The 144,179-nt window shown below is 42.2% G+C and overlaps 2 protein-coding genes across 2 annotated transcripts; one reads left to right on the top strand and one right to left on the bottom strand.

Moving 5' to 3' along the window:
* Positions 1-27,055: 27,055 nt before the first annotated feature.
* Positions 27,056-122,292, top strand: BMP6 (bone morphogenetic protein 6). Its single transcript, XM_054645275.2, has 7 exons — positions 27,056-28,102; positions 90,244-90,436; positions 102,532-102,680; positions 103,871-104,068; positions 111,771-111,847; positions 113,742-113,852; positions 113,944-122,292. The coding sequence occupies exons 1-7, from the start codon at positions 27,673-27,675 to the stop codon at positions 114,091-114,093; spliced, it is 1,308 nt and encodes a 435-aa protein (XP_054501250.1). The 5' UTR covers positions 27,056-27,672; the 3' UTR covers positions 114,094-122,292.
* Positions 115,216-139,879, bottom strand: TXNDC5 (thioredoxin domain containing 5). Its single transcript, XM_054645284.2, has 10 exons — positions 139,601-139,879; positions 134,970-135,119; positions 132,089-132,194; positions 130,719-130,815; positions 128,274-128,389; positions 126,124-126,210; positions 123,257-123,397; positions 120,396-120,484; positions 117,489-117,618; positions 115,216-116,920 (listed from the first exon to the last, which is right to left on the bottom strand). Exons 1-10 carry the CDS (start codon positions 139,813-139,815, stop codon positions 116,798-116,800), a joined length of 1,254 nt encoding a protein of 417 aa, XP_054501259.2. The 5' UTR covers positions 139,816-139,879; the 3' UTR covers positions 115,216-116,797.
* Between the last annotated feature and the right edge of the window lie 4,300 nt (positions 139,880-144,179).

Below are 144,179 nucleotides of genomic sequence, written 5' to 3'. Positions count from 1 at the left end.
TTTTCTCTTAAGCCATGTAAAAGAGTTAAAGAGTGAGTTTCAGGAGAATATAGTCTTGCAGCCTTCACCTTACAACTCCTAAAGCTTCTGAGGGCTTTCATCACTGTGAGGAAAATCATCACTGAGAAAAATATGCCAGGTTATTCTTGTTCCTGCATCCCCAGATTGTTGATTTCTGTCCAGCCCCCGTCTAGTTCTTATCCTTAGGTTGCACCTCACTTAAAGGTGTTTATTTGTGAATGCCACTGCTTTTTCTTACTTTCTGTTGTGGAGTTTTTACTGAATCAGTTATTCCTCAGGGGTAGCTGGGCAGAGAGTTGGGTTCTAACAGTGCTGAATCCTTGCCTTCCACCTCGGCAGAGCCATTCATCTGGCAATCGCCAGCAGTGGTTTGGTTTTACTTTAATACTGTTAGCTGTCAAGGGGAGGCTTTAACACACAGTGAATGGTATTTCTCCAGGAACAACAACAAAAAAATTAAAGAAACACTGTGAGACTAATTTTTTCCTCTTTTTTTTTTTTTTTTTTTTTTTTTTGTGGTGTTGTTTTTTTTTTTTTTTTTGTTCCTAAGGCAATTGAAATTTGGATTTTCCAGTATTAAAAACCAAAACTACAAAACAACCCTCTGATCCCCTCATCACTGAAGATGCTAAAATGGCTGTGCACTAGGAAATAAAAGTGCCCAAATGAGGGGTTTTCTTACACTTGTTTGGTCTCCTTGCCCTTCCTAAAATGTGACTGCATAAATGAGTAATCAAATGTAGTTTGAATCTACTTGAGGCAAAGAAACCTCTCAATCCTGTATGTTTTCAACAACTGGATGAAAATGGTCATGTGAAAATCTTAGGTTGTGAAATACTCAACATTTTTTTTTAGAAGTCCAATTAAATATTGAAAATTACATGTTAAAGTTGAGGTTATGTGAAACACTTTTAAATGCCATACTGGTTTTCTTTGGTGTTTGCAGCAAAATGCACCTTTTATTTCTTTTGAACTAGTAAGTCTTATTTTTGTTCTCTTTAAACACGTAGAGTAGCACATTAATCAGAAAATTCAGTATCTGAGCCTCAACCATTGTAAAACAGTGTGGTTTCCTGCATTGTCTCCCACAAGGAATCTAATCTGGAAATTCTTTTATTTACAGTGATTAGGGAACTGTTTGACTTCTGAGAGTGTTCTTTGTCCTTGCATGGAGCATGCCTCATGTGACATGGCAGAAAACTCTTGTGATGACTTCTTTTTCACACTTTGCTCACATTTATGAGTATGAAACACAGGTTGCACCTCAAATAGCAAATTACTTTTGCAGCAGGGGTGTGTTTCTGAAGCCCGGGTCCTGAATGTCCTCTCTCACTGGGTTTACTTTCATGTCTACAACTTACAAGGTTGCTTCCACACCACACAGAACTGGAAGATGCTCTCCGGTGGCTGTGCTCCACCTGCTAACCAGTGCTCCATCCATGGGAGCACATGAGAACTAAAGGCAAGAAACTGGCCTTGAAAGGTGCTTAGCACAGACATCTCATGCTCAGCCCCAAAAATTTTGGGCTGCTCCACTTGTTAGTGCAGCCATGACCTGGGGCTCATGAAATACAAAAGCCAAAATAGGGGAAGAATGAGCGTGTTATTTAATGTGTACCTCTTTTTCATAATATATTCGTTATCTCAAAAATCTAGCAGGAGAATAGTGGACAGGGGATACATAAACCCTAGGTCTGGAAACTGCAGCCTTGCACCCCATTTCAGAGACTATATCAAAGAGCTTTTTGTGTTTTGTCAAGTAAAGACGGCAATTCAGGGAGGGATATTATTAATTGCTAATTAGAACAAAGTGCCCTGACATCATTTGGGTAGGAGATATTTCTATCTATTGTTCATCATTAAAGTATTAAGAATGATTAACAAAGTCCCTGCAATGTTAGTTCAAAAATAATTATTTACATTTGCAGGTTAAAATCTTAGTAATGACACTTTGCATGAACCAGCACTTACAACTAATTGCCCTTATTATTATATTAACTTCTTTTTTTTTTTTACATGTATGCTCTTGTCCTCTGGTTTACCTTAGTAAGTAGCCTCAGAGCTGATTATATCACTGCTGTAAATGCACAGAGAATAAATTGAAGGCATACTGTGCCCCAAAATTAACTAAGTTAGTGTTTGAATTTAATTTTTGTAATTTAAAATACTATGAAAGAAATGGATAAGTATATACTCATAAGATCTGCACTTTAGAGTATTAAACAGTGATTATTAGCCTTTGAAATATCATGAATAAAAATGGATTAATTCATGAATTTTATATGGTAAATTTTCAACAGACTGTAAACATACAAATTGAATGAGTGGAACTCAGTGTTTCTGAACAGTAAAAGTCTAAATCCTGTCTTCATGTCATTTTTGAAAGAAAACAGATCTGCTTCAGGAAAGTAGCAGATCAAACACCCAACCTAGCATTACAGTTCTAAGTTTGGAGATGGCCAGGTTTTTGCAAATCAGCACTCTGCAGTGAAGTTCATTTTGCTAAATTTAGTGAGTCAAATGAAAAAGCAAATGAAAACTTGAATCTGTCTTTACTTTGGTTTATACTGAAGAGTAATGTAGCCAACTGTGTAATAGCTTATTACCTGGTAACTGCAGATTGATATATCTTGCTGGTTTCAGCCTGCTGGCATCTTAGCTTTTCTAGGATTTTTATTTGAATTGAAGTCATATATGTGGCAGTATAGCAATTAACAAGGGACACATTTGTGATGTAAGTATTGAATCATTGAATAATATAATATATTTAGTGGGAAGGTACCCATCAGGATCATTGAGTCCAACTCCTGGCTCTGCACAGGACACCCCAAGGGGCATACCATGTACCTGAGAGGATTCTCCAAACACTTCTTGAACTCTGTCAGGCCTGGTGCTGTGATTACTCACCTGGGGAGCCTGTTCTAGTGCCCAACCACCCTCTGGGTGAAGAACCTTTCCCTGATAACCAACCTATATCTATCCTGACTCAGCTTCATGCTGTTTTCTGGAATCCTGTCACTGGTCATAAGAGTTAAGAGATTGGTATCTGCCCCTCCTCTTCCCCTTGGGAAGTTGTAGACTGCAACAAGGCATCCCCTCAGCCTCCTCTTCTCCAGGCTGAACAAACCTCATACAGCTTCCCTTCAAGGTCCTTCCTCTCCTCCTTTGGATGGTCTCTAATAGCTCCATGTCTTTTTTGTATTGTGGCACACAAAACTGCCCCCAGCACTGGAAGTGAGGCTGCCCCAGCTCAGAGCAGAGCAGGACAATCCCCTCCCTTGCCTGCCTGGCCATGCTGTGCCTGATGCCCCCCAGGACAGGGTTGGCCCTCCTGGCTGCCAGGGCACTGCTGGCTCATGTTCAGCTTGCCACTGACCAGGAGCCCCAGGTCCCTTTCCATGGGGCTGCTTTCCAGCCTCTCATTCCCCAGTCTTTATATATAACCAGGGCTGTCCCGTCCCAGGTGTGGAATCTATTACCTTCCCTTGTTGAATTTCATGCAGTTGGGGATTGCCCATGTCTCTGATTTGTCACGGTCTCTCTGCTGGGCCTCTCTGTCTTTGAGGGAGTCAACAACTCCTCTCAGTTTTGTATCATCTGTGAACTTGCCCAGTTTCCCTTCCAGTCCTGCATCCAAGTAATTTATGGAGATTTTGAAGAGCACAGGGCTGAGGATGGGGCCCTGTGGAACCCCACTAGTGACAGGTCACCAGTCTGATGTCACCCCCTTCACTGTAACCCTTTGTGCCTGACCTGTGATCCATTTGTTCGCCCATCATATGATGTGTTGTTTATCCAGCTGTGTGCTGGATATTTTGTCCAGAAGGATCCTGTGGAAGACAGTGTCAAAATCTTTGCTGAAGTCCAAAAAGATTACACCAACTGGCTTTCCCATATTGGCTAGGTGGGTTATTCACTATGTTACCCTTCTTCTCAAAGACACACAAAAATGTAAGTGCACCAGCCTTTGGGTTTGTCATCACATGAGTGTCAGAGGAGACAGTGTGGAGCTTCAGGAAGAACAGCTCCCTTATAGCTCCCCTTACTTCAAGAAAATTATGATGGGCCAAATATCTGTAGACAGTATCTTCATTTACCTCCATAGAGTAAGACACTGTGAATTTAGCTGTTGTCCTTTTCCCTCATGTCTCATGGTTCCTGTGGCATTCACAATATCTTTTTTTTTGTTTCCTGAAAAGCTAGCTGACCCCAAAACCTCAAAAAACACAGATATTCCTGTAATTTAGAATGACTTCATATTAATTGCAAAAATATATGTATTCCTGATGTTGCCACCTTAAAAAGATAAGTTACAAGATTGTTTGCATTTTGTTTTGTGGGAAACTTTTTCTTAGGTTTTGGATGCTGATGGCATTCTAAAACAGTCTGATGTCAACAAATGCCAAATTGCTCTGCTTCTGCTTTGGACTAGTCTGTCATTGTGACCTTTTGGCTCAGGCAGAGCTTCTGTCTGAGTGCAGTTGCTGTCATCCTTGGAGTGAGGTAGAGAAAGCCTTTAACTCTTTGCAGTGTCTGGATGAGTGTGGCCTGAGATACCTTGCAGATACACATGTAATGCAAAGGAGTATTGACCACCTAACTAGAAAAAAACAAAAATCTTTCTAACACACCTCAAAATCAAAAACCTTTCTAAAACCACCTCAACTTGAGCATTCTGAAACAAAAACACTGGGAATGTCACATAGTTTTTGAGAATTTCCTCCTGAGCTAAACTATTCACTTTTTTCCTCATTTTCCAGGCTGTTGCTTATTCTACCTTATAATACTTCTGACACAATCACAATACTAATGTGCCTATTCAAAACCATGCCACTTTTTATCCAGAAGGAAAAAGGATAAAAGAAAGGAATTGGAAAATACTGGTATGGCAAGTCCTAAAATCAATGTAATTTAGTGTAAAAACTTTAGAAAAAAAGGTGGAAAAAGAGGAACTTGTGTGTGATTTGCAGCTTATTTTCTTGGGGCATATATATGAATTATATATAGCACAGAAATTATCTAAAATGAGAACATTATAACATTGAATTTTGCAGACCTCTACAATGATTCTGTCTGTTACACTGTGCAAGTAAATTCCTGCTTTCCATGTATGTTTTGGAGAATTTGTGATGTCATACAATCTGGTACTAAAGTATATTGTGTGTTCTGATTTCCATCACTGTGGTTTAATCAGCAGCTGAGTTTCCTAGCAGAACCTAAAAATAACGATGCCTTAGTCACCCAAAAATGAATTTAGTCTTCTGTCTGGCCTGGTTGCATAGACACAGGATATACATCCCCAGTGATGAGGAAATATGGCTGCAGATTAGGAGGGGGTATAATTCTGGTTTACCCTGTCAAAAGACTCTTGGAAATGTATTCAGTTTTCATTCTGTGTATCCATCCTTAAAATGCAGGGAACATGGCTGCTCCCTGTCTGCAGTCTTTCTTTATATTTTGTGGTATATGGACAGCCTTGAGGAGTGCATACCATCCTCCCTTGTGGTCCAGAATGCTCAGATTACACATTTGCCTCACCTCCCTTTGGGTGCCCCTTCATCTTGGCACGAGTCATTGCAAGGCTTGCTTTGGCTCCGTGCTTGTTCTCTTTTCAACATCTTTGTGGAATGCAGCATCTCTTCAGGGCATAATCAGTCAGGGTGCAAGGAAAGAACATGGGACAGATTAACCAAAAAATCACTGCAATGCTGATAACTTGCTGATAGGCAAGAATCTCCCCCATCAGCAGAGCAAGCAACTTATTAAATTAGTATATTTGCTTTTTGGGAAGCAATGTCTTAATCACTGTGAGCGCATGCTATACCCCTCTAGTCTTGTCACAGCACTGGCCACTGAAGCACTGAGACTTTTGGCAACTTCTGGGCCTTTCAGGGATTTTTGTATGGATGCTCCACAGTGGCAATCATGTCTTCCCACTGCTTCCTTAGCAGGAATTTCTGGCAGAGCAGACTGTAATTCATGTGTTCCATACGATCGACACAGACCCCTTGGGTCTTAGAGAACCTGCCCTGTGGGTTTATCCAGGACATAAACTGGGAGTTAAAAGTTTGGCCAGTATATCCCTGGTTCCACAGACATCCTGGAAAGTTAGAGCTTCATAATTCTTCTAACCCTGTTACTGCTGTTGTTCTGAAGCAGAGAAAAAGTGCCCTTTCTCATGTCACTCTTGAATGGGAATTTGCTCTTCCTGGAGTTCTGCATATACAAACATCCATGAACAAAGAATGTGGGCCTAACTCTGTGTCGTTAGACACAACCCACAGTTTTTTGGGTAGATATAAGGGAAACAGCCCTATAATATGATTAAACTAAACTATGAATTTTTTCATGTTAAATGTAGATCTAAACTCTTAAAAACAGAGGTAAAGAGTACACTACAGAAAACTGCCTTTGCCTTTCATTTATAAAGTATGTTGTCTTGGATGACCTCTAAGTTTGTTGGCCAAAACACTTTAGACCTCCTTTGGTACATTATATTGTTCTTCCCAGTTCAGACAACTGGGTTTAATTTTCAACACATAATTATTCTACACTTCTTTGTGCATTCCCTCTTCATCTCCCCAAAGTAAATGCATTTTGACAGCTACCACCAAGAAATAAAAAATGTTATATTTCATGGTTCATTGGATGCAGTACTGGAAAGTGAATCATTCCCTTCCTGTGTGTTACCATACACTGTATTTTGTTACATGGATAGAAAAAAAAAAAATATATATATATGTGTGTATCTAAAACTGTGTGGTTTTTGCTTGATCCTGTATGTCCCTAGGAATCTTCTACGTTTAAAGGCTCTGTCTAGGACATACATTTGAACATTACTAGATCTGGTCCACAGTGAGTGGTTTTATAGCCCAAGAGCCTTCTTCAGACACAGTCATTTTAAAAACCTGCTTATCCAGGTTTTTATTTGAACACTGTTGTGGCATTTTCAAAGTAACAGATTTGATATTCTTGAACAGTAATTCTTGGGGGCTCAGTCAGAATATGCCCTATTTCTTCTTTTTTACCCCATTTCCTTCCTTTTTTAAATTTTCTATATCCCTTATGTTCTTTACCTCATTCCTGCTGTAAATGGGAATAAAAACTTAATTTTATATCAGCATCTCTTTGACATTCAGGGGTGGAAAAAAACAACTTGGTTATCTATAAATCTGTTCTCAATTTGGAATGCAAGTAGATGTTTAGGTTTATACAGCTGTTGCTGACTCTCAGCATCATGTTAATGAAGTGCTCCCTTTTAATGTCTTCCAAAGTTCCATGAGAGATTTGCATATGCATTTATTGATCTGACACAGCACTGGAATGAACTTGTGTGCTGAGATATTTTTCTGTTCTCTTGAGGATGTTTTTAAACTCTGTTCTGATCTTCTCAAGGATAAAGAATCAGGACAATATGTTTATGTGTGGTTTTCCACTTTCAATATAAGTGCCTTTTCCTCTGTAAGGGCCTTATTTCAATATGAGGGCTCAGGGGAATATATCCTCATCTGTCCCAACATGCCCAAGAATAGTTCACAAGAGAGCCCAAAGGTGTGAATTTATTCTTAACCTATTGGCAGGAAGACCAGTTCACTGACAATCCACAAACTGTGTTTCCAGGAAAATTCCTGTCCTGGAGCAGAACATCCCTCACTGTTCATTAAGGAGCAACATGGCTTTGCATTGGTCATGGTGCAGGGAAGCAAAATCTCTTCCATTTTCTCTTCTTGGTGTTATACTTAGAATGATAATGCTTCATCTCAATATACACAGTTTAAAAAAATTATTTTAAACGACTGAATCAGTTGTTTCTATCTATGTTTGTAACCTGACTTTAGATGGCTGTAAGATAGTAGCCCATGTGAGCTTCTTTCTTTCATCTTTCCTTTATGCATCCGTATCTGGAAAGCATTTTTTCTTCCCTGGGGGAAGATGAAGTACTCACTCTCTTCTCTCACTTTTATCCCATAGGAGAAGTAGCCAAGCAATAGGTATCCCAGCAAAGAGGAAGAACACCATTTATCTGTGAATGAAGTTTGGATGGGTTTACATTACCCTGGAGAGATGTGTTTTTTTTCCATTCATCCTGTGTTGTTGAGATCATGGATTCTGACTTGTCTGCTTGCAAAGCAATGGGTCAGATTTAGTCTTGGTCTGCCTTGTCCCATCCCTGTGGAGGGGGTGTTCTGGCTGCTGCCAGGGCAGAGCCTCATACAAGCACTGGAGTTAGCTCCATGCACAGAGCTGCTTGCTTGGGGTGAAGGCAGCGCTGTTAATTTAGAAGTTTAGAAGTGATGATTCATGACTCCTGTAACAAATGCTGAGGCATATGCTTGTCCAACCAAAAAGGCCCTCAGGTGGTGGAGAACATCTGGCAAATCCACAATAAGGAAGAGCCTTGTCCCCCTCATTGCTGCCTTGGGTTAGAGAGCACTGAAATAACGACTGGAAAGAGGAACTATTGGGCTATGAGAATGAGGAATTAAGGCTGCCTGTGCAGCTTTCTCCTCTGCCCTCTTGTATATGCATTAGTGCTTAGAGCTTGCTTCATTACCTCTTACTAGTTTTCCAACTGGCTATTTAATAGAGGTAAAAAAACCCTTACACAAATATTTAATATATTACAGTCTTGAGGAAATGGATGTTATTGAGCATGCCACGCTGTTAGTGAGAAGTGGAGTAATGTAGCAAGCTGCTCAAAATATTCTATGACTTTTCCCTGCAGTCTTTAGATATAACATAGCTTTATAAGGAACTTTGTGTTTCCATGGTGGTGTAAATACTTAGTGTAAGTAAGAATGGAGTGCTTTTACTTCTCCCGCTTACACTGCATACAGCTGACAGAATGAGCCATATTAAGAGTGTTACTTCCTATTTAATACCTCTACTTTATGAGTCAGATTTCCAGAGAGTTTGAGTTAGTGTAATCTCAATGATATGTCAAAGAAACTACTCCAATCTACTGGCCCTATATTTCTAAATATGACTTATTTATACAGCCCAAAGCCCTGTGGAATTTTGCAATTCAAATAATTTCTAAATTAAACTAAAGCACTTGAAAGGAAGATACATGATTAGGATACACTTAAGAACATGTTTCTAGCTGTTAACATTTCCTACTATGTTTTAACAGCTCTATCAAACATTATAATTCATTATGAAATGCTGTAGTCTGACCTAAAATCAGTTTCAAAGTCAGGAAGCTGCTTCTGCAGAGAAGCAAACAAACACTTGGAGAATTAGCCCTAGAGCCTGAGCAAGGCTCAGCTGAGGAAGATGGACAGTGACCATGCTGAGGCTTTGACTGCCCTGGATCTGAAACCATGGGAGTATCAACCTGGCATCCCCCAGAGCTAAGGCTGGTCCTGTTGAGGCACAGCTGCATCTCTGGCTAATGTATCTGCAGATGTTTAAGACTGGGACAATTTGACTTGCTATGAATTAAACTGTAGCTTTATTATAGACAATAGACATCATTGCACTTTTTTATTAATTTGTTTTGAAAAGAATGCCTTTCTAGCTCTGTGCTGAATACAGTGAATGGGTTGGAAAAAAGTGATGATTGTCTAAGATTTATATGCAATGTTTTCTAATCCAAATCTGTTCCTTTAAATGTTCATACTTAATTTTTTCCTCCCCCAAATTCTGAATTAGGCAATCAGAGCGCATAAATTTCCAAATGAAAGCGAACACTGTCCTTTCAGCCTCCTCCAAAACAGTTCTTGGACAAAGTCTGAAGGGAAAATGTTATCAATGCTTAAAGCTGCATTGACTCTAAAATGAAGCTTTCCCAGATTTGCTGCTGCAGTCTCACTTTTCTGCAGTGTTTTGTAGGAGGTAATTTCTGTGCTGGTTATGATTTGAAAGGCCTGGCCTGCAACTCAACCTCAATCAAATTGGAACAACATGTCACCAAAGGTCCTGGTCCCATGGTATGTGCTTGGAAATACAACTCCCCAGTGCAGAGAGCTTTCTGGCAAGTCAGTGAAACTAAACTCAATTTCCATGGCTAGAAATTGCTGCAGGAGCATTTCATTGTGCTGCAGTTGCTGTGCTCTGTGTGTTTGTGTGGGGGTGTGGGGGACTTGCTTGTGGGTGTGTGTGTGTCACTGAGATAGGGCAACTCTGAAAGCTGGATTTGTGGACAGAAATGACAAATTTCTGTTAAATTATTGACACAGAAGGAAAAATACTTTTGTCCTTTGAAGTTAACTAAAACCAAATGGGATTGTTTCCTCAAGGGAAAAGTAGGAGTTTAGTTATGATGCATCCCCTCCCAGAAATCTTTCAAATTATACATACTGTACCCTCTGTTTATATAAATATGAATTACATGATTGTGTGTACAGGGTCATTTGTAGTTCAAATGGAAATGCAATGCTGCTAGGCAGAGGCTATGGAGAGATGGAGGGGATTCTCAGATCTGCCATTTAACCCTTTTCAAATATTCAATGGCTTTGAATAGATCTGCAGGAAAGCTTTGGCCTGGCATTACAAGGAGCCATCCTAGTTTTGCTGGTAAATCCAGATTTCTATGCAGCTTTAAATGGAGAGGGGCTGATTGTCTCTCATTTATGTAGGGTGCTCTGATTGTACATTGTTGTGGATGGTGACAACCAACTGTTCATGCTCTGCATTAAATTTGCTTATGTGTTCTCATCCAGCTGTGAAGTTCAAATTTTGTAAGGGATGTTTTCCCACACACAGGATAACAAATTTGTCATATTGACCTAAGGGTTGTTCTTTTCCAATTTGCCAGTGATTTCTTTTTCATTTCAGCTAACTTAATAATAGTTGGTTTAATTGTTGTTAGGCCATAAATAAATTGCCTTCTGAAATACTTGAGTTTTTTCTCTCTCATAAAATTGTATTTCTGTATGTCAGCAGAAAGACATATTTCTGACTGGGTGTCCTTCTATCTTTTAAGCTGAGAGTTTCTCAAATTTAATTTCACCACAGGGCATTCAGTTACATTTTTGCTCTTTTTGATTACATCCTTGGACTTTACTTTCTGCTGTCTTATGTCTTCTTGCAAATTCTCTGAGGAAACTTAGACAAAATCTCAAACTTAGTAGCTCTGGGCAGTCCAAATACGATGCTTATAATGTAGGAACATCATGACTATTGCCTTGTAGACAAAAAGTTTTGCTCCTAATCTGTAGTTTTGTTCCCAATCTGTGTCATGCCATCTGTGTCATGTCTTGTGTCATGTCTTTGTCTACCCTCCCCTCCCCAATTTCATTAGTTTTCCCAGAAGCTTTACAAGCTTTGGGTAGTCTGTGTCTTATCTCTGCTCTAAGAAGGCTTCCTCTGCACAAATCTTTCCATTTAGATGAACTTTTCCACTGCAAATGTGAAGTAATTACCACTGCCCATGTGCGGTGTCACCTAAAGATTTTAAGGATGTATATGCCCTGTCTTTCTGGGACTGAGAGTTAGACTGAAGCCCAGAAAAATGCTTGACATTGATCTTAGCAAAGGCAAGGAAGACAAAGCATGCAGCAAGAGCTCCTGAGCCAATTCTTCTGATGACATTTTTGGGGTTTTTTGCAATGTTGGTGGTAAGCAAGGGTAAGACACAATTCACTCTTCTGCTCTGATGGGTGGAGTACCTTCCACTGTGGCTCCTGCAAAGATGTCAGGAGAGCTGTCTATGCCGCCTCACAGTGGAATAAAGGCTGATTGAAGAGCCAAATGCTCCTAAAAACAGTGGCCTGTGCTTTCAGACCTGACATTGGAAAGACTCCTATTTTACCAAAGAAGTTTGGGACAAACCAGCCTGTTACTGACAGGGAATGTTGGGCAAGTGATTTTTACACTGCTTCTGACCTCTTCATTGGTCTAAGTCTCATTATCCATTCTTTATAAATCATTTTAGACAGTATCAAGGGACATGCCTACATTTCCATCAGCAGTGAATTTGCCAGAGGCACATTCATAATGGGCTGTTAATAAAAAGCAATGCAGGTGGATACAGTTTCAGAAAGCAAACTCTTGAATTAGATACACAGGTATCAGTATTGGATTCACAGGTATCAGTATCTATTGACCCAACACTGTATCTCTTCTGGTCTCACCTCAGGTAATGTTAGAGCCAGCCAGGTCAGTAGGCTTTTCCAGTTGAAATGGAAACAGGGCAGTTGTATCATCTGAAATTTGTAGCAGCTCTTCTCATTTGGAGATCACTCTTGGTTTTTGACAGACAAAGCTATGTAACTAATACAGAGGGTTTGCTTCTTCAAAGTTAGTTTTCCAGATGCTTTATTCAGGTTATCCTAAGAGTTCTAGCCTCAACATACTTCCACTGAGCAAAGTACCTGTGCTGTTTAAAGGTGTGCATGGATCATTGCAATGTCACACTTCTGTTTCTTCCTCTTAAAAAAATATAATTATTAATTTTTCAAGTATTTAGCTGTATGAATGAACAGAGTGTTAGAAATGAGGATAGGAGAAGTGTAAAACTCAGTGGGCTGGCCATGGGGTACAATCATATGGGTTATTTCTCTATTAAATGATCAGTGATTCTTGGTGCTCAACACTGTACATTTATGTCTTATTATTGCAGGGATATTGCAATGTGAAATTGGAGCATAACAGGAGAAATCAAGCCAAGCTGTTAAGTGAGATGATTTCTATCAGTTATTTTTGTCTTTCGTTATGGTAGCAACAGGATTATGGGGCTGGGATATGCAGCCAAAACCATAATGCAGAATAACGCCTAATTATGTGAATACAGTCTGTGCCACCCAGCAGTTTTATATTGTCACCCTATTCTAGCCCTCCTACTTTATATAATGGCACTGAGGTCTTTCTGCAGCTCAATATCCACCCCCCTCTAACACTCCCAGCTCAAGTCCATTGTCTCCACATATTCTTGCTCTCTGAGCTCAGCTGGACTAGACATGGTGGTGCTCAGCTTAAGTCCTCTGAAATCCATTTCTCCCTCTCCCTTTACCATCTCCCTGCAACCCCTTGTAGCCACCTGATTCCTTCCATCTGCAGACAGGCAAAAATGGCAAGATTCATTTAATCAGTGAGGAGATATAAGGGAAAACTAAGGTGGGTTGGAAACAGGGTGAAAAATTATGCCTTTTAAAAGTACAATCTGAGCATTTTACAAGTATTTTCACATTTGCACAGTAGCTCCCCTAACCTTAACTCTCTCATCTACTTCATCATTTAACTCTTCTTTAATGGAACAGTTTCTTAATGAGCCACAGTAGAATAAGTAATTACTTTTGGCTGGGCATTTATCAATGGTAATTTAAATGTTGTTTTGTCCTTTCTCAGATTTGTGCATTAATTAAAAGCTCAGTTTGGTTCTGAAGAGTGAATCAATAGAAAAAGCAGTAAGAAAATCTTCACTTTCTTTCTCAGTTTGCAAGTAATTTTTTTTTTTCTAACTGCTAGTCCATTATACCTTAAACTGGGCTGTGAACAGTTAGAGAGGGTTCTCTCTGCTTACTATATGACAAGCAGTAACAGTCCCTATTTTCCCATTGAGTTACTTTTTCTCCCATACAGGTCTAATTAAATGGGACTGCTGAGTTTTAGTGCATTGGTAGTTGTTTGGGACGTGTCACAGTGCAGCAGTCTCCAATAAGCTAATCAAACTCTACTGATAAAAATGGAAACTGGTCAAACAAAACCCAGGATCAGCATGCAGATTAGTTGCAAACAGAATTGTTGCAAAGGTCAAGTTTGCTGCAAATACTTCAGGTCAGGCACAGGTCTGAGGTCTCAGATGAAATCTTTGCGTCCTCCATTCCATTTTATTTATCCACTGAATTGTGTTTCTGTAAAATTAGATATTTCTTGTGTACTATACCAAAATAGTATATAAATGTATATATATGTATGGGGGTTTAGAACATTCCAATGGCATTCTTCCTCATTAAAAGTTTCCTGAGTGTGGGGCTGTTGAAAGAGGCACGTGTGCAGTGCTGGTGGACTGGAAGGATGTTTTCTTCCTGACTGATATGTTTTGGAGAAAAGAACACTTTGGAGTCCTCTGTGTCATCTCAGTGCACTTTTGAGAAAGTTTCTCTAGAAAAGGCACATGCTAAGTATCTGAAAATGCTCTTAGGCTCACAGCACTTCTTTGTACAAATGCACATACACAGATTTTACATTAGTAAAACCTCTATCTTGCTGTAAATCCCATTCTTAAACTTTTCAGTGTCTGGTTTGGATGTAATCTAGGTTTGCAAAACTTAAGATTGCAAACCCATTTGAGAATAAGACCTAAGACCTCATGATTTGCTACCCTTACTGGTTTGGGTTGTTTTTTTTTTTTTGGTCACCTTTTTAAATTGTCATTTTCTTAAGGTAAGCTTGAAAATTAAGAAACCTTACAATGAATTCTGTTAGTACAGTGAAAAGTGCAAAGGGGCTGAATTTGAGTGGACCTTGAGCATGTGCTGGCAATGTTAGCAAGGGATTTTGTTAGTATATAGTAATCCAAAATGACTTCTAATCAGTCAGAGCCATCAATAGGGAAAGAAAGAAATAATTTTCAAATGCTGTTATGCTGAATTTGGGAAGGGATATGAGAAAGGTCTACCATTAGGTCCACTCTGCAGTGGCCAAGATGCTCCTGAAAAGGACAAACATATTAAAAGTGACACAAATGAAAATTGGTTATTAAGTGAGTTAAACTCTATTACTTCGAATATAATGCTGAAAGTATCTTTAAGCTTGTAGTTTGAACGGTTCAATTTCCTGAACTATGGTTTTGGTGTTTTTTTTTTGTTTTGTTTTTTTTGGTTTTTTTGTTGTTGTTGTTGGTTTTTTTTTTTTTTTTTTTTTTTTTTTTTTTTTTTTTGTTGTTGTTGTTGTTGAACTCCAGCGCATCTCTGGTGATACCCACACTCAATTTTCTCTCCTGATCCAGTCCTTTTAGGTCTTGCACTCCTTATGTGTCATTATTATTCTGCAATTCTTCCCATTTTCTCTACCCTGGAAAAAAATCAAAAGTAAATAATTTACCACAATGTTACCAAGGCTTGGGATGTTTCATTGGTGCAGTTGCTGTTAATTTAAATTGATCAACTGTTAATTCAAATTCCTTTAAAGGCATGCCTAGCAATTGTAGCCACAACTAACAAATGTCCTGGAACTAAAACTCTGTCAAGTTTTTTTTCAGTTGGGCACAGACAATGAAAATAGAAATAAAAATTGTTATATGTGTTTGATGAAAGGTAAGGCACAAAGGATTATGATAGTTTATTCACAAGAGAAATTAAAGGTCATTTGCCATTTTAATATTCCAGCAAAGCAAACCCCTAGTCCCAGTGTTTTCCTTACCACATCGTTGAAGGACAGAGATATGTGGGAAATCCTGTGGAAGCAGAGTGCATGAAAACATATTATTGATGTATTTTCTTTCATTGTCTTTGTGGGAAATTTGGTATGGAAGGCTTGGAGTTTTAAGATTGTGGAATCTCAGGTAGGAATTGCAGAAGCAAAGACAAGTTTGAGGAACAGGGTGCTGGGAAGAGGCGGGACCCAAGGAGGGGGCAGAAAGTTTCGGTCTCGCAGACTTGTGCAGCAATACTCAGTTCTCTTATTTTGAGCAGTAAAGCCCATGTCATTTTTGGAAGAAATTTGAGATGAGAAATAATTAGCTGTACAACAACTGCTGGAAATTATTTGGGATCTGGGAATTGATGAATCTCTGTCTTTTAATTTCCTGGCTCTCTTCTTTGGAGAGTGGCATTTTCATAGCTCATTGTATATCCTTGAGTTTCCCACTGGGTCACACATCCAGAGCTCACATTGTCTCCCATGGAACCACACTTGCCAGCAAATGGACAACACTACCTACTAATTGTCAGAGGAGTTCAGAGCTTCTTACCAAACCTGTGTTTATTTGTACCTCAATGATCATTTACCAGGAATTTTCATAGAGTCTACGCCATGCTGAGATGCCTTCAGAGAGCAAAAAAAAAAAAAACTGCCTGAGAGCAAGAAGGGGAGAACTGTAGTCTGTCTCCTATAGAAATTGCTCCCTTGACATTTGGGAAGTCCTTTGGTGGCTGGGGAAGTTTACCTTAGTTGTTACTATTGTTTGCTTAGTATATCTTAGCTGACTTTTCTTAAATTCACATATGATTTGAACAAAAAAACCCCCACATTTTCTGGTGCTGGATTGCTCTAACTGTACTTCATAGAACAGAGTGTTGTAGGCTCTGCCTTACACAGCCAAAGATTTTAATGATGACAGTGTAATATAATAACCACACAGGCCTCTGTGTAAAGGAAGTAGTTGATCAAGGAGGTATTTAATTATTCAATTGTTGGCAGTCTAGTCTGTTCTAATACTTTCTTGGATCTGAGTTATGGTCAGATATTGAAGATGATGATGACTGTAGGATGCCTGGGAATACAAAGCACTTTCACCACACTGGCTTCAATGTTGTCATGTTATAATGATTACAGTTTATTAATTGTCACTAACCTGCTCAAATATTTGAGAACAAAGTGGTGTGGTTATATAAAACTTTGTGCAAGAAAATGCAACTCTCAAGATCACTTTTAAGCACTGCTGTTGTCATCTGCAGTTCCCTTTGATCCCAACCACATATCTGCGTAGTAGCTCTGAGGATCTGTGAGCCATTTCTCTTTCTCCCTGCTTGGGTTGCAGCTGCTCATCAGAACACTTCAGGACATCTCTTTGAAGAAACATGGTGGTGACAGTGGCTGATCAAACCCCAAATGCTCAAAAATCTTTGGCGGCAGGAGGAAATCCATATGTCAGAATCCTGTAACATCTTGAATCTGTTATTGGAGGAAAAAGAGGCTAATGTTTAGGGAACTGTTTGGAAACCAGAAAACCAGGATTCAGCTCTCATTTTCCCATCTAACCATAGAATAGATGTTTCATTCTTCTTGTTCCTTAGTTCTCTGGGTGAAAATAGATCTCTTTTTTTCCTGCAGAGACCCGTAAGAATGACTTCATTAAGTGCTGGAACATCTGAGTGCTCTGACAATGGTTGGAGTTCAGATGGGTGCAGTTGAAGGCCTAAAGGGGTTATCCTCTGGTGTGGGAGTGATTCATCACCAAATGATATTATGCTGGACAGAGGTGTAGCTGTGTGCTTACTGTTTGCAGCTCCTGGGAACTTTGATGTCAGAGCAAAGATCACAGTCATTTAGCAAATCACAGAGTAGCTGTATGGAACATCATGTTGGCCCTTTGGAATAATTCCCAACAACACCATCATCTCATCTAATTCTCATACAGCTCCAACCTGGACAGTTTTTTGTGGAAAGGCAAGTCTTACTGCATGGATTACAGAGACTTATAGCAGGTCTCTGTATTTTCCTTCTGACAGTTTCACAGAGCCAGCAATTTGGAGAGGATGTGAGCTGGAAACTCCCAGTCTATTGCACTGATCCCATATTTTACTAATTTACAGCTTCTGTAAAATTTTGTTGATGGCATCAAGTCTACAAAAGATATATTGCAGGGCATATTATAGATCAATGATAAATACTTGTGAAAGTCTGTGAAGGGCTTTGTCTGAGTTTAGAAATCCAGTCTTAGTTCACATGACAGACAAATTACATTGAAATGAGTATCAGATATCACTGGTGGGAGTAAAACACAGAGGTCAACGCTGCTTTTCAGAGTTATTTCTATAACGTGAGCCTGCAATTGACATTATACATAGCTTTTTGCCTCTTCAAATGTAAAACTGAAGGGCAAATACTAAAAAAGCTTCCTAATGATAGTGCTCAATTGTGCAGAGCATTTCTGACAGTAATGTAATTCCAAGAAAATGTCTGTAGTATATGTATGCATTTGTTCTTGGAAAGGGCTCCTCCAATTGCTGGTGGCACTGTCTGACTGCCCAAATGAAGTGATCCCCCAGGAGCTTTGGATCTCAGTCCAGGCAGCCAGCCTGGAGTCAGCACCTTGCCAAGCACTGCTCCACACAGCCAGGCTCACTGCTGGATGACCTGCATGGGGAAATAAATGGGTTTCATGTGAACATTTTGACAATGCCACCTTTAAGGATGCTCTAGGCTATGCAAAAACATTGATATACATGATAAAAATAACTTGCCATTTCTATTTTTAGGGAGAGTCTGCTGGTTTTGTGTGTGATAAAGATTTTTTCACAGTAATTAGCATGGAGCTGTGTTTTGAGTATGTGCAGGAAACAGTGTCAGTAAGACAGAGATGTTTCTCATTATTGCTGAGTTGTGCTTGTACAAAGACAAGACCTTTTCTGCTTTTCAACCCCACCCTGTCAAGAAGTAGGCTGGGGATGCACAAGAAGTTTTGGAGTAACAGATCTAGGACAACTGACCCCAGCTGACCAAAGGGGTCTCCTGGACCACGTGGCATTGTGCTCAGCATATAGAAGCCCAGGGAAGGAGAATGAAGGGGGAATATTTGGAGTTACAGAATTTGTCTTCCCAAGTGACTGTTACCCATGATGAAGCCATGCTTTTTTGGAGATGACTGAACACCCACCTGAAAACAAGAAGTAGCTGATAATTCCTTGTTTTTCTTTGCTTGTTAAATTGTGTTCATCTCAACCCACAAGTTTTCTCACTTTTACCCTCCCGATTCTCTTCCCCATCCTACCAGGGCAGTGTGAGTGAGTGGCTGTGGGGCTGGGTTTCTGGCTGGGGATAAACCATGAGAAAGGGATTGCATTCTTGTCTGCAGAGCCCAGCCTGAGAGGGCCCTGAATCCAAAAGTGAGGCCTCTTGGCCCTTTTGTCATGCAAACAGTAATTTATACATCTGGCACACTGCAAAGAGAGAACATCCAACATCTGTCACATTCCATTATCTTGCTTTGATGCTATTAGGCTATTATTAGTATTTAAACTAAATATATCTTCCCACAGGCTGCTGACCATAATACCTCATTCGAATACCCATTCCTTTTATTGCCAGAAACTGTTCTGAACATCACATAAATGAAACTGGAACATCACTTGGTGGACTGTTATCATATTTTATTGCTTCATTTTATTTTACGTGGGAGGAAACAAAACTCACCGAGTGTTGTCGTATGGTTTGAAGAAGATTAAATGGGTTTCCCTATCATTTTGGGTGAGGGAAGTGAACAGAGGCTTCTCTAATGGAGATCAGATGCAGGCATTTGGTTCCACACTAACAAGGGCCCATATGCTGTCACTGGTGTATCAGTTTTGTCTTGGGGCTTCAAGACTCTGGAATGACTGGTTATTTTTTTTTTAAACTGTCGTTTATAATTAATTATCTGACTCCTCTATCTCTTCAAAGCCGAGTGAAATAAAGACGTCGTAAGAGAATAGAATTACTCTAAGCCAGAAGTTAGCTTAGAAATGTTTCCTTCCCAAGCCAAATGCTGCATTTCTACTGGGAGCTCTGCTCAGCAGTTTGCAAATAACTACCCCAAACCTCAGGTAGCATTTTGAAATGAATAGTGTTTTTAATTCACATCAGCAAAAAATGTCGCTGCTTGCCCAGGGCCAAGAGCAGTGCCCTTCCCAGGGCTGCCATGAAGGATGCTCAGGAAGCATCCAGCCTGCATCCCAGGCAACTCACACTACATCTGTTCCCATACATTAAGCAGCGACTGCTTATGTTGCTGGGTCCTGGCACAGGTTTGTCCTTGTGGTCTCGGGCTTTATTCCAGCTTGGGCCAGGCAGTGCCATCTCAAGTGGCTCCCGAGGAGGGCAGGTGTTGGGCCTGACCAGAGGCAGTCCTGGGAAGTAAGGGAGGAGTGCTGTGGTCATGAGCCTCCCCTCTCTGGTGGGAGGGCAGCCTCAGAGAGCAGTCCCAACAACATTTAATTTCAGAACAGAGTGAGAGTCCTGCAGGCATTGGTGTGCTTTCAGAGGCTGTCCCACCACCCCTGCTCAGTGAGATAGGGGCTGGTCACAGTGCTCCATCCATCTAGAAAGTCTGAGCAGAGCACCACGTCAATACAGCCCTGCAGCTTCTGGTGTCTGACCTCTGGCATCCTAAACACTGGAGGTACTGAGTTTTAAGCTAATCATATCTTCTCATTGACATTATTTATTCATTGTTTTACATTATTTATTATAGTACTGTACTTGTCAAATATGAAAACAGCAACAATACATTAGGGGCTACTCTTTCCACCCAGTGTGAGTCATCCTTTTACATAGGAACAAAGACCTGTGTGGACCTGGAACAGATCAGCTGCCCAAGTCCCTTCTGAATGGCTTGCAGGGGCTGAGTCTGGCAAGGGAAGGTTTTGCCTGCTTTTCAGTGCCCGTGAGCCTGTGCCCACAGCCACGCTGACCTGTGTGGATGTGCTGGCTCCAGGGAGCATCCATGCTGCCCAATGACACCAGGTGGCCATGTCCCAACTGGTTTTTCCTACCCTGAGAAGCAGCCATGGCTTCTCAGCCTGCATCCCCTGGGGACCCAGCAAGGTCTGGGCTGCTGACATCCTGCAGGAGGGATAGAGACTCCAGAGCTTGTGTGCAAGCTGGCTGAGACAGAAAATTTGAGCTCTTCTTTGGGCCAACAGTGCAACAAAGACAAGCCCTGCATTACAGGCGTGCTGTTGCTCTGGAAACTTGAAGCCTCTCAAAAGCAATGCAATTACTAGCTGCTTATCACTTCTGCCTCACCAAGGAGGAAATTTATTAATTTAGAGAACACTAAGGACACAGAAAAATTGTTTTTTTGTTTTCTTTTACAAGGCTTCCTTCGAATAGTGTCCAAAGAAACCACATCTCTTTCTCTGTGGTTTCTGCCTACCTCCAGAAGGCACATGTACAAAATCTCTTTTATCAGCCTCTAAACATTTTCTGTAGAAAGAAAAAAGATGATTCTTTTTTCTGAGTTACCTCATCTTGAGCTGGCATGGAAACTTGTTTAGTGCACAATGGCAGCTGCATCTTTTAAGCTAAAATTGCTATATGGCTGCTGCTTACCTCAGCTCTTTGCCTGACTTGTTAACAAAACGATTATTGCAATGTGCATCTCTTAAATTTAAATGTTAAATTGTGTTTGGGAAGAATTCATGCTCTCTTTCTTCTTAGCTGAATCAGTTCCCTTAAGGAACTAATCCATAAGGCTATTACCTGTCACAGTAAGTACAGGTAATGAAAAATATTCTCTTTGGAGTATGAGGGAGTACTTAAAAGAAAAGTGTATGAAACAAAAGGCTCAGCTATAAGACAACAGGGGTTTAAAAGTTTTTTTTAAGCCGCTACAGTTCTTGATGTCTAAAAATGCCTTTGTAGACTTGCTGCCCTGTGCAGTGTCTTCTGGGACCCTGCTTTTTCCTAAAATACCATGTTTGATTTGGCACTGTATGAGGTGCCTTTTAAAGCAAAAGTGAATGAAAGCTAGTGGTGTCTACTGAATGTTAGTAAGTGGCAAAGAACTGTAGGAAATGTGCTTTATTCCCCAGAGCTTGAGGAGACCACAAGGCAGAAAAGCCCTTGGTGGCAGCTCTGTTGCAAGAAGGGGTAATGGTGGCAGTGGGGAAGCCTTGGAGATGGCTGAGGATGGGAAAAGGCACCAAGCTGCCTGTCAGGCTTCCTGCAGCTGCCCCACCCAGGAAGGAGATGTCCAGGGTGGGATGGGTGTGAGGCCACTTGGCTTTCTGGTACAAAACAGCGACTGAGCCCAAAGTAGTTGGGAACAGTCTCTACATTTATTTTTGGAGGACCTTTAGGAACCTTTGTCTTTGAAAACTTGCCCCTGTGTGCAAATAGATAAGGGAAAGGCAGTCTGAGTACAGTGGACTTTACAATAGGATACTGCTGGGAATGGCATTTGTATTTTCAAACTTTAATAATCTGGCAGTCCCCACTGTGGCCCCATGCTACTTGGGTCTATCCCAATTTTATTGAAAAGTGTCGTTGAAAAGACATATTTTGAACACTGTAAGAGCGGACCTCATTGGAGTTACTTTAAATAAGATTTCAGAACCTTTCTTTTTTTTCTCTCCAGGATATTTTCCAGCCCCATTCTGTAGTGTTTGGGAGCAATTTTAACAGCTGTTCTTTCCTTAACCATTGTCATTGGTCTTGGTTTTCTGTTTGGTTTTTTTTTTTTCTTTTTTGACCCAAGGCAGAAGGTGATGGCCAGGCGCTTACATCTCCAATATTTTTTCTGTTGTCTGTATAGAAATGTGCACCTCTGCAGGTGAGACAGCTCAGGTGTTCAGCCCTAGAAAGCAATTGTAGGTGCCTCTCTGCAACACCAGCCACAGAGGGATGTGTGTGCTCAAAGCTGGCAGCAGGACAAGGCAGAGGTGGAAGGGAATTGTTCCAGCAAAATACACTGCCCAATCCTCCTCTGTTGACAGGGAGCTGGATAGCCAGGGGGATGAACAGCGAGTACCTAAGCACCATGATGTGGGAAATACATCTGGATCCTTTCCTTACCACCTTGAGGTAGAGATTATGCGCTGATTCTAGTAACTGGCTAATGCAGAGTGCTGCAAAGTGCCACTTGCTAAAACCAGAGTCTTACAGCTCATTCTCCTGTTATGAGCTAACACCACTGGTGTTCATTTTTTCTAATCAGTATGCCAGACAACGCTCATGGAGGGACACTGGCTGATAGCTCACCATCTGACACCAGCAGAGGATGGAGTGAGGGCCTCTCCTCCTCTTGTCACCTCTTTTTGCAGCATTCAGGTTCTTGCAGCCAGGTACCTCTCTAGTTTTCATTGTTCATAAGAAATGCAGTTTTCTCTGACATACCACTAATGAAAAATGAAAATAAATGCAAATACCATGAAAATACCCAGAAAAATTATATCAATAATGCAATATATTAATATCTACTTAATTGCTGCAATTTCAGGTCAGATTCCCTTGATACTGTTAACTTCAAGTAAAATTTAAGGCACAATTGTTCATACACAAGTACATCCTTGGTAGGGTGAAGATGGAGGCCAGTATTGGAACAGAGTTGGAATTGTTTGTGAACCCCACACTGGGACTTATTTCACTTTTAACTGTTTGCTTTTGCAGGGATAGCAGTCCAGTTGTGTTATTGAATTGATATTAATAACCATTTTTAAAGCGTTCTGATCTGGGAAATTACCATTGCATATTTTTAGATCAGATTTCTGAGTAAAGAGAGTAGTGGTTTGCTATGTGCAAATAAGATGATGTTACTATTTTTCAACTGCCTCTACTTGCAGTGGAGAAAGTTCGTTCAGCAAGCAAAAAGAAAAAATTGAGCCTTCATAGCAAATGCTGTTTTTAGCCTGCTCCAATCTTTGAACTAAGGTTATACTCAACCACTCTTTCTCATTGCACAAGCAGACTTTGGAAACCGACACACTAAAATTAGGAGGCATGTTTGCATTTTCAACCTCTCCAAGTGCAGTGCTGCAAATAGTTCATTCCAGCTATGTCATTACTGTACAACATAGGGTTTGGGGTTTTTTTTTAGAAAGCAAATGTCATTACTTACATCTCTTCCACATTACTTAAAAAAACCCACCCACTTTGTTTGGCAAAATGAGTGTGGGGACCGAAGCTGCCCTTACTGCAGTGTCCTTGCTGACCCCATGAGCATAGGAGCCTGTGCTTGTCACAGGCACTTGGTAGCCAGAGGTTCATCTGGGGCAAAGTTGTGTCTTTTCTCTGCTCAGGAGATGGAGAAGGGATAACTAGAATAGTAAGTTCTCCACTCTATTCAACAGTATTTTATTAATCCTGAAAAAAATGTGTATCATTCTGCTCGTGTTGTGTAATCCCAATACCTGGGACAATTGATGAAGATTTTGCATAGTTCTCCTCATGAGTACAGATGAGGTAGTGTATTTTAAGGCATTGTTATGAAAACTCTATTTTTTTGTTAGTTTGTTCTAGGTTTTTTGTTTGTTTGTTTTGTTGTTTGGTTCTTTTCATTCTGAAGGATTCCAACTAAAGTGAACTACCTCTTTACTCCTTCAGTGCTTCATGTGCCTTGAACTGCTCCTCACAACTTTTGCATAAAACAATGAGGAAACTTAATTTGCTTAAATAAGAGCAAGGAAGGATTTGATAAAAGTAGACAACTGAAAATCCAGTAAATCCTCTCTGACTAGAAACAGGTAGCCCAGCTTTTAATTGCATATAATCTAAACACTGTCACTATCAGAAGAAACTAACAGCTGTAGCTAATCCGTGCTGGCCCCATGCCACACCTTGGGATGGGTATTCTGTGGAGTACAGGCTCTGTTCATGGTCATGTATAAACGACTTTCTTCATGAAGCACTGACCATGTGTGGGACTGAATATAGACTAAAGTTTGGCTTAAGGACAGAAAATTACATAAGGATTTGTCTGGGGGAGGGAGGAGAACTTTTTGTATTATATAGAGGGGGTGTTGCTTGTTTTGGTTGGGGGTAGTTGGTTTCTTTTGTTGGTTTCGTTTATTTTGGTTTGATTTTGGTTTTATTTGTTTGTTTGAGAGACAAAGAAATGTTTTATTGCTGACTTGCCAACGAGGGAAACTTCGAGGAACAGACCCGAGTTTCTTCACTTTGCCGCCAGATGTCCGTCATGAGCAGGGAAAGCTGGTGACTTGCACGATACCCAAAAACCTGGACTCGCAGCATTTTTGAAGATCTGACAGCGAAAACTCGAATGAAATTATGTGTTACCATACAGTTTTGGACGGCAGGTATGCTGCAAAGGCTTTTTGGCTGCGAAAAATCCAAAGTCCTGCCGGTAACTCTAAAATCTATGTTTAACTCTTAAAACGTGTGTGTCTCAGCCTGCAGCAGTTGTAGAATACAGAGCCTGTGCTCTCCTTCAGAGAATTAGGTATGCAGCTCTCATCCAAAGTCCTAAAATCCTTTTGGGAAGCTTGCCCTTTCAGATGGCAAAAAATCTGAGAGAGTCACTGCATGTGACCTCTGGAAGGAGACCTAGTCCTTTTCAGCGTCATTGAGCTGCTGAGTGGTGCTGTAGCTTTCATAGGTCTGATAGCATTAACTGAATCCCTCAGTAAAGCATTCACATCCACAAGCAGAGGCATTTCCAGGCATAAGCAGTGCACAACTCTGGAAAGCACTACTGGAAAAAAAGTTGGAACACTTAAACTTAATAAGGTGCAATAACTTCTTAAGGAGGGCGTTACCTCTCCTTAAGCACACGAGGGAAGTACCTCGTGTACTTCCCACCTACACGAGGGAATTTACCTCCAGTAACTTAAGAGGGAAGGTTTGCTGTGTGTCCCTGTCCTCAGACTTCTTTAAACTCAGGTGCCCAAATGCTTCCAACTGTTATAACAGCTGCTGTTTATTGCAGTAACCACTATTTCAGATTAAAACCATAAAGGTTTGATACATGTTTGAGAATCAGAAGAGCAGAAACACCCAAGAGCTGCTCCAGAATTTGGCACTGTCCGTTGCTAAATGTGTACCATCTCTTCCTATCTTTGAGAGAAGCAGGGGACACTTCGGATGGAAGGGTTCATTCTTCAGCAATAACAGTGTAATGGGACATTTCCCTCTCTCATTGTCAAAACAGGAAGCCGAGGCTACAAAGCTCTTCTGGACACCGCGACAGGAGCTACACCCAAACGAGCTCAGGGACTGGGAAGTGAATGTCTGTGGGAAATGGCTGTTCTCCTCCCCCACCACCTGCGGGAAAAGTACCTGCCTAGGAAACGTCCCTCACTCACCTAAGGGCTCCTGCACATCCTCCCAACCTCCAGACACCCTTCCTAAGGGGTTGCAAAATGTCCTGCATCCCTCTCAGTTCACGAAGGAGACAGCTTGTGCACCGAGCTCTGCTCCTGGGAATCTGGGTTTTCCCAGCAGGATCCCACACTGCCTTACAGGAAGGAAAGGTGTGTTGCTCACCACCTCTCTGGGAGTGAGCCCTAGTCTCATCTAATTAAAAAAAAAAAAAAAAAGCAGCCCCACTGCTCTATGTTGAGAAAAGTGAATAAATGAACCAGCAGTACAAAAATTTCCCTGGGCATTGCCTTCTTGAGTCCTTCCTGGGAAACACAGACCTCTTTCATGAAGGTAGTGGGATCCACTACACCAAAAGGAACCTGTTGGGTCTGTGCTGTCCCATGCAACCCCATTTTCAAATTCTGAGTATCTTCACAATCTGGGAAAAAAAAAAAAAGACAGTTGCAAAAGCAACTTGTACTCCTCCCTCCCACCCCCACGACTGTATGCTCAAATCTCCTAATTAATACCCTTTTTCCTATCAAAACAAGTTTTTAAATATCCAGCATTACAGTATTCCTTGACTGGTGCAGTTAAAGCACACATCTGTAACCTTGCTTTCAGAGACGTGAAGGCTCAGTGTAACCTCCACTTCTGAAAATACTGTATTCTGCCTTGAATATTCTCAGCTGTGTCTCTGGGAAGCTGAATATGAGCTTATTGCCAGATTCTGATTCTAATGAAGTTAATGGAAATTTTGCCAGTGACTTCAAATGGTCCAGATATTATTCTCGGGCCAACTCCTATGAAATTATCCCAGTTCAAACCTAGAGCAATTGCACTGATTTCAGTGAGACTAGACTGGCTTTACTCATCCAGTCTGAGGAAGATACATGAAGTCAGAAATCAGGGTATGGAAGAGCTGCCTCTCGCTCAACCAAACTGCTGTTATTGGAGTGTTGGATGGTGTTTGGGTTTTGGTGTTTTTTGTTTTTTTTCACTCTTTGATGAAAGTGATGAAATCAGAGCTGCAGCATTACTGTAGGAGGGGGTATGTTAATTTCTGGTAGCATAGCCTGCTCCACAGGATGCAGACTGATACTCCATCAATCAGGGCTGGCGTGGGGTACCTGGGTAGTCTCAGCCATGTACCACAGTTTCACGTTCAGTTCTCCAAGATACTCCAGGGGAAAAAAAAAAAAAAAAAAAAAGCTGTGGAGTATGTCGTAACCTGCTAAAATAAACCGCAACGCTTATTCACATTTAGAAAACTCCACCTATTTTCAGGACAAATAGCCAACACCCGCTGGGGGCAGGAAGGGTGGCCGAAACCCTTCCTTTAACAAGAAACAAGCCGGCAGAGTCTAGCGGCAGAGGCGGCAGGAGCCGCAGTTCGGCGGAGCGCCACTCCAGCGCAGCGAGCCCGCGACACCCGACGGGGCCGGCGCTTCTCAACCTGCTGCTGCTGCTGCTCCGCCGCCCCCGCCCCGCCCGTCCGCCCCCGCGGGGCCGCGCTACCTGCGCCCGCTCCCCGCCCCGGAGGAGCGGCCGCCCGCCCCGCCGAGAGGCGGGCGCGCTGCTGATTTGCCTTCGCTGGCAGCAGCCGCGCTCCGGCCAGCCCGCGGGGACCGGGGCTGCAGCCGCAGGAGCCGCTCGCTCGCCCTCTGCCTCCCTTGCTCCCTAGCAGCGAGAAAAGTTTTGCGGCTCTTCACCCTGCTCCTTCTCCCGCCGTCCGCAGCCCCCGCGGCCCGGCGCGGATCCCCCGGGCAGGGGCATGGCGCGCTGAGCGGCCGCAGCGGGCCGGGGGCGGCCCCGCCGCACCTGAGCGGCGTTGGGCGCGGGGGGCTCCGCAGCGCGCTGCCCCGCGGGCGGCCATGCGCGGCGGCGAGCGCTGAGCCCCCCCGGCCTGGCCGCCCCCCGCCGGCCCGGGCCGAACCCGCCGCGGGGGGGCAGGGCTGGAGGGCGGCGGGCAGCCCGCGGGGACAGCGCGGAGCGGGGACGTCGCCTGCCTGCGCCCGGCCGAGCGCCATGCCGCGCCGGCTGGCCTGGCTGTGCTGCTGCTGGGCGCTGCTGAGCGGCGCCTGCCGCCCCGCCGAGCCCGCGCTGCCCGCCGAGGGTGGGGAGCCGCCGCCGCCCGCCGCCGCCGGCTCGGGCTTCCTCTACCGGCGGCTGAAGTCGCACGAGAAGCGGGAGATGCAGCGGGAGATCCTCTCGGTGCTGGGGCTGCCCCACCGGCCCCGGCCGCTGCCGCGGGAGCCGCCGGCCCCGCCGCCGGGACGGCTGAGAGCGGCACCGCGCTTCATGCTGGACCTCTACCACTCCCTGGCCGAGGGCGCGGAGGGCAGCGCGGGCGCGGAGAGCGGGGGCCGCCCGCCGACCCCTGCCCCGCCGCTGCCCAGCCCGCAGGACAGTGCCTTCCTCAACGACGCCGACATGGTCATGAGCTTCGTCAACCTGGGTGAGTGAGGGAAGGAGGGAGGGAGGGAGTCCTGGGATGCGCGGAGCCCACCCAGCCAGTCCCCCGTCCGTCTGTCCGTCCCGCGGACATCCCTGGTCCGGGCAGGGGGGACGCGCGGCCGCTCCCCGGTGGGGCGCGACGGGGTCGGGGCTTTGCCGGCTGGGACCCACCTTGGACTGCGCGGGTTTCGGCCAGGAGGGCAGCTCACTTTGGGGAAGGGCAAAACCTCTCGCAAGCAGTCAAAAAAGAATGTACCCCAGCATGCAAAACCTTGGGGGGAGGGACTGAGAGGAAGGAAGAAAAAAAAGAATAATTTTTTGTTTTAGTAGTCCTTGTTCTGATGGTAGCCTGTAGTAGTTCAGAATTAAGCACACCTTCTGCTGCTTCTTGGGTAGCAGAGCTGGATTCATGCCGGAGTACAGGTTGCACTTACTCTATGCAAGGTCCAGCAGCACAGACATGCCGGACTGAAGACTCTGGGCTTGAACAAAGCATAGCCACACTACTTCATGGTGTCCTCATCTTCTCATTTTTAAATATTTTTTGTTTGTTTTTATTTTAAGGGGTCAGAGCTAGTGTGGTGGTGAATATGTGTACTACTCTGTGTAGGTTATTCTGGTGATTAAGCACAGGAACGCAAAAAAAGTCTGTGTCATGTGGAAATCTTAAATTAAGTTTTGTTAGACGTCAACCTGCTCTTCAAACAAATCATCCTGTCAGCGATGTGAAGGGCTCTGAGGCAGGCATTGCAGTGGGAAAATCATTAAGTTTTTTACTTAGAGGAGCTCTTAGTACTATGCAATTGTAAGGAAACAGTGTAATTAGATTCAGCCTAATGTGGAGAATGAAAATATTTCAGTTGGCAAATAACAGTTCCTTTTTTTAGGGAATTCCTGTGAAGCTCAAGTGTCTTAGCCAGTCAGCTGAAGACTTTGCCTTTTTACTTGTGCTGCCAGAGCTGTGTGCCAGAACTACAACAGCTTGTCTTGTTTAAAAAAAAAAACAAAAACAAACCAAACTGAATTTGTTGTGTGTTTACTCGTTTAGAGCAGTGCTATGTCACTGCAGCAGGAAATTTCTCGGAGCTCTCAGTGCTGGTACAGGTGTTCAATAGCTTTGTGCCATGCTCTGTGCATCTAGAACAAGAGCTGATTAATTTTTGTACCTGATGGAAATCCCGTGGTAGGTCAGAAGAGTTGCAAATAGTTGTTAAAGGATTTGTTTGCATTGAAACTGAGGCAGCCACAACTCGTAAGGGTACAGTTGAGCTGCCTTAGGTGCTCAGACCTTCCAGGAGCCTGGAGCCCTGGTGTCTCCTTGTACTGTAGGTGTGTAGCTGTCAGGGTCTCATCTGCCTTGTTTTAAGTCAGCTCAGGGAGGTTTAGGTGGTGTTGCCATCTCAGAGCTCAGATATATTGAGACATCCTGAAATTGTCCATCGATGAAACTGGCATGGTCTGTGGTCTCAGCTCAGAAGCTGAGATCTGGGAAATACTGTACAGGCTTTAAATCCAAAGGGCACCTGTTTTTCTTCCCTCCCAGCCTCCCCAAACCTCTCTGTCCTTTGAATAGACAGAGCTGCTGTCCCTGTTCTTTGCCTTGGGGACTTTCAGGACCTATACTTAGAGCTGTGAGTTTAAGAAGTGTGGTGCTGACTGTAGTTGTCTATAAGCAACCCCCATGTCACATTGCACTTGAGGGATGTGAAACAAGGTGCCTGCGAGGGGCCAGGTAGTTCCCTAAAGACCTGATTTCAGGGATAAGTGTGAGCATGTGGTGTTTAAGAAGGTAATTAGCTGTTTGTAAAGCACCAGGACAATATTATTAGATGGTATAATCTGAAAGTATGTGTTTCTTTTGAAATCAACCCCTTCCACTCATATGATTCAAATCAGTTCTGAGAATTTGGATCTAGACCCTTCTGTAACAACAACGAAAATTATTCATGTAATGTAGTAAAATAGTGCAATTGAAATGCTAGTTATGTGTCTCAGGAAGCATGAATCAACTGCAGAAATTTCTCATCAACTTCCAAATCCCAAGTCATAAACCATAATGTCATTTAACATGATTGTTTGTTACCAGAGTGTTGACAAATCGATGGGCTGGGACTGAACAGCTGTTTGGCTGTTTTCTGTGGCTTCTCTGACATACCAGGGATTTTTTGGGGTCTTTCACCTGTGTATTGACATTTTCTTTTCCATTTAACGGTAATTCAGATCGCAAAAGTAGAGGAAGCCTAAGGTTATATTCCAATATAGAAACCAAAGGTTTGATGGGAGAAAGCCACCTTGTAATCTGTCAAAACAGCTTATTAGATGAAGCATTAAATGCAGCAAAAGATGGTGGGTTCGCAGCAGAAAGGGAAGAATTCTTGATTTCAAGCACACTGACTAATCCAATGAAGTACATGTCAAACAACCCTGAAAACTCACAGCTGGAGTCTGCTTATAAGTGGACACTGCCAGAATTATTTTAGTTGGGGCTTTCTGCATGTGGCCATATATACAGTTACTTCTGTTCAGTTAAAACTGACTTCTGAAGAACTTTATGTTCAATCTTAAAGACTTCCCATTCCATTATTGAAGAGGCAACTACTAAAGAGATGTGATGTATCACCTGGATATGCAGGTGAATGTGGCTGTGTGAGTGTCAAGTCAGTGTGGGTGACCTGCCTGCAGGTGCTGATGCTGCTTCTGCTGCAGCTCAGAGCCAGACAAAAGTTTGATGCATCTTGTTGTGCTGGAAAGCCATCATCTAGGTCAGCTGTGCAGAGCAGTTCTACTCTGTCATGAAAGTTTGCAGGTGTTGACGTTCTTATAAAAGTGCATTTAATTTTTCCAGCCCTGTAGCCCGAAAGGAGTCACTAGCTTGTAGTCATTGCTGATTTTAAACATGCAGGGCTCCAGCCCTTCCTGACCAACCTACATCCTTCAGTCTGGGGACACAGCAGATGTGTTTTCTCTCTGAGGAAGGCTATGTTTCCATATGTGCTCAGGGTGTGAGTCCTCTTTGCAAAGGTCTTGCAAAGCTGAGGGACTTTGGTGAGGTCTTGGATTATTCAGGCAGTGCAGGCTTGTCCCAGCCTCAAAGGTGATAGTGTTCTTGGAGATAGTTTCTATTTTGTTTTGGGTTTTTTTTTAAAGTGAAACAGGAAGGTCACAGAAGCGTGGAGGTTCTTCACACACTGGGATTTGCTGTCTTACAGGGAGGACAAGAAATATCAGTCTTTGAAATGGGGAATCTGGGATTTATCTTGCTTACCTGGTGGTGTCTGTATTGTGGTGTGGGCAATGATTCCCAGAGTGACTGATTATAGGGGAGCTTAGTATGTCCAGGGTTTCTAGGAGACGCTTAGCACTTAGTTTTATGAAAAAAACTGCACCTGGACAGCCGTATCAGGGAGGAGAAATATTTTTTTGTTCCCATTATAAGCAAAATCACATGAAATATAAACCAGTTCAGATAATTCAGATAATAAATTTAATCTATCAGGTTAAATACCAAAACATAATTTGACAGAAAACATAACCTGACCTTGGTAAATCTAGTCCTTTTTCGGCAAGATGATCCTAGAAGTGTCTGTTTTGGGTGTTTTCATTAGGATGAAGCATCTGACAAGTGCCTGTTTCTTTTCATTTCACACATAGGAAGTCTGGATAGCCAGCACAGATGGAAATATCTGCATGGATTCACTGGAGAAGCAGGGTACCAAATTCCTGTGCTGTGGAAATGCCTGTAGAGCAGGGCTGTGGGGCTGGGGTGGGGGAATGCATTGTGGGCCAGCAGTTGTCTTTGTGAAACTGTTCAGCTCTTCTTGTAGGAACAGCCTTGATATAAATATGTGGCATGTCTTGACACGGTAGTGTTGGGAGAATAACATCTATTAATGTGTCCTATCTGGAAAATGTACCTTCCTCATGGCACGAGATAAGGTTATCTCCTCTTGGCAGAACAGCCCAGGCTTGGTATGGAGATACTTCTTGAGGCAGTGATGCTGGATTGACAGCTTGACCCCAGTGTTCTCAGGCACATCAGTGCTGATGTGAAGGAGATCTGTGCTGCATCCTCAGTTTCACCAGCTGGTGTCTTCAGAGTAGTGCATGCTGTGTGAAGCAGCAGAAAACAAGGCTCTCAAAGACTTTGCTACTTTAATGGCATCCAGAATTATTTGTGTATCATGAAGAGTGCTGTGAAGCAATCCTGTGTCAGAACATGGTCTTCACCCATGTCTTCCTATCCTGGCATCCACACTGAGAGGAAAAAAGCCATGCACTTCCTACAATCAAACCTAAGGAATTCAGTGGCAGTCTGAGTTTCTGCTGTGACCCAAATCTGGGGCTGTTGATAGATGTGCAGGAAAAGTCTGAACCCATCAAACCTGCCAGAGATAAGGATCATAAAAAGTGTGCTTTGGGGTGTGGTACCTGGTTATTCAGCATTGTGGCTTTTTGTAGCAGACTAGCAGCACTGATTCACTGTATGACTACTTTTGGAGAGAGATTTTCCCTTTTATCATAAGACCCACAGATCCCTTGGGAGGGCTTCATGCAAAAGGTTGAGGGGAAGCTCACCTTTTGCCAGCCAGTCCTGCAGTCAGCCCTGAAGCTTCAACACTGTTTGAATTGGGGTTGGGGTGGAAAGACTCTTCTTCTATTTTTGAATCTCCAAACTCCAGGCAGTCCCCATCTTCCCTGCAAGACTTCAAGTGTCAGCTGGGGCAAGGGTGCTCCCTTTCAGTGCAAGGAAGTTGCTTGGAGGTAGATATAAGACTTGTTGTACAAATGCACTCTCTTTCTCCTTGCCTATACAGCAGCACCTTATGGATGTGATGTCTTACAAACAGGCTTTTCATCTTTTTGGCAATGGTTACCTACCAGATTTCCTTCTAGGAACGATCTTGCCCAAATCCATAGCACCTCAGGTGCAAGCAATATGCCTTTGTTCTGCACAGCTTTTCACGAGAGGGAAGCAGTGCTCCAACATCCTTAGATGTGTTTCTAAAGCAGGTGAGTTTTTTCATCTGAAGGATTTGATCAGCCCACCTGCCTTTTTCCCAGCACCGTGCTTGCTGTTGGGAGATACAAAATTAGGCAACCAAGATGTCTCAGGGATGTTGCGTGATTGGATTGATGGGACCATACCATTCATACTGTCATCCCATCTGTTTGTACTCTTGGCCACGTGTTGTAAAGGTCAAGACATCAACTCAGAGGGAATAACTGGAGTGTGTGATGCTGCAGATCTGGCTGTGCTGCCAGCTGGCTGTGTACAGCCTCACTTGCTCGGCATGTGAGCAGTGTCCTCCACGTGTGTCCAGAGCAGGCCAATACTAGAAATCATTAAGCTGATGATGGGAATGAGTTTACTGACTTCTGCCAAGCCTTGTATAGTGGGCTTTGATGCCAAGACAGATTCCCAAGTGCTGAAGAACAGCCTTATATTTGCTGTTCAACTGATGCAGCTCGAGATCCCCATTTATGTAATCTCCTTGGAGTAGCTGCTGCTTGCAAGCTGCCTGCTAGTGCGGAACTGCCTGACAACACTGTTAAAGAAAGGGCAAATGGTCTTTTAGAAGTCCTCAGCTCCTCTGGACTTGGAATTTGAGGGACCGTAGTCATCCTTCTGCCTTAGGCTAGGAGCCCTGGAAGATGTGTGGCTCCTGGAAATGCTGCTCTTCAAAACCTGTACTGTTGAAATGAGTGGAGAGTCATGTTCATGTAAGCAATTTATCCAAGTCTGATTGTCATCTGGACTAAGCTACTGGGAGCAGACAGTGTGACATTAGTGGGATTATTCTCTGTCTTGTGAAAGCTTTTCAGAGCTTCAAAATTTACAGTCTTAGACTTCAACATTTCACACAAATTTTTCTTCCAGCAACAACAATAACAACAGCAATTTATTGTAATTTAAAAACCTAGTATTGCCAAACCAGTCTTGATTACTTCAAGCCAAATTTTTTATCTGTATATAAATGAAAAGTTGCATTTTGAATTAGAAACCCAGGTGTGGGTCTGGTGAGGTTTTTTTGTGGTTATTTTTAATTTTTTTTTTTAAATAAAAGCAGAACTTCCTAGTTCTTTCCCTCAGAAAAAAAAAAATTGAAGCTAAACCACTTTTTATAAAAAGGTTTTCTCTTGGCAATTTTTTTCCAGCTCAACATGGCTTTAGCAGAAAATCACTTGGGCAGCTGTCATGGATGTCTTGTGCTGAGCTCCTGCTGGGACTGCTTGCTGCAGGCTTGTACCTCTGCCAAGGAGCTGTGGATCCTTGCTGGGTCTAGCCCGGTGCATTGCAGTGGTTACACTCTCTTTTGTAGTTTTAAATATAAACTTCTAAGCAGTGTTTGTGATTTAGGAGGAAGGAAGGTGGTGTTTAGACTTTCCATGCCATGGAGTCACGATTCCTTTTAGGTCATCTTGCCTCATTGCTAACTTGTAGGGGGTTAGAGGAAGGTATGATTTACTTGGGACATAAACAGTCCCATTGTGTGTTTCTGCTGTATCCCAGTAGATGCACAGCTATGCTGTAAGGTACAGCCCACCTCCTAATAATTTAACATTTCCACTTGACCATTTATATAGCAGTGTGAAGCAAAGAGCAAGCACTATTGCCCAAAAGGAAAAATGGCTCATGGGTGAGAGATTCCCATTTGTTACAGCAAGTATCAGACCTCAGAGCCTGCGAGATGGAGGTTAAGGACTGGGAAACTGTCTGCTGCCCACCTGATTCTTGGAGACTAGTTTTGGGTCATACCTAGATTCCCTGTTTGAAGCAGCAGTTTTAAACTCAAAGAGGGTAGGTTTAGATTGGACAGAAGGCAGAAGTTTTTCCAACAGCAGTAGTGGGACACTGAAACATGTTCCCCAGAAGAGCTGTGGATGCCCCATCCATGGAGCTGTTCAAAGTCAGGTTGGATGGGGCTTTGAGCAATCTGTTTTACTGAACAATGTTCCTGCCCATGGCAGGGGTTGATCTGGATGACTTCTGAAGATCCATTCTAGCCCAAATTGCCTGGAATTCTAAGTGGGAATTGGGAAGGCCTTTGGGACTGGGATTCTGCAGCTATGGTATGCAGAGGGTGAGGAGACATGCCTGAAAACATTCAGTGAGTTGTTTCTTTCCACCTTTTTTTCAGTCGTGGCTGGCAGGGGATGAGGAGTGGTGCCTTCTGCAGCCCTTGCAGCAGGGGTGGCTGGCAGCAGCACACTAAAGGGCCTGGTGCTTTGCACCCAGAGCAGCTCCCACACAGGGGCTCTGGGAAGGGCATGTGGCTGCAGCTGCTGCAGGGCTGCTGCAGGAGAAAAAAGCTTAATTAAAGAAGCTGAGTCCCTGTGGGATTGCAGGAGTGTTTAATACCTCGTAATGGACTTTGATTCCTAAAAACTGCTGTGGATTGGGGTTGGCATTTCCTGAACTTTCAGTTACTTAAGAAACAGTCTTGTAGTGTTGGGTAGAGTTTTGGAATGGATTTTTTTGTTTGTTTGTGTTTTGGGTTGGTTGGTTTTTTTTTGGTGATGTAATGAGATTATTTTTTTTTGTTTTGTTTTTAAGGGCACAAAGATTTTGACAGCGCTGCTTTCAGCTCTTTTTATTTTACGTAGCAGTGTTCATCATAGCACAATGACAGAATTGAATCAGTGGTAGCAACAGTGGGAACTTTTGGCAAAAAAGGATAATGTAGACAGAGCCGAAGTGTTCTGCTAACTAAAACAGTAGCTGTATTTTTCAGAGAGCTAGACATGACTGTTTTGATCCAATGTGGTGTTAATCACAAGAATACATAACTGCTTTCCTGTGAACTTTCCCCTTAAAAATGTCCAATGATATCACCTGATGTTTTGCACTAATGCTCAGTATAACCAGAATTTAGAACAGCTGGCTCCATATAAACTTGGAACATTCTTAGGTCAAATATTAGTGTATAAATAAAAACATTTTGAAAATGAAAACAGAAGCACAGTATTGGAAATATACTGAATGTGCAGATGTACTTCATGGCTTGAATAGCTTTACAAATTAAACAAGACAGTGTTAACACTTGTTCTGAAGAGTCAAATTTCCTGATAGTAAATGAGGGAGTGTTTTCAAACAGTATTCCAAAGATGTGTTATTCCATGTATGTTAATGGTTGTCTGCAGTGTGAGAAATGTATGAATTGGCTGTTTGAAACACTGTTCTAACGAATTTATATTTGTTCAACCCAAAATCTTGTCAAATGGAGATCTGCAGTTTCTTTTATCAAGTGCAGGCTATAAAATGTGCCATGTTTAAAGCATGCACAGGGATGTTTACGTTGAAGTGTACTGCCGCAGCTTTCTTATCTTGTCGCTCACCTCATCACGTTCACGTGGCATGTATGGTCAAGGTATTAGACACTCTGTTTGTACAAGGGCTGAAGGGTGACATAATGTCTATTGAAGCACAAGTGTTAGGCTCCACAGCAGGCAACAAAGAGCACTTAAAAAATGAGAACAGATTAGAACTCATGAGCAGGGTCTGATAATTTCACACACAAGCCAAGAGGTGTTGGAGGGAGGAAAGGGTCAACAGCTATGGTGTGAAACAGATGTGCCTCCTTGCATCCTTGTCTCTCCTGGGCTTTCCAGACCACTTGAGAGAGAAAACCAGAAGAGTAAAGCTCTTAGCAGTCAATTCCAGTCTTTTTATGGGGAATAAAATTATCCAAATAAGTTGGAAAATGAGGTTTAACTGTAACTAATGCGTACAACATGCAAAAGACTTGTCTGCCTCTGTCTTTGTAAACTCTGTAATAATACAAAGCTGTTTGAACATGAACACTTGCTGCAGCCTAACTTCCATATTTTTCAAACTGCTTTAAAATATCTGGATAAAGGTATTCTGTATCAGGGATTAAAGAAGTGGTCACAGCTTTAATTCCTCATGGCACAGAGGTGCAAGCTCCCTCTTTCAGTCCAAATTCAGATGAGCAGAGGTAGAGGCAGCAGTCTTTAATTGCCAGATGCTCTGCAGGAAAACAGGAGGAAGCATTTCCTAAGTCACTTACCATGGGCTTCCCATTCATGTTTCTTCGCTACTTTTGGCCACGTTGGTGGTGTGCTGCAGGAAGAGGCCTTACACACTTTTAATGTACCTGAGTCTTCATAATGATGCCAGGCTTGGTTCTTCAAAACTTTTGTATGCAAGCAGGGAGAGGCTTCTCTGCAAGTCTTGACATGTGTGTGCAATTTTGATGCAAAAAAGTAGGAGGATAGTTCTAAAATTCAAGCCTGGTTTGAAATTCATGTTTTAATATCTACACAAAGATTTGATTCACAAGTACAGAATCCAGGTGCTCAACTTAAATGATGAAGGTTGGCAAAGAAGCCCTTCATTTTAGAAAAGCAGCAGCCTCTCTTGCCCACAAACTGTCATCTTGAGACATCATTTCAAGCATGCAGACCTTTTTGCTTAATTATTGTAACATCAAACATCTTTGACATGAAAGGGACCAAGCAGTGGCTGTGCAAGATAATGACTTGTTTATAAAAATAATTTAAACAACATATGAAAAGGATAAACATGCATGTTCTGCCAAAATTCACTGTATGTTCTGCAGGCTTTGGCGATTGTGAATCTCTTGGCTTGCTCTTTCCATTTTTTTTTTTTTTTATTTTTTAGATTTTTTTTTTTAACCCACCAAAAAAAGGCAGAGGGGGAATGGAATGAAGAGAAATGAAGGGAGACTTTAAAAAAAAAGAGTTCTCATATTTAAGGAAGTTCCAACTTATTATGCTATGGAAGATAGCTGGAGAGAAAATACATTTGTTTAACATACTACAGTAGATTTTCTCTTTGAGATGTCTGTGTCTTGTCTCTTGCATGTGATAGTTTTTACACTTTAATGATTGTAGCAGCTGTCCTGTCCAAAAATGTTCCATTCTGCAGGATATGTAATGCTCGTTACTTGCTAGACAACATCAAGATACTACTCTGTCTCTTATTCAGAACCTCAAAACACTTCATAAGCATTTAACTCTCACAGGGTGCTCTGACAAATGCAAGTCACTCTATACTGATTTTCCAAATAACTAAGCTGAGGCCCAGGGGGTTATGACTGGACCAGGGCTTTGATGAGATCCCTGAAATTCTTGCTTCTGGTCCTGCAGTCTCACCTGTTTTACTGACCTGGCCAGTCCTCCAGTGGCTCATGGAGCCAGCGGAACAAGAGGGTCTTATCTGGTGAAACCTGGCTTTTCTCAGGTGGCAGCATGAATCTGCTGGAGCCTACAGGTTCTCACTTGGCTTAGGCTTTAATTCTTCCTGCTTGTGAACCTTGCTCAGCAGAGTTGCACAGTCTGTGCCTTCTGCAGCTATGCTCCATTAGGGACATGGCTCTTCAGACATGCTTGCCAACAGCTGAACATAGGAGAGATGAAAGAGGTCACAGGCTAGCATGTTTCATTTGAAACTATTGGGGTGCCTAATAAAGGTTTGGTTGACTTTTGATAAAGCCCATGCTGCAGGGAAGCTAATAGTAGATGTTCTTCCGAGTTAACTGGCAGTTTTGTTGAGAAACTCCCCATAAAAATGCAGTGTAACAGCTGAAGTTGGTATAATGACTCCTTTATGTTTCAGAAGCTATTGGGATTGGGTCTGCCTGATACTGTTGCTATCTCTAGCCTCGGTAAAAGCAATTTTATGGGGTCCCAAAACAGTCTGTTGCTTCTGGCAGCCAGAGAGCTGGCAGCTCTGATTCACTGAGGCTTGAAGAGATAGTTCATTAATTCATGGCACTTTCCAGAATAAACATGGCAAACCTCCTCTGAAATAACAGATGGTAAATCCTCCTTGTCACTCAAGACTGCACATTTGTCTTCAGAAGGGGGCTATGAAAGAAGCTGTCCATATCCTAATGAATGAAAAATAAATAGAAGAAGAACTGTGCATTGTGTTGTACTTGACATGGTGAAGCTCCGGGGTGGAATAACAACAAACCTTTCCTCCCATCTTAGCCCTGTTAATTGTGCACTGAAACCAAGCAATGCCCACTGGGCAGGCTCTCAGATGGCATAAACTATCATAGCTCTCTGCCAGGGATCCCCGGTGGGAATGACAGCGCTTCTTGCTCCTTCTTTGACTCTTTTTGGAAAGGTAGGTGTCACCATCTCTCAGATCCAGGTCCTCAGGGATGGGACCTCTGGTCTCTCTGGGCCAGGAGACTTGTGAAGTTTGCTGCAAGCCGGGGCTGCTCGGAGCGCACAGATGTTTTGTGCAGCTTGTTATTTTCTATGTTGGAGGTTATGAGTCAGAATACTGTTACCAAAATGTTTATGTGAAATCATTTCTGAGTCATATATTTGCATCATATACAACCTGTCTGACAATCAAAACATTCAGCACTCGGCTAATGATTATACTAAGTTTTCCAACACTCTGCTCCAACATAACATAATTACACAGCAGAGTGCAATATATTACTTTGACAAGGTTCTTCATGCATCTTGTGATGTCAGAACATCATCATTGCTATTATTTTAAATTATCAGAGTTTGTTGCATGAAACAAAGTTAAAAATAGTGAGAGGCAGTTCCTCAGAAATAAAATGCCATGCAAATATTCCTGGCATTTTCAGTCCCCAAAAAAACATATTTCAAGAACTTGCATAGTACTTTTAACTTTATTCTCTCCAGAGAGGTGCTTGATCAGGACTTATTGGTTTAATTGAAAGATTAGCTGTGGATATTTGCCTAAAGAAATTGTTTGGTGCCTGTGGGACTGTTTGGTAGTTTCTCTAAAATACTTTTTTAAAGATAGAACCAGAGTATTTTTAGCAGCATTAAGTCTCCAAACTACAGTTTAATGCACTTTATGTTTGTCTCTTGTGGGAGTTCTAACATAAATAAGAATTGCTTACAAACGTATTCTGAATAACTAGGGTGAACATTTGAAATTACACTTCAGGTGTGTGAGAACTCGGCAGGTGTGTTTGCCACAATGTTCCAGTGATTTCAGTAACTCCTCTTGAACAGTTTATTCTAGAGCAGGATGGGGAAAACTGAAGTCCCCCCACCTCTGTGCTAAGGTAATGGTCAAGGAGGGAAGAGAAAAGGGCATAGGGGCAAAGGGCTGCTCTTTTGTTCATTTTGAAATACATGTTCATGAAAAAGCACATGAATGTTCAAATGGAAAATGATGTTAGGGCTGACTTATCTGAATCTGGTTTACAGTCTTTTGGAGTTGGCTTTGGGAGCTCGATTATAAGTGTGAAGGGCACAGGCAGGTCCCTTTAAATATAAAATATTTTTGCATTTCATCGCTCTTACTGAGCTAGCAAAGTGCAGGATGGATTATGATGAAATTCTTTATGTTCCTAGTGAAAAAAAAGTATGGACAATACAGTAGTGGACTTTCCTGGCTACATGTGACTGGGCTGTGCTTAGTAATTAGGGAGCCCACATTTGGAGCAATAAAAGCATCCCTGTGTAGTATTAGTGAGCACCATCCTTGCTTATGCACTCTCCTTGGCCAGCGTCAGTGGCAAATACATAATTGGTCTATGAGGACCAATATATTGTGAAGTGTAGTGGAAAATGCCAAAATAAAATTTCAGTTGGATGAAGTCCATTTGTCCTGTGCTAATTTCTAGCCCTGTAAACAAACACAGCTGCTGAACGTAGAATCAGTGCTCAGAGTGGTTAAAAACAGTGATGCATTGCTAGTGAGATCACAGCAGAAAAAAATATGTAACACATGAGGCTGCAGTAAGGATCAAGACTATCCTCAGCTCTGAATAATTGTTTCTGTTCATCTATTTATGATGCTTAGAATGTAAAGATTACTGTTGATTGTCAGACCATTCAGCTGGGCCAGAGTATTAAGTATTGATGAGCCAGTTGTCATGAACTTTTGCAAAAGAGTGAATTGGCCACCAGAGGCTTGATGAATTTATATGTATTTATTTTATATTTCTTTCTTTTATATAAATATATCACCCCTTGGGTTATCTGGGCTTTGTTGTTATTTGTTTATGTATATGAAGGATCCATGCAGGTAGCTTTGCCTGTCACTTCATCTTAATTAAAATGTCTTTAGAAGTACTGCAATACTGAACAAGGAATGTGAGACTTCAAACATTAGAAATCTCAGGGTCAAGCCTGCTAGGTCATTGGCAAAGTAGCAGCACTTACACTGTAATTTGTCTCATGGCCCAGTTATATGTTTTGACATCTCTGAGCTGACTAATTGCTCTGGGGGAAAAAAAAAAAAGACTTTTGGTTACTGTAGTAGAGAAGTTTCCAACCTCTTCTGTCCATCAAATCCATTATCTAGGGACTGCTGCATGGTCATCCCCATAGCTAGCAGAGTAGGGCAGTTTTGAACAGCAGTTTTAAAGTTTTGGGCATTTTATAGCCATTTTGGGGCTTTGACTTGTGGTTGGTGTGTCATTCCATGCTCCTGCACAGAACAGGTTGGTGCCACCCTCTTCAGAAGCCTCCTGGGGCTTGAGGAATAATTGGGTGTTCGCGTTTCTGTGTGCTGGACTTGTGCCGTCATGGATTTTGTCATGTCTGCAGAACACCACTGGGGTCCATCAGTGGCCTGGGTTCTGGAAACTCTCCTAGCCCCTACCCCAGCTCAACTGCAGGCTGGCATGGAGCATTTAAATCTCAAACTGTCAGTCTGGCACGTTCCATAAACACGAAATTGACTCAGAGTGGTTAGGTCTAGTGCTATAAAACATACCGTTCAGGTATTATTGCCAAGGAAAAAAAATTACCTGTAAATAGCAGACTTACAGCATAGGGGCTTATTTCTGTGCTTATGCTTTTTACATTTCCATTTTTGCACCAGCTTGGCAAGAAGTTAACTTAAATGTCAAAACTATTTTTATGTAAATATATGCATTATTGAATCTCTTACTCATAAAGCAAATAGTACTTTAAAACCACACAAAACAGTTGAAGCTATATATATTTTCTCACTACTGAATTTGGCTTTTAATAACTTGGAGTGAACTGTCCAAAATAAAGTTAGGAATCAAGGGCACTTTATTTTCCAGCTAGCAACATATGTATTCTTGGCTTTGCACTGTACCAATTTGAGATGGAAGAAAACCTGGATTTGTACTACAGATCCTCTCAGCAATCAAGAGAGAAATATCATAGTTAAATAGACTCATTATTTTAAAATTAAAATTTTCTAAAACTGTATGAAGCTACAAAAAATATGAAGGACTATTAAGAGACTGTGGAGGCTTTGATATAAGACAGTGGTTTTCTAATGTGTTTCTCCTGCTGGAAGTGCAGCCTTTTGCCAGAGTCAGAGGCAGCAGTTACCCAGAGAAGAGATTTCACTGCTCCTATTTGAGGAGTAAGGACAGCAAAATTTGCCCTCAGCACGTACAGACAAGACCTCAGCTGAGGTTAGGGATTGTGTAGTAAGCCTAGGTCGTAGTGGCCTGGAAGGAGATGCTGCTGTCCTTTGTGGGTTTCATGGTTTGTCTCCATGTCATGGATTTTCTTGCCCCACTACCCTCTTGCCTGTGGGAAGTTACTCAAGATTGGTTCTGGATCCCAAAGATAAGGTGGGAAAACCAGATCAGGAAGTCATGCAGACAAGAGCTTGGTGCTGAAGAATACATGGCTGGTGCTCTGCCGCAGTGTCCTGGTGGGATCCACCTTAGTGCTGTCTTACTGCTCCCTGCCACAAGCTCAGTGTCAGAGCCACTGTAGCAGAGGTCTCCACTGGTTTTGTCTTGCCCTCTGCTGCAGCAGGAATTCTTGAGCATGTGGGTGTGTTCAGGCGAACTGGGATGCAAAGAAGCAAGAGAGAATAAGAGGGGCATCCTCAGCAGAATTGCATGTCATCTGCCATCCTAGATTTCAATTCAAGCTTTTAGGTTAATTATCCAGCAATTCAGATGATTTCTGGCTGGGTTGCAGGGTATTTGCCTGCCACTGTGTGTGGCATGAAGGGCACACATTGCTACTTATGCCCTTTCTTGTTTAATAAACCCAAGCTGTACTCGAGGAGGAAAAAAAATGTTGGAGTGCTTTCTGGGGCAGCTGAGCTGTGAAAGCTGCTTTGGTTATCCGAGGCTGAAGTACATGTGAAGCACAACTGGGGAAGACCCCTGAAAAAAGCCAGCCCCTGGGATGTTGGGTACAATCACAAACAAAATATGGAAGACGCCACCAGAGCTGTAGTAAATGCAGCAGCTGGTCATGGGTGGGTCATGTCCAGCAGATCATGTGCGCTGGCCATGCATGCCTGATTTCATGGGCATGAAGGAGAGGAGAAACTCTGGAGAAGGAGGAATGAACTGGACGAGAGAGAGGGTCATGGCTCTTGCCTGTGCAGGCAAGTGAATTTGAAGGATGGTGAGTAAGAGATTCTGGTTTTCTAAAAATAATGCTTTCCACTGACTGAAACTACAGCTCTTGCTGATGCATCTTTTGATTATTTTACCTCTTATTCTATCTTTCCTAGTTTGCATGATTCAGACTTATGTAAACAGTAGTAATGGTGCCTCACTACGGTGAGAGCAGTGCTGTGTGACACAGACAAGGCTCACAGGGCAGGAGATCTGTCCTGAATGCCTTTTTGTCCAAGAGATCCCCTGTGCATCCTCAAGCAGCTGCTGGAGTGAGGGGTCAGATATCTCTGTTTGGTGGTGCCCAGAAGAGAAGTCTAGGGAAAATGATGCTGCTTTCTTTTCTTGCAATGTCCTCTCCTACAAAATTTCATCATAATGAGTTTTGTTCTTTCTTGTTAAATGCAGTGTTGTGTGAAAAGGCTGCTGAGATGCTTTGGGTTGCCTTTAAACACAAGCCTTAAGGAAAAATTGAGACAACAGATGAGTAAAGTGGTAGTGGTTTAACTTGAGCTGTAAATACTCTTTTCCTTTTTAAATAGGTTTTTGGAAGGTGAGAGGAAACCAATTATGATCGAGTTTAAAGCAAGTAGACTGTTCCTTTATTTGACTGAGATGTGTGGTTCATCTTGAGTGGCTTTTTCTTAGTTTTTAAGTCATTCTGCTTGTGTTGCATTAATTCCCTGAGCTTATTTTGTTAACCTTGCCACCTGAATAAATTAAGCACGTGTCTTCATGTGGTGTTTCCTTAATTAAGTACCTGCTGGTCACAGTTGGGACACCTGTATTTGCATCTGCTTCTTTGTGTGGCCAGAGGACAATTAATGCTGCAGGTTTTTTTCCCAGCCTTCGAAAACTTTTTTTGTGTATTGTGCAAGTTATGTTAAATCATTCAATGTCCTGTTTTTCCATCACTCCGGCATTTCTTTATGTGCTTGGAGTGCAGAGGTAGTAAGCTAGAGTACAACAGTTAGTACTTTCATTAGCAGTGGTGGTGTACACAAAAAGCCCAAGTCTTAACTGGGAATGTAAATTCATGTTAGGACTAGCAAGGATCCTCAGAGCTATTGAAGACAAAGATGTTGTAGGCATTTTGTCCAGCAAGCTCCACAGAAATCCATTCCAGTTTTCCTCCATGTCTCGCAGGTCACAGAACTCCTGCCAGCTGCCCTGGAAAAAAAAAAAAAAAAGTAGGAGTGAAAAAGTGAAAAGCAGCACCTGCAGCTGTAAGCTGCTGGGGAAGATGTGCTGGGAGCAGGAGAGATCAGCAGTGTCACTGGTGTCCCGGATGCTCACACCAGTGCAGCAGCTGTTAGATGGTGTTCCCAGGTGGATATGAACGTTCTCAGTGTTACAGAGGGAAGAGAAAATACCTAACATGCAAACTCCTCATGCTGCTTTGATTTGAGGAAAATTTCATCACTGGTGCTAGCCTGAGCATGTGAGAGATTGTCAGTAAGTCAGTAATGGGGTCTGAGCAGGCTCTTGGCCCTTTTCCTGTGGTCCTGTGAAGAAGCATCAGGTATTGATTGACCCAAAGTAGAGGCACTGAGGCTCTTCAGCTTGGGTCAATCAGTACCTGATACTTCTTCACAGGACCACAGGAAAAGGCTCAGATTGTTGATGTAAGTCAGGAAATGTGGGACTGATACAGTGTAACTATGGGCCAGATGAGCATGGGAAAAAGAATGATCTCCTCCCACTTCATTGGGCTCTAGCAGTATTGACAAATTTGACACCTCTGTCCTCATTTCCCAAGTTTCAAGTTCCTGTTTCAGAAGCTGCAGGAGCAGTGGTTAAGTAGGACAAAGCACACCCCATCTCTTCTCCCAGTTTTTCATGTGGATGTGTGCATGCTGTGCTCACATGCTCTTCTCCTCCTCTCAGCTTTCTATGTAAAAGAAAATCTAAAGTCTGCAGTGCAAAGGTGTTGGATGTGGCTTGTGAGAGATGTGAAACAAAGGTACTGTGTATTGTCTGTGGGGGGAAGGATCTGCTAGTTGAAATTTGGCTTTTTGTTCTGACTTGTGACATCTATATTTGCGAAACAATACAGGCATTACTATTGGTAGGAGCAATAGTATATAATAACGTTCAGTGAATGCCCAAGGCATGAGTGTTGGTTTAGATAAAGCTTGACTTTATATGCTTCTTGGGTATTTGATGGAGAACAGCCTCAAAGATCTCCAACTCTGTGCAAAATTATTTTGAGTGGTATGTGGCCAATAGGTACCCTGTGTGAGAGTAACTGGTGTGTCAGGAAAATGACACAGCTTCATGCTAGTGGTGGGAACAGCCCTGGAGTTTAACTGAACAGCATTTTTACAGATTGTCTCTTGGAATGCAATCAGCAAGCAGTAAGGATTGTTAAATAGATACAAAATTCAAGTGACTTTACTCTTAATAAAGAAACAGCTAAATAAATATTTCAAAAAAACAGTGAAGTCAAATTGCAATAAATGTTATTATTTAGTGCACTTTTAAGGCCCCAGAGCAGGAATATATCTGCATTCAGGAAAGCACTTAAGCACATGCTTTCCTGAATAGAGACAGTCTAAGGCTTATGCTTAAGTGCTTTCCTGAATGTGGGCCAAAGCTTCCTAAGAGTTTATTTTAAAGACACTCTGCCCTTAATTAAAACACTTGGTCAAATGTAACAATTAGGTGTCAGCTTGCTTATTGTCACACAGCAACTTTCTGTAACAGCAGGCGGTAGCGCTCTGCAATGACTGTGGCCAGGAAGCAAAGACTACTTCATCAGTTGACACTGTGAGAGGAAACTCAATTTTTATGGGCCTCCCAATAGTTCCCTCTGGCAAGTGCTGGAAATCTAAAATAAATTGAAGAGCTCTGCCAAGAAGTGGCCCAAAACTGTTTACAGGGTCTCCAGTGGAACCAGGCTGAGCTCAAGACTTCTCCCCACCACAGCACTGCTGAGCATCACTGGAGCTCTTGCTGGAGCCACCAGTACTTGTGGCTAGACCTCAGTCGTTCTGCCAGGTGTTCTGTTCTGTTTATTCAGACATTAAATTTTTATTTGATCATTCCTCACAAGCATCCAGTTGTTCTTTTTTCTCACTCAGGTGGCTGGGAGCCAGTTGTGCTAATGGCACTATCAGATGTGCTGGAAAGTGGAGTCATTGCAATGCTGCTCCTCCCCTGATCCAGGGTCCTGGCTGGCTCTGAAATGTAGATGAAGCACTGTCGGCTCCTCCTGCCATTCCCTGCATTGCTTCCCACCTGGAGGAGCAAGAGTTGCCAAAGTAGTTAAGAAGTTGCCTTGCTGGGAGGGACAGGTGTGACCTGGTCACACTAGTAATTGTGAAAATGAAGTTGTTCTGGAAGAGGTTGTCAAGGAGTCCTTGTTCCCCAAGGAGGTGCCCTTCAAGCATCTCCTGAGGTGTCAGGAAACACGAAAAAGTAAGGCAGATAAGTAACTTGGATTTCCATGCGGAGCTCACCTCAGGTCCCATACTTGGGACATCCCTTTCCAGAAGCCATTTTGGTGAAGTGCTGGAAGTGGTGCTGGATTCCTGCCTTGTAGCAGCCTCAGCTGTCCTATGAATGAGGAAATTCACCCTTTGGTTTTCCTGAGGAGTTGGACTTTATGTTTAAAGTGTGTATGGTTTGAAAGCCTGTTGCATTTTCTTTCCCTCATTTTAGGCTTAGTATGCCTGCCCTTTAGCTCATAACTAAAGCAGTTCAGTGTCTTCTCCACTTCTGCTGTCCTTTTAAGTTGACTCTTGTTACAATGGTTGCCCTGTCTCTCTTATTTTTATATTCTTTGCTCCAAATTTGTGATCTGTAATTGTGGGATAGCTCACAGCAATCCAAGCTGTTGCATTTTTGTCTATGGTTCTTCTGAAGAAAAAAACCTGCATAGAATTTTCATCAGGTTGCAGTAACCTTGATTTTTACATCAGCATTTAATTTCTGATGTCTAGGGATGTTAGATGTGGGAAGGATTTAAAAGGTGAGGTGGAAGCAAGTCCATGCCACATTCAAAACTGCTCCTGAAAGATTTTCCCACACTAAACGTCACACGTAGTTGTCCCTTTCTTGTCCTTTTGGATGTGGTTTCAACTTGAGCTTGGGAGGACCTAAAGCTTGCTCCTGGCTCTTCCTGGAAAAGAGGCAAAGAGCAAAGGAGAAAATATTTTTTTTTGGAAAAAGGTGAAGAAGGATGTAAGATTTGGTAAACAAAGACTGAAAAATGCATCCCCGATAGGTTGAATTTTCCATTTGATGGAGAATGTGCCAGAGTTCTACAATAAAATACATAATGTGTTTCCTCTGCCTCTTCCCATTGTAAAACTTGAGAGTCATGGCATATTAACCAAAACCAGATACATCCATTGAGTTTCCATACTCTGAAGCAGTATAGGGTGGAGTGAAGCTGGTATTAATAGGTCTATTCATCACAATAAATGTTCCTGGTAGATGTGGGTGGTTCAGACTCAGTGAAGAAATGGCTCAGAAGTGATCAGTCTCCACCCAGAGAAGCAGGAATTTTTAGCAGGGAGTGTCTCACATACCGGTAATAAAAAATGATGCCTAACTGAAGAGTCTTTGCTTGAAGAGTTTTATTTTAAATTCAGGTGACCTGAGGTTTCATTACCACCAAGAGTCATTCTGGTTCCCCTGCTGTTTCCTAATGCAACTTGCTAATAATTGGTCCGTGCTCCATAGGTAAATCTGCATTTGATTAAGAGCTGGCTTTGGGCTGTCGTCTTCTCACTTCTGTCCCAGCATGCCATAAAAAGCCCTATAAAATATGGAGGTTCTCAAGGGATTTGGCGTCTGCAGCGCTGACTGACACGAAACCAGCATTTTTGTGAATTTGTGTCATTATGTAAGTTGTACATTCTCTTCAGAAATTTATCTATTTATTCATGGGTTTAATTGCTATTTCTTTTACAGCAAGACTTGGAGTTTGTAATGAGAAGTCTGTGCTGGGCGTTGTACCAATACATAACAGAGAAGGCAGCTCTGCCCTTGACTGCTAAGAGGACATGATGGATGACAGGAATAACAAAAGGGGTGGAGGACAGAGTAGCAAAATGCTCAGAGATGAACAGAAAAATACGTGTTTACCCACATTAAATAAATTATTTGAAATACAGTTGTTATGTATCAATATGCAGGAATATGCATTTTACAGTATTTCATATCACATTTAGAGATTTATGTGGTTTTTTAATCTTTAAGGAAAACTAAGGATTGTACAAAGTTTATTTCTATACAGGCAGAGTAGTTTTCTGTACCTAATCTTGCTTCCATGTCCCTGGGAGGCATGTGTACATGGAAATCATTTTTAGGCTGGTGCAGCTGAAACGGAAAATGAGACATCAGTGATGCCTGGGTTTTTAACTTGGATATCTGCTCATAAATGGATGTTTTGAACTCTCTGCTTGATGGAGAGCAGAGGGATCATTTCTGATTTTGAGTGATGGACCTGTATTGATGGTTGGTCTCAGCAGAATATTCAGAATCACTTTTGGAGAACAGCATGTAGGGGATTGAGTCAGGTGACTGAACAGGAGAAAAGCAAGCAAATTTCTATTTCAGTGCAAAGCCCAAAGATGGACAGAAAGGAATCTTTCCCCTTTAAGGTATTTTTTTTGGAGGATAGCAAGAGTTTGTATAGGGTTTGTGACACAAAGCAGTCGCTGAGGTAAATGTAACCTGTCATTTTCTGCCCACATTGTTTGCTGTGGCTTTCAGAGATTTGGAGGCATGGCTTTGCATTTCATGGTATATTCTACAGGAGAGCTTGTGGACTCCCTGGAGCTGAGAGGAGAACATTTTCCTGTGTCTGCTAAATGGGCTTTCTGGTGATTTTGATGTCCATAATGTGAAAACACAGAGACCAAGTGGGTTGAACATGGACAAAAGTTGCCTGAGAAGTCGGGAAATGAAAATGCATTCCCATTTCTTACAGTAATGTGGATATTGGTCTCAGCTCTGAGTTTGTTTGCTGTGGGCTTTCTGCAGCAATTGAAGACAGCCCATGCCTCAGTGGAGGAACATTGTCTGTTCAGCTATGCAAGGGCTCATAATTTGATCAAGTAATTCTGAGGTGCTTGCATTTTTGTGGATGAATGTGGGAAGCTATGTGCCACGTTGCACCCTTGCTGTCTTGGGTTTTTCCATTTAGGCCTCCTTTTCGCTGATTACACACACATGCTGAGGTTTCAGTCTTAGGGATTAATTTCTGGATCTTCCTGTTCTTAGCTTTGAAGAAAGCAGCAATGTCCACCACAATCCAGCCAAGGTTCACAATGTGATTTTTGGGTTGGCTTTGTAGATGATGTGGTATGCACTGATGATCTGTGAGCCCTCATGGGTGAGAGGTGGCTGGTGCCAAAGTAAGTTTGGACACATGTGGAGTCCTCTGAAATACATGGCAGTGAAGAATTCAGATGGTAAATCATGTTCCTGGTTGGTGGTGGTGAGAACAGATGAGTACTAAGTCAGGCTGAAGTGGAAAAAGTGGCCAGAGGCTGGGGCCAGGACTCTGCATTGGTCACTGTTGGAGGGGAGGGAAATGTGGGACTGGTGAAATAGATGAGTCAGGCAGGAATGTTTCTGCACAGATTCCTGGGTGGAGGAGTGAGTGAGGTGGATTACTGATGCACTGTGTGAGCAAGTTGGGATGTAAGGCTGCTGCTGAGCTTCTGGTTGTAGCTGGCGCAGTGCTGCAGAAATGCAGTGCTGTTTGTGAAAGCAGCATTAAACAAATTGAAAGAGTGTTCTTGAGAGTTTGAGATACTGAATTACCCTACAAGTGATATTTTGAGGGAGTGGACAAGTTTGCAAAGGAAGTTGGAGTAATTTTGCTACTGTTGACTTTCAGTGATGTTCTAACCTAATCTCAACTACGTTTGCAAGAAGGAGGAAAAGGCTCCTGAGCGCTTAGTGCCAGAGTTCCTGCTCCAAGTTGTCTTTTGTCCTGTCTGTGGCCAGTCCTCCTTGGGGATGAACTGGGTGCCAGCATGATCCCCTTCACTTCCTGGGACCAGCCTGAACATCCCTGCCACAGATATAAAATTATTCCAAACCTGGTTGCAGCATATGTGATTGAGGGGGAGGGCTGGGCATTACCTTCCTTGCCTCTTCTTCTGGAAGTGCTGGGGGCCACCAGCTTGCAGTGATTTTGGAGTCTTAGTTAGCTCACAGGTGCCAACAGTGAGCAGATGCAATTTGGCTTGAAAGTAACCCTTCTCCTGTATTTTTGATTATTTCTAGTAAATAACGATTTTGGTATTATGTAAGTATGACTTGTCATGAGTTGCATTGCTGGGTTTCAGCATTATTGTCGGTCAGTCTTTTTTAAAGAATTAACATTTTAGCTTTTTTAACAAAAGAGCTAAAGTGTTATGGTTTGGACTTTTTAAGGACATTATTCTTCTTTCTATTGAAATAGAAATGAAAACGGGAAGAAAAAAAAAGTGCCTTTTCCATTAAGAAAGATTCTTTTTTCCATCCTCTTACTGGCATATGTGATGCTTATTTGCAAAAGTTTCTTTCATATTTTTTTAAGAGCCCCCAGCCTTTTTTCTTGAAGGAAATGTTTTAAATATGGAAAACATCATTTTTCATTAACTTGATTTTTCATTTACTTAATTTTGAGGGTTTTTCTTGCTGTGAGCTCAGTTTACCAACTGGAGATACCTAGTTGGTCTCTTGAATCTGTTTTTGTCAGTGGATCTCTGCATAACAGTTTTCCTCTTCTTTTTTGGCCAGAGTAGTATTAGAATGAAAGAATCAGCCAAAAGATAGAGAGTGCACATAGATTGAACCGTTAGTCCAGATGAATTATGCAGAAAACATGCATCTCATGCATTGTTAAAAACACCAGGGGTGGAAAGTATCATCTTCTGAAGGTTAGCTTGTAGAGTGCAAATAAAATGACCAGATTGCAGCACTTTGGAGCAAATTTTTTGCTTCCCTTTTGAAATAATTGAAAAATCAGTTATTTTCATACAGTCACGCATAAGTATTTTAGGCTTGACCTTGCCTTTTCATTACTTTTTCTTGCACAGCTCTTCAAAAATTCCTTTACTGTTTTTCTCTGATTTTATCTCAGAACATGTGTTTTTGTCATTAATTTCATTCTTATACTTTCATTGTTTTACCAATTTTTTGTTGGCTGATAGTCTATCTGCTAGTGTCTTATGATCAGTTCCAGTTTGGTTTGTCCTATAAGTGTGATTTCTTCTCCTTCCCTTCCTCCCCCACTTTCTCCTCCAAGACTCCCTTTGTGGTGCTAAGCTTTCTGATGGCTGGAGGAGTGTAATGGGGTGCTGATCCTCCTGTGTTGTCTTGCCTTTGTCCCTGAGCATTTCTTACCAGCCACCTTTGGAAACAAGGCTCTGGGCTTCCTGAGTTCCTGGTCTGGTCTATTACAGCTCTTTCTGTGATCTCATCAATCTGACTCTGTCTGGTTAGGACTGTAAATAAGTGTGACTTGCTGAGTGACACATCACAGACAGAAGGATCAGCCTCACTCCTCCATCAGCCTTTGTTGTTATTTTGGTTGGGCAAATCGAAAGTAGGAAGATCCTTCAGTTTTTGAGCTTGTCATGGAGCAGTACCAAGAGACTTTATCGGAAATTCTCCCTTTTGCTTGCGTATTGCTGGTTTTCTTTTCTGAGAAGCTTTGCTCACCTATTGCCTTACAGCACCTGCCTCCAGAGCACGAGCCTGTGGGCAGTCCACCAGGGACCCACAACCACTTCTGTGATTTTTGCCCCAGTCAGCCTTTTCCCACATGAAAACTGTAGGGAGCGGATTTCCAGCCTTTCATTTTTGTTTATTTCTAGAGCAGAAATGAGCAACAAAGATCAAGCTGCTCATGTTGTTGTCTTGACTGAAAAGAAGAAGCTGGTTATTATCTTTGTTCTTTGCTTTTCAGTCTTTAGTTCTGAATTCTCCTGTAGAAGTCTAGAAAGATACCTTTATATGTGTCATTTAATACCAGAAGGAGGTGTGTTTAGTTTAGCGGCTGACTCAAGGGTTTTGAATATATGACATCAAATGTTAATGTATAATATAAGACTCATGATAAAACTTCTCAATATGGGAATGGGATGAAGTGCAATGTTGATGCTACAAGGGCATCAGCTGTACTGTGGCTGCAGGAAACCCCTTCCTGTTGGTCTGTTGGACAGATTGTGCACCAGGCAAGCTGTGTTACACTGATGAGAAAAAGTAGGTGCCAGTAACAGCTATTTCAGTCCTAGACCTGTTCATTAGGGGTCCTTGAGCAGATACCCAAGTGGTGAACTACAGACCTAGGCAAAAAGTAGACCTGTTATCAATATGAACTTCGAGTTATGAGAGCACAAACAGGGCTTTTGAGGCAAGATTGTTTGGTTTGGACATACCTACAATTAGAAAAACAAAAATGTGCAAACAGATGTTTTGAGGTTTTGTTTTGTTTTGAATTAAAGTATCCAGTCCTAGCTCAGGGTTTTTTTAGGCCAAGTTCTGGTTCAAGGCAAGTGGGAGATCTTGCAACTGACTTAGAAAGCCCTGAAATGACCCAAAAAGTGAGCACCAGCATAAATTGCAGTGATACCTATGGACATCACTGACCTACAGATTCAGAATGGACAGGGAAGCTGAGCCTCTGCCAAGTATTAGTCCTGCAGTGGGGCTGCTTTCACTGATCCCGGTCTATGTGCTGTGCATTATGTGCTGGGAGGCAATGCTGTGTTTCTGTGTGCTTTTTGGATCCTGCAAGGATTTTGTTGTTTTGGTTTGGGGCTTTTTTGCAGTCAAGTGAGTGGAAAAATTAGAAATCTATTTGCTGGCACAAGATTTTAGGAGGGTTGTATATGTGAATGAAAAGGAGCTGCAGATTTAGTGTTCATGGAACAAGTCAATGGGATGGCAGTGAATGGCCTGTTTGCAGCTGACAGGCCTTGGAAATTAGTTGTAAAAAAGAGTGGAATGAATTATTCTGACTAACAGATCTGGGTTGTTCGCAAGCTTCTCATTGACAACTGGAAAATAGAATAAGATCTTTTGGCTGGTTAAATCCTTGAAGGATTGTTAACCTTGAGAACAGTAGTGCTTGATGGGTGGGACGACTGCTTCAAATAAATAAAGAAACTAGTTCAAGAGTTTTTGTAGCTTTTTTCCCTTTCATAAGTTGAAATTTGGAAAGATACCTTTCACAGCAACTGTCAGGAAAAGTGAGTGTCATATGAATTGCCCTCATCCCCTTGAGAATCCTCAAAGAGCTGGCTGCTGTGAATCTCAAAATGTCTCTTGATGATTTTGCGAGGTCATGTCCTGATTTTAAAGGGCAAGAAAGAGTATGCTGGAAATTACAGGTCTGTCAGTCTCACTTCAGTGCCTGGTAAAGTTATGGAGAAGATTATTCTGGGAGGTATGGAAAAACACCTGAAAGACAATGCAGTCAATCAGTCACAGCCAGCACGGCTTTATGAGAGGAGAGTCCTGCTTATCAAACCTGATTTCGTTGTATGGCAAGGTAACCCACCCTGCTGATCAAGGGGAGCCAGCTGATGTAACCTCTCTAGATTTCAGTAAAGATTTTGATAGTGTCTCTCACAGACTCCTTCTGGACAAGCAACACATCATATGATGGGTGAACAAATGGATCACAGGTCAGGCACAAATGGTTACAGTGAATGGGGTGACAGCAAACTGGTGACCTGTCACTAGTGGGGTTCCACAGGGCCCCATCCTCAGCCCTGTGCTCTTCAAAATCTCCATAAATGACTTGGATGCAGGACTGGGATGCTGAGCAAGTTCACAGATGATACAAAACTGAGAGGAGTTGTTGACTCCCTCAAAGACAGAGAGGGCCTGCAGAGAGACAACTTAGAGACGGGCAATCCCCAACTGCATGAAATTCAGCAAGGGAAGGTGACAGATTCCACACCTTGGATGGGACAGCCCTGGATGTACAGACAGACTGTGGAATGAGAGGCTGGAAAGCAGCCCCATGGAAGGGGACCTGGGGCTCCTGGTCAATGGCAAGCTGAACATGAGCCAGCAGTGCCCTGGCAGCCAGAAGGGCCAACCCTGTCCTGGGGGGCATCAGGCACAGCATGGCCAGGCAGGCAAGGGAGGGGATTGTCCTGCTCTGCTCTGAGCTGGGGCAGCCTCACCTCCAGTGCTGGGGGCAGTTTTGGGTGCCATGATATAAGAAGGATATAAACCTGTTAGAGACCATCCAAAGGAGGGCTACAAAGATGGTGAAGGGTCTGGAGGGAAAGCTTTATGAGGTGTGACTGAGGTCGCTTGGTCTGTTCAGCCTGGAGAAGAGGAGGCTGAGTGGAGACCTCATTGCAGTCTACAGCTTCCTTGTGAGGAGAAGAAGAGGGGAAGATGCTGATCTCTTTCCTATGGTGACCAGTGACAGGACCCAAAGGAATGGCCTGAAGCTGCGTCAGGAGAGGTTTAAGTTGGATATTTTTACCCAGAGGGTGATTGGGCGCTTGAACAGGCTCCCCAAGGAAGTGGTCACAGCACCAAGCCTGACAGAGTTCAAGAAGCATTTGGGCAGTTCTTTTGGGCACATGGTGTGGTTCTTGCAGACGATGCTGTGCAGAGCCAGATGTAGGACTCAAGGATCCTGATGAGTCCCATCCAATTCAGCATATTCTGTGATTCTCTGTTTCACCTGTGACCCATCTGAAATGTATCATTCCTCTTTACTCACTGGGCTGACAGGTTTCCAAGATGGAGCATTTACTTCTTCCATACCCACTTCTCTGAGATGTTCTGACATTTTATCTCAGGCACTGAGTTTTGTTTTGACTGTCCATTACTTCTGTGAGTTCAGAATATAGATGATACAAGTTTGGATTGCAGTTTGGGGGATGTGAAAGGCACTTTGGAGAGAGAACTCAGCAGAGCCCTCTGGTCTACTCAGGACAGCAGGGCTTTGCACAGGGATAACTTCTCTGTGGATCAGGTGTATTACCTCGAAGAAATACTTGCAAGGATTAAGGAGGACATACCAGTAGCTGGCCCTACATTGTTTCACTTGAAATACCTTGGGCCACTGAGCTGCTGCTGAATCTAGAGTCCAGGAGAAATGTGTTGCATATGTCAGCCTCCCCCTGTGGCAGGAGGTGCTGGGAGTATTGGGGTCCCCAATTCCAGCACAAGTATTACAGGAGGATCTCAACCATGATTCCCAGCTGCAGAAAAAGTACATCAAATTTAGCCCAAAACCATATTCAAAAGAAATGAAAATTTCCTGACAACTGGAAATGCGGTTTTTCTGCCAGCTCTATACCTGGCTCCAATTTCATCTCCTAATGGAAACAACCTGCAAGATCCTAATTACTGGCTGACAGCTTGGGACAGAAGAGGTAATGGCGCTGCTAAATGCAGGAAGGAGATTTCATCAGGACTTTGTCAACTGCCCTGCCTAGTCATTGATGTGAGGCAATGACTCCACTGTGGATCTGTGGTCTGGCCCCAGGTCCCTGTCTCAGACTGGATCACTCTGCAGTATGGATGTGATCTGGATCAGCTGTGAACAGATGACATGGGATATAATGCTGCCTCGGTGCTTTTATGTTGGCCTTATGTTGCCTGTGGGAGGCACAGACTGACAGATGACTTGGCCAGGAGCCTGCCAATACAAATTCAAATAGGTAGCAAGGAGTGGAGCAGGCTTCAACCACCAGAGGAAAGTTTTCCTGTATCTTGGTTTTTTATCAGTTTTTAAAAAATTCAGTAGTAGGAGTTTTAAAACTGGATTCACCATAGCAGTAAACCACAGCATCAGCATTAATACTGGTTTTCATCCCATTTCCTTCTGCTTTGTTTAGCTAGATTGTTTTGCAGATCTGACCTGGAGCTTGGATTTACACACACTTCACTCAGCACAACAAGGGGCCAACAAGAGCCATTGAGGATGTGATATCTAGAATGGCATCCTGGAAGTGGAAAGGCAGAGAGAAATCCCTAAACTGTCTCTGCCACCAAGGGATGTAGGCTGTGGGACTCCCCTCTCGGAGTGAGAATCTGACTTTCCAGCTGGCTTCAGAGGTGCTTCTTTTGTGCTGAATGTTATTCCTTTCAAAATACATTTTGTCTTTCCTCTTCTTCTGTTCATTTTGGGATTTTTGTTTGCTTTTGGGTTTTGGTTTTTTTTTTCTTTTCTGGTGCTTAAAACCAGTTTTGCATATTTTTTTTCTTCCTGGAATTCTTGACAGTTTATCCTTAGAATCACAAATTATATATTTGTTTAGAAGCCCTGTCTACAGATCCTTTTTTGTTCTAATGAACCTGAAGGAGTTAATATAAACAATTTTGTAGTATGAGGTAAGAACCTTCAAGTGTTTTTTGTAGGCTCTTAGATGTGTTCATAAACAGTTACCCCAAATGTTCTCTATTAAATCTGTGCCCCAGAAAATGGTGGGGTGGATTGGCCTTGGTCTTTCCAGAATTCTTCATTCCTGCTTGTAGGCACACATGTGTACAGATATACTGATGTGCCTAGCTTATCTGGCAGCTAAATGTTTACATGGTTTCATTGCAGCTCTTGTAAAAAGACTGTGTCTCTTGCTTCTGCATTGCCAGAAAACCTTGTTGCTTTTGTAATCTTCAGGTTAAATATAGGTAGACCTAATATAGATATTGCCCATATCAATCCATGTAAATGCATGTAGATGTAGAAAAAGAAATGAAGCACATCTGAGCAGAAGGCAGAACCTTGGGGTTTTTTTCTGTATCAGTATTGACACATTAAAAACAAAGGAGAAAAAAGAAAAAATAAATCCCAAACAAAAAACTCAAATCCCCTCCATGTCCCCTCTACATTCTGTGGTATGAAGACCCTCTGGGCTTTGCTCAAATCTCTTCTCCAGGTCTGAGTGAGAACAGGCTCAGAGATTTGTTGTCTCTTAACTTCTTTTAAAAGGGTTTCCTTTAAAAATCTGTTTATGGTTGGGGAGGACATGCCTGAAAAAATATTTGCACATAAAACAGCTGTTAAGTGAATCTCCACACACTGAGATCAAGAGAACGTGAAGAAATATGTACTTCCAAAGACCTCTCTGCCAACTTGGAGCCTCCTTCAGAAAGTAAATACAATCGCCCTACAAGTCTCTGGTAACTTAGTTACTGAAAAATAAATTGAGCTACTTAGACCCTTGAACCTTCTTATTTTTTTTCTCCCCCTCCTGCTGGGTCTGAAGCAAATGCATAAAATTGTGCTGGAATGATATGCACCGAAGCCAAATAGATTGATTTTAATGTTTCTTTGGTATGTTGTCAGCTAGTGAAGTGCAGGCAGCGATGGAGTTCATCTGTGTGTGAACTAACCACTTCCAGTGCTGCCGTCGCCAGCCTTCCAGCAATAAACTAAAACGTCACAAAGCGCTTTTTAAATCTCCCCTTGCAACTCTCTATAAAGATCATCACCTGTCAGGGGCTGTGGGAGGTGAAATACAGTGTTATTAAGGACTTTTTCTTGTTTATAATTTTAACTTGTCTTTCCTTCTTTGGCCTGGCCCCAAAAGCAGAGGGTTCACTGCGGTGGCATGACTCTGTTTTGCTCTGTTTTTGTTTTTTTGGGGGTGCCATTTGGTCCTGGTGTCCTTCTAGTCAGGGTGCTTAGGTTCCAGTTCTCTGCTGGAACTTCATGGCCCTTTAAAGCTCTCTGTGGCCACAGCCAGAAGCGGTTGGTGGTGCACTACAGATGTTTTTACAGTTCGTTTCCGAACAGCTGCTTTTTCCTTCTTTCGTCTGTTTTTCCTTTATTTATCAACTCCCTGAGGAAAACTGACTGCTCACAACCCTGGCAAGGGTCCCTCTGTAAGAGCCTTAGCACGGAGCCCGGGGGCAGACCCCCAGCAGCACCTGCTACTGCTGGGGGGGTCACTTCAGCAGGTTGCAGTGAGCCCAGGGATGGGGCTCTGCAGGCTCAGCCGTGGCCAGACAGGCTAATGTACCTGCAGCTTCTCCTAAAATGGTTTGGGAAAAAGATGGAAAAGCACTTGAGACAAGGGTCACTCATGCCAGGGCCCCTCTATGGTGACTGGAGCTGTCCTCTGCCTTGAGGGAGTGACATCTGAATAGCTTTTGTCCAACTGCAGGTCCTTAAATGAGCTCCCTGGCTTAAAACATCAAGGCACGTACCCTATCTATCATCCTGGAGAGGAGTGCATGCTTGCTCACCTGCTCCTGTCATCCACCCACAGTGTTCCCTCATGTGCCTTCAGCAGAGATTTGTCCTCTACTGAAACAAAAAGTTTTGATTGCAGGTAGTGGACAATCAAAACTTCCTTTAGAAGGAAGAATGAAAACAAGCCAGAGGGTCCAATTTGGCCAGCTGACAAAAATCCCCAGGCGTTCACAACCAGTCCTTGGCTCATGAGACAGATTTTTCCCATTTGTATTCCCTTTCAGCAGGCAGATTTCTGTGGATCATTTTGGGGGAAGAAGTCCAAACATGAATCCTTTCTGCGCTTGCCTTCAAACAAAGATGTTTGTTTCTTAACTTCTTTGCAAAATCACGGATATATTTCATCTGCTGCTTTTTCTTTTAATTTTTTTTTTAGTGGTTCCTTTCTTCATTGGAGTGCAGGAAAAGTGAATGCTGTTGGAAGGCTCCAGGGTTGTTACTGCCATGTTTGCTTCTGTTGTGTGGGCCAATAAATCTGGGGCTGCTTTTTCCCCAACAAGGTTTCAAGTTTTATAACAGCAGATTTCAGATGTCTCATGACTGGAGGATGCTGATGGAATTGGTTGGTTGAGGGTCCGGTGCAGCTTTGTTAACTTGAAGGCCTGTCAGCTCTTTTGTCATTGTTTTGTCACGTCTGGACTGGGCAGATAATTAGTTGTGACATCTTCACAACTCTGAGAAATAAGGTTGATTTTTTTTTCAGATCAGACTCTCAGAGCAGCAGCTGGAAGGTTGGATGCCAAACCAAAGAGTTTGCTGGATAAAGAGACAAGTGGTAAAATGATTTTCCATTTTGTGATTCTTTTGTAAAAGAGCTCAGCTGGCCATCCCTAATGACGAGTTAAATTGGCTGTGTGGTCTTGCAAAAGGAAGTGCAAGACACTGCCATTCTCTTTTAATAAATGGCCATCGTGCTCTGGCTTCTTGCAGAGCACAGGGAGTGGAGGCAGCTCTGGCATGGAAGGAAGAAGCACTGAGAAATCAAATCTGAATAGAGTAGATTTTTATGCAGGCTGGCAGGAAGCTTTGTGCTCTGGAGAGGAATGATGGGGCCTGAAGGATAGTCATCTGCTTGACCTGATTTCTGGGGATCCTCAGCAGAGGGTCAAGTGGAGGTTGCCTGTGGCAGAGGAGCAGCAGGGTCGGAGGGCACCACCACTGCTTGGGGTCCTTCCCGTCCAGGAGCAGCAGGGAAGTGCCTGAGCTTGGGTGGACTGGGTTGGGCTCATATTCAGTATGTGCTCATGCATCAGGGAAGCCAGAAGGTTGCAGTGATACCTGAGAAGAGGATTGAGGCAGGAATCTGGTGGCTCTCACCCTCTGGGCTGGAGTCAGAGTGCCCATGAAAGAGAATGACATGCAAGTAATCATTATGGAAACATCACCATGTCTGTCCTTCATGCCTGTTGCCCAGTTTCCTCCCACAGCTGGATCAGAGATGGACCCTTCCCTCTTTTTCACTTGAGCAGACTACTGTTCTGCAAGTGGTTGGAGGTGATTTCTCACTTGGAACACCTTCCAGCTTAGCTTTTGAAAGAGAAAATGGCTTTTTGTTGGCATTTGAGTTGTGTCACTCCTTTCAATACTGCCCTTTCTACATCACTGTCACTGATCTGCATCTCCCATGCCAGATTAAGTGGGTTAAAGCTGAACATGCCAGACTCATGCGGTGTCATGCAAAATTAAATGCCATTTCTTTGCCTGCTGAGGAGGACCAAGAACAGGGATGGCATTTGCTAGTTAACTCATTTCCATACTTTGGGTATTTGGCAGATTTGAGCTATTTTCTCTTTCTGTTGTAGCAGTTGATTTGTTTCAGAGCTTATCTGCTACTGAAGTAAACTCTATAGAGTTAGCACGGTGAGATGCAGTTTGGTATCAGCAAAAAAGTCATGCAGCAAGTTCTTCCTATGATTTTATCATTATTACAGCATTTGCAGTATTAGGGAATATGCTATGAAAAAATTATAAGGCTAGAAAGTGTATTTGGCTTTCATATTTTTGAAGGTGTTCTTTAGGACAAAACCACTTTTTAAGGTTAGTGAAACAGTAAGAGTTGGGATTTTTTTATATCCTGAAGTGAGGCATGTTTTTTCCTAATAAATAAGAGGTCTGATTTCTTTTTTCAGTTAGTGTAGGTTTACCAGTCCTGCCCAGATGCTAGCTTAGATAGACAGCTTCCCTTTGAATTCTACTTGCTTCTGATTTAGGTTTGAACACTACAAATCTTAAGCTGATACTTAAAACTGTGTACTCAGAAAAGACTTATTAAAATTTGAGTGGAATGCAGACAACTTGAAAAGCTGTGCATGTGAATACCATTTTGGAGGGCTGATGAAGCATTTGGGTCCAAGTGAACGAGAGCACTGCTTTTTTCTGTGGAGTTTGAGAAGCATAACCATGCATCTTCCTGAGAGGCTCTTTCTGCAACCCCCTCCTGTTACAGAGTGGTTACCAACTGTCTTCAGTGAAAGATCCACGCTGAGAAGCTTTGTCACCCATGATCGTTGTGTTTCAATGACTATTTAAAAACACTGTGTAGAAGTTCACCCTTTAGAGAAGATTATGGGAAAGCACTTAATTTCACTTCAGTTTAGGATTATTTTTGGCCAAGTTTTTTTACCAAAAAGGGCTTAGTTTCAGAATACTAAACGTGAAAATCTGTACTGCATGACTTCATTTATTAACAACAGAAAAACTGTCCCATATGCTTCACTGGCAGGGATAACATATTTTTACATAATAGAATTAGAGTAGAAAATATTGTTCCCTCTTGGAAACATTATAGCATATTAAATATGAACTTGGGAGCTACATATCCAAACAGTTTGATTGTAAAAGCTTATTACAGCTTGATGTATGCTCTAGTATCTTTCAGTTATGCTGGTAGCAGGCATATTAATTAGCTAAGAAAATGTCAATTGATGGCTGCAAAATTTTGAATATGTATATTTGCCATTCCTTAGTCTTCAAGCAATTCTCAGGGACTACCTTTGCTTTTGTGAGGCTTAAAACTGGAAAGGCAGTTTTCCTGGTGAAATAAGTGAATGTATGACTGGCCTTTTATGCCTTAAGAGCTACTCCAAGCATTGAAATTTATGAACATTCTGTTTTGTTTGGTTTATACTGACATCTGGAAGCCTTGATCTGAACTGGCGTTCTCCTGTTGTGCAAGGCCCTGTACATAAGGATCAATCCTTGTCTAGGAGAGCTCACAGTCTAATTAAAACTAGATTCAGTGAGTAGCTTTGCCAAAAATTCAAAAGGGAATGGGGAGAGGGAAATGGTAAAGCACGGTGGTTTTGTTGTGTCTGGAGTCACATTTAAAAGCCCCCACATTCATAGGAAATTGTGAAAGCAGTATTTTAAGTTGTGAAACTCATTGTTTTGCTGGTATACTTTGCATTTTTTCACAGCTGGATTTCTACAGCTGTGTTCAGATGAAGGTTTGAAGGTTGCAGTGGTAGAAAGATCTCCTGATGGGAGCCTGGACAAGTGCAAAGCTCATGGAGGCACATCTGTTGGAGTCTTGAACCTAAGTGCTGCAGCCTCAACTGTCAGCAGCTCAGTCTGCAAAGAAACACAGCCAGAAAACTAATAGAAGTCTCTGCATTATTACACTGCCACTGGGCATCCTTGACCAGACATTTAGTACATGCCTTGACCTGTTCATGATTCCAGGTTGCTCCTAGTCCTCTCTCTGCCTCTGATTACAAGCAAGTTGCAACCCATGTTGCTGGTAGGAGTGAGCCCTGCTGGAAAAATGTAGGTGTTGCCTTGTAAAACAGGAGGGTTAAACCACTACCTGGTCCTCCTTAGGAATCCTGCAGAGAGGTTTGGAATGAGCAGCAACAATACACACTGCCATGCTGTTCCACTGGTGTCCTCTCTCCTCCACCTGGGGACAAGGTGGCTGCATCCCTCTTGTCTATTAAGGAGCCTTTCCACAGGGGTTGGCAAGGAGGACTCCTTCTGAGATGGCTTCCGGTTGACATTTCTTCTAGAACCTCAACTGGGAGAAATCACTGCCCTTCCCATCCCTGTCCCTCTCTAGAAAGGTTGCAAATGTTTCATCAAGAGTTTATTCATTCAGGGCATGCTTCAGCACAGCAGGGCCAGTAAGGAGAAATCTTTGTGGAAACACCTGCATCATAACAAACCTACTGTCACTAAGAAAAGTAAGAAGTTTCTTGTAACTCTGGATGTATGAACTAAATCTTATATTCAGTTTTTATAGCTACCCCCCCACTATTTTTAATATAGACAATTACTGGAGATGGGGAGGAAAGAACTCTCTTTGGAGAGATGCCTTCAGGCAGTAAATGGAGATCAGAAAAAGTATTTGAAGACTGGCCTAAGCACGTTTTAACAATAGCAAAAGAAACCAAAGGCAAAATTCATGGTGTTTTTTGTTAGCATATTAAGTGAGCTTTTGTTATCATCCTGACTGTCTGGTCAGAGAACATTTTATTCATTAGGCAGAGCAAGTTGGAGTATAACTTTTTTTACTCTGTCTTTGTGTTGCATTGTGTGTTAAATGTTCACATGTGCTTTCATGAACAATGAGAACAGTATCTTGGGTCCCAGGTAAGGTAGGATTTGAATTAAGATTTTTGATGTGGAACAATCACAGATGAGAACTAATGAATGCCTCTGTCAACTGGGGAACTCCTTGTAGGGAGTTCCTTGTAGGGAGTTCTCCTTGTAGGGAACTCCTTGAAAAGGCTTCAGGTGTTCTTAAAATCCCACCCATAAAATATCCTCCAAAATATCCTACCTCTTCCCTCTGTCTGTCACAGAAATCTAGGAAGTGGTGCAATTTGTCATGAAGCTGTTTCAGTCCCAGGCTCTCTGTGACAGCAGCAGCTTGCAGGCAGATGGTTGCTCCTCTGATTTGCTTCACTTGCCCAGACTTCAAATGAGAGTCTCTGTAGAGTGAGATTTAAGAGCGCCAGAATCTGAGCCCACATGGATTGACTTAAGGAGGTACTGGGTTCCTGTGGCCATCCTTGGTGGCAGTGGGACTTGCAAGTGGCACTGCTGCCCTAGGTTTGTGTAACGAAGCCCTTGCTAAGGCTGCCATTGGCATCTTTGTCCAGAAAAGCTCCTGTTCATTTTGTTGGCCTTTGGGTTAGACCCTGTGTTTGGCAGGCTGTACTTAATCCTGCTGTCACTGCAGGACAGCCTATTTGTTCTTCACAGTCTTCCCATTACCCATGTTTATGGACTGTCAGCAAGTGCCGTAGGCTGTTAGCCGCCTCTCCGTGCCCACGCTGTCTTCATAACCAGATCTTTCCACAACAGAAAAGGGGATTAGTCACAGGAGGAAGCAGGTGTGTCATATGTAGGAAAGGGCATGATTGAACAGTGGTATTTTCTGCTTAGGCTTCTCCAGTGAACTGGAGGAGTCATCCTCAGCACAGCATCCCCTGTGGTTCAGCTGTGAGGCTCAGGGACAGGAATACCCCCAGGCTAACACCTGCATTTTGTACAGAACCATGCTGCCTTTAACTGGCCCATGGGAAATTTTCTCCTTTCTGCTTGTAAGCCTTTGGAGGAGGAGGAAGAAAAAAAGAGTTCTTGAATTCACAGTAAATATAGTTATGTTATAATTCTTTTGTCCTTTTTTAGCTAAAGGCTTTCCATGTCTTTCTTCTTGAAATTGTTGGTTTTTTCCCGCTGAGTTTTACCACCCCCATGGTGGCTGGGAATCTGAGCACCCTTGTCTGAGGAAGGTGGTGTGAAGAGAGGAGAAGTTTTTCTTGCTGCTGTTGGTACCACCCAGAGCAGGTGGGAAGGTCTTCTCCTCCCGTTGCTCTGTTGTACCTGTGCTTGTCATGCTATGTTTGTTCCTGACTCTACTGGTGGGCCAGCAGCCAAACGTGGGTTTCCAGAGGGATGCTGTAGTTACTGGGGGTCATTTTTACTTTGCCTTAACCAAAACGGGCCCTTGTTTTAGCAGCAGCAGTTTTTCTCACATGTCAGACTGCCCCGCTTGCAGAGGGAAGGTATGTACCTTGATTAGGGCTGCACCTTGGCATCCTTCTTACTTTTCCCTACATCAAAATGGCCACATACTTCTGCTTTTCAAACTTAGGCTGCAGTTGCTGTGGAAGGCTTTGTTTCTGTTTTATTTAAAAGCTTCATTTTTGATTGTTATCTATCAACTAGATTATGATTTTGATTTTTATCAATCAGCTATTGGCTAGGCCGAAGCTGAGCTCTTTGTCATTGTCTTTTGAGCTGTTGAAACGTGTTAGAGAGAAACCTGTGAGAATTTGCACTGTGAAGCTGTTTTTTGCCTGGTTGGGTGTGAGTGCTTCTTAAAGAGAAGCAAATCCAGATGAAGGGAAAATGGTTTCCTCTTTACCATGTTTTAGGAATGAATTTCACCTTCAGCTGCACCTGTGTTGCAATTACTTCCATGGCAGAAGGGGACAGAATTTAGGCTTTGATGCTGATCTACTAGGAGACAAGGTTCAAATGGATTTTTCCCAGTCACATGTTGCGTGCGTATTTATTTTTTCTAATATACTCATCAATAGTTTTAAGAAATGGCTGAAAAGGCCCAGAATGTAAGTTTATTGTTTTTTTACTGTTGTTCAGGCAATTCAGAGTAAAACACTATATGAATTTTGAAAGAGACAAAATAAGTAGTAGGACTTTGTACCTCACTACCCTTCCACAGTTGCTCTGTATATTGACTGCAGTAATGAAGTAAAAACACATAGTCACCTCCCTGGAGTGGTTTCTAATTTGCAAGCAGAATTTATGGGGGGTGCATTGTTCAGGAAACTTATTTTCTCTATGGCAGATACTGCAAGCACGTTTATGAAATGATGTGTTGCTGAGAATAATCCCTTGTATTTTGACAGCGGCTTCTGAAACCCCCTACCTAGTTCGAGGATTATCTTAATCTGGATCAAGAGATGCAGAGATTTTGTAGGAGACAAATGTATTTAGGGGTGTTTTATGTACTTCATGCAGCTAAAGAGCCATCATGGACAAATTTTGCTGGTATCCTAATTACAGTGAGTACCCAAAACGAGTAAGGGTAGATGCTGTGATTGGACTGTGTATTTAATCGTCTGATATGAATGAATATTGCTAACAGGGTCTCTCTTCTGTCTATGACCATCCTGGCAGCACTTTGCCATGCATGTGGGGAAATAAATCTGTGACAGAAAAAACAGGGAAGCAGCACCTGGGCATGCTGTTATGTTATGTGGTGTTCTTGTTCAGAGTAGGCATGGGAAGGTAGTGGGATCTGTTCAGAGACCTCTCTGTTGCTGCTTTCTCTAACCTCCACAGTTCAGAGTTCCTATCCTGAGGATGTGGCCAAAATATTAGGTCACTAGTACATGAAAGATGATTATGAGGAGCATGGCAAGACACAAATGATATGGGGAGGTTTGAATGCGAGTAGCCTTTCACATTAGCTAGTATGAACTGGGGGGTTTTGCTCATAAAGCATAGCCAGTCAGCAGGTGGGATGGATGGCATTCAAAGATGCTCTCGAAGTAGTTTTGTATTCTTTCTGTCAGGGCAGGAAGCAGACCTTTTCTGTCAGTAAAATTTTATTGAAGAAAGAGCCTTGTTCCAGCTGGTGACAGGGCCAGCATCATCCCTCAAGTAATTGTATCCACCACAAAAGGGATTTTGTGTCAAAGGAGCCTGACCCGATTCATCAGGTGGGTGAGGGGCTCCTTTAATTGGTCTGAAATTATGATTTCGATGATAGACATGGAGAGCAATGAAGTTAGGCCTGGCTAATTGCAGCCTTTCTGAGCAGCAATTAACATGTCAGAAATGTAGTTATGCTTGAGGGAAATGCTGATACTTTCCTTGCCTCCTATTTAAAAAAAAAAAACAAAAACAAAACAACAAAACCACAAATGAAAGTCTCCTGTAAACTAATGCAAACAATCTGGTAATGCTTGGGAACCTGTTTGTCAGCGGTGTGACCCGATGGCTATAAAATGGGCTGCCAGCAGCTCTAGCTTTGCTCTTACTGAAAGCAGAGGGGATCACGCTGTGTGTATGAGCCTTGCTAATGCCCTGGCAGCTGTAAGAATTGCCAAGTCTATAAAAGCAGCTTATCTCCTGAGGAGGAGAGCCTTTCACCAGCCCCCTCCAAAATCAGACAGATTAACTTCCTAAGAAATGGAGAGTTATTCTGCCCCAAACCTACTCTGCTCATTCAAGCTAATCTCTGGAGGGCTGAAAGGCCTCTTGTCTGTGATTGGAATCATATGATAAAGCCTTGCTTGCTTTCTCTTTTATTGTGCCAAAAAGTTTTTCTTGCTTTTGATCTAGCTGAGAGCTGAAGTAGCTTTTAGTCTGTTTATGTGTCATGCGGAGCATTTTGAGACAAGAATTTTGGGTCTTGTCTCTGGGTTTCTGGCATGGTATGTCCTCATACCCCATGTGGTGCTCTCAGGCATCAGCTGTACCTTCCCCTGCCTCGTGATGGTTAAGAGCACCTCCCAGGGAGCTTTTCCACTGACACCCTGGGGCAGAATGCAGACTAAACAGGGGTAAAGTTATCTCCATTTGCAGATTGTATTCTGTAGGCTGAGAAGGAGAGAATGTCACAAGAAATTGTGATCACTCCTCTCCTGTGCCCTGGCCCCATGCTGGGGAATGACACTTGTGTCTTCTGCTGTGCTCAGGCATGACCTGTAAAAATACTGTTAGTAAACACTGAACTGCACTAGCTGCATAGTAATCAAGAGATGTAATGAAGAATCTTTGCCCCACTCTTCTCTGTGATCTCCTAATCCTTGCCTGATGAACACCAAGTTTACTTCTGAAGAGGCCTAACTTTGGCATAGATGTGTGAAGGCTATAAATGTTGTGAGGTTTTTTTCCCAAAAAAAGACTAACTTTCCACTTTATTAAATGCTTGAGAGTCTTTTACATCAAAAATCTGTTACAGATTTTTTCCTAAGAACAAGCACTCTTTCCTCCTCCCACACAAAAAAAAAGTCCCAAGGAAAAAAAGAAATCTTTCCAATGTTCAATACATCAGGGCTGTAAAAAGGCAACAAGCCCTGAGAGCATGGGTGACTTCTCTGCTCCCCAGGACTGGATCCTCATTGCTCTGCAGAGCCACAGTACATAGTCTTTGTTTGGACATGCTGAGATTACATTTCAGAAGGGCAGGAGAACTTCCTCCACTCTCTGTTTTTAGTGCTGATGCAGAGGATGCTGAGGTGTCGCCCGTGCTGCTGCAGCCGTGGGTCTCTGTTGTTGCAACCTTCCCCTCTTGGCATGAAGAGCTGCACTGGGAGGTTTGTGGCAGAGCCAGAGTGTGCTAATGCTTGGCTGGTGCTGGGGGAAGCTGAGGGCCATGATGTGGGCTACAGACTACCCCCAACAGCTGCTTGCTCTGTGCTTTCTTGGGGTGCAGGAGATTGGTATCACTCCTGCTTTGTTTACTGCCAGGGTCCTGGGAGGGTCCTGGGAAATACTTGTCCCTGAAAGTCCTGACGGGAGAAAGAAAAGAGGAATTGCAGGACATGTGGTTAGTTGAGCACTTAATAATTTGGGAATATCAAGGCAGACTCACAGACTCTCTTCTGATAAGATGAAACACTCTAAACTGTGTCAAAAATGAAGCTTCCAAAAACATCTGAATTTGGATCATGGCTCAGACCTTGGCTCCCTCCTGACCTTGTGTAAATCATGTAATTTCCCCTAAGAAACATAAGGGACCTTGCCCTTTGAACCTGTGGTTCTTGGCTCATCCCTTTTCTGGCTTTCCTGTTCAACTCCTGGAAGCCATTCTTGTTTGCTGTCAGGTTGGGGAACTGACTGCTCCATCTTCTCCTTGCAGAGCAATGAGAGAAGAGTCATTCATTAGTCTAGAAGCTGGTTTCTGTCGCAACAAAGTTTTTGCCTTCCTCATTTTTTTGGCTTGCTTTGCTGATCCAAAGTCTGAATGACAGTTAAAAGCCTGCCTAGCTAATGTCACATGAGAAACAGAACATTTTGGAGTAATGGAGGGAGGGTTGATATTGTTTTCCTGAATCCTGGAGACATGTGATGTTTTGGGCAGGGGAGCCTCTTATCACTCACCAAGCATCCTGAAACTCCTCTCTATATCAGAAGAGCAGAGCAGCTGCCTCGTTCACTTTGTTTGAAAGAAACAAAATTACTTTTTGCACATAGTCTGTACTATGCTGCATGCACATATTTGTACCATTCAAAAGCATTGTTTTATTTAAAAACCTTTGTTATTTCCCATTAGTTGATCAGAAATACAGTAACCAGCATCACTTCAACTGTGCTTTGCTCCTTCATCGTTTCTATGAAGGATGCTTTGGTGGTTATGTTGTTGGAAACTGTCACTGAGGGCTTTCCTTTATTTTTTTCTTTCTGTGATGATTCTAAAAACTTGATGTTTCTTAAACCACCTGTGATATTTAGTGCCCTATTGTTTTCCTGCTTTGCAAGAGGAAGGGAGAGATGTATATTTTCCTTTACAACAAACTGGCTTTTGCCAGATGTTGACTCACTTGTTGAGTTGGACTGCCACACATGGGCTCATTGTAAATGTCCAACAATGTGTAGCTCATGCCTCATGTTTTTTGAATTTTGAAATCATATACTGATATACAGGCATGAGAAAGGCTCTGGATCCATTCAGTACAGGTGAGATTGTTATCTAGACAGTGATTAGCTTGAATAGGAGACTGGACTCAAATGTTTCCCTATGATAACTTTACAGAGTTCAGACATTAAGATGCTGATGTTGGGGTTTGTTTTTTTTTTTTTTTTGCATCACCCAGGTTGCTTTTCTTCTCACAGCTTATCTCTGTTTTAAATAGTTCAAAATAGATGGCATTTTAATTATACAGATGGATCAGATACTTTGGAATGAAGCCAGCTCTTTCCCAGTGAGGGTCATGCTGAAATTTTCATGTAAAGAGAAGGACTATGAATCAATTACTTAGGACTTCATTATGACGAAAGAAAACAAACATGGCATCAACAGTGAGTTTAGCAGCCTTTGTTTCAAAAAGGAACTTGCAGAACCATTTAAGGCAAAATAGAATCCCAGAGAGAAGTATCAAAGGGTTCAAATGAGAGCATAAAATACTGTACAATGAAAAATGTCACAAGAGCTTCAATGCCTTAGATATGTATGTGAAAAATTTCAGGCTGAGCCTTCCCACACTACGGGAGGTCATCAAATAAAGCAGAGCTAGCTCTGTTTATCTCCAGTCAAAGCGACACATGACTTCATTTGGGTTTTAGTCTCATTACTGCTGAAGTGTGAGGTGTCAGGTTAAAAAGACTACACGCTTTTCACCCCTAGGGATTGCTCTGTTTTAATGGGTCAGGTCAACACTATGGCTCATAACATTTCAAACGATTAATGTTTAATACATTTTAAACTGAAGTCCTTGAGAATACAAAATTAACCCTGTGGACGTCTGTGTTTGGGACTTGGTATTCAACTGTTTCAAGGAATATAGTGTGCTATTACTGCTGGCAGTGGAGGGCTGAAACAAAGCCAGAAGAACATATTTTTTTCAAACCCTATTGTTCTTCACAGAGTGGTCCTGGCAGTCTCTGTTCTCTTGCATCCTCAAAGGTTGCCAGGATGAATTACATTACACAAACATGTCAGTCTTGAGCTATGAGAGGAGAGTAAGTGTCCAACCTAAGTCAAGCAAGAAAGTGCTGTTACTTCTCAACTGGGAGTTTCCCATTTCTGACTTTACCTTCTACATTCCTTCTGTCATATACTGAAACTGAAAAAAAACCTCAAAAAAACCCCCCAATTGAACAAAACCAGACAAAACAAAACAAACAAACAAACAAAAAATCCCAACAAAAACAGAAAAAACCCAACAACATCCCCCAAACAAACAAAACCAAAGCCCCCAAAAGCCCTTACCCAGAAGGGTGAAGGTTGCCGTTTCTATTGCCATCTTAGTGGCAAAAAAATAGGTGATGATGGAGTGCCCTCCTAATGCCTACAGTTTAAAAACCTTCCATGAACTTTTCCAAAATACCACACAGTATCTCTGGTGACTTCTGGCATTGTTACTGTAGTAGATAAATGTAGATGTCTAAAATGAGTAGCTAAAAGAAACTGATGTCTTCTTCTACCTTGTCAGGAATATCACTTTTGGTGATGGTTTATCATTCCTTGTTAAGCCTAAATAATTCAGGAAAGACTGGCTAAGAAACTGCTTAATATACTGCCTTTTTTGGAGTGGCATGTGGACAATTTGCCTTAGTCATAACTTTAAAGGAATGCAATAGTCTCTACAGTATAAAATCTTAAGAGGAACACATTTTTGTGGTGGTAACATTCTTCATTCAGACCTTTCCTTTAACCTAGACTACTGGCACATTTATTTCAGAAAGGCATGGATTATGTCAGTGTTGATTTTGTGGCTATGTAAAACAGTGGGAAGATGAGTTAAATTAGGGTATATTGCTTTGTGGCTTATTTTTAGTATGATTTAGTAAAAGGAATCACAATCAATTAAATGTTTCAAAATTTAAGGTCAATGTTCTTCTAGGTGTATAATCTCTCAAGGTCCTCTCACAGCTTCTGTTGTTGAATGTCAAAGGAAATATTCTAATCAGCAAGGCCTGATGGAAGGATGCTTCTAAAACAGGATTATGAATCTTGTAAATCTTTCTTTAGGAGCCTTTTTCACAGTCTTGAACATTAAGCTGGTGTGTCACAATCTGTTACTCTGGACTCAGTGGAACAAATAGCTCAGTTGAGATCCTGGTTTTGAATTTTATTTTTTTTAATTTGAACATTTGTTCTTAGGAAACAGAAAGGCTTAGAAAGATGTTGATATTTCCCCCTCCCTGCCAACACTGGAGTTGTCTATTTTTATTTACTTTGAGAGGCAGGGGAAATTGGACAATTGGCTGAACCACAGTAACCAGCATCACCCGCTTCTCATTATTTCTGATGCTTCCTTAAGCTTCTGAAATCTTGAGACTGTAAGGAAAGCATAGAGTCATCTTCTTCTTCTTTAATTTGAAAACCACATATAATCTGGCAAAAATTCCAGTGCTTTCAAGCAATGACAGGATATACACTCTTTTCTTTGATCCATACATTGGGAAGGGCCTCACCCCCTACCTCATCCCCACCCTCCTCCTCTTTGCAGTTTAACTTGGACTGTCAGAAGTGGTTTCAGTGTATAATCCTTTGCAGACAGAAATAGATCTACATCCCTACAAGAGCTAATTTGGCTGGCAGTCCCCAAAAAATAAAGCTTGTGGTCCTAGTTTTTGCATCCCAGCTTACCTTGCTGAGATGCAGCACTTTTTAGCAAATGAGCTGTCCCAAGGAAAAGTGGAGGAGCAGCTGTCAAGCTGGGAAAAGAATGCGCTGTGTGGATGCTGTTTTTTCTTTGTGGTTGGGTGCAGGCAGAAAAGGATGAAAATGTGGTTCAGAAATCAAACACAGACAACCTCTGTTCTCCTTTGAGGACTGCAGAGAAAGTGTGTGTGTGCAGGAGACATTGCTGACTGCTGACCACATCCCATTCACCACCCATTAGGGATTTTCAGAGTCCACAAGCAAGCCAATGGCAAGAAACATGTTTAGTTTTTCTTCTTCTTTTTTTTTTTTTTTAATGAGGGGCAGTTTATTGTGAGTATCTATTCTAAGCTTTTGCGCTGGTGAATTGGGTTTATATCTGAACTTGAGGCTGTATCTGAGCTGGGATGGAGTGGGAAAGGTTCCATAGGCAAAGAATAGGGAGTTTATTCTGGGCATTTGCAAGTTCTTCCTGGGGATTTAAACTATTTGTAGATCTAAACCTCAGATTCAGCTGCCCTATGGAAGGGGATTTGTCTTCTCTGTTTTCACTCCATCCCCAGCATTTTGAGTACAGTAGCATAAAGCTTTCAAAATACTGCACTGAATAGTCTCAGTCTTAAAAGGCTTTATTTCAAAGAGTGGTTGGCTAAGTCTAGACAAGTGGCTTAACCCCATTCAACTCCAACACATCATATGTTTCTAACTCACTTAAAACTTGCAGTTAGAAGTTAAGCTGTATCCTCCTGGGATCTGGGCTGGTGCTTCCAGCCCATGTCCTGGCACTCCAGCATGCCAGGGGCTTGCACCGAGTTGGCAGAGCACTGGCACCTCCCAATCACCCTGAGTTTGCATGAACACTGCTGTGGCCAGTCAAACTTCTGGAAACAGGCTCTAGCATCAATCCTCTCATTAGCCTTGATCACATGTAAAAGAGGCTAAAATTCATGTTTTCACACTCAGAGGCTTTTGTCAGCTTTAGAAATTCTATTTTATGTGCTTTCCAACTGAGTTTGTATATGTCATAAAAGCCTTTTCTCCCTTGTTCCATTAATCAAAGCTAAATCTAACATGCAGAGGAAGTTCATGTTTCCAAAATTCTTAGTCCCTTGATGAACCTCTGTGCTTGGTAAGAAAAAGCTAGGTCCTTGCCACTGCTCTCCTGGTCAATGTGCTGGGGACTACTGAGGAACCAGTAACTTGTTTCCCTCTCTGACTTTTCAGGTTCTTGAGAGAGAAGCACACATCCTCTCCTTCCAGTGTCTCACCAGTGGTCTCTGACAATGCAGTATGCAAACATCCTGGTCCATGTAACTAGAACAAAGGGAGGACTTAACATGATGTGAATTTAGTTTCAATTTAGTAACAATTGTCTTGACCTCTTATTTGAGAGGCAAGAGAAGTGGATGGGGTGTATGTGCCACAGAGGTCCTTCTCCCTTCCTGATGTAGGCAAGTGTCTGTTGCTGGAGCTAATGTAGCACTTTGTGTGGATACAAAGCCATGGCCCTCCCTAGATGATAACTGGTGGAATGGAGGACCTGAGGCCTTCATGATGTGGGTGCAAACTCAACAGACAAGAAAATAGTGAATTTGAACATCTGTGTAGACCTACCTACTGCCAGTCTCTCATCACCCGAATGAAGGCAAGCATTTATACCCCATCCCACTACTGCCGGTACTGAGTGTTTGTGAGAGAGGAAGGGATCACACACTTGGAAGGAAGCAACTCGGTTGGAGGGTGGAAAACCCGCATGCCAACAATGTTTTGTGAGTCATGGCAAAGGTGCAGCCAGCGGGCAGGAGAAAGAAGCATAAGAGCTGCAGTTTATCCATGATTATCCTATTACATATGTTGATCAAATAAGAAGGAGAGTTTAATTCCTTTATTAATGCACCTACCATGGTACTTGGCGATGCCATCTGCCTCAGAGCCCTTTCGCGGCTATAAAACACAGTTATATCTACAGGAAAATTTAGGAAATGGCCTGAAAACACATTTTTTACACTGTAACATTTGCAACCTGATGAAAGTTTACCAAGTGCCTGCATGTATACTAAATGAGCAGTGGAGAGTAGATTTTTAGGAGTTAAAATAGCTATTGAGCAAGGTAGATTATGCAGTGTTTGATCATGTATTTTCTAGTCTTTCTGAATGTCTGCTCCTGTACCTTGTGATGTGGATGCTATTTTCTGCAAATGCAAACTTTTTTTACAGTTTTCTGCTATCTATAGGAATGCGAAATGAGCTCCAAATATATGGAAACTTTCTATTACCTACATAGACCAAAAAGCAGATGTTAGTCTTGAGTTGGTGGAGGTGAACAGCCAAATAAAGTTCAGCCAATTTTATTGGGAAATGAGGAAAATCAAGTAGCATATTTTCCACCATTAAATTGCCTTGCTTCTCCATCATGCTACTGGTATTAAAATATAGATTTGCTATGGGTGCCAGCAAAATATTTCATCTTGTAGAAAGAAGAGCATTGTAAGGGAAGCTGCAAAATAATTTACATTCTGGTTTTCCAGGTTTTTCCAAGGTCTTTATTGGGGGAAAAAAAAACAAAAAAAAAGCAAAGTGCAGTCGGTAAAATAACTTGGAGAGAAGTGTGTTTTTTGTGGGAAGGGGTTTTCGCAAGTCTCTGAACAATGGCTTAAGAATGGAAAAAGGTTTTCATGAGTCTTTACCTACCCCTTGCAGTTTTGTGAAAGGTGTGGCTATTCCAGCACTTGAATAACTTGTCCTAAAGAGCTTTTAATTGGGGCACTGTTTTGATTGCAGTTCTTCAGATAACTCAGGAGTGTCAGGCATGGTTTTGGTTGAGCCTTCTAGCTCAAACCAGAAGGGCCAAGGCTGTCTGTGTTTCTGATAATTGCTTCAGCTCAGCTGAGTTCTTTGTGAATTACCAGGAATGGCTTAAGTGTACTTTTGGATTCTACCTGATAAAGCAGCAACTTCTATGAAACTGGGTCAGGTTTCCTTGACCTCTTTCTCTTAGTTTGCTCTGCCCTCTATTGAGGTGAAATTAGGCCATTTGTATATTTCCATCTAGCGATTTGTATTTTCTTACAAGTTTTTACGTACTGTTAGCATGAAACCTTTTGCTTCAGTGAAATATGATTTCAGTGGTTTTGTTCACTTTGGGATGTTTTGGTTCCAGTCTGACATTAAAGAGCATCCATTTGGAAGCGTTGAGGTTTTGGAAATGGAAGCTCCATTTCTAGCCCTATGATAACTCCAGGATCCCAAGACCCCTGGGTGTGTTCCTATGACATTCATCATTTAATGCTTCCCTGTAAGGCATCTGAGCTGTGATGGTAGCCATAAAGTTTGTAAAGTGTTTCAAATTGGAATATAAATAAGAAATATTTGCTCCTCATTCAGTAACATTCCCTGTTGATTGTTGAAAGCTCTGTTTTTCAGTTATGTGGAATTCAAGCAAGACCATAACTTTCCTTGCAAATGTGGCTGCATTTGAAAGGGGGTCTGAGGGGCAGTTTCTTGCTGTTTCTTAATGCATGAACTTGTAGTATTTGAACTTGTAAGCTGTATCTCCTTGGACAAGGTATGAAAGGTAGGGATAGAAGGAATATTTGTTGTATTCTGAATATGACATATTCGTCCAAAAGACTTTTGATTCAGCCCATGCTGGTTATGTAAGAGTATACAGCCTTTCAGAAACTTCTAGTTTTAAGAAGAAGACTATTCCATGTCAGAAAATAAAAGATTAAAACTGCATATAGAAGAAATGCAAGTCTTTGAAGAAGAATATAGTGAAAATACATCCCAAAGCTTTACCTGAGCTGTACAGAAGTGCAGCTTTAGCCTCTACTGCTGTTCTGCATGCAGGACATCATGAATATGGAGCACAGAATGTTAACTGGAACATTGGCTATTTGTATCTAACAGAAGGTTGTAAATGTTAAGGCATTGAACTATTGCATTCATGGTTCTCTTTATTTTAAAAAAGCAAAACTTTTTTTTTTATTCAAAGGGAATTGGCATGTACTGGATTCCACGCTTATACATGTACTAGTTGGGGAAGTTTATCAGTGCACATTTTGCTGTTAGCAATGTAACCAAAACTAAAAACCGTAGCAAATCCAGCTAAACTCACATTTATTTATGGATAGACTAGATAATATTTCTCCCTTCGATCCATTCTGAATGCAGAATTCACATTTGACTGTCTCTTCAAAGCCTTTCAATCACTCTTTCTTCTGTGTGCAGAGTACAGTTGACTCCTTTATGAAATATTACATAGTCTTACTGTTCAGATACCTGACTAAAGACCTTGATGTTTGTGCTTTGTAACCCCATGGTACCCAAGCAGGACTGGTCTGTGACAGACTGAGCCAAACCAAACATCTGAGTGTAGCAAATCACAGGGGGTAATAACCTTATCTCAATGTTAGTTATCAGGTCAGTGCCCATGCTCTGAGCCGTTTTGGGTGAGATGCAGCTTGGGCTGGTCCTATGACAAACAATGCATTGGATGCAGGGCAGCCATCCCAGCTGCTGCTGCTCTGCTGAAGAAACAGCAAAAAGGCAGTGGCAGAGTAAAGAAACTTTTCATAAAATTGAGCTAGACGTATGAGGCTAAAATAGTTACTCAGAAAGGTTTGTATCATTTTTGCTGTTGTTGAGTATCAAGGCATTTTTGTATAGAGAATAAAATCTTGCCTTTAAAAAACATTTCTTCCCGCTGAAAAAACTTACTGTGCTTTCTGTTTTGGTTTTCCCTAGTAGAAAAAAAAATATATTTCAGATTCCAAAATATTAAAAGCATAATTATGAGAAAAGCATTTATTATGGAAATACTTATTAGAAAATATTTTGTCTTTGCCAGGATTTTTTTAGATCCCCAGCCTTATCTCAGTGCCTACAGTAGAAGCTGAGAGCTCTGTTTAACCCAGCCTCTTTCTGGCTTAGCGTAAAGCAGAGTTGCTCAAGCTATTGATATTTTCCACATGGTAAAGGCAGAAACTTTTCTTTTCATCCCATAGAAAAAGTTTTCTAATACTGGTTGGAAAGACCTTCTAATACTTTGAATGGATGCTATCCTCAGTAAGATAAACCTTCTATCTAAAATATTTTCCATCTCAGATTTTCCTCTGATGGAAAGATATCGAGTGATTCTTTCCATGCATTTGAGTATCAGAGAGAAAAAGAATGTTGCTACAAGCTCTTCAGGATCTTGAAATACAAAGGCGACATTGTTCAGGTTAAGGTTGTTTTTTTGGTTTTTTTATAATGTCTTCAGATGAAAAGTGTGGGTCAGAAAGAATCTGGAAGGTTATATACATCAACACCTCACCAAGACATCAAGCATGTGGAATTCAATATTGCAGTGATTATGCTTAAAATAATGCTCAAAAGAATTCTCCTCAGCTACCCAAACAAGTGCACATATATGAGGTAGTCACAGGTCTTCAGAAAGCAAACAAAAAAGTCCACCAAATAATCCCTTCTTGAGTTGGTCTATTTCCTGTAATTTTCTAACTAGCATACAGTAGCCAGATTCTGTGGTCTAGACTGCTTTGTTCTGCAGTTTTTTTTCTCAGGGATTTACAAACCACAGAGAGTTGGAATGATCAGAATAAATATTTGCTTATGCACCTACTGATTGGAGCTTTCAAAGTCCCCAATCTTGTTACAACACACGTGTGAGCATTAGCATTCATATAGGTTTGGCAAATATAAGGGGTTTCCTCTCTACCCACTTCTCCCCTCCCCAATTTCAGTTTCATGGAGACAACACATGGAGACAACACAAATGTGGTGTGTTTTTCTGTTGGTATCTCACAGTGTTTTCTGCCTGGCAATTATCTGAGACTGTTACTGTACAAGAGAGCACATTTTTTAGAATCCTTTTTATCCCCCTCCCTTAATATCAAGCATATTATTACTCATCTTGGAGCACTTCATCACTGCTGTTTCTGAGTTGGAGATTTCTCCAAGTATGATAGCAGCTGCAGCTAATAACATCAATTATATAACACTGAGGTTCCTGTTCCCCTATTTTGACTGGGGGAAGTTCTTCACTAGGACATGCCATATAATTAATTGCCATTTTCTCTGCATGCAAACATTATAAAAGCTTTAGTCTTGCTGTGTCTATGAGAGAATAGCCCTAAAAAGATTCACTTGCTGAAGCCACAACCTCACTTGTTAGGGTGGCTTAGTGTGCAGGAGAGAAACAGAGTCAGTAAATTTGCATTTAAAAAGTCTGGTGCTTTTCAACTCTCCCCACTGTATATGTGTTTGTAAAAAGTGTGCTTTGATGTGCTAACCTGATCCAAACTTTCTTATGGCTGATGGTTTTCTTATTAAAACACAAATAAAAACTGAGTAGGTATGGCAGCTGTCTCCATGGAGTCTTGTTAATACTGTCAGATACATAGCATTACCCTCCTGCTATAACTTAAAAAATTCTTTAAAGGACTTAAGGAAAAAAAAAAGTAATTTTTTAACCAATGTGCCTAAAGTCATAAACTAAAATAAATAGTCACAAACTAAATCATAAACTGAGTCATAAACTAGAATCTGTGTCTGGGTAATTTAGTTGTTGACAACATTAAAAACACTTCAGGCACAACAAAAGATAAAAGATGTATTTTAAGAAGACATTTGTTGTAGGCATTTATTTAAATTGATTTCTCTATATATATTTATGTATACTCAAGTTTGAAAGAGTTTTGATATTTTTCTCCAAGGTTGGCATGCGACCAAGGCAAGAGAGGAGGGCATTACTAAGAGAGAAGAGCGGAAAAATAAAATCAGTGATGACAAGGCTGGATTGGGTGGGGCAGAGAAATGCTGGGATAGCCAAACAGCCAGGACATGATTGCAAGCAGTGAAGATATAGAAGCCAAATGTCTAAAAATTAATTTGTGGGCAAGCAGCTCTGCTGAAAATTTTAACACATTCTCTTTTATTTAATTTTAAATTCTGTCTCCAGGAACCTGATAACTTACAGAAAAAGGGCAAGATAAACTGAAAGCCAGAAATGCCAACATACCAGGTTGTTTTTTTAAACCACTGAAGTTTATTAATTTCCTATTTGTTAACTTGAGACCTTTTGGAGTCAATTTATGAGCTATTACTTTAAGAACATTTATAGACAACTTTTGATTTTTAAATGCCTAGAGCCCGAGGATTGCTTTGGGTATTTGGTGAAAGTGAAGGGGGGGGGGAGAAAGGGGAGGAAAAAAAGGTAGTACTTGGCAATGTCTGTCCCTTTTCCTGCTGGATGTTTTTCAGGTGAACTACCCAGCTATGCTACTGTATGTAAGTCAGGCCAACTATGTGGAACTAAGGATTATTCCACAAATACCCTTTTAATAGTTCTTTTAATGGTGCTTTTCCTCAAGTCTTACTTTTTTCCTAGGATTCCCTACCCTGCCTGGGAGTCTCCCATCATTCCCAAAGCATTGCATCTCCCTGGCCTTTTCCCCCGGGCTGGGTACTGTGCTCTGCAGCTGGGAATAGGAGCTGTGTCCCCCGCAGGCCCGGCGCAGGGCTGCCGCCACTGATGGCTTTATCAGATGGACAGAGACATTCCAAGTATGCTTCTGGTCACTGTGGGATATGGGAATATAAAAAAATAATGAAAAGGAAGGCTTAGACCAAAGCTGTTAGTCAAACCAGCCGTTTTTGTCAAGGCTTTTTTTTTTTTTTTTCTTAATTTCTGTTCTTAAGGAGTGAAATTCTTTACTCGTAAGCAGATTGCTAAAGCTGTGTGATGTCATTTTCTTTTCTTTTTAAGGCTGTGTTTTGAGCAGCTGAAAGCTGCAGGTTAGGTAAAACTATTAATGACCATTTTTTGACCTCTGCTCCAACCGCCCACAGCGGCTGCAAATTTTTAAACGTCTGACGGCTGCTTGGCTCTCCGCAGCATCATTATGTTGGTTGACAGCAGATGAGGTTTCAGAGGTAAAAAATTCACTTCCCAAATTGCACCCTGCTGGCATGGCCAGTAGACAGATTAAAAAATGGGAGTTCAGTGGCATGGTAGGGCAGGAGATCTCGATTTTTATGAGCAAGGCATGGCAAGAGTTCCCTCTGGTTCTCTCTGGCTGCGTGCATGGTGGGGGCAAATCATGACACAGGGGTAGTGTAGAGAGAGTGCTTTGCAAGATGTTATTGCCTCAGAAAGAGGAACACTTCACATTGCTGTAAGGGCTGTAAAATATTCTAGGATTTCTGGGGGGCTTTTTCAGTTTTCATGGTTGCTGCTCTTGAGCACTTCCCAGATGTGTTAGGATTGCACAGTGAGCAGCTTCACGGCCCTCCTGCCTTTGCTGGAGAAGGCTGTGGAAGTGGTGAGACTTTCCTTTGCCTTCCTCCATTCTTCTTTGCCCATCCTCTCTCTTTGCCAGCTTCCTGGGCCTGAGAGAGTCTTGCCTGAACCTTCAGGGAACCTGTCAGGATGACAGGTTCAGGATGACAGGACAGAAGGATAGGGAGGAAGGCGTGATAAATAAAAGGGTGGCAAGAGAAATATTGGGTTTAGCAAAGGTACTCTGGTATTTCTGCGTAGATCAATGTCATACAAGGCGCTGTTTCTTCCACTTGGCACAGGGAGTTGTCCTAATGCTGTGGTGGTGTTCAACACCAGTGGTGGTTGAGAATCTCCCATCCCAGGGACATGTTGGAACCCCTTTCTCTGGATCAGTGTGCCAAGCTAGCACATAGTGAATGGATGCATTGAAGGGAGGTTCACTTACAAACCGTGCTGTTCCTTGGACAAATATACATAGCCAGGAGTAATAGTCTTTAAAACACTTCATTGTTTCTTCAGGCACTTCAGGCATTTGCTCTCTTCAGTCTTCAGAGCTGTAGCATCTTCTTGCCTTGACTGTCACAAAGAGTGTTTGCTTTGTAGTCATGTTAAAGGCTGGGAATTTCTGGGGTCTCCAGACCATGATTTTACTCTTTTTATCCCTGCGACCACTTTCTGCCCTTCTTAGGGGCAGTGCTTCCTCCTTTCTTGTATCTTCTGTTCTCTGGCTCATGCCAAGTCTGGTGTCCCTCATGCTGTCTCACAGAGTGCCCTGCCCATTCCCCAAAGCCCATGGTCTTTTGGCTGGATGCTGCTTAATTCAGTCATTTGAAATTAGAGCCCCATGTAAATACTAAATACTGAACAATAAGTGAGGCAACAGCATTTCATGGTATCAGCTGGAGTCACAAGCGTGTCAGCAATGGCCATGCCCTTACAGTGGTGGTGTGGTCTCCAGGACAGCCTGACAACCTCTGGAGCAGGGCTGAATTCTTCTGTGTAGCTGAGTCTTGAGTGCTGGATTAATCTTTTCCAAAAATTAATAAATGCTCTGGACAGTATTTTTATGGGGAGTGATTGCATTGTGCTCTGGAGATATCTTTCTCAGCTGGGCTTAAATGAAAAGCTGAAACCTGCCTGTGATGCCAAAAGATGAGTGCTCAACAAAATGAAAACTTGCATCTTAGATTGCAAACATTCATCTGTTGCCTGCTTTCCTACTTGCTGCTGGTTGATTCACAGTCGTACCAACAAACATAAAACTTCACCTGCAAGAAAAGCAGAGAGGGTAATGCCCATAAATTAAAAAAACTTCCCCACTTTGCACAATCTGTATTTTGAAATTTAGCTCAAACTTGCAACTGAATTGGTCTGTCTTGCCTTAAATTCCTGCAGAAGGACAGATAATTCTGAGAGATGGTGTGAGATGACTATGCCACTTAAAAAATTCTGAAAATATTTCCAGACCTAGTCTGTGCACCCAGGGCAGCTGTGCTTCCAGGGAGCTGCGTGCCAGTGGCTGTGCCAGCAGGAAATGCAGCATGACCTGTGGCAAACCTGGAGGGTGGGAAACACTGTGAGAAGATTTCTGTGGGCAGCTCTGAGTGTCCCAGGCAGTTGCTGTGTGGGTATGGACACAGGAGACAATGCTGAGCCAAGGAAGCAAGCAGGAGCAGTAGGAGAATTCCCTTCCCATCATGTGCACAGCTGCAGAGCACTTCTGATCGTGTCTCTGTGCTGATGGGCTGGCAGCATCAGCTTCTCCCCTCCTGCAACCTGGCAGTGCATGCATGAAGCCTGGCTGTGAAATAGAAATGCTTTTTGAAAACCATAATATTATTTTAATCACAAATTATTTGGAAATGAAATACAGAAATAGCTTCAGATCACTCCTTCCAGAGGAGTGTTTTTGCAGTCAGAGTCTTTATCAGCTTCTCAGTGGGAACTGCATTAATATTGCCACAAAAATGCAAACAGTAGTGCCTTTGATAAAGCAGTTTGGCATCTCTTAAGCAAAAAGATGTTTTGTTTTCCTAAGATACAGCACTGTTTGCAGTGCAGGGACCTGCCATATGTGCCAGCATATGGAAAGAAAACACCAGCTTTGTTAACATTTGTGTTGGGAAGCTGTGGGGAAGGAGCGAAGGGGGCGGCTGTGGAAGCAGTTGCAAAGCAGTCTCTGTTATTTCAAGGGGGACAGCCCAGGAAGCCCAAAAGTGAGTGCTGGTGGCAGAGGTGCTGGTGGCCTGCAGTCAGCCTCCTGGCTTAGCTGCCCCCTGAGCAGTTTGCCAAGAGCTGTCCTTCACCTCAGTTTTGCTTTAGCTTTTCCCATCATGTGCTAGAGCAAGGTCCCCACTGCTGCCTCTTCCCATTGCAGAATGGAAAAGCTTTACTGGCCATACAGTAGGCATCTTTGTGAAAATGTGAAAATGCCTTTTTAGTACTTTCTAGTGTCCCATGGGTATTATGGATTTGATTAGGGCATTATTTTGATTTTTAGACTGCCTTTGGTTCAAGAATCCTGAAAGGAAGTTGTTGTGCAACTATTTTAATCTGATTTTACAAGCTGATTCCAGCTTGATTCCCAGCACAAAGAAACAAAGAAGAGCTCAGTTGCATTTTTCATCCCAAAGTAAAAACCCCTCCTCCTTTGAAGATCTTCTGCAGAGTGTTATGTTTAGAGAGAGATTTGGTATTGTTTAAATTTAATCTCCATAATTACATTGGGATTGGATTAATGATGGGTTATTTTCTGAGTCATTATTTTCTGGCACACTCAGCTGTTGAGCATAAAGCCAGGTCTTCTTTGACTGTAAACTGGCATCACTCCACCAAAGCCAGTGGAATAATTCCACTTTATATTGTGTCAGCCCAGATGTGATATTAGAGCTGTTTTGAAGAAAGCATCCTTTTAGAGTTTGTTGGCCTTGAATCTTCATACAATTGTAAAGGTGTCTGGGCATTAACTTAAAACTGCATTAGATTTATGGTTGCACAGCTGGTTGTTGTGTCTAACCCACCTCAGCTGGACCCAGAGGGATCAGCAAATGGTGCAATGCCAAACTGAACTGTAGGAATCTTGACCTTTTTTTATGTTTAAAAACTGCCTTTTATCCCTGTGGATGTAGGACAAGTTCATCAGGGAGTTCCGGCAAACTTTTACATGCTCTTATTCATTTGATCAAACCTTGGTCAGTTTGTTTGGGATACTGTACTGAAAATCCAGGGGAGATGTCTGAGAAGCAGAGGGACTGCTTCTTTTTGGAATTAGTTATTTTTGCTCATTCTGCTTTTCAGAAATGGGTGAATGGGGAGGGGGCAATTTGGGAAGATCTGTCATGTACAAAAGCAGCAGCAGGAGCAATAAGCAGTGGGCATGGTGTGGGTGATGAATCCCTCATCATGACTGGGGTAAACAAAAGAAACAGTCATTTTTAGGAGATTCTAGGAGGCTGTGTAGAGTTGCTGTGTTTGCAGAAGGTAGTTGAAGCTGCTGGGCTGAGACCAAGTTGGGAAGAAATTATCTCCCCACCTCTTGTGCATGTTGGGCAGGGAAGGGTTTGCTTTCAGACCTTGTATTTTAATGTCTCATCTGAGTTTCTTGTCTTTTAAAGAATTGTCCTACTCACCACCTGTGAAATGGCTTGTTAATAAATCATAGTTTTGGAAAGGGGAAGGTTTTGCTTTCTTTGGGGGCTTTACAGTAAAGAGAGAGTGATCAGTCCTGTCCATAAGCTGTAGTGGATTTAGGATGTCACTGCAGTGGGATGGACCACTTATCTCTTTATCTTGGTCCCCAAGTGACAGTGGCACACATTGTATACATGGAAGTGTGAAAAACAGGCAGCAGTGATCCTTTTCTGAGGCATCCTCACTACTTTCTAGAGACATCTGCTTTTGCTGCTGACCTGCTCTTGAACCTGCAGGTACACCTGGAGCAATGTAACTTCTGTTTCCTTGTTAAACAGCAGAAAGTACCTGTAAAGCCTCTTAGTCTTCTCTCCTTCCTATCTGAAGATATTAAAGTGGTACATTGTGCTCTTTGGGTTGTACTCTGCAGTTTTTAGAACAGTGTTTAGGAAATGCTGCTTATTTTAAGAAGAAATGTCAGTTTTAATCTTTAACAGTAACAATGCTTCTGCAGTTGTGATCATCTGTCAGAGATTTGGGACTGTTCAGGAGACTTGGTATCTTTTTTTAGATTGACCTGATGGATTTGGAAAACACAAATAAGCCTTCAGGGGCATTGTGGGCATCTCTTCAGAGTAAAAAGAATGCACAGCAGACCCCATCCATGTAGATCCACTGTGAAACAGAAGGCGAATTGTAAGACCCAAATGAAGACTGAGTCTTGCTCTAAAGCTGGACATCCCTCAATTTGGGTGTACAAACCTCCATTCTTACTCTCTTTTTCTTCAAAAGAAGCAACTTGCAACTGTGGACCAAGATCAAGGAGGGGGGATTTAAGCTTACATAAGTTTTGTTCTGTGCAAGCTATTGTCTGCCAATATTAAAGAAATTCTGGTGATGCCACTGTAGGTTCACAGCAGTAGATCAGTCACATATGTACATGGTCCATTTATTAGAGGGGACTGTTGGAGCTTTAGTAATGCTTAAAGCATTTGAAGCATAATACACTGCTTCATTGCTCCAGATGTGATAAATGCTGTTGACTTAGAGAAGAAATTGGTGATGTAATACAGAGGAATTGCCTTTGTGCTGATTATGTAGATGTGGTGGTGAATCTCCTGTTAGCAATTCCAGTCTTCAGATGTTTTCTCATTTTATTTGGGAGTGGGTCACATGTAAAGGCTGAGAAGAAATAAATAGGAACTACTTATATTTGTTCTCAAACTGAATTCAGGAACACTTATGCACAACTCACTTTGCATAAGCAGGCTGTAAATCCTGGCTACTTTTCCTAGAGCATGTGGCCCTGCAAACCAAGTCACCATTAAAGATCTTGATGTGCAAAAGATTCTTCGGTAGTTTCAGCTTTGCTGAGGTCAGGACAGATGCAGAATGTCCTAAATAGTCCTATCTTATTAATTTGCAACCCCACTCCTTCCCTGTGCCCTCCAAGGCACATTGTCGTGGAAATAATAATTGTTTATATAGGAAATTTATTTTTAAGAAATTACTTTTAGAGCTCTAGGTTAGTATTTTTGGCTTTGTTTTATTAGCGTTGGAACTGGAAACTTTCTTAAGCCAGTATTTTAATTCTCACCTGAACACTTGACCTAACACTTTTCTCTGCAGCTGAGAACTGGAGAAAATCACCAGATACGATACTTGGTGCTGCTGTTCTAAGTGAAAATTGTGTTTCCTCAGGAAAGGCTCTTGACCTGTTATTTCTGCATACTGGTTTGATTTAGATCCAAAAAGAAATACTTAAAATTCCAATGCAGAAGGAGAATTTATTTCCATGGCTGACATTAGACTTATGCTTCCTTTGGTCCAAGGTGCGCCCTATACAGTCAAATGGAAGTAGGATGGTATAGTTGCCAAAATAGATGTGTTAATTTCTCAATTAATTTTTTTTTTCTGTGCAGTGTTTTTAAAGTAACAAGTATGGTAAGCAGCACGCTATTTTTAAACCAGGGACATTTTGTGCTGAAATTGGCTATTGCAACACTGGGTTAGAATTAGAATACACAAAATTCAAAACCACAGTAACCCTAATTTTGCCATTCTTGCCTTTTTAACTGCTCAACAATAGTGCTGTGTTTGTATAGTATTTAAAAATATTTGTTAAGGGGAATGTAAAGAGCTACTGGCAGGCTCCTCTGTTAACTCTTTCTGCACACTCTGGCAGTCTGCTCCGAAATGGGCTCTAGTGAAAACTCAGGCATGAGTCCCATGTCCAGAGCTCACACCTTCCTTTGCATTGCAAGCAAAGGAGCAGCCACCAGCCAGGATGGGGGCAGACCCCTATGGTGGAGTGGGCAGTCCCTCTGGCTCGTGATGGGCTAAAATCTGTTTGCCATCTCCTTTTCCAACTTGCCCTGATATGTGCAGGCCTGGATTTGTAACCTCCAAGGACTTACTCCAGCAAAAGAATAGTAATGTTTGGGATAATACCGTCTGACCATGAAGATGAGTTTTATAGGCTGTAGTTCATGCCATGAACTCACAAAGACTGGTTCTGCCTGCCTTGGTCCTAACGTTCCAGCCAGCACTCTGGGAAAAGGTTATGGGGGCCCAACACCACTCAGGGCTTCTACCTTCCAACCTGACCCAGCTGTGAGCTGCCTGATTTTCCCTGCAAGAGCTTTGCACAGTTGGGACATTCTTATGTCCATCACCAGACGGAAATTAGCTTTGGATTTCACATCACCGGTCAGACTGACCCGAATGTATTCATGTGGAAAAAATAATAACGGGAAAGCAGCTTGAGAAATCATTTCTGCTTTTTGCTGTTGCCTTGCATTTTGGTGTGTGCTGTCTGTATTTTGAATACAAGCTCATCCGATGCATTGTAACGCAATAGCAATCCTGACTGGGTAATCCTGGGAACCAGCAGCTTGAATCTTGCCTTTCCAAATTTTACTGTTCTAAAACTTGACTTCTTTGTTAAAAATGAAGAGTTTCCAGGGGGTAAAAAGCCCCCAGAGAAAGACTGTTGGCATTTTATATTTTTAAGCTGTCTTGCTGAATGAAAACAGTTGATTATTAGCTTGATGGGGTGACAATGAGTATATAGAACTTAAATATCCCACCACTCCCACAAAGAAAAAAAAAATCCACCCTCCATTGTATCATGGGAAGATACAGAGCCAGAAAAACTTTCCAACTCATTAAACTTTTATACTTGCTTCATACAAGCTTAATGTAGGCTTTTTTCCATCCTGTGATGTTGTTGGGCTGCTTCTGAACTGATCCCAGTGGAGGAGGACACCATCATCTTAGCAGTATTTCTTTCTTATAACAGAAACCTGCCTTTCTTTTAACAGAATGAGCTGAATTGCTTAATCTGAAGGATTAAAAAAAGATTTCCTTGTTTGTGTGTTTCGGGTTGTTTATTCTGCCAAGCCTGATAATGAAATCAGTCTGAATGTTTCCCCCTGTAATCAGTTGAGTCAGCTTCTCTGATTATGTGGCATATTTGGGTAAGAACAGGGATAAAGGAAGAAAGTTTGAAAAAAACAGGAAAATACTATTGTGAATATATCAGGCAAGTAAAAACTGAGAAAGGGTAATTGGAGTCAAGCACCACACCTGCTGCTACTTGTCATGCTCTGTGGTAGTTGTTTTGGTGGGCTTTTCTTCCTCTTGTGACTTGTGTTTGATATTTTAGGAGAGGAGTGTGGGAAAATACTGATTTAAAAGACTAGAGTTTGGTTATATCACTTTTAAACTGCATATTTTTTAGTGATGAGTGGAGGTCAGGCCACTGTAGCCAGCTTGAGGTCAGAAAGGAACAACAAAAAGTGATGTTTGGGCTCATTTTGAGCTCTGTGCTGTGTGGGACAGCTCCAGGCTCTCTCGTGCACAAGGAGAGACCATATCACATCTGGATGTAGGACAAGAGCTGGCAGGAAGCGTCAGTGACTCCTTTGCTGTCTCTGGTGTAATTTTAACTTTCTGGCACCCTGATGGAGTTCTGTTGCTTATCCTGGTTGTGTCCTTCCCCTTGCTCTTCCTGCTTCTTCTTTATCATCCTCAGCCACGAGCCTGGGGAAAAGCCGTCTCGCTGCACCTTGCCCGTAGGTCAGCTCATCCCTGTGACAGCACGGAAGGGGGTGTGGGTTTCAGCTGGTCACTGCACCCATGAGCAAGGATGTAGTGAGTTCTAATTTGAGAGCTCTTGCTTCATATGTGTGCCTCTCCAAACCCTTGGATTTAGACATTCCCTCACCATTAATTACATCCTCTTGTCTTTTAGCAGCAAGTGAATGGGCCAAGCTGGGCACGTCCTGCTGCAAGCAGCCCAACACCGTTTCTCACTGGTTGGCTACTTACAATGTTCTCATAGTACATGATTCCTCTCTTTTGGGAGGTGCATCCTGTGGGACTCTCCTCGGGATGGGGAGGGATTAGGCAGCTCAGGTCCCATCTCAGAGGGTGTACATGCAAGTGACACCAACCAGGCCAGTATTTCTGGAATCAATCCCCATCCCCCTACAGGGGCAAAGGGAAGCCCAGATCCCCCATAACCAACAGCCAGAGAGGTAATACCTGGTGGCACTGGGATTGAGTATGTTACCATCCTTGGCTTTGGTGCAGTCTCTGATGGAGATGCTGGGTGTCACAACCTCATTTCTGGAAGCCATAGAGCCCAGTCACCCTCATTTGTCTGTTGTTTGACATATGAACTGCTCAGACAGATGCAATGCAAGACTAACAAAATTGGCAGCGGTATCTGACTCTGACAGCAGTTTGAGAATTTGCCTGTTTGCCTTGTGGCAGCCCTTAACATGGCATTCCCCAGTGTGGTGTCCCACAGAATGCTTGGCAGCAGTCATGCAGAGGTGAAAAGATTTCCAGGTGAGCTTCAAAGAGAAGGATGTGACTAACTGTCTCACAGGGAGCCAGGACGTGGACCCAGCCAGATGAGGCAGCTCACACGGAAGGGCTGCCAAAAGAAAGGGAGAGGATATATGGAACTGTGACTGGAGAATGAGGAGGAACAGGCAATTGGGCAAGGTGGAGGGGAAAGTCTCCATGGGCTGTTTCCAGCAGCTGGGAGATGTCTGTTCTTCAGGGAGGTAACCTGTGGGTAAAGTGCCGAACCTCAGGCACGCTGGCTGTCATTCCTGGCTCTGCCACAAGCCTCCGCTGCCGGTCCTTGGACAAGTCACTCTCCTGGTGACTCAGTATCCCAGCTGGAGAACAGGCATTGCTGCTTACCTCATGGGGATGTTGTGAGAGTAGGCTCGTGGACGCCTTTGCAGTCTGATGTATTAAATGGGGGCAGAGGGGAACAACAAAAAGTGACCACAAAGACAAACATTAAAAGGGATCTGTTGTTCCTTTGCTGCCTGTGCACGTAATCATGTCCCTAATGATAATGTAATGGTGACTTATTCATCACTGACATCCACTCCTTCAGTTCCACTGGTGGGAATGGCTTTTTGTTTTTACTTTTTGTCCCCTCAGGCTTGTAAAGATGTAATTTTGTATGTTTATATAATATGTTAATGTTTTAAGCCATTTCTAGTAGAAAATTAGAAAAAATAACAAACAATTAATCAAAGTCAGACTAAACTGAGATGTAATCAAGTAATACAAGAGTGGGACTGGAAGCAGAGTTTGCAAAGAGAGCCTCAAACAGAGAAAATGCAAATCCTGACTCCTAAAGAAGGAGGAATTCTGCTTTGTGTCTGTCTTAAATCCTGTGCCTGAGAGTGTACCCAAGGAGGTCCAAGACCAGAAACTAAAAGTGGTCACTCTTCAGCTCTCTCCTTCTAAAATAAGCTTCTGCAAAGGAGAGGGAGCTCTGGTTGACTTTAACCTCAAAATAAATATCATATTCATTGTATTCACTCACAAGGTGGTCCAATGGCTAGTGTACAAACCTGGGAACCAGAAAACAGGATGTGTTAGGGCACTTAGGGAATTGGTTGACCTGGTGCTATCACTTGGTTCTGCCTGTGCCTGCGTGTGCTAAAGCAAAATGGGACTGTGTGTCTCCCTGCTTGGAAGAGAGCTATGAGACTTAGGGAAATGCTGTAAAGAACCTGGAGAGCCACAGGTGGAAAATGCTGGGAGTGATCACAAGCTTCAGAGTTTTACACAGGAGCAAAATGCATGGTCATATTTCACCTGTCAAAGCTTGCTTTTCTTTAAAAAATAGGAAATTCAAAAGGAATTGGCTAGAGAGGAGCAACATTCATCTTCACTCGGTACTGTATTTGAAAAGCTTTAATTGCATAAGTTTTCCTGACACTCACCAGGGCTATCTTTGGAGAAAAAACCAAGATTCCTTGTTTTTTTGAAGGAACAGGTGGCAGCATGAAGAAACCTTTTGTTGTTAAATTTTAGTCATGGTTCCTTTTTTTTTCCTTTTCTTTCCTTTTCCCATCTGCAGTTGAGTATGACAAGGAGTTCACGCCTCACCAGCGGCACCACAAGGAATTCAAATTTAATTTGTCTCAGATTCCTGAGGGCGAGGCCGTCACAGCTGCTGAGTTTCGGATCTACAAGGACTGCGTTTTGGGAAGCTTTAAAAACCAAACCTTCCTTATCAGCATCTACCAGGTGCTGCAGGAACATCAGAACAGGTATGCAAGAGGGGGCTTGCTCTGTGCCACCAGCTGCTGTCCTGGAGAAGGCTGAGCTTATGCAATAGTATTGATAATACTGAAAATAAATATAGGTTTGTTCATGTTAACAGGGTTATATTATTGCATGGCCCTTTCCTTATGGGAAATGGGCATGGTAGGGTGTGAATGAGGGTGTGACTTAGCTTCAAGCTTTGTCTTTAAATAAAGAAAGAATCTGCTGAGAAGCAGTAGATTTTTAAAGCACTGCTGGCATTGCTGTTGTGTACTGAAATACACATATCCCCTTTCAACTTTCAACTTAATACTAGCAGCCTGTTTGAAAAATACTGGTAATTAGCTCAGACTTGATCCGCTCTCAGCTGGACTTTATATTAAAGTAAATAAAGCAGAAGAAAATTCAACATGCTGACCACAGGTACAAAATAATTTCTGTTCTTTCAGTGGCAATGAGAGAGAAAAAGTGAGAGAGGCAGGGTAGAAACTGTGACACAAAAATCCAAACAAGTGTAAATGGAATGATTAATTTTAAAAGAGTAATGTTTCAGATGGAGGAATCATGTAAGGCTAAAAGATGGAAATACATGGTCAATTAAATGTCAGAGTAAAGCTGTGGTACAAAAGTGTTTCATTACTTCTACCAAAACTTGTCAGGACTGTAACTGTTCCTCTGCTGCAGGCATTGAAAAAAAAAAAAAAAATGAAAACCAGCAGTGTTTGAAAAAAGCGCAATTTGTTTTCTCTTTGAAGCCTTCATGGGCGTTTTCCTTTCTGCTCCTTCTTTCTCCAGCCTTTCCACTGGTGCCATTTGGAGGGATCAGCCTTTCATGATTGGCAGTTCTTAGGGCAACATCAAATAGCTCGTGGTTGTTCTGTGGGGAGTGTGCCTTCTGGGGAAAAGAGAGAAATACTTGGGTACATAGGTGATGGGGAAGAAGGTGTGGGGTTTGGGAGATCAGTGTTCCCTTTGTGCTTCAACTTGCAGATTGCTGGAGTGCCTCCTGGGATGTTGTGTATGCTGGTTAGGATGTTACATCAGTGCCCAGTTGATGAACAGACAGTCCTGCAGATTTCATAGATGTTAGATATATTGTTCATTTGGAGACACATTGCAGAAAAAATGGCGAGTGTCGGTCTGCTTCAGATTGCAGAAGTAGAGATCCCACCCCCGGAGCAGGAAGGAAACCTCTGCCAAGCGTCTGTGGAAGAAATTGATATGCTGCTCTGTGACAGTCACTGAAGCAGGGCACAGAGTAGGAGAACTGTCAAATTTTATATGGATATAACATTTTTTGGAGATATAACATTTATGTGGATATAACATTTTTAAACTGAGCAAGCAAGGCAATGTGGGAAAGAGAATAAAGTACTGGATAAAGTACAGGATATGGCCCCTAGTATGCCCTATTCCTAACAAATCTAGTAACTCTCTGTTCTGAAAGCGGCTGTGTGCAGCAATGATGCTGGGACCTTGCATTGCTGTTTCACACACCATATCAGAAGCATGCCAAAATGGGATTGCACTGAAAAGCTGGGACATGTCCTTTGGCATCTGCGTGTCCTGGGCATCCCTGTGTGCTAGAGGCCTCCCTACAGACAGAGCAGAGGCAGGAACACCTGGTGGGGATCCCCAGGTTGGTCTCTGCCCAAGAGCTGGCGAGTACTTTGGGTCTTTCCATTCCTTTCTGCCGCGTTCCTTCTGCCGTTGCTGGCGGCCATGCGGAGGGGATCCCGCCGCTGGGACTGGGAATCCTAACTCGGCTTCCTCCAGGCCCGGGCTGCTGCCAGCAATTCCCTGTCCCTCCTGACAGGGGCTGGGCGTGAACCGCTGACCCAGGGATGAGTGTCTGTAGTTCATTACTAACCCCTGACTCATCCAGTCCCTCAAGGCTCCCTTTTTGTTTCTTTTCCTGCTTTATTTATTTACTTTTACTGGTGGGAAGGAGGGAGACGTTTGGCTGAAGCATTTTGTACTTCAGATGAGTCTGTGGGACTTGTCACATCATCCTCACAGAGGTGGACAAGATGTGGCTCAGAGATTCCTGCAGCTGTAGAAAGGACATGCCCTTTTCCATTCTTTTTTCCTTTCAGCTTAAAGGACTTTTACATGTATGTGTAAAATATAAAATCATATTTGAAAAGTGTGCTTCTCTAATAATACATGGATAGGCTTCTATTTTCTGTATATTATCTGTAAATAAAAGTGCATATATATTTATTAATTGTCCTCTTTATATTAAAAATATGCAGATGTTAAAAGAGTTAAGATAGTAGAAGCTGCATATTGTATATTCAGTGTTGCATTCAGTTGAGGTCTGACTCCATTGGCTACAAACATTCACCCTCACTGGTGACCTGGGTGGAATATGACCTCTAAATATTCTTGAAAACAAATACTAAAAAACTGTATTTAGCTGTTTGCTAATATCTCTGCATGGAGGGGGAAAATGCCTCAGATTATTCTGGTATGCCTGAAGAAACTGTATTATTTGAGAGGTTATGGGTTTTGATCATCCATTCACTTACTTGCTTTTACTGGTGGGGAGAAAAGTCCAAAATTTTTTTTTTCTCCCCTCTTATCTCAGTGGATTAATTTGGAATACCGTGTTCTCTTTTCCAGATCAGAACACTGGCAGGTTAAATTATAAGAAAAAGAAAGCACTGGGTTTTGAAGGAACTTGCTAAATATTTGTAAGGCTTCTATTGAATTTTAGAAAACATCTTATGAGCCAGAAAATAACAGCTGCCTTTGACTTAAAAAACCAAAAAGTACTAAAAAAAGTTGGGTCACACTTCCTTTAGATTAATGTTTTTGAATGACAGCCTGATATTTCCTGACATTTTATGACATTTTATTGCATGAGGAGGAGTCTGTTCAGATCTTGAAGTCTAGCTGGTGAACAAGCAGGTGAGAGAGAAGAGTTGATGTCACATCTTTTTTCATCTTTTTGGGCTGACATATATTCCTTCTGGTCAGGACAATTCATCTCTAAGGGCTGCAGAAGGTGCCTGTTCAGTTAAGATTTCCTGTCTGCAGAGAAAGTTCAAAGACACCATGTTAATCATGGTGTTTATGAGGTTAACAGTTGTCTGGGACAAATATTGGTAGCTCCTAAAATACTTTTGGGCACAAATGATTCTTAAGAGGGTAGCTGGCATGTATGGATTTAAACCAGGAATCTACCAGGGAAAGGCAGCATGCACCTCTGGGGGAGGAATATAAAGAAAAAGGATCCTGCCTGCTTCTGTCAAAGAAACAAGTTTGGCAGGGCAGGAGATAAGAGAAATGTTCAGTAAATACAAATCTTCACCAAAGCTCAGCCTGGAAGTATCCCTTGGCTCCAATTAAGTGTAATGAAGTGGCTTAATTCAGTATTACTTGAGCAAAGGGAAAAAAAAGCTCATCTGGACAGTAACAGCGTGAGTGTGTGACTCCAGCCCAGATGTGCGCTGCTGCACGGATTTGTGAGGCATTGCTGGCTGCTCCCTGATGGCTAAAAATGGAACCAAGCCTGAGGCTAAAACTTCTGCCAGTTACTGAATTACCAAACTGATTTTTGCCACTGTAGACAAGGCTGATATCAGGAACTACATGGGCCCATTTGAGGCTGTCTTCTAGGCAGATATGTATGGAAAGAGAGCATGAATGATCAGAGATCAATGCTGATTGAAATAGCATAAAACCTCTGGGCAGAAATGTGACTTTGTCCCATCAGAAATATGAAAAATATACTTGTGGGGATTCCAGGCAGTGAAACTCACATTGAGGACAGTGTGGTCTATGTACATTCTCTCTCAAAAAAGAAAACATTTTTAATACTGACTCACTTGTGTCAGTAATATTTTCATCTCCCCATTCCTTCCACCCTTTCGTAAGGTAAGAAAAATAGTGCCTAGAAACGAAGCTTTTGTTTTTTAACCAAACCGTGGTTAACGGCCACATTTTGTCATAACACAAACTGCTGGAGCTGTCAGTGGGATACTTCGAGGAGATTAATTAAATCCTCAGGATGGTCAAGCTTGTGGCCAGCCATCAGTGGCATGCATTTTGGATTGTGTGGAGAAGAGGCTTCACCAGGCAGGGCTGAGGTGATATCTGGTTTGCTTTGAGAGGGATGGCTGGGTTTTGGAACAGGCTGTGGGCTGTAGGGGCTGATGCTGGGAGAGGGAATGGGCGACACATCTGGCGGATGTTGCTGCCCTTCAGCTTCTGACCCCCCAGAGTTTTAAGAGACTGGGCTGTTTGAACACTAGGGTGGGATCTTTTTCTTCTTTTTTTTTTCCCCCTCCTTTGGAACATGGAGGAAACAGGAACCTTCGCCAAAGCATTAGTTTAGGAAGGCAAGTGGTGTCAGCTTCCAGATGCTTGTCCCACCTTGGCTGTATCTGACAGACTGTTTAATTTCAGCAGCTACACAGCCTCAACTCTCCTCCCTTGTGTCATACCAACATACAGCTAAACCTGGCACCTGGACTTGAGTCTAAAGTGCAGGACTGATTTTGTGGAAGAACCAGCAAAGCCCTCTGTGATTTCTGGTACCTCTTGGGAGTGGAATGCCATGTAAACAAGACCTTTACAGAGGAAGGGAAGAAATTAGTTTGACCCTGAAAACCGATCATTATTTAAACAGTTTCTTTCTCGAAACTTCCATGCCCTCACCCAGAGAGGTGTCAGGTCAGGACTAGGGAAGGCAGTTTACGGTTGATCAAAGATGTTAGTCCTTGGTATGGATCATCAGTATGTTTTCAAGTGTAAATATCCTGCTAATGCAGACCTCAAAACACTCCCACACTGTCCAAACAACTGATCTATGAAAAACACAGTGGCCTGTGTTAGTGATCAAAGGAAGATACGGTACGTTAATGGTCAGTTTATTAAACAGTTTTGTTTGCACCCAGAATGAAATATGGGAACATGATGGTCAGGAAGATTCCTCCTAGATGAAAAGACACGTGTGGACATAAATGTGCCCTGCAGAGCAACTGCCTGGGGACCATGTTCCTGTTCTATGGAACACAATTCCTTAAGGGTTAAGTGCTTGTTGGTTTTAGCTGCCAGTTATAGTGGTAATAAAGTCTTCCTCTTTGCAACAGGATATTTATACAAATGTGATCCGAGCTTCTAATCTAAAGGGCAAATTGATTCAACTGCAGTGTTTATAGCTTAGAAAATAAATAACCCTCCTCAACTGGGTTTTGGAATGGGTTGTGTAATACAAATGACAAAGCTAGCATCAATCTGTTTCAAGTTGGGGTCAGATTTGTATATAGTGTGCATATATTTGTATATGATGGAGCTGTTTCCATGATGCTATAGAGAGGCATCTGTCCGCATCTCAGTTCAGCTCCCACTGTGGGTATGTGATTTGTTGTGTTTTAGGCTGGTTGGTTTAGAGTAGTTTGAAAGTCAGTTATTCTGGGTGAAACATACTGGTTCCATAACCAGCTGGCATTTTCTATCTAAACTAAAGAATGCCATATCAGTGCCTTATTTCTTTACTTAATGGACAAAGATAAATACTACCCCTTTGTCCTCTCCCCCATCTTTGTGCCTCAAGCTGCATTTTAATTCTGAAGTCTAGTACTATAGCTGTCACTACAGCTGGAATGCCCCTTTTCCCTAAAGAATTGTAGTAAAAAGTAAAAAAAAAAGGTAAATACATATCTTATTCCTATGACTTGGGATGATTTTTTTCTTTTCTTTAAACTGTTCCAGTTGGTAAAATATTCTTTCCTCATATCTGTACCTACGCTAAATGGGTTGGCACACCTTTGCACCCAGGTATTTGTGTTGACTTTACTGGGCATTATCATGGACCTGTAGGTTGAACTTCCCATAGTCTTGGCGTCTTCTAGTTCTATGCTCTGATTTTCTACCCTTTGCCAGAGGGAGCTCTGAAACTTGGGTTTCACCCTGCTGCTCTCTGGTGAGTCTGAAAGACAACCCTCTGCCCTAGGAGACTTTGGTGCCAGAGGCAATGGACACAGTGTTACAGAACAGCCTTTTCAGCACAGGATTACTCTTTATACAGAGCGGTGGAGGTGCGAGGCTGATCTTATCCATTCCTTCTTGCTCTTTTCCATGTCTGGATGCATCCAGGATGGCTTTCCCCTCCCTATGCTGAATTGCAGATTTCCTCCAGAATGTCCCAACATCTCCATTCTGTGCTTTTTTTCCTTTGCTGGTTCTCAGTCCTTGCAAATCAGTGCCCAGCTGCTGGTCTTACCTTCCACCATGGAAGCAACTTGATTTGTAGGTTGGCAGTTCTTCATATTTCCTTCCTTGTTTCTAAGAAACTCTTACAGGCTATGTACCTCTCTCCTGGCCTTCTGGCATTGCTTCTTCAGGACAGCTAAACTGACTCTCACTTCTCATGAAACAATAGAGACTGCCTTTGCTTTCCATGGCAGCTCTCTCCAGGTGCTGGCATTCCCCTGCCTGAGGCTCTCTGTACAGGGGAGCACTGATAGATTAAATTTCCTATGCTACTGTTAAGTCTTTGGAGTGCTGGTCATTTAGACACACAAAGTTGTTAAGGTTTTGTATTGCATCTCTTGGCAGTACCTTGTGCCATGGGAGCTCCACATAAGGTCCATTCTATAAGTAATAAACACTTCTAAATTTGAAGCAGTGCTTACATCTACTGCAAGATGGGGGATCTACAGGTCTGAAGAGGCTGCAGTTTCAAAGTTTTATCTGTGTGGCGCTCCATCCAACTCTGCAAGACCAAGTCAGTTGTGGGTAAGAGTGATTTGCCCATTGAAAGTAGATAAGAGCAAATAATCTTGCTAGTTTGCTATATACAGAATAGAATACAATTTTTACAGAAAGTTGATATGACCACAAACTAAAGATCCTGAGGTATGCAGAAGAGTATTTAGAAAGTGTATTAATTAAAATGTAGATTCCACACACTTCTGTGCAAAATTCCTTTTTGAGAAACTGCTGCTAGGCAGTCTAGACTATTATGTCAACTTGTCTTTGAAGAAAAGTAAACAAAAAGGTTGAGCTGAGGAAAGTTTTAGAGACTTATAGTAATTAATGTTTTGGTAAATGGCTGTTGATGCGTAACAATCCTTTAAACACCTGGGTAATTGCAAGCTTTGAAGTTGGGCCAAAAATGTTGTTCCAAGACATGTAATTAAAATACGAGACCTTTAACTTGGTCATTTTGAAGGTGAGATTTCTGTTTGTTCTCACTGTCTCCCTGGTAAAACTTCTGTCTGCTCAGGGAAAAAAGGCCAGGGAGGGTGGGAAAGTAAAAAAACAAGTTCAACAGATGCTTCTTTAAATTTAGCTTTTTATAGCTTTGGTGTTTTTCCTGAAGCAAAGTTCCATGTTGTAATGTGTATCCAGAACAGAGAAATTATTTTAATGTGAACATTTCACTAAGTATAGTAACTAAGAGAAACCACTTGACCTGGTTACTAATTTGACTGAATTCTAATTTAATTAGTGTTCAATTAAAAAGAATTAACACCTAGAGACATTCTGTTGAAAGGTTTACACAGAGGTTTCAGTTAACAAAATATTTATCTTAGAGGGGGAAAGCACTGAAGCTAAATGCAAGCTGTTTCTCCTATAAATGCCCTGAGCACATGGTTGGGATGCCGGCATTAAGAATAGTAGCTATATTTGATATTTATATCTGACAAATCTGCTCTCTGAGGGCACTGGAGCTAAATCCTGCCTTCTGAATTACACAGGCCATATTTCCTTCAGTAAACTGTGTACTCCATTCTGTTTATTGCAGCCACTTGTGATTGCTCTGTGACCTTTGCTTCTCTGTCCTTCTCCAAAGTCTTCTGAAGGCCATGGAAACACTACCATCTGTTTCTTGAGACTTGAGCCGTACTTCAGGGCCTTGATGCAGAACAAAGACCTCCTGTTTTGAGCTGGGAGTCTCTAATTTGCATCTTCCTATTTAATATCCTCTCTTGTATCAGGAAAGTTGTTTCAGCTCATCAACTCAGTTTCTCTCATTCACTTGCTTCTCTTTCATAATAAAAGGTTAATACATAATATGCCTGCGCAGCCTTCCTATGGAAATCAGTAACTGGACTCATCCAGATGAGACTGTTGGGCTCGTTAGTGACAATGAGGTGGCAGTAGCTGTGTAAAAACCCAGAGGCAGGTTTAGACAGAGAGTATGAAGAAGCTGCTTGTTTTGGTGATGAAATTTATCTTCTGTATGCTGAATTTTAAAGGAGGTGCCAGAGGTCCTTTGATGTCCTTGACATCTGGGGTTGCTTGGGCATGAAACCTTTGGATTGACTCTGCTGTCTTCAGCCTATGTTAAGAGCAGATACTTCTTCCTCTCTCTTCAGTGATGCTGGCTCAAAAATTTCTTCCAGCCTTTATTTTTCTAGTTTTTCTTGTTCCTCACACTCTCTTCCTGTTTCCCTTAGGTTCCATCTTACCTCTGTGGTTCTCAAAGCTGAAGCTTTCAGACATCCTTCCATGAATGTGACCACATACACAGTTGCTGCTTCCTCTTGGAAGGCCACTGCCTGCCTCACTGCACAGGATCAATGTTGTCACTTAATGGCTAGAAATTCAATACCGTGTTTTGTGTGACTTGTTCAGTATATTTCCAACTGTCTTGTTCACTCTTTAATTTTGCTTCGACTGTGGGCTTGCAACTACTTATGTGTAGTGCTCTTCAGCATGGTGTTTCACTGCTTCCTAGACTGTTTCTCTTTTGGACATTGCTATAGGGCCTTATTCTTCTTGTGCAGATGAAAATCTTTGTAATCCCTTTTTCTCTGCAGACTTTTTATCCAAGGTCTCTTCATTTAGTCCTTGCATGTCTCCATGTCCCTCGCGACTGCAAAAGCTCCTCTACCTTTCCCTGTCTAATGAGATATTCTTTCTCTTTGACCAGGGGCTGAGATGACTTGTTCTTTCCCTTTAACCTCCCTTCCTATTTCTCTTTGACCAGAGGCTAGTCTGGGAGATTTCCCAGTGTCCATTTCAAGATCAGACATCACATGGCTTTTTTTTTCTGAAGGAGTAGCAGGGGTATCTCTTAGCCACACAGCTCTAGAAAGAGCAGATTCTCCTCAGGTGATTCATGGTATCTGGGGGGAAGGAGGGGAAAGTATGTTCCCTGCATGCAAAAAGTCCAGAGAGTTTTGTTGCTAAGAGCTGAATCTCTGTTGAGCCTTTGTGGGCAGCAATTTTCAAGTACTTCCTGCTTGGCCAAATTTGAGGTGATTTTGTTAAGGAGTGGGGAGGACATGCAAGATTTCTGTTCTGAAAAATATAAAGGAGTGGTTAAAGACACACAGTTAAATTGTTGGGAGGTTTTTATATGTGAGTAAATTTTTACCCCCTTCTTCCTCCTTAGTTTTGTCTTTGGAAATAGCTGACTGAATATTTTTTTAAAATCTTCATGCCAAAATGGAAACTAGTAATGATACACAGTTCTGCACAGCCTGCCGAGGCTTGGGCGACAAATGTTGATTGAAAAGAGTCTTAAAGAAAAGGTATTCAGAAGTGTTGCCTACACATCCACTATGCCCTAAAATACTTGTGGGGTGAACCTTCATCCAGTTGAACAATGCAAAAGTCATCTGAATAGCAGAGCTGATTGAAAACCAGTTCTGTATGGGACTTTTTCAGAGACTTAACTGGACTGGAAAGCCTGATGATCCATTTTTGTTCATTTTACAGAGGAATCAAAATCTTTCCAAAGGGAGAGTGACAGACTGGGATAAAGTGGCTCGTTCTTGTTTGGTAGAATTGTTCTTTGATCAGGCAGTTTTCTTACTATATTTGTGGAGGATACTAAAATGAGGGATACCCATTGGAAGGCAAGTCTGTATTTTAAGTAATCTGATAATTGTGGAGGTTCAGTCTGAGGTGGTGTGGGGGGCAATTTGATTTGGTGGAAAGGACAATTGCATTTGGACATGAAAAATCATTGAAATTTGACTGACTAGGGAATTAATGTGTCCTTTGCGGTTCAGCAGAATGAATCCAAGGATTATAGTAGATCACAAGGTGAACATGAGTTAACAGTGTGAGTTTTGTGAAGAAGCCAGAATCATATTCTGAGGTGTATGAGTAGAGGCGCAGTCTGTGAGATGTATCAAGATTATCCTTCCACTGTGCTCAGAATCAGTGAGATCTTGATCTGAGCTGGGTCAATAAAAAGCAATGAGAGAAGTCAGTCTATAAAACAGGGCTTGTTAAGGAGAGACTGAAGATATTGTTGTAATAAGAAGGGGACATTGTTGTGACATTTAAGTTAGATAAAAAAAGGGGGAGAAAGGTCACATGAAGCCCATTCAATTTCCTGGAAAGATGAGAGAGTTCCTGAAGCTGGAGATATTCGAGATCAGGTCAGGCAAACATCTCTCAGGAACAACATGGGTAGTAGATGATCCTTCCTGGAGTTCATGGGAGTGGGCTACGTGATGCCATGTGGACCATTTTGGCTTTACAGCTCTCTGATGTCCAAGTGCCTTTCCAAATGTCAAGGCAGTGGGAATGTAAACTTTTGACCTCCTCTTCGTGTTGTTTTTAGACCTGACTACTCCTGTGTGTGTGTTTCAATGTTCAGGTTTGCTCTTAGAGAGTTCCTTGTGTAGAGGAGTTACAGAGTTCAGGAAGCAACTGGTGTGAGGAGGAAGGTCAGAACAGGTGCTAGGAAAACCTCTTTTCAGATATAGTTTACTTCAGGCATTGGAGAGGCCCAATGTTTAAGTCATATTCAGAGGTGGGAATGATCTAGAAGTTCATTCCTCTCTTAAAACTGGAGAGGGAAAGAGTGGTCACAGCTGCAGCTGCTGTTTGCAGTTGCCTTTAAGCAACATTTCAGTTTAAATATCTTGCCTGGGAAAGCCCAAATCTCTCAACCTTAGGGTTTCCAAAGCATGGAGCAGCTGACTGGCCATAGCTGCTTGCTGCTGTTGGAGGTGAAGGTCAGAATTGATCCTGAGCCCTCTTGCCACTGGAGGAACGGTGGCAAAGACTCCTGTGGGAAAGGCTGCTGAGTCAACCACAGTGTGCAGCTACCAGTGAGGTGGAGGAAAGCCTCCATGCTGTAAAAATAGGAGCTCTAGTACACTTAAGTGCTTTTTTTTCCATCTGTGATCTCATGCAAACCAAGCTGCTGGGCAGTATGACATAGCAGTCGGCCAAAAATAAAATGTAACTTAATCAAAATCTTTTCCTGAACTTAACCTTTGGTGTGTAGGAGAGACAGGTACCCTGTTTCCTCATTTACAAATGTTAGGGAAAAAATATCTGGGGGGAAAAGCTGAGAAGATGGGATTGACACCTGCTATCCATTTGTGGTGATGACCACAGGTAAAGGATAGGAATTGTAGCTTTCTTGCACAGGAAAGTTACATCTCTAATACAGTAAGAAAATATATGTGGGATTTCTCTGAGTGCTTCTGCAGCTGATTTCATTGAGTAGAGTTTGGGTGAGTACTTGCTGCTGCAAAAAAGTTATTGACTTAAAAGCATTTGAAGCTGAAGCCCATGAAGGTGGTACAAGATCAGCAGCCTTGAAGCAAGGCGTCCAATTGTTGTTGATAAGCCTCAGAAAAATGTCTTTAGAGGCCTTTAGAGGTCCATTTTCCTTCACTGTTTGATGCTTGGCCAGTTGTTTTTTTGGTGCTTTATTTTGGTCAGATGAGGTAAGCCTGTGTTTATGTGTGGGGAGCTTAAATCATGACACCCCTATGGCAAAAGCCATAGAATGCCTGGTCATGCTGATGGTTCCACTGGCTATTAATGTAGTAAATATATGAATGAAGTAATGTCAGGGCTAGCAGTACACTCTTCAGGAAGAAGAGTGCCTTACTCATCCCTTGCTGGTGGAGAAATGGACAGCCCTGAGGAGTAGGATTGCTTTCTTCCATCTTAGAAAATGGTGAAAACCTTTATAATCCTGAATTTCATGTGTGGAAGTATGTGCATCTCATGGCAAAACTCTGGATACAAACAGGCAGATTTGATACATTGTTTTGTTTTGGACATTAACATAATTTAGAACTATTTCAGATTTTGTTTCTGTAACAGCAAAAGCCAAGAGAGAAAATCCCCAACCTCACAGTCTTGTCATTCCCCTTCTCTGCAGGGCCTCTGACCTGTTTCTGCTGGACACACGGGCAGTGTGGGCATCGCAGGAGGGCTGGCTGGAGTTTGACGTCACTGCCACCAGCAACATGTGGGTGATGAACCCCCAGCACAACATGGGGCTGCAGCTGAGCGTGGTGACCCAGGATGGTAGGTCATGGGCCAGGTAGCACGAGTCTCCCCTCAGTCTCTTGGATGCTCTCTTGAAGTGGTGCTGACAGAACTCTGCTGGGGTGAGGCAGGGTAGGCACTCTGCATTCCTAAGGCAGCTGCAGCCAACACCACGAGCAAGAATGTCTGAGGGCACAGGTGGTGGGCTGTGCCCTCAGACATTGGTTCCTGGCTGTCCCATGATGGACATGTCTTTCCCTATAAATGAGGTCAGCTGTCCCTAGGCAGTACCAGGCCAGCTGGTGGAGATGGCTTTGGGTAGGGCCTCAGTTTCTGGGTTGGAGGTGGAAGGGGGCATGGAACTGGAATGCCATGTGGGGTGAGGTTTGGGGATGAGAAGAAGAGAAAAGGCAGAGGTATGTACCTCCCCATGTGGGTTTATGTCAGCTGTCCTGGCTGCTGTGGCTGCTGTTGATCTCATCAAAACTGATGTGGGAGCACTGCTGGAGAAACTATGTGGTTGCTGTGTGGGGCAGCTGTAATAGCAGCATTTCGCAGCCTACAGAAACTTTGAAAGGTGGAAAAGAAAATAAAATAAGAGACTGCAAAAGTGCATGAAATTGGAAGATAAGCAATGGAGAGGATCTAGATGAGCAGAAGGTGACTGACATCTGTCTTTTATAGGAACCAATCTCCAACCTTGGTTTTTTCTATTGCTTCATTCTGCAGTTTAGTACACCTGTGATGTCAAGTAAGACTAGAGGGGCTGTCCACTTCTCCCTGAGGAAATGTTAGTGCCAAACTCTACCTTCCCAGCTGGGCTGAGAGCCCATCATTGTGCTCCTGGCAAAAGCACACCATCTCTTTGCCCTCTGCTGTCCCTAGACATCTCCTCATCTCATGTCTGCTGCTTGTGTTTCACAGGCAGCAGGACTGATGTCATGACACATCAAGTTCAGTGTTTTACATATCTATCTATATAGCTTCACTGCCAAAATGGGACCAGAGATGCCAAAGGGGAACCAAGGAACCAGATGTTGCAGTGAAGTCTTGTCCAGCATGGGTGGAGAGCTGTCATAAAAATGTCCATATGTTGTGGTTGCAGGAAAGGAATGTTCAGTGTTTAAAGAGGAGTATAAGCAAGAAGAGAAGAGACACTGGTTGCTCCAAGGAGGAATGCAACTGCACCATTTCTCTTAACTTTTCTCCCTTTTCTGTTTGGCTTGAAGGTTTCAGTGTAAACCCTAGAGAAGCAGGGCTGGTAGGGCGAGATGGCCCTTACGACAAGCAGCCTTTCATGGTGGCCTTCTTCAAAGTGAGCGAGGTTCACCTGCGCACCACGAGGTCAGCGACCAGCAGGCGCAGGCAGCAGAGCCGGAACCGCTCCACCCAGACTCAGGACGTTTCCAGGGTGTCCAGTGTCACAGGTAACCATGGAACACGGGTAATCAATCATGCAGCACAAGCTGGGATGATGTCTTGTAATGGTTTTGGATGCTTTGGAGGGCAGAAGCAAGAAGGGGGTCGTGAGGTGGGATGCTCTTCCTTGGGGTAATAGGTTACATCTGCAATGTTGTAGGAGAGGAGGTCTCACGTAATGAAACTTACAGGAGTCCTCTTGAATCCCGCATGGAGTCCAGACCCCCATGTGAACCTTCATCCACTGAATTCAAGGTGGTGAGGTATTTTAACCACAAGTCTTGTGCTTGTAGTTTTCTTGCTATACAGTATGTGTCTAGGATTATGCACTGTGAAATGCAGTATTTCAAAGACTCTATCTCTGTATGCACTGAGATTTATGGTGTTGCATGTATGCATTCCCAGCAGAGTCCTCTTTCAGTTTTCTTTGGAAAAAACATGGAAGAACAGCATGAGATGCTTTATCTTTTTAATCTTGTGAGAACTTCAGTGTACACATGGTGGAGTACCTTTCCAGGCAGGCAAAGAAGTTTTGCTGTGGAGAGGTTGCATATTGCAGGTTTTGTACAGAAGCCTTGTGAGTGCTGTTGTGGGCCGGTGGGGCAATAGAGTAACAATGACATTTTGGCAAAAATTGTGAGTTTTCTGTCTTCTAAGTCATGTCTGTTTTCCATTACCACAAGCCCATCATTCGCTGAGCACCTTCTTTCCTTCTTTCCTCTCAAACATTTCAGCCTATTCCAAGTTGCTTGATTAATTTGCTTATGCTGCCCCCTTTGTTTCCTGTAGTATCCCTGCTTTTCTCATGTTTAGAAATGACTATGCCCCAACGAAGAGAGGCAGTTGTATTTTTTATTCTATGTCCAAACACAGCAGAGCGAGATGAACCAGCATTGGTGATGCTTAGCTGGTGAGAATATGTAGGCCGTTCCTTGCTCTTGCATGCTTGGGTTGTGGGTGAGCCATGCTTGATCCCAAGGTGGCTCCATGCTGCAGGGAGCAGAGCCAGGCTGGGAGCCCTTCCAGGGCTGGCAGCCAGAGTTGTGCATGGCCGTGTGTTGACTCAGCTCAATTGCTCCAGCCCATTGTGGTGATGGCCTTGCCCTCTGGGCTAGTGTGTGCCAGCAGCAGCTGGCCCCTGGTGGCCTTTGCACGTCCTTGTGGTGCACACTGCAGCGTGGCTGTGGGTTCCCATGCCATGCAATGCAAGTGCCAGACTCGGCTGGGTGTGAGATGTCCTCTGTGGATTTTAAGGACAGGAGGAGCAACTCAGTTCTGCAGCCCAACCTCCCTGGGGGAGGCTGGCCAGTGCCAGCGTGACATTTCTGGAGGAGTCATCATCTAATCTGCCATTGGAGCACCTTACGTGGATCTAAGTTGCTGAGACCTGCTTTGGTCCCCCTTCAGGTTTCCACGCTGCAGTTTTACAGCTGGGCATCGTAGCTGCTTGCTGAGTTATTTTCCTGCATGATGAGTTTGCCAAGGGCACAGGTAGTTTATTCAGCTGGGTGTAATAAGCCCAGCTGATATGCAGGCAGTTCTCCCACTTAGGTAGGCTCAGCTTCTGTGCTCCCTTCACAAGAGCCAATTTTTAAATGCATTCACGGTGCTTTGGGAAAGTTACGTGCTGCACTGCTGTTTTGTGGTGCTAGTGGCACTTGGAGTCAGGATAAGCTCCAGCTTTCTCTCCCTGGCTCTACAAACTTCACAGTGCTGAAACAAAATTTTCACACTATTAAATCAGGTGATGTGACTCAAAGCCCCAGAGGGAGCAGATATGTTGGGCAAAAAGGGCTATTTGTACTTTGCTGCTTTCTTGACTACACCACACATCAGGTCATAAAATTCTAAAATGACAAAAAGGGAAAATAGCTGGCATTCTGTGGTCTCGAGGGCTTTTTTTGGGCCAGCTTTAATTTAAAACCTGGAATTTGGCAGCACAGTGGTCAACAAGGTATAGTTGAGACTGTAGATTTAAGGCAGGGGAAAGGAGGGGAATTTGAAGTTAAGTTGTATGTTTGGTTGGTTTCTGTGTTTAGAAAAGAGAAACTACATCATCTTGTTTTCCTTTCTAAGTGTGACACTCTCAGACTCTGTTCTCTTTAAGAAGTGGTTGATTTAATGGCCCAAAGGCACCAATGACCAAAAAAGTGTTTTTAGTGTTAGAGATCACAGGGCTTTTTTCTTTTTTTTTTAACCTGGGAAGATAAAAAATCCTGATGGATGGTGGGGCTGAGGAAGCATTTGCCCCAAGATGAAGCAGAAGGCAAGCCCAGGGATTATCCTGAAGGCTGCCTAGCTCTTCTGAGGGTGCCCTGATGCATCTGGACCCAAAGTGGGTGCAGAACTGAGATGCTGCAGTTCCCTTCTGTGCCTCTCCTCACCCGTGCATCTTCTCTTGCTGTATCTCACATCTTGTCACATTTTTGGTTGGTGCTTTTCCCCAAGGTAGGATTGCTGCTCCCTACCACGGCTTGAGAGCAGTTTCTCTTCTGCAGAGCAAGGCACATTTTAGTTTTGATGGTTTTTTTTTTTTTTTGTAGACTGCAACTTCCTTCCTCCATGTTAATCAATACACAGGGTTTTCTTATTTCAGCCCAAAAAGGAACCCCTTTCCCAAAAGATGCTGTGAGTTGTTTTGGGGCAGTATGTTTTAAAAAGCCCCAATTACTGTCTGGATGTGGGAAGTGTTTCAATTAGTTTGGAGTACATGAAGTGTGCTGCAGGGCTGGCAGGGAGGCAAGGAGTTAGGTGAGGGCATGCTGCTGTGTGTGGGAAAGGGAGCCAAAGAGAGCCCACTCTGCTCCCTTTGATGTGCAGTTGTCCTGCAGTCAGTACCAAGAGCTCAGATGCTAAGGCTGTGTCTGTGGCACAAGGTTCTCAATGGTCTGTATTTTTTTGCCAAGAATGCTTATTTCCATGTATTATAAACACTTAATTATCACTGGCTTATATAAAGCAGAACTGAGCAAACCCCATGGTTACAAACTGCTTTGACATAGAGTCCTGTGTCAATGCATTCCTGGAGCCTCAATTCTTCTGCAGAAGGAGGATGAGCAGGAAGAAAAAGGAGTATTTTCATCTGCTGAGGCAGGAAGTCACATGCCAGGTCTGGCCCCGGCCATGGAGGGACAGGGTGGGTGGAAGGAGCCCGCAGGTGTTTCTCTGCTGTTGTCTGCAGGGCCTGGAGGGCCCTGGCTCAGCTGAATCTTGCAGTGGCTTGAACTTGTGCTCTCAGGCTCATACTGACCCTCCAGCTGAACAAAGAGATGGGACTCTCCAGCATAACAGGCGGTGAACCTCTGCCCTTCAGCCACCTCCATGATTTATGGGTTTCACACAGGGCTATCTCTTTCTTCAGTGGCGATAATCCTTCTCTTCTGCAAGTCAGCCTCCAGGCATATCTTTTCCTATCAGCCCCTCCTCGTGGAGAGAATTTAAATGCCTGACTTTGGGCTGCACTTGCTGCTCTGAATGAAACTCAAGCCGAGTCCCTTTTCAGGCCCTTCTCTGTAATGCCCCCTGGAGTGATGTGAGGTGCTCTATGAAAAATGGAGAGGCCCTTCAAGTGGCCTTTCCTTCCAGCAGATGCGCACTCAACCAGACAGATTTCCGCATGTGTACGGGAACCAGATATTGCAAAGGGCAGCATGCACAAACACTGGAGGCAAATAAGGCCAAATGCTTTTGTGATGGCAAGGGCCTTGTTAATAAACTTTGTTATCTGGCAGCCAATCCTCCCTCCAGAATAGTTTTCCCTTCAGTGCAGTGTTTGGATGCAGACTGGAGCAGCGTGGCCAGCATTTCTGTGTGTGCCTTCACATGCAGGTTCACGTCAGCCCGACATCTCCCCTTCTTCCCACCCAGGCAGATCACTTTCATGTGAAGTGGGCTGTTATTAACTGTGTGATCAGTTTACACCAGCTTTATCTGGACAAATCACCAAAGTCAAACACCAAGAAGAAGGGGCTGGCCTTGGAGACCTCTGTCAAAGCTATTTTGGATCACAGAAGCAATTAATTACTGTGTGGAATTTTGTAAACTGGCACCTTGGGAGCAGCGAGGGTGTACTCAGATAGATCGACCCAGTAAATATTTATATGTTCTTTGCCAGCACTTAACGTGGGAGAGACTGTAGGAAATCTAAGGTGGGTGCATAAGTATCTGTAGGAGGAAGACCATTAGGGTCAGGCTGTTCTCTCACCCTTTTCAGCAACACACATGCCAGTGTCCAGCCTTAAGAGAAACATCTGTGCTTGCAGAAAGTCAGACCTGGGTCCTGTGAAGGCAGACACCATTCAGTGCAAACACACCACAGAGACAAGCCGTCTTAGCTGTGATGTTTTAACTGTGCTGCTCTGGGAGTTATTTTTAAGTGCGGAACTAGGGGTTTGAGCTTTTTTTGAATCTCTGTTTTAGAAAAAATTGTTTGCAGCATGATTAAATGCAGTGCCTTGTAAGTGCCAAGTTAGCATTTCTGAATTGGTATGTTCAGGGCAAAAAATAGAGACAATTTTGCTAAACCCACAATGAGCCTATAGGAGCTCCCAGAGCAGCTCCCTAAACTCTCAGAGATGCTGAAGGCCTCTGGTGAGCAATCCCTGCCAATTGTGCCATGGCAGTGTGGGCCAGCCCTGTGGCAGCTGTTTGCAGCACCTCCCCTCTGCAGGCTGCCTGCTTTGGCCCTCCTGGCTCCCTGCTGCAAAGCTGGTGGGAAGGGACACCATCCCTGTCACCTCTTGACAGTTGGATCTTGCACTGCAAACCACCCTAAGTGGCAGTTTGGGCTAAAACAGCTGAGCACACTGGCCTGGGGTGGCTGATGCTGCTTTCCAGGCTTTGCAGAAAATGTGTTGTGGAAGCCAACTTCAGTAGCTCAGTGAGCTTTAGCTCACTGCCAAAAACTCTGTGACTCTGTGTATTTGTCTTCTTTTCAGACCCATAACTGATGGGATTTCAGGATGTAGGCCCAATGTAGGACATATGCTGAGCCCCTAACTGTAGGGAATGGGTCATGATTATGTGCATCTGTACTGCCGCAATTTCCCCAATTCAGAAAGCCACTGCTAAAGGTTGCTCAAAGGTTTGTGATTTACCTAAAGCTGGGCTAAAATAGCTTCCATAAAGCAAGCATAGTAGGCAAACACATAATAAGAAAGGAGGGCAGGGGATCTTGGGTGAGGGTTAAACAGGGAAGAATGTAAAGCTAGGGAGAGGGGATGTTTAATGTGTTGACATTTAGAAAAGCAAAGGCTGAGGCTGGGCAAGTGAGGAGGTAGAGCAGTCTGCATCTGCCCTGGATGGAGAGCAGCCAGGGCTCCATGCAGAGTGTGAATCAGGTGACTCTGACCAGTGAGCTGAGGCGAGGTTTTGGGGATAGTGTGAGAGAGGACACGTTCATAACATGTTCTGCTTGGTGTACCTTGTTAAGCAGCTCTTTTTTTCCACCCCTGTGTTTTCTTAAACTTGTGATTGCTTGCAGCCTTCCTTCCCACTCCTGTTTTCTCTGCCTCCCTTGCCTTCTCCCCTTTCCTGTAGCAGATCTGGGTAAATTGTAGCTGGATTTGGAACATAGCACAATTTTACCCACTCAATTGTGAATAGATCAACTCCACTGTCAAATACAGATGGTTTTCCTCTAAACAATCTATATATCCCATTGAAGAACAATGAGGTTGTGTTCCCAGGTGTTTTAATGAAGGCCGTTGATCACTAAAAGAATCTTCTCATATTTTTTTTCCCTCATTATGACCAAATAATTTCAAAACATCTCATGCTAGAAATTTGCTCCTGGGCTGAGCCAGGGACTGGGAAGCTTCATCCGAAATAAACCACCACACCCTGGTTTCTACTGGGTATGTCTGGTTTGAAAAAGGAAAGCTTGAACAGAGAGACTTGCCTCCGTTCTCGCTGCCGCGTGCTGCTGGAAGAGCGAATGTTTATGCTGCAGCAGGCTGTTAACCAGCTCTGCTCACCTGATTAAATCCGTGATTGAAGTGAAGCTATTCAAAGGCTGAAATGCAATCCTCAGAGTTTAAAACCCAACTGCTTCTAAAAACAACTCTCTAATCTTTGGTGGTTGGGAAGCTGGGTTTGAGGTGTAGGGTTTTTTCGGCCCTCAGTGTTAACTGTACCCAGCTGTACTGCTGTGCTGCCCTTAATGTCAGTTGGATGTGCTTTTAGTATTATAGTTTTTCTTCTGAATAAATATTTGCATTTGTAGTTCCCAAACTTCGGGGGGGGGGGGCGGGGGGAATGATGCTGGAGGGAAGAAAAAGAAAGGCTTATTCAGAGCCAAGGAAAAAATCACTAAAAATATTTTTCTATCCCAGCTGCCGCATCTGGGGAAAGCTGCACTGGGAGGGTGCCCTTTCAAGCCATGTTAGGGGCACCAGGGGGCTGGTAAACTGAAAGATCTAGGGCAGCAGGGGGCAGGGGCATCAGCCTGTGGCATCTGCCTGCTGACAGGAGTGCCTTTACTCGCAAATGGGAGCTGTGAGGGAGGAGAAGGGCCCTGTGGAAAGGCATGGGAGGAAAACACGGATGGTGACTTTGGCACCCAAGCTGCTTGGCTGAATTTGTTGCCATCTCTTTCTCTCGTGCCTACCATCGGGTGCAGAGCACAGGATCAGCAGCTGTAGCTGGTGGCCAAGTCACCTCGCTGCAAGGGTGGTTTCTGTGGCTGCTCTGCTGAGGTCCAGCAGCCACCTGAGGTGTGACAAAATCAGCAACCACCCATCAGGGTGGATCTGCGCAGCCACCTGGAGGTGAAAGGCCTCTCTGTCACAGCTCAGCTCCTCTGCTCACTGTGGTTTCAGGTGTTCACATGCCGAGCTGCCTCTCTTTCCAAATATAAATGGGAAATTCCACTTGCTGTCAATAGCTGTACTTTGTGGGATCATCAGGAGCAGCTCCTGCATGGTTGAAACATCCCCATACATTGTGCCATGGCAAGGGAGAAGGTCTTTGTCAGGGCTTTGCATCCGGTGTCCTCACTTTATTGACAATAAGGAGCAAGTGAATGGTGAGAGCATGTCAAGTGCTGTATCATCTGCAAATAAGCAGTTTATGGAAAGGAGAAATGTGTTTTTCAGGGCATGGTTTGTAAAGGTCCAAGGGCAGAGGTGGTGCCATGGGTCACATAAGATGTGGGGGGCAAGCTGGGGTAAGGTACAGAGAGGAATAAGGACATGGCTTCCCTGCCTATGGGACACCTTAGGTGTTGGAGGACTTCTGCAGACTGGTGCAGGGGCCCAAGGTGATGATTAACCTTCCTGGGGCTGTAGTTCTCTCTCTCAGTGAGTCTGTGCAGCTTGAGCTCCCCACTTGGGGCAGCACATGCCAGAAAGGGGAGCTGAGGAAATGGGGTGAGGGTGAGCACTCGGTGGGGATGCAGCCTATGCAGGGTTGAAGCAGATTTATTTTTAAGAAGTAGTTTTACTGGAGATGTTTCCCAAGCACTTTAAAGACAGCTGAGTTACTATAACTGAGTCACTGTTACTTGGGTTCCTCCATTCCCACAGGCATCTTAAAAGCTTCAGCCCTGCTTTGGATGTCCCTCAACACCCTTATCCTTTTAGCTGCTGAGGGAGCTCGTCACTTCTCGCTGCTGAGCCCGCAGCATGCACACATCTGGCCAGATGTGCCCTCCAGCAACGCTCGGCCTGTTTTACTTTCTAAATTCTTGTTTTGCTCTTTTTCTTTTAACAGATTACAACAGCAGTGACTTAAAAACAGCGTGCAGAAAGCATGAGCTTTACGTTAGCTTCCAAGACTTGGGATGGCAGGTGTGTGATGTTTCTCTCTGGGTAAACCAGACATTTTGTTATGAAATGTTATCTAAACAGTGTCACAGTAATTCCACTCGACTCTGCCATTATGCTTTAAAATGTCCCTTGTGCCTCCTCACTAAAACCAGTCACAGAGAAGGGCAAATAAATATTGATAGTTGTGACATTTGATAAGACCCAGAGAAAGCTTGATACTTTATGGAATTCAAGTATACAGTCATTCTCTGTCACTCATGGGAGTCATGGTACGGGCAAGGGCTTATATCTGTGTACCTCCAATGATAAGGAAAACAATCTGATGTTAAGCAGTGATTTTAACTAAATTTTTTTTCTAGTGATCACCCTGATTTTAACCTTGGCCATTGTTTGAAATCCTCCACAATCCCTGCCCCACAATTAGCATTGCCTGCGGTAGGTAGACTGAAGACTGAGCTTAGTTGCAGCACCATGAGGCCAGAAAGTCATTATAAAGTAAGTTATTTAGAACCAGGCTATAGTGCAAACAAACATCATATTTTAAAGAATGCCCTCACCTTCTCTTTTTATTTTATTTCTTTTAAATTCATTCAACACTTCTGAGGGAGGTCCCATTTCTATCAGGTAATATTTTTACCAGGTTATAATTCAGGATGCCAGAGCTGTCCTTGCTGCATCTGTAATACTCAACACATGCAAGTCCTCTCTCAGCTAATGGGATAGCAGCATTTTTTGTAGCTCATGTGTCAACTCCAGCCCAGTAGCTGCAATTGTGGTTGTGTAGTGACTCCATTCCCCATTACTTACGGGTGAGTTTTCACTTGAGCAGAGACATTCCACCTCTGCCTTAATCTTACTTGCCCTACTTTTGGGCAGGAAGTGGATTCCAGTTGGGAAGTTCATGATCTTGAAGGTACTACCTTCACCATTCTAGTTGCAGAAAGGTAAGATGCTGCCAAAGGAAGGCCACAGACCAGCAGGGCTCATTCTAAGAGCTGGAATCCAGTCCTACTTTTTGTAGGAAAATGATCAAGCAAGGTAGAGCCCCCTGCAGTTGGGCACTGCTATTTCCTTCAGAACAAACTTGGTTAGCAAAGCTACAGCAACAGTGTGTGGCTGCTCAGCCCTGCTGAAGCAAAATTCAGGGAAACTCAGGGGGTTGTCAGGTAGAGTGGAAATTGCCTAAGAGATACATGCACATGAAACATGCTGGTATGTCCTTCTGCAGGGTGACCTGCAGAGCCCTACACCAAGGGAGGCCAAGTGTCTCTTGTTCCGTGGTGCTGCTTTTAATTTCCCTTTGGCTCTTTTGTGTCAGCAGCAGACAAGCTTCCTTTGGTGGAGTCCCCTTTTTGCCTAGCATGGCACTCACATTGCCACTGGGGCCACCTCAGCTCAGGCTGGCTGTCATGCCCCTCCTTTAGGAGTTTGACACAGGTGGAGAAGCTGTTAGCCAGCCAAGATTTCCCACAGTGTCTTTAGCAGAGTAGTATCCCTCTATAAGAGTGTATAAGCTAGGCTCCTTCTGAGGGACACCAGCTGTGCCTGTGACTCAACCTAGGAAAGGTATTTCAGCCAGAGGGCCTGCAGGAAATGTTGGAAATAAAGGCCTCCAAACCACAATCTCACAATGCAACCCAATGAGAGTTTTAGGGGTAAAGCCCTCTTAGTTAATGGTAGTTGAGCTGTACATAGATGTGCATCATTCTTTGGACATTAAAATCAGTGTGTCCATGGAAAAGTGACACACAAAAAGTGGTGCACAAAAAGAAATTAAAAAACCCAACTAAAACCCAAGCAGTTTCAGTGAAAACACATTTTCACCCTCAAGGAAGAAGTTAGTGGAAAATTTTCAGCTGCTCTTAATTGTGTGCAGTTGTCTGTTGAACCACATTCTGTTTGTTTCCCTAAAAAGGACTGGATAATCGCTCCAAAAGGCTACGCAGCCAACTACTGTGATGGGGAGTGCTCGTTCCCACTCAACGCCCATATGAACGCAACCAATCATGCCATTGTACAAACTCTGGTAAGTCTCCAGGCAGCTCAGTGCCAAAGCACCAGGTGAATTTGTAAACAATATACCAGTGTCTCAGTTGTGTTTTCTTTCTTGGCAACAGGTTCATCTAATGAATCCTGATTACGTTCCCAAACCATGCTGTGCACCTACCAAACTAAATGCCATATCTGTCCTTTACTTCGATGATAATTCTAATGTAATCTTGAAGAAATACAGGAATATGGTAGTAAGAGCTTGTGGATGTCACTGACAAACAGTCTTCACACGGACTCTGTGATGCTGCCATGAACTTGGATACACCCCTCCCTGTTTTCATGACCTTGGGGGAAAAAAACCCCACGTGATTAACCACCCTTCAGAACACCATGTATGTGCCTTGTGGGAGGAAGGGGTGTGGGGACCACCCCCTAGGGTGGGAGTAAACTGCTGGACTTCTTACAGACTGACCCTACACCACAGTGGCTGCCCAGCTCAGCAGCAGCAGCAGCAAAATGGCCCCACACTTTATTTGGCTGGGATGGTCCTAATCTCACAGAGAAGCTTGACCTGTAGCAGGTGCTTGGATATGTGCTGCAGTTTTACCAGATGAGCACTCAACACCCAAAACAACTGAGGGTCTTTCTTTGGGGGCAGGGAGGGAAGATGAGGGGGAGAGGCAGAGAAGCTAAAGAAAGTGGTGTTAGTACTTCAAACGTAGTGTGTACATCTCGTGCAAGATCCTTTTGGCCAGAAGGACCAATTACTGCACCTAGACTGTCTTCTCCTGACATCTGTCGTGACAGTAAGCATCTAAAATTGTGCCAAAGCAGATGTTTCAGTTCTCTTATGCTCCCAGCACCGTTTAACTCTTATCTTGCAAGTGTAAGATGGCATGGCTGCACCCTGTGTTAGAAACACTACCATGAACTCAGACCCAGGCTGGTCTTCCCAGTTCACTATCTGACTGAGCAATACAAATTTAGACACTTGCTCTTATGCAACTTCCTTCCACTCCCCACGTGGAGCTGCCTCATCTACTACCACTTGCCCAGGAAGGAAGTCAGGACACTTCTTCAGCTGTAATTCAGACGTAAAAGCTTAGGGGCCATTCATTCTCTAGCTGGACAGTTTGTTTACAGGAAGACAGAATGTCAACAACATTTGCAATCTTTCCCTTTCAACTCATGCAACTAACAAACTGGTATAAAGGAAATGCAGCATAGAGCCATGGTTTGTCTAGCAGAAGCTAATAGCAAATGGTTTTGATCAATATTAAACTTGTATTAAATGCACTTACCTCTACTTGCATTTAAAAGGCTTATTGTAAATACAAGCTATAATTTATTGCACTTGTCACTGTATATTCATTGTGCTGTATCATTTATAGAAAGACTGCTTTTTTAAAAAGTTTTTATTTAGAAAAAATCTCAGTGTAAACAATTGTACCACTTTGATTTTATACAAGAAACTCATGAGATTGTGCTTCACTAGAAAGTTGTTAAAAACATAATAAAGGCTTCCTGAAAGGCAGAAGTACACAAGTTGATCCAATACATCTGCCAGTACAACACTTAGCTTTCACTGTGGCTTTTTCACCTTCACACATTTTCAGACTGAACAGAATCAAAAGTTCTGGACAGACAGTGAAGTGAAGAACCAGAAATTCACTGGTTTAAAAGTTCATTGATGTTTTGCTTTTTTTTTTAATAAAAAAGAAAAGCAACCCAACTTACTCCATATGATGGACAAAACCCAGCATCTTGACAGATTAGTCAAATTAGCCTGTAGCAATCCTCATTCCTCATGAGTTTCTGTGCACATGAGACAGCAGAATTCAATCCTTGGTTTGCTGTTGCCTTTGTATCATGCCAGTCTCTGCAATGTAAATTCTTTGGCTTTCAGTTAAGTCTAACATGGAACATCTTATGCACCAAAGAATAGATTCATATTATAATCCAAGACACCACAAAGTGTGTGGTCCTAGCATTCAAACTTATCAATGCTTACAGCTTGGAGAAACATTAAGGCTCGAGAAGAGGGGTGGGGGGGGGGGAACTATTTTACACTACTGCAGAAGAGCTGAATGGAAAAAAAAATATTAAACATTGCATTACTTGTTGTTCTCTAGGTACTCTGACTAAGGAGCAGGTCAGCACAATGTCTGGATTGAGGCCGGGATAGGAAACACGTCCTTAGCTCTGGAGTCTGACTGATCATTTACCATTAACGGGGCAGTTATAACAGCACCTATTTTTCACTCTGGCTCTAGAGAAGTAGAGCATAGTTGTGCCTCTGGAGCTGGATGGCAGCAGCCTATGGAAATGCACCTGACACATGTACACTATGGCAGCAGTAACGTTCAGGCACATGTTACAGTACCATCACTTTCATTATGGCTAGACCTCCCATGCTGAGAGGATTAACAGGAAACAACCAGCTCATGGTGGCCTGGTATCTTCCAAAGGTGTGTGTGTTTTCAACCTTTCAGCAGCTAGATTAAGACAAATAAAGATTAAGTACAATTCTAGAGGCAAAAGTGACTCAACACAGCTGTAGCTTTTGCCTTTCTAGTAATGGTAAGCAGTTTGTAAGGATTACTTTTTAACCAGATCTGACCTGAAGACAAAAATATTCTACTGCTGCCCTTCAGTTGGTTTTCTTAACGTATTTTGGTCTCAAAGGAAACCATTTACACTTCATTGCAGGAATGCAGAAATGCAGTGCAACTACCAAAGCTGAAAATACTCTTGATTTGCACAGTAACTATTTGTTAGCTTTCCTTCACACATACAGAGACATGTCTCTAACACACACACAAGGGGAAGATACCAAAGTTTAGTACATTCAATTTCCTAGAAACAAAGAAACAAAAAAAGCCCCATCCCCCCCCAAATACACTATTTAAAAATTAGCAAAGATAGAAATCCCTCAGCTACTGTACAGAGACAGCCAGGGACAGAGCATCCAGACTTTTATTACAGTTCATCCCTTGCCTGACGCAAGACAAAGTTATGCAGTGATTCAAGGTCTCTCGTTCCGTTGTGTTCACTGATTTTCTTTCCACCTCGGAAAAGCAGAAGTGTAGGATAACCACGGACCTTCAAAAGACACACACAAAAAAAGAAACTTGCTATTAACATTCAAACTTGCATCCATCACTCATATTTACCTGATTCTGAAAAGCCATCAAACCCCTCTAAAACAGTAAGCCATTTTAATTTAAAAAAACAAATCCACAGCAGAACTTTCAATGCCGACCTGCAATTTCTGAACATTTTTAAGAGAATGGGGTAATACATGTTCCTCTAGGCTCTTGGAATGACAGCCCCAGCTCTGTCTTCAATTGTCTGCCTAACAGCTCTGAAAGACTTTTTTTTTCTAGGAACAAAATTCAGCATTGGATACCACAAGACAGCTTTAGTGCTTTCAGAGAGGTTTCCTAAAGTAGGGACTTCTTCAGCTTTGTCCAATAATGAAAATGACCAAGCCCAAACAAACAGTTCAGGAACAAAATGATGTCACCAGGTGCCTCTTTTTGGCTAATAGAGACCACAGCTGTACTGTCAGCAGGCACCTGGAGTGCAGCAGCCAGTTGGGCTGCACACTGGAGCCTCCAACATCTGGTACACAATACTGTCCCCTTCATTTCAGAACTTTCACACTTACAGAAAATCTGTTGCAGACGTTACGTTCCACAGTGCAGTCCACTTCTGCTATTTTGACATCAGTCAAACCTGGAAATTGCTCTTTGGCAAGGTTCTCCCAGGTTGGAGCCAAGTTCTTACAGTGACCACACCTAGAAACAAGGGAGGGAGATTTGTTTAACAGACACACTTTCTACTTTATCTCTACTGTCTTGCTTCAATTGATGTTAAGTTTAACTAGCAGCCTTTCCTATCCCTAATGATTTGGCCCTCCAACTCCCTTGCACTATTATGTCAGTAAATGAGCTAAGAAAAGAAGTGATTTTATTTAAGTTAAGCACTGAAGTACTTTCTGGCCATTTTAGTCTTGTCTAGAATGGTATTCTAGATCTCGGTACATTAACATTTTACCCCACAGAGGAATATGAAGCCAAATAAAGACAAGACCAGAGAATATTTAAATGGAAAAAATATCTCTTGGAAACAAAAATGCTTTTAGGAAGACACAGAATGTCTGTAGAATTAATTTTTCAGGTAGCCTATGCCAATCATGCTAAAGCTACATAAGCCGAGTTTTAATTAGTTAAATGAGATTTTAATTTCCCTATTAAATTTCTTCAAGTTCCTAATGGCCTCCTTGACCATTAGCATTCATTTTGTTTATATTTTGAACTTGGCTTAGTCAAGTTCCTAATGTGAACTTCTTACTGCCTTTAAGAATAATTCCCAAAGCACTTTAGACTTTAAATCTGCATTGCTCATACTATTCTAACCCAGCTGCACCTTAATTGGGTTTTTAAAACAGACCCATAATTGCCTCAAGGCTGGATCAGGGCATTTACAAAAATAATAAAAGATGTCTCAGCAGAAGTTTTCTTAATGCAAGCCAGTGTATATTTAAACTACCTTGTTAATACACAGTGACAGTATAAAAGCATTTCTGACCATGCACAAAAACTACTAGAACAGGATGATTTTGTGCTTACGATGCAAGTTAACATTTATATTTATCCAAAACTAACTGAATGGCAGAACTAGAAAGCAACATAATAGTGCTTGCTGAGCTGTACATAAGTTAATCCACTTGGAAGAGAATATGGTCATTTATATGCAGAGCACTACAGGCAGTCACAAGCCTGACTTTCAGAGCCAAAACTAGGATACGAGTTACATAAATATAGGAAGCATTTTCCTAAATGGTGGCTTTCTGAGCATTGCAGCCAGGCAGCACACACTGGTGACTCTACATCCTGAAACCACTGTTTCTCACCCTGCCATCCAACACTGATCCTATCTGTGAGATCCAGCAGCATCCCAGGATAATCTCATGAGATGAGGATATGGTATTGTTAACAAGAGATAATCAAAAGGGGTGAATTTCTTGATCTCAAACTCTCCCAGAAAAAGTTGCTCCAGGAAATGAACTAGTAGATATGCCAACAAGCCCTGGGTTCAGAAATCAGACTGGAAGCTGCTCTTGAGCACAGGTGTGAACTGAATTTCCCAGCCAGTTCTGCAGGTGGGGCAGAAGCAGCACAGGAACAGACTCAATCTAAATCCCTCCCAGAGTACAAAGGGGATAAAGGCAGTGGGGAAAGAGCAGTAAAAGATGAGGGGTGTGCATGCTATGGGCAGGACATTTCTTAACCCAGTGGTGGCAGATACTTGCTCACATCCAAAAGCAGATCTTGCAGACGGAAGAGAGCATAGCAGTGGTTCTAAAGCAGCAAAGGGTGACAACACTGGAAAAGCCTGCAGCCTGAGCTTAAGTGAAATGAAATGTTCCCAGGTAATTCTTGCCTACACTAAGAAACACATGCATGCCTACTGTTGAAGTTAAATGGCAATATTTTGAGATGCCTGAGCACATCTAAATATGGGTGGTGTTAGCTTGTGTTGCTTTGTAATGGAGCCTTTTGTAACATAAACAAAATATCTTTTTATATTTTATACACTGTGTTAATGGAATGCTAGTGATTAAATCAGAGATGTGTTATCTTTCACCCAGTGAAATACAGCTTAATTTCAATCTCTCCCACTACACTAGGCTTCCTTCTGTTTGCTAAAAGACCAGCAATGGAGCAATGGATGAGCAAGATGGCATGCAAGTTTCATTAAATTCAGTAGAGGCACAAATTAGATGAATTCTATAAACCAGAGAGAGAAGCGTGAAACTTTCTTTTTGTCTCAGAAAGGGAATAGTTAGGAAAAGGGGGAAATATTTCGTCTACAAGTTTGTGATACTGAGGTCTTAACCCATCTGGGGTCCCAGGTTCTGCTGGATATAGCAGGAATGGCAGATGCCAGAGATGACTTTCATTTCACCCTCCAATGCATTCCATTGGGTATCTACACCTACACCATCTGCTCTGGGTCCCTCTAAGAACATACTGCATGAACATACACTCTTAAGAACATCTTAAAATTGCCACTTGTGCAAATTAGTTTTTGGACAGTTATTTGGAGAGTAACAGGCAGTTAATTATCCATAGCTCAACAATCTGTATCAAAACTCAGGTGCTCCAATGAGGCTTCCAATGAGGCTGGAGAGTGCCCTAAGGCCAGCATCCTCTCCTTTCTCAGCACTGAGATATGGTGATATACTCCCCTCATCTCACCCTAACCCAGGGATAGGAACATGCTGCACCTGCAAAGAAAGCTTCACTCTCCCTGTTACCCCAGCAGTACGTGGAGGCTGACACGGAAAAGCTTCTGTGTCAGCCTTTCCACAGAGAGGCAGCTCAAGGGAGCTAAACAAGGCTAAGCTTTTTTTTGCTGTGACTCTTGCCAACACACACATTCTTCAGCTAATTCACAGTTTAGATCAAGACAACAAATCCACTACTACAGCTTAAAGATCTACAGCAACTATTGCACTCACATCTTAGCCAGCAATAATCCTGAACAGCAACAGCTGCAAACTTCTTACCATGGAGCGTAGAATTTAATAAAGGTGATCCCTCTAGCAATGGTTGCATCAAAGTCTTTTTCAGAGAGAGAGAGCACTGCAGCCTGCCCCTGAAAAACAGAAAAAGAGAAAAAAATGTCAAAACATTTTGTATATACAACATCAGTCTACTGAGCTTTTACATTCCTAAAAGGGAAACTGGAATTGGAAAAGATAATATTGTTGGCAATATAAACAAGAGTAGCAGTAGCAGACCTGCCTTTTACTTCACAGCAACTTTCCTTCCCCAGAGAGATGCAGAGAAAAGCATATTTTACACTGAATCTCATCCATAACTGAAGAAACAAAGCTTTCCTATTTTCAAAGGATTTGCCTGTATCCAGATTTTCAGTAACTGTAAAAAATCACCTTAATTTTAATACACTATGTTTCAAGGAGCAGCCCTTAGAGGAGTTGGCTTCAAGCAGGTAATGGCCATCTGAGATTTTAATGAGGTATTCAAGGCACACAAGTGATGTCTCAAGAGCTGCTCTCTTCTTTCTTCCCCTGCATTGCATTCACAAAAAAAGCTGTTACCAGAAACACAGATTTGCCTGTCAAAAGGACATCACAACACCACACTTGCATGGGTGCCAGGAAATGTTTCTACTCCTGATAATATCAGGAGCAAGGGAATGATGGGAGGAAAGCACATTGCTTACAGTCTCACATGAGAGCATAGAACGGAATCTTCATTTTTTGCCTGAGACCTTTAAGGGTGGGAGGGATTAAAAACAAATAAATGTACCCCATGCCTATAAAAGCTTCAAAATCAAATGAAAGCAAAAGAAAAATAAGATCACAGCTGACAGTATTATCAATTCTATTTTAACCCCAGTAAGTTTTGTGAAGCCAAAAATAAATTTGAAAATCCAAATTATCCAGTACCTTTAAACATTTCTGTAAATAACTGTTAGTTCATGGACTTACTTCACTATGCTGAAGTGCTTTTACCTCTATATAATTATTTAGAAATTAGAAATTATATTTTTATACTTTGTAATTATTAAATAATCAGAAATAATTACATGAAGCAAAAAGTAAGCACTATGCTTCTACTCTGATATTCCTAAATGGCTATCTAAAACTGATGTTCCAAACATAATATACAATCTAAGATACAATATGTGAAAACCTAATTAGTAACAATTTCCCCATGATTTGCACAGTAAAATGAAGTTTAAAGATCTGTAGATACTATAAGAATAGCAATGTGAACTGTGTAACCACAAAAATAAATTTAATATGAGATATCCCAATTTTAGCTTTGTGCCTCAAAAAAGACATCTAATGCAATCACATAATCTGAGCATCTGCTGATCACGCTGCCTTAATCCACCAGGATAATTTTTTGTATGATTTTAGCCATGTCTGGCTGTAGAGAAGTCTCATGGATGTAAAAGTGCAGCTTCTGTAAAAGGGCTGGCAAGTACTTGGGCTATATAAGACATGGGGGAATCCAAGTAGGGGCTCAACACTGGGACACAAATTTGGAGTGGGAACTCATTGCCTTGGCTGCCTGTGGTCAACTGATAGCAAATGCAGTCAGTGTTTGCTGGCTACAGGGGCTGGCTCCTTGTTTCAAAATTCATGAAAACAAAGAGTCAGGGGGTCTGAAGATAAAAGTTGTAAGGACAAGCTGAGTCCAGCACCATGTCTACTAATATTTAGCAAAAAATCCCCCAACAATCTTTTCTTCCTTGTGTGTGTGCCTGGTGAATGCAAGGCAGAAGTGGGAATTTGTGTCACATGTGGTTTGTGTTATTTCTATAAAAATAGAAAGACAACTAATTACTTTCGGCATTGTACTAACACCAGCTCATTGGGATCTTCCAAATATGAGGTCAATTAAGAAAATAAAAATTGAAGAGCATGACAATTGCAAATCTATGTGGTCTGTAATGTTTGGTAAGCCACTTTATGCAAGATGGGTAATGCTGCTGGAAAAGTCAGCTAGGAAAGGTAGTATTTTCCTATAAGAAGATACATAGAAACTATATTTATATTAATAACATTGTTACCTAATTATTTAAGTTCATTCTATAGCACAAGGGGGTGTAAATCCCTGTCCCTTATTTTATAGGCAGAAAGTATGTTTTGTACTTTTCATGAAAAATTATGTTTGATATCCATCCCTAATTTCTCAGCCTCACCAATTTTTCATTCATCTCCAAGAAAAATGGCAGATGAAATCCCAAAGGGATTAGAAAAGACATAAAATTATATGACATGAACTACAATTGTACAAAGGTTATTTCTGCCAATTTCTTCACAACATAAGCCTGTAGTTCCAACAACCAAGATAAAAATAGTCTCCAAAAGCCAAGGAGTTTTCTTGTCACAGGGCACATTACCTTACCATATTGGTACTGGTCTTCATAATCTTTGTTCATTGCTTCTGCAGATAGATTTCTAAGTATAGAACCTTGGCTTTTTTTAGGGGCTTAGCAGTGTGCACCATCCTCCTGGATTCAAGTGATAATCTTGCAAGAAATGTTCATCTCTATAGTGGTAAAATATGCTGTCATACAGATCCAGATGCCAGCAGTTCCACGGGCCAAAAAGACACATTTATGCCTGTATCTAAATAACTTACTGCAACCATAAAATAGGAATCAGATTTTTTTCCCTTCTTCAATTTATAAGATTAGTAAAAGTATCTCTAGGATTTGTGATCTGATTCCACTCATTAGTTACTCAAAAAAATAACCAGGGAAGTATTTGGTACTGGAGTTTACCTCCAGAAATTGTCAAGCTATCAGAGAGAGAGAAATACATGGAAGACTCAGGCAGCTAAAACAGTCTCAACACCTTACATTGCTGCAGAGTGCAGGAGCACTTACCTCAACAGGGGTGGGCTCTGCAGGTGGCTGTGGGGCTTCAACAGGTTTATCTGCTGGTGGCTCTTTCCCAGAGCTCTGCAGCTGGGAATCCACGTATTCTTTCAAGGAATCAAAGTCCCTCTTCCCTTTGTACTGGTCACCCTACAATTAGCAAATAGTTTGTGCAACCTTCTATATGCAGTTGACAAAGCAAATAAATAATTACTAGTAAAACAAGATTGCCAAGTGTAAGCAAATAAATAATAAATATGATTATCTAGTTCTTAAACTTCTCTATGACATTCCATTCACTCCATATCTTCAGCTTTTGCCATAGATTCTTTGGTCCCCGAAGGGAACAATCTAACATTCCCTTGAAATGAAAGGTATTTTAGAAACATAGAAGCAAAATTTTGAAACATTTCCACTTTGACCTTCTGGTCTCACCCTAGTCAGTTTTTTAAAAGTTTTATTTTTTTGCATCTAACTCTACTACAAGGAACAATAAAATATCCACTGTGGTTTGGGTGTGGTCTCTGTTACCCTGTGAGCTCAACGCAGTGCTTTGACTGAAAGCACAACGCAGGGCTGAAAACTTTAACTTGCCTGTCTCTGGACTACACAGTCATTCCTCTGGCCTACACACTTGCCACAAGTCCTTGGAAAACCCAAATAGTAAGCCATTGCACTCTGGGCACCTAGGTTCACGTGGGAGCAAGAGACAACAGCAGCCTGCTGCAGGGCAGACATTTCCAATGGCACCACTCTCCCAAAGTCTAATCCTATTTTTTAACCTGCACATGAAGCAGTCAGCCAGCCAGATCTTTGGGAGGCCACAGTTTACTTTGGATGCTTCCCCATATTTCTGGTACTTTCCAAATCCAGAGAACAAGACAATCAGGAGATTGTCAGAACAAGAAATCAGAGCACTTGTGAGCATCTTTTAGTCTCAAACTCACTGTTGGCCCTCTCCAATTTGGCTCTTGCATGAATGCCCTCAGGGCTGTCTGTGAAAATTAGTATTAATTTTCCTGTTCAGAAGAGAGATCATATCTTTGAGGCATTACAAATCCATTTTGGATAGAATTCTTGAGATGTGGTCCTATGTGGTGTGGGCTGCAAGATATATTTCCTCTTGCAGACGAGGAAGACTCTTTAAGAAACAACACAAAATCTTCCATAGATTAGAGGGAAGAACAGACATCTCTTCAACTTTCCTTTGTCATTGGAACTCATACACATTTTCCTTCCTTTGTAATTGATAATGTTTCCTGTAACTACTGCCCCTTTCCTGGCACTGGGTGTCAGTCAATCCCTAAGGAGCAAGAGGCCTGTACCTGTTTGTTTGTACCCATGTCAGCAGGGCAGGGTCAGGGCTCCTCCCAGAGTATCTGCTGCATCTCACCAACAGCAGTGGTGTGATGCCAGACTTCAGTTATGGCAAAGGGCATGAAGGTATTACAGACAAGGCTGGATGACTGAATCAGTTCTCCTCCTTCCCCTTACTGACCAGTATTATGGCTGCCAGAGAGAGTTTCAGGAATTTCTGGGCCAGATTATTGGAAAATTGTTGAGGTCGGTCTGTGTTTTTTCAAATATGTTGTATCAGCCCATAGAGGAACATGTGATTTTGGTGGCAGTATTCTACCAAGGAATTCCACACTGCCAGTGGGGAAAGAGTTTGATGTCAACTGAAATACATTGTTCAGATTAACGGCCGAGATTCAGCTTTACCAAATACAACAGCAGTGATTTTTTTTTTTCCTGTCACTGCACTCTTGATTGAAATAACTCCAAGGAACTCCAATTATTACAATGTTTAAATAAAGTTTAATTAACTAAAAACCTCCAGCCTTGGACATGCCACCATTCTTGATTTGAGCACTCCCTCAGCTTCCAGCTGTGTTGCTTGAGAGGTCACAAAGCTGCACACTTATGTGAATCTGGTTTGAATTCAAAAACACCGGGGCTGCTTCATTTAAATTCCCTAGTGTCTCATCTTATAGGGGTGTTTATCCCAAACCTCATATGGTGTGTACTTGCAGCCAGTTTCTCTTCAGAGTGCCAGAAAACAGCCACAAGTAGTGGCCACTAAACTGTTTCAAGTAACAGAACTTAATGTTGCTGATACTGTAAATGTTCAAAAAGGAATGCAAGATGAATGGGAGAAATCCCCCTCATCCTTCCCCCTGCTAAGAACTTAGTAGGTAAGAGCTAGAAGTGTAGTCCTGGGTTCTCTTGCAGGCCTGATTTGAATATCCATTGAATATATTAAACTAATCTTGAAATTGTAAAATATAGTATAAATAATGCTATATAATATGTTTATTTATTGCTGTTCAGGTATGTGGTACTCATAAATATTTTATCTCCCCATAATTTCAGAATATTTTAGTTCTCTGAATTGCTGCAAGGAAAAATGTCAACTGGGCCCACAGGATTCTCACTCGCATCATGTGAAATGTTTGGGTTTATATAAAAAAGAAAATTTGCATCTCCAGACATCACTCAGCAGATGGGCACCACTTAGAAATCAGAACCTTCTGATACACATTGTGAAAATTACATATTTTATTACTATTTCTGTTTCAGTTATATTATTGTGTTTCATTTGAAGTAAAATACTATGATAAAGTAAACCCAGAATTCTCTCACACAGCAGCATAACTGGAGATCCTGCTTACAGATTTATGAACATTATATCAGTTGTTTGCAAAACAGAGAACAGAAACCTTTATCTGTGGACAAAGTTTACCTCTTCTAGCACCCAAATTAACATCCAACATCTCTTCTCTCACAAGCAGATTTTTTTTTTTCAGAATGTAAGCATAGTCCAAATACTATTCAGAGAAAAATGGTGTGAGTTTTTGCTGAACTTGCAGACTCACCTTTTCACCATTCCTAAACCAGAGGAGTGTGGGATAACCACGAACTTGGGCTTCAGAGCAGACTTCGTAATGCTGGGTACAGTCGACCTACATTTTGGGAATAAAATCCAAAACCACTCAGTGCCTAAAATAAACATACAACAAGCATCACAGCCTCCCTTGTTTAAAAGCTCAGAAAAATAGAGGAAGAAGCAATACAAGGCTTGGCAAAACTCAGTACCATCTTGAAACTAAGTACTATCTTGAGAATGATTATGTCTGCCTTCCAAACAGTGGTTTGGTTGTATAATTGGGAGGCCCTGTGTATATTTGATTTATTTATTTTATTTAAGGAGGATCAGGGAGGGAGGTATGGCTAGAAGGAAGTAGTAGCAGTTACAAAGAACAATGAAGACATAATTAAATATTTCAATTAAAAAGTACTTGGTATTCTCAGCTAATAAAATCAGTACATGGACAATGAGACACGAAACACTAATGTGAGAGAGCTTTAAAATGAAGACATACTGGCTCACCCATTTATTAAAAAACTACTCTTTAAAGGCTTCAGAAGGCATGTCAACAGTTAGCAAGTGAACTGTATTTCAAGGGAAGCTCCAAGTGCATAGCAACATTCAATTCTAATATAGTCTGTAAAGTTACTTGTTTATAAACTTTTCACTGAAGATCAATTCTAAAGATTAAACAGTGTTAAGACACTATTCCCCCAGATTAGATGAAGGTCATGGTTCAACCTTCTTAGAAACAGTTGTGTTTCCTGTTTACTTACAGACTTAAAATCTTAGCCAAGACATGCTTCAAGATATATTTCACAAGCTATACAGTTACATAAAATTGTCTAGGCATCAAGACAAATCTTAGTGGAAGTATTAAACAGCAACTCTCTCAGTAATACAAACTGCAAACACCACAGACAACTGATTAAAACAGAAATTTTGGAAATTTATTGTTTCTTTTTCTCTGGGTACCAGAAAATGGTAACTTCATAAAGATACTTAAGCAACTATTTCATCAGACAGCAAACAAGGGTATCAAAAAGTACAGAAAGATTCAAAGGAGAAAAAGCTTCTGACATTTCATTTTCAGAAGGAATCTAACTTTATAACCACCAGGTCTGAACATTACATATATATATATATGTCTCATCTAAACTCCTCTAAAGTTCAACTCTGCTGGCCTGTGCTGTACATGTACAGCATACCTGAATCAACAGATTTTCAAAAGTATTTAAAAAAACCAGTCAAGCTCATCCCTCCCGTGCAGCTGAAAGTGCTGTGAGGGCAGAGGCAGGGGAGACAGCAGAGGGAGAGTCCCTCTGCAGGACTGACAATAGTGCCATGCAGTATTTCAGGTCAGTGGAACCACTGTGAAAGTTTAGGGACGTGGAAGTTGAGCCTGGTCCAGTTTCCATGGTTGGCAGATACAGAGGGATTCCCATCATGAGCCACCTGGACTTAGGTATGGGTCAGCAAATAAAGCCAGTAACTGCAATTGCCAGACCACCTCCATACCTCTGCACAGTAGTCACTCCACGTACAAGTAACAAGCTCCCATGGTAAATACACCACAGAACCTGGTTATCAACCCTAAGGGAAATAGTAAAGCAGGACAAGATATCAATTTTTAAGGTGTAAGACCCCCCTGAAACCTTTTAAAAGTTTTATGGGGAAAAAGAGGGAAAAAACCAAAACCAACAAAGAAATAACTCATCATAAATACCCAGTAGGGCTAAAGCTTGCTAAGGAATCCAATGCTGCAAAGAACAAATTCGAAGTCACTTTCCCACTCAAAATAAATACTGAAGTCTATCAAGTTCTGCAAAGCAAATGAATAATAAAAAACAATTCTCAAAAATATTATTCCCTGCGTCTGAAGTATCAGACTTATTCCCAGCTCTCTGAAATGCAGAGAGGCAGCTCTGTTTGTAACAAGGCTTTGCTTAAAATAGGGGAGGTCCTGTTAACTGTGGATGTGTGAGAAAAAAACCATGACCGTCTCAAAACAAAAATACAAACTGTGACTATAAAAGGATTTAAGAGGTGACAAACAAAACAATTGTGATTTGCAAATCATAGCACAAAAGGCATGATTCTTGGCTGAAACATATGTTGACACAAACCATATTTTCAAACTAAGAGTGTTTCACCTACCTTACCAATTTTGACAGTTTCCGAATGCTCAAAGACCTGAGCCAGCTGTTCCCAGGTTGGGGCCAAAGCCTTGCAGTGACCACACCAAGGGGCAAAGAACTTGATGAAGTGATTACCTTTTAAGTTAAAAAAAAAAAAAAAGAAAAAAAAATATTTAGCTAATTTGGAATGAACTTGGCTGCAATTAAAGCCGAGGTACTAATCTCAGGCTACAAATTTATCATGGTATTTCCTGAGTTAAAGATAGGAAACACTGTGAATCAAAGGCCAGGACAAAATACTTCAGCAATTAGGTTTTCAATACTGTATGCATTCCCACAGTGTTGCCAAATTTCCTGAAAATTCAAACAGCTTCACAATCTTAAGCCAACAAGTGAGGTATTAAAACTGATACTTTTAACCTAACCATTTACCTTAATGTTTAATTCTACCAGTTGTCCTCTTACAGAGTAGAAAGAACTACCAAGGAATATATGTTGATAACAGCATAAATTGAAGTATTAAACTTCAACTTCATGCAATGGTGTTTCCTAAGAAATGCTTAAGTCCATTAATTACCTGAAAAATGTTGTTCAGTTTTCCATTTTTCTTTTTCTGCCCTGCTCTTTGAATTTTCATGTCAACTACTCAGAAATTTCTGCCTTTAGTAGATGTTTGTGGCATTTTATGCAGAGAAGAGTCCCTGTGCTATCTCCTACTAAGGTTTAGTTTAAAAGTATATATTATTGATTGCAGAGTACTAGAATATGCAATTTCTTTCAATTAAGATTAATTAATTCAAATTGCTGCACATTTTTTGCATACACTGAGGCAAGGCTCTGTTAAATGAAATAAAAATGAACTTAATTAAAATAAGGGGAAAAAATTAATTTGCAGGAAACACCAGCAATTGGAGAAAAGCTCTTTTTAGCAGAATTATTCATAATCATTTGAAGACTGCTTTGGGGCTGATATTACTTGAATTAATTTCTAGTTTGAAGGCTTGTTCACAAAGGAAGGTCAGAGGAAAGGCAATAAAAATCAACTGCAGTACTAGTGTACTCTAACTGGACTGGTCTGCATGTGGAAGACTTTCAAACTGATTGACACTCTATGTATTGGTCAAGTAAACTGCAAAATCAAATTTCCCATTAATTAATAAGAACACTAGTCAAAATCAGCTATTCTTTACCATGTACTCTGACATACTCTCCTCAATACAAAACAATATAATTTATTTTTGTCCCAGAGCAGCAAAAAGGTAAAAGGAGGCTATTTAAGAACAGAATTCAACTTTGCTGGTGTAACTGCTAAGGTTCACATTATATTTAAGCACTGAACTTCTTGTAACTGAAGTCAAGAAAGGACAGTACATTTGCAGATGATCATAAACCTGTTTAACCATCAGATATGACCATGAGAATGTCTCCTCTATGAAGGCCAATGGATACATAATAAAAACACTTAAAACATTTACAATGCACTGAACTTTACAGTCTGAGAAGGAAGTTAAGCTGACAAATGCTTAGCATATCCCTGATGGCTTAGAGGAAAATTAATGGAGAATATTGATTGAATTCCACATTAAACCAGACATGCTGGGAAATTTTAAGTTAGCTGCACAAAATGCTGAAAAATATTGAAAATTGAATTGAAAAATATTGAAAACACATGAAAATATTTCTAATGAGGTAATGGTTACTTTAAGAAGTTCTAGTTTGACTTCCTTAATGATTTCAAATGGGGAAACATTTAATTTTACCCAGCCTTTCTTTTTCAGATAACAGATGGAGAAAGTAGGATCCTCTGTTGTCATGCCAGCCCAAAGTTTGTATTCTAAGATTTTGCTCATTGTCTAAAAAAACTCATTTGAGTGGTGAAATTTCCGTTATTAGGTATCCCTCCTGGCATTAATTTTAAAGCTTCCAGACAAAGTATTTTTTAAAATAGCCAAACAGACGAAGTGTTTTGCCCACATTAATTCTGGAGGAAGGAAGCGAAACAATATCAAATAAAGGGTCAGACTGGAGTGGGATGGGGGCTGGAAGGAGGAAGCGGGTGGATTACACTTATCCAGAATAACAACCTGGGAGGAAGAACAAACCAGCACCTAGGGAAGGAGGAAATGGGACTTGCAAAAACACAAAGTGGCAAGGCTGTGACTGAGCAAGGAGCTCAGGAAAAGAGACAGTTTAGTTGAGCAAGCCCCACTAGTTTCTTCCCTGGGATTAGGAACCATAATTTTACTGCCTTCTGACTGCTGTACTTCAACTTTCTTATAGTCCGCAATAAATAATTTAAACAGTGCATTTTTACATAGTTTGCTATGTAGTTATCTCTTTCACTAGGTATTACTGGAAAATAAAAGTGAAATGGAGGTGTCCTCAGAATGAACATTTCTGGTGTAACCTTCCCTCTACTAATATCTCTGTAATCAAGTTTCTCTTGTTTGGAAAAAACAGTTACCTTCTGCTATGTGCATCTTGAAATTGTCTGCTGAGAGTTCATACATTCCCTGCTTAGGTTCAGGGGCTTTTGGTGGTTCCACATCAGATTCAGGGTCCTATTCATGAGAAAAATTACCTTATTTTTGTTCTACAGTAAATACACAACATTTTTTTTCTTGTATCACATAATTGTGTGATAGTGCCATAGACTCTGAAATTTTGAATTCCTAAAGCAAGGTCCTTATTTAGCTTGATTTAAGTACCTAATGTTTTCTAAAAAACAACTACATGAAAGCAAAAGGTGAAAAGTACTGCCACATAAAAGAGAGTTACCAGAGTCTGTGGAATACCAGTCTTTCACTGTGCTCTAGTACAATCTCAGGGCACAGTAATTGCTGTAGCATTCATTGCATCACCATATATTAACACACTTTAATTATATAACAGTGCCTCCAGAGCATCACACATCAGCCACAGCTGCCATCACACCCATTTCAGTGGTCTCTGGGCTATTTAAAAATAGTGCAAAAGCTATTTTCTGCTCCCCTGGTGCCAGAAGGAATGCTGTCTACCTAATGGTGCCAGGAAAACAGCAACAATGGAAATGGAGCAAACACTTAATACATTTAACTTGCAAGAAACTCATGAGCATTTCAGCAAAAGCAGGTGAATACTTTCTAGACTCTAACTCTAGACCTGAAAAGAATTTTTTAGAAACCACAATGTGTATTTCTTAAAATAATTTAGCATTTAATGTTCAATTATTAAAAATACCATGTTTGTTGAAATGTAATCACATTCTAACTGTGGTTCAGCAATCACTAAAGCTTTCTCTTGATGAGAAACAGCAATCAAAAATTTAATTTTAGGCAAGGCTTGGCTCCCGTATGTGAATGATACCCCTAAACTTAAGGATTTTCCTAATGATATTAGCATATCTTACTTAACTGATCATTTTAAACCTTTTCTTTAGGCACAATATTATCAGAAGGTAACTCAGCTAAAGATGGCATCCATGTTTTAAGAGGTAATTAAGCTCAACACAAATGCAATTTATAATGTATTAGAGCTAAATTGCTTTTCTCACTCTAGAAACATTATGGCCTACATGTGTCAAGTGAATTGACAGCAAGGACTGTATCTTAAAATGTCAAATGTATAAGCATTAAAACTGCATTATGTACTGTAATTTTAAAAGCAGGAAACAGAGAGCAGGTCACAGGATGACAGTTTTAATTACTACTCTGGCTTACATGTAAGCTGTTTCAGATTGATACTGCAATCTGACTTTTATTCTCAGGAGCAGATTTCCTCCTGGAAATTGAAACCTAACTTAGAGAAATGATAGATAAATAAGCCTGCAGAAAATATTATTTCCTTTTCACTTACAGATGGTTCCTCATTTAGTTTCTCCAACATCCAGTTTTCCAGTGCCTGGAAGTCCCTAGGGCCTTGGTATTTCAGAGGTTCTTGTCCCGGTTTAAGCAACTTTAGTCTAAAGGGTCAAAGTGTAGAGAAGAGTGAGGCAAAATTTTTCACACAGGAAACATGCTCAGAAACATAACGTGCTTTGCTAATCCATGGCAATGCATCTCAGGCAGTACCAGAGTACCAGATCTCTTGACTATTAACATCAGCATCAGGCACCCCTTTCAGATTAAAGTGTCATGGCTAGAACTTAGGACCCCTTTTCTTTCCCATGTAAGCTTTAAGGAGATTTTTAAAAGAGAAAATAAACCATACTAATTTAAAAATCAGCATAGTGTAATAGTGTACAATAGTGTAAAAATAATAGTGCACAATAGTGTAAAAATCAGCATAGTGTAATATTACTTTGAACAATAAGAAAAAATAATTTAAAAATTGCAGAATTCAGTTCTATTAATCCTATTTCAGTTTCTCAAAGAGCATCAATTTTGTTTTGTTCACCAAAGGAAAAATATCTAGCACTTATTTTCCCGGAAATTTCTTTCTCACCTTTTGTTCCCTGACTGCTCTTGTAGTGTAGGCCTTGTCATGTGGTATTAAACTGATTAAAAACACACTGAGACAAGTCAATAGGACAAGAGGATAAGTGACTTCTTGTAGGCATCTAGACTTCATGATTGCAACATTCATTAATCGCCATCAAAACATTTTCATAGACTACGTAAAGCTTCTATGCAAATTTTAAGTTAAAATTGGAAGTCTATTTAACAAAGGTGTGATACTGCATTCTGACCTAGTCTTATTTTTTAAAGCAAATCAGACTTTCAATTACTACTGTCACCTAGCCCTCACTTCCTCTTGACAAGCTGTCATTTTGTACTGCTTCTTTAATTTCTTGGAATGTTTTTCTCTCTCTTCTTGTTCCACAGTTGGAAGAAATGAACATATGAAAGTGTTTAAAAACCACATAATGCAAATACATTCAAAAGAGATAGGAGCTCCCACTGTTTTTTCTTTTCAAGGTACTCTTGAATGTTCCTTGTGATGACAGAAAATCAGAATAATAAGGAAGGGAAAAAAAATTTAAAAGAAGAATATCTAAAACACACATCCTGGCAATATTTTTTGAAAAGTAACAAAACAAATTCAGGTAACATCTTAAAAAAAGCTAGCTGCACCTTTATTTTCTGCAAACAAGGGTACATTTTCTCTAGTTCAGTTGAGAGAATATTTATTTTGCACCACCAGGTAGTCCTGAGACAACTGTGATAGAAAGTGCAGGGACCTGCTCAGCCACTTTTTCTCTGAGGGGATGGAAAGGGGATGCAGCCTTTCCTTTGACAGGTGTTTAGGAAAGCAGTGTAGGGATAAGCATAACTTGGACTTGCAGCAATACCTCTGCCTGAGGAAACTGTGAAACTTCCCTTGCTGGAGGTTTTTAGAAACAAGCTAGTTCAAACCTTACTCAAAGAGAAAGAGAACTGTTACCATGAATTGCCCTTCATTGCTATATTTCTATACCTAGCAGATGACTGCCTTATTATTTTTAACTTTTCAAATAGATAAAAGCAAGCACTAACAAACCTGTATATTCAATGACCTTAAAGAGGAGGGAGGGAAAAAACCCTCCAGCAATTACACATCCATTGATTTTCTCCTATTCAAAAATCTCTGCCATTCTGTTTCAAGAGGAACAGCACCATAATATAATCTATGCAAACAGGCAATGACAACTAATGTTCACTTCTTGAGATATGAAAACAGAACTGTAGCATTCATTCTTTCTTGGTATTTGTAGTGGAAGAAAGACATACACTGCCCTTAAGGACAACTCCTATCTCGACAAGGACTGTGCTATTTATAACTCTCAACTTCTACTCAGTCACACTCATCTGCGTCCAAGTGGGTGCAGCCAGGAGCAAATGAAAAGTTCAGGCTGTTGCTAGCGTTAGCAAAAACACCAGACAAAGTGAGCAAAGGGAAGGAAACTGAAAAATACAGGCTGTGGAAGGGCTACAGATAATCATTGATACAATCTCCACTTATCCCCACTAAGTTGAATAATTAATAAACCAGTTGAAAGGATCCCATCCATAATTGCAAGAAGCTTTAAAGAAGACACAAGTGAAAAATAAATCCTTTTGCTCCTTTTCTGTAATTTTAAAAGGGAACACACATCTAACCCAAAGGCACTGACCTCTCATAGATACTCTAGACCATGCTCTGCATACCAAAGCTGAGGTAGGTAAGACATACATCCTTGATAACAGCATAAACATAGCAACCTTAAAATACTAGACCAATATAACCAAATTTAGCTCGAAAAAAATCCACACAATATCACCACTGCTATGCTAAGTGATACTATTCATTTATTGCTTTGTGAGCACTTAATTCACTAAAAATCTAAGAGACCACTTATAATGCAATTATGAAGGTGCAGTGTAGTGAAAAACTTGTGGCAAGTTACTTTCAAAAGCACTCTTAGTAGAAACCAGCTCTGTCATGCATATCACAGCTGCACAATGTACTGTTGCTTCAGAAAGATGTACTCCCACACAAAAGAACAGGAAAATTCTGGACTTCAGTTAAACACAGCCACCTTCCAAGACATAAAACAGCTTCTTGAAAAAAAAAAAAAAAAAAAGAAAAAGCCTAAGAGTACTATGTATCACATGATACTTGGCAACATTGCAAAAAGGCTTAAAATGAATATATCAGGTCCAAAGGGCTACAAAGAAACCCAGCTAAAATACAGCTTAGAAGTTAGCTTCAAGAAATTGGCAAGGGATCATGGAAAACTGAAAAAGAAACATAGGAGCAGACTTCTTTCTATACTTACGTAGGGTATCCTCGCACGCCAAATTCAGAGCACAGTGGAACATCTACAGTGCAATCCACTTTAACAACATAGACCTGTGGGTTTTCCATGTTGTTGTATTTATCTCCCAGATCATTCCAAGTTGGCTGGAGGCGCTGACAATGTCCACACCTGTGACAGAAGGGACAAGATACTGTTTAATAGCTGCTCCCACTTAGAGAGGAATGAGCCCATGGAAAAGTCATATGCAGAGTGGTGATTTTGATAAATTTAAACAAGTTTTTAAATCAAAACTTATATCAGTTACATCAGAAATCCTCCATACTCAAGCCCTGTTCCACTAAGCAACAGCAAATGCTATTAAGAACTGCAGCAGGCTGCAAACACATCTAATTTAAAAATCATCAAGATTTGAGAACCTCTTGCTACTCTTCTTTTATAGTACAAATCCTATGAATACCCCCCAAATTTAGTAAGGCTATTAATCAAAGCACTCTCCATCTTCCAGCTTTTTAGAAAAATCCTGCAAGGTTGCCCAGCTTTCTTTACGTTCTAATATTTCAAAATTCCTTTTTTTCTAGCAGTAGCTAAGAAGAGAATAGTTTCTAGCCTCTTTGTAATGCCACTTGCACCTCCATGCTTCAGAGGAATTGTAACACACAAGTCAAGAAAGATCACAACCAATTTCGCAATACAGTTTCCCAAAATTTTGATGACTCTTGTGGGTCACTTCCACCTCAGAATATTCTGTGAAAATCCTCCCATGCTATGCTCTGCCCCAGCAGGACACCATCAACTCTTTATATCTGCATACACACAGAAAACTGGCCTCATACAGTTCCTACAACAGCACCTCCCCAAAGGCAAAAAATAGCTATTATTCTTCTCACTGTTTTCCTAATCTTTCAAATCATTATAGCAATACTCTATTCCTCAAAGTATGATGGAAAATTTTAAGGAATGGATTTTCATTTCTCCTTAATGGCTGCTTTTGCCAACCCTCCAAGACATCAAAGAAATACAAAGCTGGAGTAACAGAAAGCATTCTCAGACTGACAGTGTGACAGCAGTTATTGCTTGGCATGACCTACAACATCTATTTTGTAAGTAACAATTAAATCACCACTAGGACTTTGGAGAACTTTGCTTGGACTTAAAATAATTACACTCATACAAATGATTTTGAGCACACTTGTAGAAAAGTTGCATGGATTCACACCTTTCTATCCTGAGATCATTGAGAGAAAAAAACTAACCAACCAAACAAAAAAACCCCTGAGATTTACTTTAAGATAAACATTTTTTTCTGATGTTAATAAGGTCCTGTAACAGTCAGGCACAATGGGTCACAAATGCTCCCATGATGTGGCCAAATACAATCTCCTATGTGATCTTATTCTGAATTGTCCTGGTGAAGGGACACAATGTGTTGCTATTAAAATCAAGTATTCCTTAAATATTTAACTCCTGACTGAAGTCCCTCCATAGCCAACTCCTTCACAGAGCTTGAATTAAGAGGAGGATTTTGGATACTCTGATCCCTTCCCCTAGCAGATGCAGTGATTCAAAACACCAAATGAACACTGGCTGGTGTTAGAGAACAGAGAATGGAAAACTAAGTAAGGGAATCCCAATTAATTAACCTCCTGTTTTTTAAGCACAACAGAGCTGCCTTGTCCCTACTTAACACTGATCTCTCCTATACACACCCCTTTCCTTCCTTCTTTGGATTATGGAAGCTAAAACTGAAAATAAAGCAGGAAAAATGTTCCTATCTGAATCAGTAATTGACTAGTTAGTCATTCCCAGTTTGATAAAAACCAAAACAGTATTATATAGAAGGAAATACATGATGGTCCCAAAAACACTTTTTCTGATGTTTCCGAGGAAATATATATAAAACCAAGGAGGGCAAAATCAAAGAGCAAGACCATGCAATATCACAGGCTTCCCTCAACCCTATGCACCTACACAGTCCTTCACTGCTGCTACTCTACAACACATCAGTGGGGCTGGAGGAGCTGCTGGGGACAGTGGGGACCTGGGTGTCAATGATGAGTTCTGCTCTTTTATCCCTACATGGGCTAGAAAGTTGTAAGCATTCACAACCTCCACTGGCAAGTAAAATGAAGATCCAAAAGAGACTAACACAAACATTTCTGGGGGCCACTAGTAGAACTTGAGCTCAGCAGCCAGCAAGGGCAGCTCCAGAGTAAGGTACAGCTCAAATCCTTATCCAGTTAAAAACACAGACATGGTATAAGCAGACCAGGACCATTCTTGCTCTGCACAGAAGAATTCAACTGAAGTGAAATCCAGCCAACAGAGTTCTATTCAACCACAACAAACTTTGGTGATCAATTCTGCTGCAGCTCAGTGGACTTGCCAGATTTACCAAGTAAGAACATATGTTGAAAAGACCTGTAAGAGTCAAAATAATGAAGTAAAACTACTCAGTTGAGATGATTTCCTGCTAAAGAACCAGGGGAACCTCCCTCCTCTGTAGAAATGGAACTGGCATGGCAAACAACTTAAGAATACTTTGTGCCACCAAGAGAGTAACCTGTTCTGTCCCAAGTGTACCTACCAAGTGGGACAGCCTTCTGAACAAAAATCTTATGACATCTGATGGCAAGTGACTTGGAATGCTCTCTAATTGGAGTGTCCTGCCATCTTTAAACAGATGTAGAATCCCCACCCTGTACCACCACTATTTCTGAGTGAGGCCCAGAGCTACATTTGTTTCAAGAATCTGGAAGAGAAGGGTGGTGCTGGCTCTAACCCAACTCTTACTGGTAGCATTGATGATGCAACATTAGCAGCACCCACACAGATCTGAAAGACAATCCCAGCTGAACATTGGGCTGTTTGCTGTTTGCCTTAGAACTACAGACAACAGCCTGTGGGAAGCATTGGGAGATTAGCACATCACCTCAGAACAGGGCAAGAGGCTCTAACACAGACTCCAGGACTGTCAGGCAGCCCACCCTGATCCCACTGACAGTTAGAACTACTGGTGTAAGTGGTATAAGCAACTCTCTCAGGTACTTGGATGTTCCCTTTGTTCTGTTCTTCCCTTGGACCTGAAACCTGGCCCTACTGCTGCCTGTCAGGAGCCAGACATCCAGACCAAGGGCCCTGAGGCCAAGACCAGAGATCTGGAGGAGATTTGCTAAGGATGAAGAGAACACCCAGAGAAGCTGCCACAAATCTGGTAAACAACACCGTTCCCTCACACTCAAGTTGAGCAGAGATCCTCAGCTCTCGCAAGGGCACAGTGTGATCCAAGTGGGCAAGGCGAGCACTCCCTTTGATCTGTGCTGAGGATGTGCAGCATCCACTGGATTCTGCAACAGCCCTTTTGGCAGAGAGTCTCCTACAAAAAGTGTCTTGGGATAAGAGAAAGCTCATGTGGTTTTAGGGATGCCTGTGAAAGAGTCAGTCAAGGTGTGGACAGACACAGATATCACCTGAGTACAGAAGAGAGCAGAAGTACTCCTGCTCTGCACGAGCATTTCTCAGGCCTTACTGCACTCTCAGGCAAAAGTCCTTCACCAGCAAGTCAGGCGTCATCCACTTTTGTGATCTTCAGAGAACAAAGGCATCTGCTCTTTCAAGCTTTTACTTAACATTTTCACATGGCATAAATAAGTCAATGTTAATAACAAAAAAAGTTTTCAAAAGAAATGCTTTCCTGCTAAGGATTTCAAAGACTCTCATACGCCTAAATGGCACCATGTAGCAATGGATAACTTTGGATCAAAACACAACTTTTGCACATTGTTCCCTTAACTTTATTTTATCTAGATTAAAGAAAACTTCGGAGGAAAAATAAAAAATTAAAAAAGAAACCTTACAACCCTAACAATAGAACTCCCAAAAACATCTACTGGATATCAGTAAGATAAAAAAGGGTAGGGGAAGAGGCAAAGAAAAGAGAAGAATATGAACAACCATGAGAAAGACCCAGGCATGAAAAGTACTGTGCTGTTGACTAGGAATATCCAGTAAAGCACTGCTCCTTCATTCATCTCAACCATTTTCGAGCCAAAAGTACCAGTCCAGGAGAAAAGCCCAGTGGGTCTCTCACAAACCTAATAACTCTCCAGCTCTCCTACGAATACCTGTGGCATCGGGGACACAGCACGATGGTTAACACAGCAAATTTACCCTTAAATTTTGTGTATGCAAAGAGAACATCGATTCTGCAACGAAAGCATCTGCGAGCTCGGGCTGGGGGGCCCAGGGTGAGTAAGTGTCGGTGGCCAAGCTGCGACTGCTCTCGGTCTCTTTGAGGCGCGCCGGAGCGGCTCCCCCGCAGCCCCAGCCGGGGGCGGCTTCGGGCGCCGATAGGTTGGACCTGATGATCTCAGAGGTCTTTTCCAACCTAGCCGAGCCCGTGGCTCCGTGACGGGGGCGGCCGCCGCGGCCAGGGCCAGCACACGCGGGGGTCCCGCTCCCCGTCCCAGCCCCTCCCGGCCCCGGGGCTGCCCTTCCCCGCCAGTCCCCCCGCCGGGCTCGGGGCAGCGCGACCCCGCGGCCTCCCCGCCGGCCCGGCCCGGCCCTGCCCGCCGCCTCCCCCGCCACGTCAACGGGGAGGAGGCGGGCGGAAGGCGCGGGCCGGGCCGGGCCGCGCCGCGCTCGGTACCCACCACGGGGCGAAGAACATGACGAAGTGGGGGGCGGCAGCGGCGCCGTGCCGCAGCATCTCCGCGCTGTAGAGGTGCCGCCCGTGCGGATCCCCCGCCGCCGCCGGCCCCGGCCCCGGCTCCGGCTCGGCCCGCGCCGGGCGGCCGCAGAACGCGGGGCCGAGCACGGCCAGGGACAGGAGGCGCCACCACGCCGGGCCGGAGCGGAACGGAGCCATGGCAGCGCCGGAGAGAGAGCGGGCAAAGCCCCGGGCGGCCGCTGCCGCCTCCGCCCCGCCCCGCCCGCGGCCCCCGCCCCCGCCCGCCTCCCTCCCTCCGCCTCCCCGGGCGCCCCCGCACGCACAGCCGGACCCTCCTGCCTGGAAATAGAGCATTCTGTAAAAGTGTTCGCTGTACAGCATCCGACACCTATTTTTTTATGTCCCTTATTAATTAAGTTGCTCTATACATCCATATTGAAGTCTAAAATAATTGCAGATTTTATATTTTTTAATATTGAAACATGGTCATTTCTGGAAATCCTTAATTCTATGAAATTATTTATATACCATATAATATATATTATATTTTGATTATATTGATCCATAAATCTATATTAGAATTTAAAACAATAGCAATTTTAACATATTATTTATAAATATATATTTCTTCTTATTATTATAATATTATAACCATGATATTATAATATTATAATATTATATAATTATAATACTATAATATAATATTATAATAACTTTACATTATATCTATTTTATATTATTTTTATAACACATAATATCTGTTTTATAGTATATATTAATTATATACATATAATTATATTATATTATATATAACTATATCTAGTATTTCTAATAATTATTAATTATTATAGTATGTCTATTGGTAATGATATTAATGATATTAATTATAATAATATTGATTTATATTAAAATTTCAAATAATAATTTTTGAGTATATATATTTACACATGCACACATACTGCAATGAAGCTTTTTGTGCAATAAATGAGTGATGAGAAGGCAGGGGTGGTGGTACTAGCCAGGTCAGTAATGGTGCTTGCCTTTGGGAGAAAGCCTGGCCCCTGAGGCTCTTAATCCCAGCTCCCTGCCCAACTGGAAAGAGGTCTCTATTCCCTTGGCTTGGTTTCCTTACTTCTGAGGGAAGGGAATAAATGGGTGCTCACACTACCTGAGGGTTTTTGAGCTGCAACAGAGTAATGATAATCAGTGAATAGTAATAATAGTAGCAGCAAATAATACAAGAAGATCAGTCTGAGGTAGCTGCAAACTGATTTAACATGGGACAGGGGGTTGTATTTCATGGAATCACAGAATGATTTGGAGTCGAAGGGACCTTAAAGATCATCTAGTTCCAACCACCCTGCCACAGTCAGTGACACCTCTCAATAGAAAAGCCCCATCCAACCTGGCCTTGAACACTTCCAGGGATGGAGCATCCACAGTTTCTCTGGGCAACGTGCTCCAAGGCCTCTACACTCTCACAGCAAAGAATTTCTTTCCAATATCTAATCTAATCTAAACCTACCCTCCTTCACCTTAAAGCCATTACCCTTGTCTTATCATTCCACACCCCTGTAACAAGTCCCTCTCCAGGTTCTCTTGAAGGCCCCCTTTGGGTACTGGAATGCTGTTTCAAGGTGTCTCCAGAGCCTTCTCTTCTCCAGGATGAACAGCCCCAGTTCAACCATAGGAGAGGTGCTCCAGCCCTCTCAGCACCTTTGTGGCCCTGCTGTGGGCATATTCCAGCAGGTCCATAACTTTCTTGTGTTGGAGGTCCCAGAGCATTTCTATATGCTCTTCAATTTTGATTATTTTTAGTTTAGATTTGAACTTCAAGTCCTTGAGCTTGTGATAGTGAAGTGGGTAATAATCAGGGACTCCCCTTGTCCATTTTTATGAAAAACTAAATAATTCATCATGAAAATGTGCATGCAGACACATATCTGACCTTTGTACCTGCAGTGGTCTGCACTGGTGTAATGTCAGGACTCAAAACCAGCAAGACAGGCTCCTCCTGGCACTGCTCTGCTCACTGACAAGCTGCTGCTTGCAGTCAAGTCCCCAGACAGGCAGAGCTTGCCTCAAATTTTGTCTCCAGACTCCTTCTTCCCCACATCATCCCATCACTGAATGCTTCACTCCAACATCACCCCTTCCACAGGATTAACACAAGGAAGGACCTGGCTGTGCTGCCCATGTACTTGTGTAACATCCTTCTCATTTCCTGGGCTAGTTTTTGCTTAGAGCCTGTGCTTACTGGTTGCTCAGCTCACTTTCATGCTACAAAAGCCAGCAAGAATCACTTCTTAACCCCTCCCCACCCCCCCACCCGCAAAAAAAAGAAATCAAAATTAAAGATGTCTTTTCTTTGAAAATTTTTAATTGTTTTCTAAAGCTATCATCTGCCTCAAAATTACTCTTCAAAAATTCTTTATCATGTATACATGAAACAACTAGGAAAGGATCAAACTACACTTATTGCCAAGCTAGAAGAAAGGACAAACCTAAAGTCTCCAGAAAAGTAGCTAATCACCTGCATCAAAATTTAATTTCAAATCACTAAGATCAAATACAAAGCAGGAGCCCTTTTTTAAAGTTTCTTTCTGTGGTGTTCAAATTAAGTGACTGACTAATTATGCATTAAAAAAAGAAAAAAAAAAGACAAGTGCAGATTACTTCCCTCTTCATCATTTGAAAAAAATCAACAAACCCCCTAAAGAAAAAGGCAGTATCAGAAAGGGTGAGAATGACTAATTTTCAGACCTTTTTGAATACAAGTGTTGATACAACCAGATGAGTTCTCTAACCACAGAAAGTACCTCCTGTTGTTAAGAGAGCTGTTTCTTTTCCCCAAGAGTGTATTTTTGATCTGCTTTTTCTCTGTACATTTACCATACTTAAAAATAGACATTTAAATTACAGATCTTCTTACCTTAATTAAAAATGGACTAATTAAAAGCTATTTTAGAATATTTTTTTAATGAACGTGTGGAAATAAGGCTTCTATCTATGGTACATACCACAGAGAAAGGGACAGCAATACATGACCACTTTCAGTAGAAATGTGTAATATGTAATAACATTCCCTAGAGGAACAGGTACAGATTATAGTTAAACTCTTGTGAATTAACCAGAACTACTGCTAGGTTAGAACTGCCAATAAGAATAATTCTTTCTCTGAGAATACCTCTTTGCTCTCCATAAAATGCTTATAAGTTTAATATTGCTTATATAAGTTAGTGTTTCCTGCTTGCTGATTTGCATTTTGATTAAAACTCAATTACTTTCTCCAACGCCTCACTCCAGCTCCCTGCTCCCTCTGCCTGTCCCAGAGTAAATGTTATGGAACAGCTGAGAAGGCAAGACTTAGGGCAAATAGCCCCAAGGATGAAGAGCCACCAACATCTACCACTTATGCCTGCTCCAATTGCTTCTCACTGGTCAGCAGCTCACAGCAACTCCTTTTGGGTGAGAACATGCATCAGGAGGTAAAAAACATTAGGAAAGACAAAGCTACAGATGGTAGCTGATAGTTGCAAAGACTGATCTAAATTACCTTCCTAATGGAGCCGAAAATGCCATACACAACAATTAGCCCACAATGTTTGTAAACATGAGGGCCCATCCTTGGATGTCACAGTCATTGCTAATTCTGACTCCCAGTAAATCCTACAGCCCCTGTGCACATATGCCATCTCCCAGTGTCCTCCCAACATTCTCTTGATCTCAGTTCTGGAAGCACAATCTCAAAATCTTTGCAGAGAAATAATCCTGATACCTCAAACCTGGCCCACTGCCTCTTAACTCCCCATGCAGCCAGCTCCCTCTCGCTGAGAGGCACCACCTTATTTCTGGTGGAAGCTTTGACCTGCAGAGGTCAAACAGGAAAAAACAAATTATTTATCCACATGTGCTTGGCCAAAGAAAACCTTTGTTGGGTAGTATGTGCTCAGGGAGGCTATGCAATGCATAGGTTTGATGTAAATGCTTTGTAGAACCAAGGAACCTAGGACTGAAAAAGACCTCAGAGTGGGTGAATTTTAGTCCTCATTCTGCCAGATAAATAGCATCATACAATCCTATCTGTAAACTGTCTCAGCTCTTCTTTAAAACAAGCAAAACTCAGACTTTTTTTTTGCCAACCACTCTCTAAAATTTAGTTCCTTGCCTAGGATTATGAACTTTTTAATAGTCAGCCTATATTTACTTATAGCTCATTCATACCAGGGCATTTCTCTGCCAGCATTGTCTTTTCAATGAAATACTCTTTTCCCCTCTGACAGTATTTAGAGATAGCAATGACCTTTCTCTCTTTTGTTCTGCTATTACTAAACAAGCCAACAGTTCCCATTCCATTCATGCCTGAGTACCATCCCACAAATCTCCTGCACAAATCAGACTGGCAAAAAAAACCAATCATTCATCCTCTCATTCATTCCCACACAGCTGAGCAGCAAATATGTGTTCTAACACTTGCACATCTCAGTCATCTTAGGCCTAGTGTTAAATGCATTTCAGAAATGGGACTAACATTGAATCTGAGAGTTTGACTATTTTGCAGA

This window comes from Agelaius phoeniceus, chromosome 1, assembly GCF_051311805.1.
Source record: "Agelaius phoeniceus isolate bAgePho1 chromosome 1, bAgePho1.hap1, whole genome shotgun sequence".
Classification (NCBI taxonomy): domain Eukaryota; kingdom Metazoa; phylum Chordata; class Aves; order Passeriformes; family Icteridae; genus Agelaius; species Agelaius phoeniceus.
The sequence above is the reverse complement of the archived record's forward strand: the minus strand, read 5'-3'. Positions and strand labels throughout refer to the sequence as shown.

Bases quoted from the DNA above. Each gene is read 5' to 3' on its own strand.
- BMP6 (XM_054645275.2), top strand. From the start codon at position 27,673: ATGCCGCGCCGGCTGGCCTGGCTGTGCTGCTGCTGGGCGCTGCTGAGC. The intron at 28,103-90,243 runs GTGAGTGAGGGA...TCCCATCTGCAG, and splicing joins CATGAGCTTCGTCAACCTGG to TTGAGTATGACAAGGAGTTC. The intron at 90,437-102,531 runs GTATGCAAGAGG...CCTTCTCTGCAG, and splicing joins CTGCAGGAACATCAGAACAG to GGCCTCTGACCTGTTTCTGC.
- TXNDC5 (XM_054645284.2), bottom strand. From the start codon at position 139,815: ATGGCTCCGTTCCGCTCCGGCCCGGCGTGGTGGCGCCTCCTGTCCCTG. The intron at 135,120-139,600 runs GTGGGTACCGAG...CTTCTGTCACAG, and splicing joins GTCATGTTCTTCGCCCCGTG to GTGTGGACATTGTCAGCGCC. The intron at 116,921-117,488 runs GTAAGTGTGAAA...TGTCTTTTGAAG, and splicing joins ACGTCTGCAACAGATTTTCT to GTCCGTGGTTATCCTACACT.